The sequence below is a fragment of the Danaus plexippus genome (assembly GCF_018135715.1).
Source record: "Danaus plexippus chromosome 3 unlocalized genomic scaffold, MEX_DaPlex mxdp_25, whole genome shotgun sequence".
In the NCBI taxonomy this organism is placed as follows: domain Eukaryota; kingdom Metazoa; phylum Arthropoda; class Insecta; order Lepidoptera; family Nymphalidae; genus Danaus; species Danaus plexippus.
The window spans coordinates 1,343,272-1,470,799 of record NW_026869844.1 but is presented as its reverse complement, the minus strand read 5'-3'; the positions used below and the strand labels follow the sequence as shown (position 1 = coordinate 1,470,799).

General features: G+C 31.6%; 14 protein-coding genes and 1 long non-coding RNA gene across 22 annotated transcripts; 8 read left to right on the top strand and 7 right to left on the bottom strand.

Annotated features, from left to right (window-relative positions):
- Positions 1–24,821: 24,821 nt before the first annotated feature.
- On the top strand, positions 24,822–27,385 carry LOC116769874 (protein hunchback). The gene is made up of 2 exons (XM_032661084.2): positions 24,822–24,894; positions 25,242–27,385. The coding sequence occupies exons 1-2, from the start codon at positions 24,844–24,846 to the stop codon at positions 26,991–26,993; spliced, it is 1,803 nt and encodes a 600-aa protein (XP_032516975.2). The 5' UTR covers positions 24,822–24,843; the 3' UTR covers positions 26,994–27,385.
- A 6,867-nt stretch (positions 27,386–34,252) lies between these two features.
- Positions 34,253–37,310, bottom strand: LOC116767898 (uncharacterized). 2 transcript variants are annotated; one of them, XR_009753508.1, is made up of 4 exons: positions 36,804–37,310; positions 36,343–36,422; positions 35,003–35,097; positions 34,253–34,648 (listed from the first exon to the last, which is right to left on the bottom strand). It is a non-coding gene; the product is annotated as an uncharacterized LOC116767898 (long non-coding RNA). The 2 variants fall into 2 exon arrangements; XR_004353345.2 differs by having other exon boundaries at positions 34,253–35,097.
- A 2,205-nt stretch (positions 37,311–39,515) lies between these two features.
- LOC116768460 (proteasome subunit beta type-6) lies at positions 39,516–40,933 on the top strand. Its single transcript, XM_032659196.2, has 4 exons — positions 39,516–39,619; positions 39,791–40,056; positions 40,251–40,385; positions 40,628–40,933. Exons 2-4 carry the CDS (start codon positions 39,795–39,797, stop codon positions 40,903–40,905), a joined length of 675 nt encoding a protein of 224 aa, XP_032515087.1. The 5' UTR covers positions 39,516–39,619; positions 39,791–39,794; the 3' UTR covers positions 40,906–40,933.
- Positions 40,934–40,952: 19 nt separating this feature from the next.
- Positions 40,953–50,045, bottom strand: LOC116770086 (uncharacterized). 4 transcript variants are annotated; one of them, XM_061526800.1, is made up of 18 exons: positions 49,798–50,030; positions 49,447–49,679; positions 48,507–48,968; positions 47,897–48,032; positions 47,015–47,238; positions 46,454–46,915; positions 46,095–46,378; positions 45,837–45,992; positions 45,498–45,746; positions 45,189–45,283; positions 44,578–44,821; positions 44,406–44,493; positions 43,560–44,339; positions 42,953–43,104; positions 42,567–42,778; positions 42,163–42,491; positions 41,398–41,541; positions 40,953–41,198 (listed from the first exon to the last, which is right to left on the bottom strand). In XM_061526800.1, exons 2-18 carry the CDS (start codon positions 49,676–49,678, stop codon positions 41,071–41,073), a joined length of 4,377 nt encoding a protein of 1,458 aa, XP_061382784.1. In that variant the 5' UTR covers position 49,679; positions 49,798–50,030; the 3' UTR covers positions 40,953–41,070. The 4 variants fall into 4 exon arrangements, with proteins under 4 accessions (XP_061382784.1, XP_061382783.1, XP_061382786.1 ...); XM_061526799.1 differs by having other exon boundaries at positions 45,498–45,992; positions 49,798–50,034; XM_061526802.1 differs by lacking the exon at positions 49,447–49,679 and having other exon boundaries at positions 45,498–45,992; positions 49,923–50,045.
- A 212-nt stretch (positions 50,046–50,257) lies between these two features.
- On the top strand, positions 50,258–53,049 carry LOC116766429 (small G protein signaling modulator 3 homolog). Its single transcript, XM_032656271.2, has one exon. The coding sequence runs from the start codon at positions 50,364–50,366 to the stop codon at positions 52,746–52,748; it is 2,385 nt and encodes a 794-aa protein (XP_032512162.1). The 5' UTR covers positions 50,258–50,363; the 3' UTR covers positions 52,749–53,049.
- Positions 53,050–53,567: 518 nt separating this feature from the next.
- Positions 53,568–54,556, top strand: LOC116779136 (large ribosomal subunit protein P1). Its single transcript, XM_032673319.2, has 3 exons — positions 53,568–53,729; positions 53,906–54,158; positions 54,447–54,556. Exons 1-3 carry the CDS (start codon positions 53,658–53,660, stop codon positions 54,458–54,460), a joined length of 339 nt encoding a protein of 112 aa, XP_032529210.1. The 5' UTR covers positions 53,568–53,657; the 3' UTR covers positions 54,461–54,556.
- A 554-nt stretch (positions 54,557–55,110) lies between these two features.
- On the bottom strand, positions 55,111–56,057 carry LOC116779157 (small ribosomal subunit protein uS14m). Its single transcript, XM_032673341.2, has 3 exons — positions 55,864–56,057; positions 55,476–55,699; positions 55,111–55,299 (listed from the first exon to the last, which is right to left on the bottom strand). The coding sequence occupies exons 1-3, from the start codon at positions 55,927–55,929 to the stop codon at positions 55,197–55,199; spliced, it is 393 nt and encodes a 130-aa protein (XP_032529232.2). The 5' UTR covers positions 55,930–56,057; the 3' UTR covers positions 55,111–55,196.
- A 471-nt stretch (positions 56,058–56,528) lies between these two features.
- On the top strand, positions 56,529–60,735 carry LOC116779146 (Fanconi anemia group D2 protein). Its single transcript, XM_032673330.2, has one exon. It carries the CDS (start codon positions 56,622–56,624, stop codon positions 60,678–60,680), a length of 4,059 nt encoding a protein of 1,352 aa, XP_032529221.2. The 5' UTR covers positions 56,529–56,621; the 3' UTR covers positions 60,681–60,735.
- A 2,113-nt stretch (positions 60,736–62,848) lies between these two features.
- Positions 62,849–64,551, bottom strand: LOC116767557 (large ribosomal subunit protein uL1). The gene is made up of 5 exons (XM_032657936.2): positions 64,415–64,551; positions 64,081–64,236; positions 63,486–63,641; positions 63,180–63,345; positions 62,849–63,043 (listed from the first exon to the last, which is right to left on the bottom strand). Coding segments are annotated over exons 1-5 (651 nt in total). The 5' UTR covers positions 64,417–64,551; the 3' UTR covers positions 62,849–62,872.
- Positions 64,552–64,613: 62 nt separating this feature from the next.
- On the bottom strand, positions 64,614–65,310 carry LOC116767566 (uncharacterized). The gene is made up of 3 exons (XM_032657949.2): positions 65,104–65,310; positions 64,842–65,012; positions 64,614–64,773 (listed from the first exon to the last, which is right to left on the bottom strand). The coding sequence occupies exons 1-3, from the start codon at positions 65,245–65,247 to the stop codon at positions 64,633–64,635; spliced, it is 456 nt and encodes a 151-aa protein (XP_032513840.2). The 5' UTR covers positions 65,248–65,310; the 3' UTR covers positions 64,614–64,632.
- A 410-nt stretch (positions 65,311–65,720) lies between these two features.
- LOC116768300 (polyisoprenoid diphosphate/phosphate phosphohydrolase PLPP6) lies at positions 65,721–67,714 on the top strand. 3 transcript variants are annotated; one of them, XM_032658988.2, is made up of 5 exons: positions 65,721–65,878; positions 65,977–66,058; positions 66,175–66,321; positions 66,958–67,057; positions 67,130–67,714. In XM_032658988.2, exons 2-5 carry the CDS (start codon positions 66,050–66,052, stop codon positions 67,522–67,524), a joined length of 651 nt encoding a protein of 216 aa, XP_032514879.2. In that variant the 5' UTR covers positions 65,721–65,878; positions 65,977–66,049; the 3' UTR covers positions 67,525–67,714. The 3 variants fall into 3 exon arrangements, with proteins under 3 accessions (XP_032514879.2, XP_032514893.1, XP_032514886.2); XM_032658995.2 differs by having other exon boundaries at positions 65,745–65,896; XM_032659002.2 differs by lacking the exon at positions 65,977–66,058 and having other exon boundaries at positions 65,722–65,878.
- A 370-nt stretch (positions 67,715–68,084) lies between these two features.
- LOC116766163 (single-pass membrane and coiled-coil domain-containing protein 4 homolog) lies at positions 68,085–68,832 on the top strand. The gene is made up of 2 exons (XM_032655892.2): positions 68,085–68,246; positions 68,322–68,832. The coding sequence occupies exon 2, from the start codon at positions 68,329–68,331 to the stop codon at positions 68,509–68,511; it is 183 nt and encodes a 60-aa protein (XP_032511783.1). The 5' UTR covers positions 68,085–68,246; positions 68,322–68,328; the 3' UTR covers positions 68,512–68,832.
- Positions 68,833–71,047: 2,215 nt separating this feature from the next.
- Positions 71,048–76,309, bottom strand: LOC116766714 (thiamine transporter 2-like). The gene is made up of 7 exons (XM_032656773.2): positions 75,633–76,309; positions 74,657–74,787; positions 74,366–74,510; positions 73,713–73,861; positions 73,247–73,432; positions 72,007–72,224; positions 71,048–71,408 (listed from the first exon to the last, which is right to left on the bottom strand). Exons 1-7 carry the CDS (start codon positions 75,865–75,867, stop codon positions 71,162–71,164), a joined length of 1,311 nt encoding a protein of 436 aa, XP_032512664.2. The 5' UTR covers positions 75,868–76,309; the 3' UTR covers positions 71,048–71,161.
- A 2,477-nt stretch (positions 76,310–78,786) lies between these two features.
- LOC116768208 (zinc finger protein 658B-like) lies at positions 78,787–83,587 on the top strand. 2 transcript variants are annotated; one of them, XM_032658889.2, is made up of 6 exons: positions 78,787–79,091; positions 79,193–79,314; positions 81,439–81,648; positions 82,385–82,519; positions 82,594–82,662; positions 82,733–83,587. In XM_032658889.2, exons 1-6 carry the CDS (start codon positions 78,973–78,975, stop codon positions 83,389–83,391), a joined length of 1,314 nt encoding a protein of 437 aa, XP_032514780.2. In that variant the 5' UTR covers positions 78,787–78,972; the 3' UTR covers positions 83,392–83,587. The 2 variants fall into 2 exon arrangements, with proteins under 2 accessions (XP_032514780.2, XP_032514775.2); XM_032658884.2 differs by having other exon boundaries at positions 78,790–79,091; positions 82,591–82,662.
- On the bottom strand, positions 83,577–119,266 carry LOC116779739 (uncharacterized). Its single transcript, XM_032674152.2, has 7 exons — positions 119,117–119,266; positions 112,689–112,840; positions 94,963–95,328; positions 89,258–89,382; positions 88,419–88,670; positions 88,105–88,294; positions 83,577–88,033 (listed from the first exon to the last, which is right to left on the bottom strand). The coding sequence occupies exons 3-7, from the start codon at positions 95,304–95,306 to the stop codon at positions 84,220–84,222; spliced, it is 4,725 nt and encodes a 1,574-aa protein (XP_032530043.2). The 5' UTR covers positions 95,307–95,328; positions 112,689–112,840; positions 119,117–119,266; the 3' UTR covers positions 83,577–84,219.
- Positions 119,267–127,528: the final 8,262 nt, after the last annotated feature.

The following is a 127,528-nucleotide window of genomic DNA, read 5'->3' as shown; positions in this document are numbered from 1 at the left end:
AAACAAAAACAGCGTAATATTTTATTTTAATAAATTAAATTCACAAATCATTGTTTTTTATAATAAAATGCCAAGAAACTAAATGTATAAAATCGCATACATTATCTGAACAAATTACCATTTTTCAGTAGGTACTATTTCTCTTCATAAGTAGGCTGTATTGTTTAAAAAAATAAATAAAAAAACATAACAGATGACAAATAACAAGACCAACTGACAGGCATTCTCATTTCGTCTGCCCGTGATCACGGTTGTTTCAAATTTACAGTAACGTCGGGAGTATATAGTTTAAAATAATAAAAAAACGGATAGTAAAACCGAAAATATTAGTTTTATTTAAATTAATACTCGCGAAAGTCTTAGATATCAGTAGGCTTTGCTGTATTTAAATGTTTAAATTAAGCGTCCTTAATTAAACAATCGTTGGTAGGATAAATATGTTGTGTTATAAAATTATTACCCAAATTTAAATTTTGATACCAAAACCGATAAGACTGTTGTAAACTTTATTTAAAAATTGTATTAAGTAAATATCAAGTACAAAAAATACTAAGTAATAAATACTAAGTACAAAAACTACTAAGTAAAGAAATCATAAAATTAAAAAACATGTTGTATTTCAGACGTTTCTTATCAATAAACTAAATATATATATATGAATTCCAAGCACATAACACCCCATAAATCTTAATTCAAAACATCATTGTGAACTAACCTTTAATTTTTTTTTAAATTAGACCATGGCTTCATTCGCACAGCCTTTCATTTCTACTGATAGTTCAATCTATATTTATTCGACACACACATGTGACAGATGCATTTACAAATGAACACATATTTGATAATACGGAGTACCTACACTTCAACCCATTAAACACCTTTTTGTAAGGTAATAGTGCTTATGACGGACTATTGTAATATTAAAATAAATGAACATTTATATAAGAAATTATTAATCAGAGAGTAGATTATATTTTTGCTTTATTATATTGCATTTGAGCTATATTATATATTTATGTATTTTTTATGTTGTCTTTTAATATAATAATTAATTCCTATCATTAATTAGTTTTTGAATGACAATCAAACCAACCAAATGGTACGAAATATAACTTATACCTCATTACAATACACAATTTACTCGTAAAAATATTTAATATTAAGGCGTAAAAGGTAGTTTATAGGCACACTTACCCTAAAACGAAGATATTGTACACCTTTCAATATATTCCGGGAGAAAGATTCTCGTCAATCGACTGCGCAAGTGTAACAACAATGATATAGAAAAAATAATGTAAAGGATTGTGGAATCTACGAAAATTGCGACCGACATCCTGCAAGGTGCTTAAATACGACAAAGAAAGCATAGAATTATTATATAAAATATGTTAGGAGCAAAACATGTGCCGTCTCTAATCATACGACGATAAATTCTCATCGGAGACACGAGAACAGGACTGTTTTATAAGAATAAGTAGGAATTTTTCTAGATTTTGAATTTACAGCGTTTATGCTACAATTCATACTTAGCGTTAACAAACGAACCTATTCCTAATATTTTATATATATATAAAGAAATCAAACGTATTAAATTTCAAGTTCCCCAATAGTTATGTTCCAAGAATTTAAGCTCTATTCAACTGATATAGGAAATTAAACTTTAAATTGTGTAACCAAGGTGCATATTTGTCTGAACAATAGTAAAGTGGTTAAATCTCAAGTGTGAACCGCATCTGAGATGTAACTCTTGAAAGTGCGAAATCCCGTATGTCACAAAAAACTTTGAACTCAGCAAGTTGTAGCTTCCTACCAAATATGCCGTGTTTAGAAACGCCTACATTTCTTTACATTTTAAGTAGAATTGTTTATTTCTCTTAAACTAGAATATTCCCAATTAATGCAATCGAAAATATTCAAAAATATTTCATTCAAAAGTATAATAATATATTCATCTTCTAAATGAAAATCATTTTAAATATATATTATATTTTCAATGTTAGCTTGCAAAGATCTCACGATAACTTAAATGATTTGTAAAATTGAACGCTAGTAACTTTAACATGCTATTATAATTAAAACTGGACTATTAATAAAATGTCTAATCCCTGTAGCGACCCGTAACCCCCACGTGCGACAGCACAGGTGACGCTAATGATGTTGATCTCACGGGACCCGAACCTTGAACCGCGAGGTATTTCCGCCAGATAGCCACTAATCACCAGTAGTATCCGAATATCATTTACTTAACGGATAGGTATGTTTTCAGACTAATTGGCTCATGTAATTCAAGAGAATTACATGGGCACTGTCACTGAACGTAAGAACCGTCTCTGGGAAAGATCCTATAGACGGTTCATATAAGGACTTCGTTTTTTCATTCGTATACCTTAGATACTATCGTTTGAGGATTTATAAATTTAAAAATAGAAACACGTGGTAAGCGTAACGGATTTGTATACATTTTCATAATAATATCATTCGTAGCGTAATGTTATTATAAATTTATGTTCTTTAAATTGAAGCACACATTTACGTTACATAAAATATGGTCATTGACATTACAATCTCAAAAATACTTTTCTAAATATATTTGTTGATTTAAATGTAATATAAGTATTTTTCAATGGAGAAATGTGTCTGCATTCCTGTAAGCTTAACACTGGTTTGGTCGTCGTACTTCATACGAATAGTTTCCCGTTTTTCATTTAATAACGTTAATAATATAATGTACAATAATTTATGATGGAAAAACCGTTACCGCTGCGTATGTGTGTCGATGCGATCTTGGGGTAAGCATACTCCAAGGAATTTACTGTTTTATGTATAGCGAAAATCTTTTCCAAACTGGAATTCAGAAGTATCTGATGCATATAATCAAATATACATACTCGTATATTACTATATAATTAGTTTTAATTGATTTACAAATTAAATTACACTACGCTAATTGTCAAATAAAAATAGTTATCATTTTAAAGTAAGCTTATATATATATAAGATAGCGTTCGTTATAGACGATATATAAATAGTATTATTCCAATTGCCTATAAAAAAACATCTATGAGTTCGATGTATTAAATATAAAAATTCCTCAATTACGACAACGAACCGACGCATCGATTTATTTATTATATAATAAAGAATAAAAAAACTGCAAACAGTACAAAAAAAATAACGCGCACATTCACGACATCTCTTCGCATAATACAGATAAATAATATTATACCCGGATAAAAAAATGTCCGTTTAAAAATCACACGTAAATCAAACACGAGCGTCATCCATTACCTCCTGGTTCCGGTTCCTATCCCCGGGGTCGAATAAGTCAGAGATCGGAAACCACTTGGTCTATTCCCAAAACCATAATAACATTTGAGATACAGACCTCTGGTTATCAGAGCGTTTTATGATAGTGAAGGGACAATTTATTATACTTTACAAAGAAAACACGCAACTTAACATAAAGAAATAATATATTTATATAAGGTATTATTGTTTAAGACGTTAATGATAATGAAAAAGGATTGAGATATTTTTTTTTAAATGTATATTTGACATATCAAAATGGCGTGTTTTTTTTTTAAATTTTTATGCTATGGCTTCATTCGCACTGGAATTGTGTTATATTATGCCAATGTCAATGTCTTTGTTTATTGGACGAATTATAATCTTGAGTACTGTGCGGAGGAAATACCGTGGAATAACTTGTAATGCTATCTTATATACTTGCGATAAATTGTCACTGCGCGTCCAAACCTTCAATGTTTATTAATTAATTAATTAATTAACCAATTTACACATTTCCATTTATAGATAATTAAAAATTTAATTTAATTATTTAATGGAAAATAGTTAAAAATTAATATGTTAAAAGTGTTAGTGTATTAATATATTACACTAATATAAGTATATGTTTAGGTATATATCTTCTTCCTGGCAATTATCCCAGCATTAGCCAGGGTCTGCCTATGTTTAGGTATATATATATATATATATATACCTATATATATATATATATATGGAATGAAATTTATGGCTTCTGAATGTCTTCCTTTTTCCAATAAACCATTTTGATTCGAATCCGCAGCCTCTGGTGTACCACATTACAGTTGTATTACAAATTAGTCTGTCGAGTCCTAACACGTCCGTGAAATTGTCATTCTATATATTTTTTTCGTTGGAAAATCCTAATCTAATTTTCTAGTACAGCTCAATTGGCCTGTATGGTAACGATATTTATATTTTACAAAACCACTTCCGAAGAGCAATTTTGAAAGAGAATAATTTTAATATTTCTTTATTCCTCATTTCTTTTCTATGATTTTTTTACAATAAATGTATCAGTTACTAATCAATTGAACCTCTTATACGCCGTACTTAACCACAAAACAATGATCTTAAAAAAACACAATTATCTCTAAAAATATATAATTGGAAACAGCAAGCTGAATTAGCAGTGCTCATGGTACCTTTGAAACTTGATATCACAGCGATGTTTAAGCAAAAAGCTATCGACGCCTCCCATTCAACCAGAAACGCCAAAAAGAACATTCTCGATGATTTATGAAGCAAATTAACTAGAATATATCCTCATTCCTTAGCATCATTTCCTGCTAGAGCGAACTTGCAACAGTCTGAAAAAAGACAAAAATGCGAAAAGCAAAAAATATTTTACATTCGCCCAAACTGACGTTTAACAATCTTTACAAAACTATTGCTAGTTTGCTTTATTATAATTAACGTTTTAATGATATGGCAAAGCATATATTATTATTTTATCTACGATATAACAAAACTATTTTTAAAAACCTCTTTACAGTAATAAAAAAACCGAAAAAGATAAAAAATGGAGCAGTCAATGTAACCTTATTTTTAGGCTTACGGATTAAAATAAATAAATGAAAGCCATACATCTAATTTATATATTGAGCGGTAAAGGACCGTATCCGCATGCCGATCGGCTCGTGTTACAATTTTTTTAACACGAAATTTAGTAAAAAGTTGGCTACCATGCGGCAAAACAAGTGTAGAGGCTGAACTACCGCCTTTAACAAAACACAGATTATATATTGTAGTAGGTACATGCTTATGTTATGTACCTACAACCACTGGTTGTTTGAAATTTAACGTTAAAATAATATTCCTATACCCTGCATTACAAAATCATGCTCTTTTTTACATTAGAATTATTTGAGTACTCGCAACAAATGCTAAATAGGGTAATTTTTATTTTCACTGTAATCTTAATCGCTATTTAAATTGTTCAGTAACTATATTAAGAAACATAATTCAACAGTTGGTTTTAGAAAAGTTGCTTATTTTGCTCTTTACATCCTTTTATTTATTAATATACGTAATATAGTTTTTGAGTGGTATCTTACAACTAAATTTTCAAGCAGACTTCTTTAGTGGATTAAGTTGACATTGTATACAAATTAAGTTTGGATGGCAATGTATGGTAAGGTTAGGTTATGTTAGTCGAAATCCAAAATGGCTGAAGCCCTGAACTGATGATTAAAAAAAAATAATAATATTTTTTGAGTGTACTTCAATGATATGAAATCAGATAAACTTATTTATTATTAATCAAATAAAGTCTTGCTGTTAAAAATCCGAATAAAATCATATTTTTAATTTGATTTTATTCTCTTAAAAATATGTTATATTAATAATAAATATTTTATAATCTATGTCCAAACTCGCGTCGTTCATTAGACGGGTCGTTCGTCTTCATTGCATGTGACGGCTTGTAGTTTTGTTTAAATTATTGTCTTTAAAATGATAGGGATCCTTATATCCTTCTTATAACATACTTTTTTAACACAGAAATATTCTAAGATTTGAAATTATAAATCTTTTTACAATACATTGACCTAGATTCATGAATGAAAACACATTTATCGAGGATGCCATCTTCTTTGGATGTAGACTTAATACCTTATCTATTAATATTTAACTGGACTCAGTCTCAAAATTAACTCAAAGATAATAAGTACAATCGTATAACGACTTTAGATATTTTTTCCTTAATAATCCTAAAATGTTGCTATATACTATATTATTTAAGTTATGTACATATATTCCAAAGACGACTAAGTTAATTTTATATCTAAATATTGTGTTGAAATAAAACAATCTTCAAATAAATCTATATAATACAAAGCTTCTACACTTTACAAATCTTCCCAAATTTCTGCGCCACATATTAAACGATTGTGTATTTATTAATAAAGTAATATAATTTTGTTGAATTTCTCGTTAACAGATGGCGTCATCGGAGCACCCTTGTCAGTCACAGTTGAAACATTTCGCGGCTTCAACGCTTGTCTTTGGAATGATTCGAAATTTAAATAGTTTCAACTAAAAAACTTAAAAATATGTTAATAATAATATATGCACATAAAACACGATCGCTACAAAGTAATTAAAAATAACGGGCAGTAATCGGAAAATATTAGTTTATTTTTTATAAATACTCGCGAAAGTCTTAGATCTCATTAAATAGTATTATCTAGTAAACATAAGCACATCGCTTTAAAGACAAACATTTATCGATATATTACAATGCGAAACTGCATAAGGAGAAAAAAAAAAAACATCTAATAGTAACTGATTTCTAGGAACGTAAAACACTGACAGATGTCACTGGACAGAAACCAACAATGACTACTGCGCATAAATCTTGAAGGAATCGATTATTTTAAGCATTTAGTACGATTATCGATCGTCCACCCGCGCTATTGATATTTTTTTCGTCCGGTCATTTTAAACCATTGTTAAAAAGATTCCTCAAATGGGGACATTTTTGCTTAATGGCGCAGCTGCTTTGTGCCTTTTTAAGTGTGTTATACGATCTGCGTGGTCAGTTGAGTATGCGGGTGTTTAGGGAAACTAAAAATACACTTAAGATAGGTTCGAGCAGAAAAAAATACAATGCTATGTAAGTTGAAATGATTCAGACAGACAAATCTTAATATATCCATACTATATTAGATGCCATTAAAAATGTATAAAAACGAACTTTTCTTATTAGGTACAAGATGAAAAAATCATGTCTAAGTACAAGCAAAGAACAGTATCGTCCTTAATCTATTTACTTTTTTGAAGACAACTTTTTGAACAACAATAAAATTTGTATTACAAAAAAAACTGTTAGGAATTAACGGAAATCTTCTTCAGTAGATTTTTGGTTAAAGCGTTCTAAAATTAACATTTTTAAACCCCTTTCGTTATGTTAAGTGACGCTATATTTATACGTCTTCCTTACCCAAAAACTAAAACAACTAACCTTACCTAACACGGGTGGTCAAAATGTGAACCAATTCCGAGATCTGATAAGATCAAAGCCACCTCAAAGATCACACAAATTATACGCAACTGTGACAAATTGAGATAAATTGTGTGAATGGCTATCGAAAACAAAGACTCTGGGAATGTTTAATTGTTTCATCTTGTTGTTTATACAAGGGATTCGATTTTATTGGTATTAAATGGTTTCCTTATAGTTAAAATTAAAAATATTTAAATATATAAACTTTTTAAGTAATGTTATCACTTTCATATTTACGGATTGACGAACAAAGTCCAAAAATGTCCATAGTTATCGAAGTATTATTCTTTTCTATACCCCATCCTAGTTTCTTACATTTTCAATATAAAATCACTTGAGAAATTCAAATGGTATAACAGTAATATACTTTGATACATGCATTTGCTTCATTACAATATAATTTACGTATACATATACACTATATCCTTTAAGTAATCACTTATTACTTCTCTTCATCTTATACATTACTCGTATTAAGTAACTGTAATCGTGTTATAATAAGTATGTCCTTCAGAGTACACGAAGTGTGTAATTTTATCTAAGATCTAAGCGAGGGTTCCATAATACGTTATCAAAATTTATCTTTTGTTGAAAATTAAACATATTTGGCATATAATTGAATCTGTTCGCCCGCATGTCGTAGTGATTATAGATTAATGAAAGGCTTCGAATTATAACAAGTTAAGTAATATCATGGACAAACATTAATTCATTAATATAAATACTAGCCTCTTTTTATCATTTTGCAGCTCAGTTTCAGTCAGTGAAAAACAGCAGCAAACTACGACAATATCATACCCTATATGATTATAAGAGATAAAATTCAATAGCATAATATAGGTTTCAGAAACGCAGACGAAATATATAACAACAAACACGATACTAAACGAAAGATCCGAAACAATAAAGTCCCTCAAAATCTTCTATTAATTGTAAACAAAACGTTTAAGAAAAAAGATCTCATTAAACGTATATTTCTTGTGATAACTAACCCTCCATTTTTATATATAAATATTTTAAATAGCTCATGTAAAATGGTAACCAATCATAAAACACGCCTAAACCATGAACAGGTGTAAATTTTTCCAACCATATGCCGTGCTCTATGGTTAAAGAAGCGTTCAGAAATCGTAATACAACGCCAGCTGAATGTTCAAATAAATAAGAGGACGCGACACGCGCCATCCCCTTTTATAATTATTTCATTTTATTTTTAAATTGTTTTTTCTGATCCACATGGATTCCCCTCTTTATGTTATGCTTTCGAAAACATTGTTCCCTAACACCTAATGACGGCGTGTGTTGTTTCAAATTGGATACGGGCATAATAATAAATTGAAGGTTTAGACTCGGCTTAGATGTGAGTAATGGTAATTAAATTGACTTTCATATTCTTCGAATATCATCTGTACTTTGTAATATACATGTTATGTTCAGTATGCGATATACATGCATATATATTTCTCTTCCATAAAGTAGCTAAAAAACAAACGAATATAACGGTTGAATGCCCTCAAAATATAGTAACAGAAGATTGATATAGCATTTAATTTATATAATCTGTGAAGTGGAGGGAGTAACCTGACCAGGTAAACAAAATAACCTAGGTAATTCTATACGACACGCGACCATACCAAAATAGCTCCCGCAGACTACCATATTGACAAATCTTACGGCCTCAGTGAACCAACACACGCTGTGTATTATGAAAATCCAGAGTAACGCCGTCAATATATCAAACGAGTCCCCCAAGGAAGGGGAGACGATCTATATTTAAAACGTCCCCATCGATTCATTTTATATTTTTTCCACATCTCTAAATGAACTTTATTTTTACACATTAGTTCTTATTTAAAAGGGGAGATTATTTTAAAACCGTGAGTTATCCACGAGTTTGCTTTCATACGTGCATTCACATAAGTCTTTATCTTTTTTACGAGGGGAGATCGACCAATGGGAGGTGTTTTATTTCGTTTTTTTTGAATAAGGGGAGTTTTTTAACACCACACTGCCGAGGTGGATTTTTTGTTGAAAAGAAGGCGTGTGTTAACGTATATAACTGATAAAAAGCATATAGAATTTGCAATACGAGGAGTACAAGGTAATAATTCCCCCGAAAATATAAGATTAGTTACAACATCTTTGCTGTCGAAGATTACAAACGTTAAGAACAACTCTACCATAAACAATAGTCCGCAGTATATCATATTATTAATCCAGTAATTTTCTAGAGCAAATACGTCTATGGATAATTGATTTCCAAATATTATTAAGTTACGAGCTTATTTGCTGGTGAACTTGGATATACTATCCAATAATTTGTTTGCAGAGCCAGCTATTTGCTAAGTCATGAGTACTCTACTTTATATAAGTTTCTAATAATGTACGTTTTCATGTCGAATTCAATCTAACGTAACGTACAGAGGAACGATATCATAAAAAAATATATATATGTGTATCTAGATATATTTTAGGTTGTAATAAAAACGGTTGGCGTAGAGTGTGGGGGCGCGTTGCCTAGCAACCGGCGACCCTCTGAGGGTAAAAACGAGTAAAAATGCCGGGAGCGAATGGACGGTGATTTTTTATGGCATCGTACATTTTTTCCTCAGCGCCGCGACGCTTGGCGTCTCTGTGTGAGTGCTGGGGTGTTCTTATTATGGTTTGCTAATACTTCTTATTGAATTAACTCATTGGATTTGAATTCTTTAGCCAAAGTTACTATTTACTTGCTCTGGATTTGTTTGCCTTTATATTCAAACGTATTAAACCTGTTGTTGGTATTATTACAAAATATTTATTTAATGATATCGAGGATTTTGAAATTACTTTTCACTGAATCAAATTTGTCTGCTGTCTATTTAACTTGTCTAACTTTTTAAATGATATCATTCCGGGTTATATTTTGTTAACAATAAATATGAAAGCTTTAATATAACAATCTAGAACAGCCTGTATAAAGTACGCAATCCTCTGAAGAGACCTAAAACGTGTCTGTGTGTGTGAAGTGCGGAGGCTGCAAATATTATAAGTATGGATTTTATTGGCGTCTCCCTCTAACCTCTCCCCTCCCATTCGAGCCTTCGGAAAAAATATTCTTGAAGGGAATCTAAAATTATGAGCAAGGGAAAGTTTCCCTCTAAGAAATTCTGAAGTCATTTTGATCAATAAATCTTTTGATATCTCTCCACAATATTTATGAAGCGCGATCAACACTGTGTAATAACACGTTTATCTCATAGCACTTAAAAAATTGATTGAGTGACGATTAAAAAAGTTTTCATTTCTTATTATCAGCCAGTATTTAATTTCATATGAAATAAAATCGATAACGTATTTTTTATGCCATAGATGAAACTCTACACCTCGGTAAAAGTTATAACTAATTTAATTAATGAAATCTAAGATTTTCGCGAGTATTCATTTAAATGAAACTAGTATTATTCGGATTTTATTATTTTTAGTTTAATTAAAACAAAATTGATATAAAGGTTATTAAATCGGCAATATATTTGTAGATAAATTTTAATCAGGTTTCTAAAGCTAACAATACATAAAATGGAAGAAGAATATTAGTCAAATGACATCTTAGATTCTCGCGTGTACTCATTAAACGTAACATACCCCATACAAAAGGAACCGAAACTAAGGTTTTATGTAGTTAAAAAATAATAAAAAACGCTGAGTATCCAAAAAGCTTAGTTTCATTAGGACTATTATTTTAATTTAAAATAACGTTAATAGACGGTATAGAGAACTAAGAAAATTTGAACACATATTTTGTTCTAAAGTTTCATTTTGTTAGTTGTTGAAAATACATATATAATTTTATTGATGAATTGACACGAAGTTACAAATCGGATTATATATATACGTATCTTTATATATGAAGTACCATAAAATTGTCACCAGAGCTTTAGAGCACACCCTCGAAAGGGGTAAAAATAAATCAATACCCTTCCCCCTGTTCCCAACCCCAAGCGATTGTCACAAAAAACTACAGAAGCATTTATTAAATTGGCAGAGAAAGGGTTGATCCCCTGACAAGCCGCCATCTTTTATTCATGCTTCATCGACGGAATCGGGATTCAGGACTTAGCGGATTCACAATCTTTCTTATTTACTTGTTTGGAATGTTTGTACGTCATGAATCTTTCTTATTTATATAAGTATTATTGATTAATATGTAATATATAGGAATTGTAAAAAATAATAGTCATTACTTATCGAATATTTGGACCTTGTAGGTTTTATATATCGTGTCCTTCTAGTTTTATTATTAATTATTATTTTCTTACTAATACTTTCTTTTTGTAAAAATACTGTTCTTACTGATATTAATGATACGCCAACTGAGGCAAATAATTGCTTGCAAGTACTCAGACAGTTTTATTCTTAGTAACATCTTCTAATTATTATATTTATCTTTGTTCTGTATTTAAAGTATGTCGAAATATCAGAATCATTTTGTACGTTTTTACCTATATTACGGGCGAACGCAGGTGCGAAAAAACGATCTATCAAATGTGGCATTTACAGCCGAAATCCTAAATGGACATTCCTAATCGCCTTGTCCCTTTAAAAAGCACAAAAGACTGCCCATAAAGAACTCTAATCTTTCTTACAAAAGAATTAATGATTCTTAAGTATAACCATATTAGGTGTACATTTAAAGAGCAGAAATATATAAAAAAAAAAAACCTTAGAAGAATCAAAAAACGGTTTTGCAATTGTAAAAAAGAACATCGATCTTAGCGTTTGTGGCACGTAGAGACAGAAGTGAATTCAATAAACGGTATACTGCTACCTGTTTTTTATATAAAATGTAACATTTGTTGATATTTTTTAAGAAATGATAAAGAAATTTTTTTTTTTAATTTTCCTTGTCTGTCATTGAAATAAAATTAATACGAGCAAAATTATTTTTCGTAACTTAATTTGACAAAAATCCTTTACGTTTTGAACCCCATATTGAGTAACTCTTTAATTTACCTTACGATGAAAAAAATGATTTGATTACCTTGTCTGATGAGTAAATATAAATTAATTATAATAATATCTCACTCTCTTGAAATTGTAGTTTTATGTGCTTTTGATGTCCTAATTTTCTATATTGATTACAGAACGACCAAATATATTATTATTGTAGCTTAATTTTCGACGACGTATGAATGAAAAATGGCGGAAAAACAAAGAAATCTTGAATTATACATACTGATGGATTCGAAATACATTCTCAATTATATTATTTCCAGCCCTTGCATGATGTCATCGAAATATTTTTGGTATTCTGAAAATTTATTGGTTAGCAGACCAAACTTAATGACGATTAACTTACATAAACGAGTATGTACTGCTGATAGCGTCTAGTCTAATAAAAATAGTTCTCATAAATTACCAGAGTATTTTTGGAATAATATAGCCAAAATTTATTATTATCACACCAATGCGCTTGCAAAATAATGTAGAATAATTATTTATTCAATTTAATATCCACTTATTTAATTTCAACAGAGCTGTTGAATTGTCAAAAAATCTTCCCGCAGTCCGTAACCAACATGTTACCACGTGATCAATCGTATCTCCTGACAAACACACAATTGGAATAGAATTTTATTTCCTAGCTTTTTGTTTCTCTTCTCTCGTGGCTAACCGTTCCTGAAAAGAAAAATATGAAATGTGTGTTATCGTTTCTGTAAGGAACTAGGCGAGTAACGAAGAAAGTCTGTATTTATCGGAATTTCTATTTAGTGGCTTATCTTCTACATTAGTCAGGTCATTTTATGGCCTTGAAGTATCCTCACAAAAAGTGCATGTCGCCCAAAAAATGTGAAGAAGATTCATGACGATAGAATAGTGGCCTGCCTTGCATCTGATCTTGTAATGTTAAAAACGGGATACAAGACTTATAGGTGCAACACCGTCGTAACCTCTCTGAAGTGTGTCCTTTAAAATGCCAAGAGGTTCGCCACTTTACACCTGTGTTCAAGGCTATCTAGATAGATTTTAACTATTTTGCTGTCACCAATAGCCCTCTTTTCACGTCTCTCTACGGAGCCCAAAGCAGGTGATGATATTTGCCAATATGACAACAGTATTCCTCTCGCGAGCGAACAAGTTTGTTCAGAGAAAGAAGCCATCGCGGGGAGAGGTAAGGCCTTATTTTAGTGAAAGTACCGAGGTTCCTTACAGTTGAATTAGTTTTAGACTTGAAAAGTTGAAAGTTTAGGTAACAACATACAACCATGCCGAAAAAATGAACAAGATCAGTGTTGGTGTTTAAGAAGAATAAATACAGCAAAGACACGCGACAGTCAACCGTCTGCTCAGTATTGAGGTAACTTATATAAACCACTCTATATATTATGGGGTAATTAAAAGCAGTGTCCCTGTTTAGTTGGATTTCCGTTTTGTCTATCAACAAAAACTAATCAGTGAATAATTCTAAGTAATTAACTATTAGTAAGTATCCTTATCTGTTATTAACGGACAAGTAAACTATAAAATAACATATATACATCATTAACTAAAATGTATCGTGTATTAATTCAGCAAAATTGCTCTATCACGCTATCAAATAGCTTAAACTGCTTCAGTAAAGACATTAGTAAAATGATTTTTGACATGCCGTTATCCTACTATTTTCGACAGTATCACCGCCTCTAAATTAACATTTTCCTATCCTAACAATTCATAGGATTTTATAAGTTATACTTAAGCTGGTAAGAGTTATTTTTGTGTGAAAATTTGTGAATTTTAATAACACTCGAATTCACACGACAGGGGTATTTTTGAGGCATTTTTAATTTATCTGCCCCCAGCCATTATTTTTGCGAGGGGTCAAGCATTGTCCGGCTAATGGTTACTCGGAGTGCATTTTACGATCCGATTTTTGAATCGGCCTATGATCACGACATGGGAACACAATAGATCTTAACTCAAGTACCTAGTACATTTCATATAGCGATACATAAATGTGCCCAAAATAGTGTTTTTCATGACGTTGCAAGAATCTTTTCATTTAATGTAAAAATAGAAATTATACAAAAAAAAAACAGGATTTCCTTAAAAAAAAATAATGACTTAAATTTATTTAATAAGATAATTATGTAATAAAAATATTAATTCATTTACAATATTTTACGTTACATCTACGTAATAACTTTTTTTTATCTATATAAATTATTTGGTAATGATCTGGTACTATTTCATTTTTTTTAATTAAATAACTCTTCCATAGACTTTATTATCGTCTAAATCTCATGAAGATCAACAGATTTTTTAATGAAAAAGATACTCTCCTTCACATAAATTATATAAACTACATAACGCAGATATGGTAGGCTCTAAATTTTTATTAGGTACCTTTATATAATTTGCTTTTTAAAAATAAAACAGACATATTCTGTCTTGAATATATGTATATTTATAAATGTGTTTTATATTACAATAAAAAATTTACTTTGAAAACACACATGGCGTCGGCGCTATAAGCCACAGTTACGTTAGCGTTCTATTTAGTTAATTGTGGAAAATGCAAAAACTTAAAATCCTCGGTCTTAACAGACGGCCACGGTGTCCAGGCTATTGCAAATTGCAGCGGGGGTCAAACACAATGGCCCCGGTCACACATATTGACACCCGGACAAAGCTGGGGGTCACTTTTATTTGTTGCTGAAACTTAATTTATAATCTTTTCACACAGGCCATTAAGAAGATTACCGGCTACCCTTTAGTCGATCGATAACAATTGTACATTGTTAAGTAAAATAAAATATATATATAAATGTAACTGTAGCCGCCATTGTTATTAGACCGTTGGCTTAGATTTTGACACATTTTTGGATGTTGTAATTGTTTGAGGTATTTGATTTATTTTGGACACTGAGGATGGGAAGATGTTTAGGTGTCGGGTCAGTGGATGTTCGGATTTTAATTGACTAACGGTCAGACGCACACTTCTTGAGGAGCAAAGGTTAACGGACATCAAGTTGGTTTCACCCCAGTTATATTAAAAAAAACGACGACTTATGTTTACCTGAGATTTAATTAAAAAAAGATCAAATGTTGTTTTCTACTAAACGCCATTTAGTAGAAAACAGTAGCAAAAATATAAAGAATATGTAAAATAAATATCTTCTCAAAACATCTATACACATAACCGTTGGTTCAATTTTATACGAAAAAAAAAGTTACTCTAAATATCAAGGTGATAAAATCGTGTTAAACAAAATAAGCTGCAACATTGGACTGATTTTAATTTGACAAAAGCTTTACAAAATCCGACGACAATGTCACGGGTTTAATTTTTCTGAAAATGTAATAAATCGTTGACCCTCGACCATTTTGACCCTACGGGGCACAACACAATGAAGCAGAACGTCTTAGGGCGGCTGACCCGTAATAATGGCTCCAATTACAATGCTTATTGAGATAACATAAATTATAAATTACAGTTTGGCATTAAAGCCAAAGTATCAATGCTTTTCAGAAATAAAAAAAAAAATGAGCTGCTCAATAGATAGCAAAACATTTCATGGAAACAGATATCGGAAATTAGACCTGATTTGATTATTTCATCAGTGCTGAAATTTAAAAAAAAGTGTTTTTTTTTTATTCCTTGTATGTTTTCAATAGAAGTTAGCAACAAAAAATTTTAACACGTGTAAACACACCTTAATCGATAGATATGATCGTGATACATCGAAAAAAACACAAATAAAAACGTGAGAGAGATCTTGACTTGATAAAAAACCCACCCCTCGATTATAAAAAGACCCTCGCGCTTCACGCAGCAAATCGCTTTATCTAAAAAACCTGCTGCTTTTTATGTACCTGACACGCAAAACACCTTATTCACATTTTTTTATACAATACGTGTGAATTTCAAAGCAATTTCACTTTTTTATGCAAGAAAAAGTTGAAATTTTTGTATTAATTTTATTTTGAAATTAAATTAAAATGACTCAGGTTAAGGACAAGGTCATTTTCTTTTACAAAAAAAAAAATTATAAGTAGCTAAATAGTAGTTATGTGTACGAATAAAGCGTTTTTAAAAAAATACTCTCAGTTTCGTTAAATTAAAGCGAGAGCAAAAAAAAATATTGCCCTATTCACTTTTATCTACGCAAGACCTTCTCGGAAGACGCGCAAAATTGTATTTTCAAACAATCAGCTACTGGTTTTGCAACCGGAAAGCTAAAAGAAACAAAAGGCTTGCAGATTAAAGAATTGTTACGATGATAAAAAAATAAAAATACTAGCTTATGGTTTTGCACAAAACAATAACAGCGATTTATAACGTTTTTTATAAAGTAATGAAATATTTTTTGACATACATATATTTAATAGTTAATAGTGAACTTTTTTTGACATATAGATTTTTTTATTTTTCTTGACGATAACGTACAAACCAACTGCCTTATATCGCTGGCTGCAAAACGCTAGGAGTTTTTGGTGACAGCTTCTGATACTCAATATTTTGGCTGTTTTTTTTTTATGTTCTCGGAAGAGGAAGCACGGCAGCTGCGTCTCGTGCCAAGTTGTGCTTCAATACTTTTTGCATGCTCTAGCAGCCATTTTTTTGTTTTCGAACGTTACAATTTTTTTCATGTTCGTTATACGTCCACCATCCTGCTATATTTTGTTGTTTTAATTTAGTTTATATTTTTTTACTTGCCAACCTCTGCTACAAACGGATGGCCAAAAAATAAAAACTAGTAACGGTTGAAACGATTTACAATTGATCTTAAATGTAACAATGCTAGAAATAAACAATGGGAACAATTAAATCGGCAATGTAAAGATAATAGAGTGAATGTGAGCTGGGCTACTGAATAGTCCCTGATTTATGACTGCAACCAGCTGATTGGCATTGAAGTCAAAAAATATAACAACGAAATACCCTCACTTTTATAGGTCACATAATGTTTGAGATTTAAACTAAAAGAAAAAATAGTCTGAATTTTAAAATCTTGTAACAATTAGGTTTTATTAATTTCTTATGTCCCTACTAACTTCGGCTTTACTTATATTGTATTTTTGTACTAGTGCCTAGTATTTATTGACTGTCAGCATTTAAAATCTTCATTTGTGTTTAATAAATTAGTTAAAGTAATTTGACGTTTATAATATTGTATCATATAATTGATTTTTAACAAGCGTTGATGTCTAATTTAGTTTTAAAATTTAATATTATCTAGCAAGTACCAACTTATGTAAAAGTCAATCAGTAAAAGAAATAATCATATCAGGACAAAATCATAGTAACAAGCCTAAACTTGTTAAGGGTAAAGCTAAAAAGACTTAAAATTTAAACAAGACCTTCAAGTGTCCTTCAAGTTGAAACTTGTAGGTATGTGTCACATAATACAAGGATTGTATAATTATAGTTCTATTTATATAGTAACTAGGATCCCACAAAACTGGACAGTTTTTTATAGGGTGTATATTTGCCTATATACTCGTATGTATGCCCAATAAACAGATCTCATTTTGGCCTTGTTTATATACATACTAGGTACCAGCCCCTGCTTCGCACGGGCTCTCTACAAAAAATATAAAATAACCTATTTAGTATTGAGAATTATTAAACTTATATTATGATAACTTTAAAATGGTACGCCGGATTTAAATCATTTAAAAAGTAATCTACAGATACTGATGTGGCTTGAAAACGAAGTAATTTATTTTGATAAGACTTAATACCGTATTTATGTTAATAGCTTTCCAATAAACGCTTTAGCAATGCCAATTTTTAAAAGTTGTCAATGGATACAGTATGTTATCCTTAAGAGATAGACATATGTCCTCGCGGACTTTTCTGTAGATCTATATAAAATACTCAATTCCACCATCCATTGTTTTGTTATATCTCAAAGGGTTTTGGCACCGTTTTCGTTAAAACTGATAGACGGCTCATTTTTTCCCGACATCTTCAACAAATATGGTTAATGCACACAAATCAATACAAACCCTTAACAAATTATATATTAAAACCTTTCTCGAGAATCACGCTATCGAGTGGTGAAAACCGCTTGACAATCGGTGCAGTAGTTTTTCTGTTTATTGCGAACAGACAGACAGACAGACGTGACGGGGTACTTTATTTTATAATATATATATATATATATATTATTGAAATTATTTATTATGTGAAATTTAATTATTAATTATTGAATTATTATGTGAAATATTCACATCAGTTAAATTTTCACATTAATATCAAAACTAATTTCAAAATACGCAAACAAAGTTTTGTGTACCACTTTTGATATGACCAAAATTTTCCTATCCCTGTATAAAGAACCGCAAAGTTATAACAATAAAGCATACAATACTAATAATGAAAATATTTGTTCAAGTGTTTTTAAAAAGAATTGTTTCGTAATGTACGTTTTTATATTTTTCGTAAAATTTTTTCCGTGACGTAACCGCGTACATAACGTAGGTATTATCGAGATGTTTTTTTATTTGAACAGTTGCTACGTTGGATGTCCGTTAGAAATGATATCTTTATTTTTAGAATATAATTATATACGTATAAATATATTTACTTAAAAAAAAATATATCAACAAACATATTTAAATAGATATTGAATGTTAAAAAAATGAAGCTAAAATTGTTTTTTTTTAAGTCACTCGTTATGTGATCCATTTTCTGGCTCCATCCATGTAATGAATATACAAAAATAATATCAATGCTTTATGTTATGGTAAGTTAAAGGTCATTATATTGAATAAAACATGTCGTTTTATTGAAAAATATTTATTTGCATGTTAATCAGAACTAATCTGGGTACGAAGTGCGTAACAATCTGAATAACTATATATTGTAACATAAAAAGTATTTTACAATAGGAACAATGTAAGCGTATATGTTATATGTAAGATTTCACAATGGAATATATAATAAACGCTACCAAGGTTAAATAGTACTTGAAACACGCGTACTAAAAAGCTATTATAAGTCCGTCATCAAGAAATACAATGCAGATTTATATATAGAATATTAATTATACTATAACATTATCAAAAAGTTTATGAGAAATAAAATAGTTATTGTCAAACAAAACAAATATAAAAGTAATTCAAAATGCTTAGCACTGGGAGAATTCAGCCATTTTAACGTTGATGTAGGAGGGGAGATCAGGGCCGCCCTCGAATAGATTCGAAGGTACAATCATTTTTTATGTGAGGGGAAATAATACCGCCCTCAGAGGACGCACTGAGAAATCCGGCGTAAACAACGGCTGTTTTATAAAAGGCTATATTCATTTACACGAAATATTTGGTATAGGGAAACAGACAACAAAATCACTGAACTCCTCTAATTATTTAATTATTCATACACTTTAATTATAAATAAAATCCAACGACAAAAATTTAAAAACATACTGATATAAATGCAATTTTTTTTTGTGTATAACCTACACAGATTTCCTAACGTAAACGTTTTTCGCTCGGTGTAACTCGGGAACGCTGTAATAGAGAGTGTCTCAACTGCCATAAAGGAAAAGCACATTACTTTTTACATGATAAGGGCACTCTCGGCCCTGGGAATATTTCTATGTGGTGCGTTGACCGGGAAATGGACTCCCGGTTACTCCTGGGCACCAGAATCGACCGTATACGAGACATCCCAGCGACATATCGAATAACTTTCGTATTACGACCATAAACGTTTATACGAACTGCATATAGTTGTTATAGTTTAATTAAAATAAACATGAATAGAATTCAGTTATGATTAAATCGTTTATAAAAAAACCGCCAGACAAAGGATTTAAAATGAAGTAAAGTGAAGTAAGTAAGACGTGTTTTTTTGTAGTACCTTTAACAAATAAAAAAGTTACGTAAAACGTACAAAAAATAAACTAATTAAAAACTTAATACAATTTAATAAATGCGGATATTATATTAACATTAATAAGAAACGAAACATCGTAATACGATTTCCGATGTGAAATATAAATATTTTGATTAAAAATTTAAATTTCAAATTGAGTTATTAACATCGGCAATAGAGTTTAATTGTACAACACAATCGTACCGTTTGTTTGGGCCTGAAACGTAAATTATTAGAGGATCATCTAAAATTAATGAATACAGAGATACCAACATTAAAATATATATTCTTGTAAAAAAAAAAAATCTGCTAAAAGAGTCTTCCTCGACATCTCAAATATGATAGTAATTTATTTACGACTACCCCATAAGACAACGAAATTCACGACTATCGTTATACAACGGATCGATGAATAAAAATATACGTATAAAATAAAAATCTTTCAAATAATTTTCCCACACATAGAATTCAACAAATACGTTATCTAATTTAAATGTAACTAAATCCTTGTTCTGGTTAGACCATATTACATACAAGAATTTAACAAATTACATATTTTTTAACATGAAAAATGTAAAAACCTATCTATCTAACTTATAAATATATTTTTACAGACCGCGTGACGATAACGACACGACGCCGACAAAAGGAAAGATAAAAAAAAAACAATAATTATTTATTAATCACCGTCTATATGTGATGTGCTATTTACTTTGTTATTAATCGTTTTAAAATTAAAACATAGGTAGGTATAGATAAAAATATATCAAGTTTACATTTATGAAATAAATAAATCTGTCAATTTAATTGATTTTAAACAATAAAATAGATAACGTTTTATAGATTAAAAAGTAACTTACAGATGACACAAGTTGAAAAAGGTTACATATTTTTTTTTATATTATAATTTATATGTTATAGGTAAATAATTCTAGACCTTAGAGTAATTGGTACTAATTTAAAACTATTCAAACGTAAAATAAAGATTTTTCAAATTACTTGCATATATAATAAAGGGATTTTAAATAAATATTTTGCCTCCTTTTCATATTAAAACATCTGCATGCACTAATCTATCGAATTATTAAAGAGATCATGCTGCTCTTGCATGCATGTATAGGAATATTCATCGATGCTATAAAATTATTAAAGAATTACTTAAAACAATTCTGTTAAGAGAAATTATTTTTTATAAAAGAAATTCAAGAGGTATGTAGTATTATACAGTCAAAACTAGGTACTCGATAGATTAACTATTATTTAAATCATTACAAATTATATTACGTGAACTTCATTTAATATTTATTAAGTTTAAAACAACTATTTTCATAAGCACGTACAAAACTATTTCTCTTGGACACACAAAAAAATCATTAATATGAGGTGGATGAATATTCTTGTGCCATATATAAAAAAAATATATATTTTACTATCTGACAGAACGATACTGGTAGGAAAAAATCCAAAATAATATTACTATTCCATTCTATATAATCTAATATTAACTCTATTGCGCCAGAAAAAGGTTATGAAGTAATTATATTCTTTAAATCCACCTCTTGGTTAAATCCCTATATATTATGATCTAATAACTTTAAAACGCATCTATTATCTTTAATTTACGCGACTGAAAGGTATTTTAATAACTTGCCGAGTTCAATACAGGAATGATATGAATCCAAGTCTTATATTTCAATTATAATTAAGTATTATAACATGCATGCATGCAATAATGTGCATGTATTTTTAAAATCGCTTGATTCTACTGAAATAAAGAAATATCCTTAATTTTATTACTGCGTGTAACTATCGATAAATTTTACACTTTAGATAGCTGTTGAACGAATTTTTAAACTAATTTTATAATGTTATCCAAATAAAGTATAAAAACATTATTTAATTGTGATAAAAATTAAACAATAGCAGAGAGGAAACAGTTTAGAATTCTCGGAAACAATTTAATGATTCTCACGGACAATAAGATACAAAGTGTAGGTTTAAGCAAATATAGCTCGTACATAGATAACGAGTGATAGCTCGCTATTGTTACCATACTAATATAAAAATGTTCATATAGAAATAATCGATAATTACTCTCAAATAGTCATTCACAACAAACAAGAGTCAACGGATTTGTAAGTTTCTTTTTTTTTTCATAAAAAAATTATAAAAGATGAAAGTAATTTAAAAAATCAAACTGTCACGACCAATTTATTTGTCAAAAGCTTTCGTTTATCTTGAAACGGGTTTGCAAATAGTGAAATATTGAAAGATTATGTTTCGTCACAAATTTCATTGAGAAAATTATTATATATTAGGTATAGGATAGTCTTTTATTATAGTCATCCCTATAGTTATTGCTTCTCCTGCCAAATATCTCTCTTAGCTGATTGAGTACCAATGCATTGAAGTTATCAATTCACTTCAAGTTTGTTCTAAATTTAAATCTTAATCTGTTCGGGTACACACAGGAAATTATTAAATAAGTCATAATTTTTCTACTCTAAATATTTTGTCACGTATAAATATGTGTATGTCAAAAGTATAATAAAGTTGAGAAATCCTTGCAAAACACATTAATAACGCATTCAACATTAGTTATCACACATAATCATTACAATAAATTATATATTATTAAATTAATTAATTATTTTGTAAGAAACATTCGAGACAGCGCGGCACCATCCAGCACACTAATGACAACAGGTACCAATTAAACGTACACACATTAACAATAATACTGTAATATTTATTGAAAATTTAAAGGATATTCAAAAAATTTGCGCTCATAACAAATTTTATAAGAATTCATTCAGACGGTTTTTTTTTGTCATTTATTTTTAATTAAAACCTTCTTTATAGGTCATAAGACAGATTCAAAAAAACTTGTCTGATATTAAAACTTATATTAAATATTATTTGATATATTTATCAAAGTTACTAAAAATAGTATATATTTATCTCTTAATGCTATAAATTTAATGTAGTTCCTATTTATTGTGAGTTAGACAAAAAAAAAATAGATACTGAATACAGAACAGTCGCTTTCATTGGTTGATTCATTCTCGGCTGTTTAAAAAGTTATATATGGATTCCTTTTTTAAATCTATGTCTGCTATTGGTTGAAACGTCGACGTAAAAAGCTCGACGCCCCTCAACGCGTCTGCCCTTTGAGTTTTTTATGGTCTGTTTTTTACAGCCGCGAACAAGAACGAGGGGAATGTTTACATAATACTCTTATATTTTATGTAAAAAGTCAAAAAATATATTTTATTATTTATAACTAAACGTAATACTGTATAGTGATATATACTAATGCAGTCATTAGATGTATCGAGCATAAAGTTTATTGTATTTCTTACGTAATATCCATGTCATATCAAACCCTATAAAGCTCATAGTAACAAATAAACATAAAAATCTCATTATCGTATTCGGGGTAACAATAGCTAAACAATCTCATTTGCCTTCGTACTCCCGTTTTATTGATGCACAATAACCGAAACAACAAAATATATTTTATTACAAGCGGCGCGCCAGGAGCTGCTTATTTTTTTTATTATTAATATAGCATAAACAATAACTTAATAACTTGATCCCCACCCACAGTAGCTCGCGTATCATTGGTTCGAATAAAAATAGGCTGTGGGGGTGAAAAGGGACGCACGTATCGCTGGATTCATCCGTTCCACTCGCACAAGAAAACTAGAGCCGTTCAAATGTAGAGTACATTTATCGATGTTTGGGGCATAAAAATTGACAGATTTTTTTCAGTACATTGTGGGACGCAGCCCGAGTCACATCGACTTTGGTAGCGGACGAAAATTCTCCCCTTAAAAAACATCTCAGACTATATACGTGCTCGATTTGATTATTGTGATAATTTTAGTGAAGTTTTAAGAATAATTTAATGCCATAGTGTGTGTTTACCAACTGTTGCTCGAATTACAACGGAAAGGTATATGTCTATTAATTTAAGTGTCGTTTCTTCGTAACGTTATAGTTAAAATGAGCTTTTATTTACTTTTATTCTATAAACATTTAATATTTTAATTTATGATATCAAATCAATACTAGCATTGGCAAGTTTATATTCTGTATTTGTGGTATTATGTTAAAAAAATGACTGTGTATTTCGTTAGATAAAATACATATGAATCAAACTCATAGAGTATATTTTGTTTAATACCTTAAAATCATTACGACTTACCAAATAAAGTCCAAATTATTATGTACAGCTCATTCTACGTATAATCTCAATACAAATACTTAATAGCTATAAACCATTCCAAATAAAACGTCGTAATATACGTTCTATGTATATTTTTTTATGAACAATCATTCGCCATGTACGTGACTAAATCGTTTGCTTTTTTAACATTTTGCTAGTGATGCAAATTTTTTCTTAGCATTCGATATTTACGCAGTAAGCATGTTACAATGGAAATATATATATATGGATATGTTATTAACATCATTATATAAATAATACTTTAGCCCTTTTTATAAAAAAAACTCATCTGATAATTAAAGTATAACTATGAAATCCCTTTATGTTTGTTTACTTGTTCAGGGTTGTCACAATATTTATTAGATATGTGATCTTTTTACTTTGTTATTAACTTTTTATCTTGTTCTAGGCATGCTGAGCTGTGCATCACCCAGTATGGCCGCGCCGCACGCGCAGCCCTGGGGCTCACTCTTACAACAACCCATTGTAAGTCACCCTAATTCTCTTCTTGTATAAACTAACAATATTATGAACGATATCCACACCCATCTTTTGATGCACATCTTAGTTTTTTTTAATACTTCATGTTTACAATCGAAAACCAATCGCCTTTCAAAGGTTATTTGTTATATAATTTATCTCAATTAGAGTTAATCACTTTAAAAAGACGCCGATAGCTTTCACATCACACGACGCCGTCTTAATTAGGTGGCCGTTATTTTCCTAATTCCTATCATTAGTGTATAATCAATTAACCCACTTTATGATATTCTTAAAACAATAGATTACAAAAAATATATATAACATGTAAATAACTCCCACCCTTTTTATAGAAATCGGAACCGATGGAAGACGGAAGTTTCTCAAAGGAACAAGCGAGCGGTTTTTACTCAGAAGGCTTTCATAGCGCATCGCCTTCGTCATCCAGCAAGGACTCCAATGGGCACTCGCCGCGCAGCGTCGGTAGTTCCGGAGAACCGTCCCCTTTCTACGATAATATGCCTTTAAAAGCAAAGGCTAACCTCGGGATGCATTTGGAATCATACCGTAACGGCTTGCCCTACAGTCTGCTCACGCCGCCTGGGTTTGAAAACCGACATAACGAAGAACACGATCAGTCACCATACAGCTCGTATTCCCCCCGGTCTATAGCACCACCGGCTCACGTTTCCACACCTTTAGCCCGCGCTGATGCCACACCGCCGAAGTCTCCGCCGCAAACTCCATCATCCCCTCTTAGAGAACATGAAAGAAGAGCATTCGAAAGATTCCACGACTCTGGTTTCGACGGCATCGGACAAAATAAATCTGACGCTGACGACGGTCGGGATGGATCTGGACTCGAAGAAGATTTTGATGAAGAGCCCGGCCTACGCGTGCCGGCGGTCAACTCGCACGGAAAAGTCAAAACATTCAAATGCAAACAATGCGAATTTGTTGCTGTTACAAAATTGAGTTTCTGGGAGCACAGCAAAGAGCACATCAAGCCCGAAAAAATGCTTACGTGTAGAAAGTGCCCATTCGTCACTGAATACAAACACCATCTCGAATATCACATGAGAAACCATTTAGGCTCCAAGCCCTTCCAATGTTCTCAGTGCTCTTACTCTTGCGTCAACAAATCTATGTTAAATTCACACCTGAAATCTCATTCAAACATCTACCAATACAGATGCGCTGATTGTAACTATGCTACCAAATACTGTCATTCTCTCAAACTTCACCTACGGAAGTATAAACACAACCCAGCGATGGTGCTGAACATGGATGGTACACCGAACCCTTTGCCAATAATCGATGTGTACGGAACACGACGTGGTCCTAAACAAAAGCCATTAATGAAGATGTACGATCAGCAGCAGATGAATAACAAGCCACAACCTCTCCCACCCCAGCATCCAATTTTCGGAAATCACTTCCCGGTGAATCTGCCATACTTACCGCCACTTCTGCCGCACTCGTTCTTGTTTCCGCCAAATAATAATTACGAACAGAGGACGTCGCCTAAAGTGACTGAAACATCGGTTGAAAATCAGCCATCTACTTCACCTCAATCGATATTACAACAGCGCTTGTCTTATGGCGAATATCCTTCGGAAGCAGGTGCCACGCCACCACCAACTAAATCACCCACAATCTTACCACAAACCCCCACAAAACGTACGCTGACACCACCCCAAACCACTGACGCTCTTGACTTGACAAATACAAAGACGAGCGAGGCAGGATCGCCTCCGCCCATAGAACCACCAGCGCCTGTCACGCCCACAACGGCCTTGAAGAACAGAAGAAAAGGAAGAGCATTCAAACTCCAACCAGCGGCTTTGAGATTACAGCATGAAGATACTAAAATGGAGGCGGACAACTCGGATTCGGAATCCGACGCTTCAGCTGAACCAACACCGAGCGCGCCAACATCGTACACCTGCCAATACTGCGACATAACGTTCGGGGATCTCACCATGCACACCATACACATGGGTTTCCATGGATACAACGATCCCTTCATGTGCAACAAATGCGGCGAAAGAAGCTCCGACCGCATAGCTTTCTTCATACACTTAGGACGCGCCCAGCATGCCTAACTTTAGTTTGAGCCTAACAAACGTACCCTAGTCAACGCAAGATGCGTTCAATTAACGCGTAAGTCATAAACTATAGTTAATTTATTAAATATATGAGTTTCAGAATTGTATTAATGTATTTAGCCAAAGATTTATCTTGTACAGGACTAATATATGCTTGTCGTTATTCTTATAAAACCGTATGTACTATGGGAGTTGTCATATGTATAGTGTAATGCTTCTAGTGTTAGTTTTTAAACTAGTGACCAATAATGTATAAGACTGTTTAGTACAAAGGTTCAACAGCGCTGACGTAAGTTGTACATTGATATGAGGACGGTATTGTTACCTATAGCACGTTAAAACTATATTAAAGTTTTTCAACGGTTTAAGTATATTTATATTGGGTATGAGAGATTATAACTATTTTTATTTATTTCATTACGTTCGCATGTTCTATTAATTAGGTAATACAAATAAAATGTTTGTCCTAATTTTTTTTCTATAATTTTTACGAGAATTCATTGTATGATATTTAGTTTGTGTGCTGGATAATAAATAAACCAGTTTCATCTATATTATTATTTTATTGATACACCTTTTATATACACTTGGAGACATTTTAATTGCGTAACATTATAGGTAGTAAGTATTACTGCAATTGCATATAGAGACATACTAAATGCTAAAAAGAAATATGACAAATATCTTTATAAAAAAGCATAAAAATAATATACGTACAGCTCATAAACAGTTAGTTTAATTATTCAATTGGAAAGTGAGGAAGTGGGTACTAAGAAAACAATACAAAATATTGAACGGTGTCAATAGTTCTGAAATAAATCGTATGCTTTGTTTTAAAACTTAATTGTTATGGAGAGTCTATTTTTTTAAGAACAATACTATATGTCACCGTTACGCGTAAAAACTATGTGTGAATATTCATGAGTTCAAGACAAATTCGTGTTTTTAACAAGCTTGGATCTCGAACACAATGTTTTTAAAATAATAATAAGATATTGGATAGACGACGAATGTTTAATATAGAAAAGAAAAAACAAATTGTTTAAAAATTAAGCCGCAAACAAGTAGTGAAAAAAATTTAACTGTACTTATAAAACACTTGTGAAATACATATTTGTCTGTTTTATAGTTATTTTTTATCAGCGATGCTGAAAACGTGCAAAATAATTTTAAAATAATTATAAAAATCGGACTCAACGATAGGTACCTATTTAAATTTCAAAATAAAAATTGATATTACTGTATGATTACAACAAAAAAACCAGTACTTGCACATTGATACTCAGCACATTAATCAAATCAACCCTTATACTTCTACTGTACCTACTAGCTGTGTTATATTACCAGTTAAAAGAAAATATCTTGTTCAAGCCTTATACTATTATTCAACTGTACAAAAAAACCGATTTGCGTCACGGAATAAAAAAGCAAAACAACGAGGCTGTAACCTTAACTTATTATTATTTGACAAAACTTAAAATATTAATAAAAGTATTTAAAAAAAAAATTAAATATACACATATATACACTTAATAACAGCCAAAGTAAGCTTTACGATAACCCGAGGGCTCATGTGATATAAAATATAGGGTATTAAAATTAAAAATAAAAATGTCATAGATAATATCAATAAAAAATCATATTACTGACATTCAGAACAGAATAGTTCGCTTTAATTTAATGTACGATCTATTTATACAGTCGACATTAAATCACTGTTCGGCTACAAAACTTTCAAGTGTCATTTTGAACCGCGTTCTTGGTTTGGTTTTCTAGAATTTGTCAATAAACGTCATACATTATCTGGTAACAATACGGTTGACCCAAATCCTACGGATATGCTGCTTCATGCACGGAAAAAAACCTTAAAAAGAATTCGCTCCAACAATGACAGAGAATGTATGGAGTACACACGATCGCAATGACAGTTTTACTCATATACAAAATACATATTTAATAACTTAACAATTATTTCTCACTTTGACTAAAAATTAAAGAAAATGTTAAACAATTACAATACTATATCGCTGTTGACTTTTTGCATGCTCACTTTTTCAACACATTTAAATATTTTATAGTAAAAAATTTAGAGCACCTCTATAGCTTTATGCTCTAATATACGAATCGATATTTCATTGAATGATTTTTTTTCTGAATCCATTGCAGGTGGCTTACTCGGAATACCTGTAAGCACTGGCGTACAAAGAACAGCCAAAAATGGCAATATGTTTCATAGTTTTCGACTTTCATATCCTAAAACTTTATTAGTAGAGACAAAATTCTGTTATTATAGAGTTCTTAATATGTGTAACCGAATAAGAGACTTGATTCTTTTATATCTGGTTCTAGATTAATATAAAACATTTAATTTAAATTATTAGACGAGATATTTGAAATATTAATGTCAGGTAAAAAGACGGCCAAAACATTAAAAACTGTCCATAAATCAATGAACAAAAGGCGGCGCCAACTTCACGATATTAAAGAGCTACCATAAATGACCGCTAATTTGTAATTTTTCACACACACCCCATCAGATAAAACGCTTTATGAAAATTATCAACAATCAATCATATTTTTTTTTAATTTAAAAACGTTGACTTATTAAAAAATATAACGTGTTTCCTAACCGATATTTTTAGATTAGTTGTTTTGAACTCCAGATATCAGTACAAAGTAATAGGAACATAGAATAAGTTTGTTAATTACATATATTCATGCATCATATAATCTGCATGAATACCATATGGTGTAGACAGGCAAAAATTAAAAATCTAAATGCAAGTAAAAACGCAAGAGGCGGTACAAGGGCGGCACGCTTCCAAAACCATGATTTTTTCTTAGACAGATGTTGTCTGACCACTCATTCTATTTTTTCATAAAGTGGCCAAGTTAACCGATACTTTTATTAAACTAGTGCGTATATGAAGATTTTGCAAAAAACAAATACATGTATTCTATCGGACATTTATAATCATAAAAAAAAAAAACATTTTTTCAACTTTAATGCCATCAGACGTTCCTAAAACAGATCGCTTGGTTTAGATAATTGGACACAATTTTCCACTCCATAGAGACCGGGGATTATGAGAATGAAATTATAAAAAGTAAACAAAAAATCTTCTTAATCCCGTCAAAATGCGTGGAAGGATAGTATCGGAATAAAATCGTACAGCTTCCAGGAACAAAACGCGACACTTGTTTAATCTACGATCGCAGATGTCACTCTATTATTTCGCGACACGTGTTCCAAGGTTTTTAAGAAAAAATCTAAATCTTTCGTATCCATCGTAAAAAGAAAACGGTATAAGCAGACGCTTCGATGATTTTTTCAAAGAAATTATAGACTTTATATTTTCAAATTTCAATACATTAAGATATATTAAAAAAGTTTTACAGGTTATAAAAATCAAACAAACATAACATTAAATTATTATGAGTGAATAATAAATCTCTAATTTCCACTTTGTGTAAAATAATATTAGTTATATAATATCATTAACTATATAAATAATTCAAATACAAAACAGATGTTCTAGTATTTAAAGTTTTTATTATTTTTTTTAATTTTCATAACTTTATTAAATACCAGTATTCCATATCATTTCAAATTGAACAAATCAAAGAAATAATTATGAAAATCGAATAGATGTATTCTCAAATTCTTTTAACTTTCACTTCATGCAAAAAGCTACCGTCATGAAAACGTAATGCTACACTTATTTACTGTCACACATCATATTATATACACATCAAGCCTCAATATATTCCTGATCCATCAAGAATAGCGTTTTCTATTTGGTTTCACTCGTGACCTCGTATATTCTGCGAATAAATGCACGGATTGGAAATTCAAATGAGGCCGGCCAAATTTATGAGCGCTCTCCCTCTCATCCATTCCACCCTCTGATGCATATATCAATGCTGTATATAAAACAGCAGGAGGGAAACAGTCTTATACTATGTATTGAATGGAAATACTACGTAACTTTATACGTTAATTCATTTTAAACTATATCGCATTTTTTTTAAGGAGGTTACATTACTTTGTAACATTTAAAAAAATATATTCTCAAGTTAAATATACCCTTAAAGTACTTTTAAGATAGAATTTCTTAATATGGAATAAGGTCCACAAATATCACAATTCAAATATGATACAAAAAATAAAAAGCTGGCCATACAGCAATTATTATTTTAAGATGAATCCCTGTCAAGCGATGTCGGGATTATTTATTTAAAAGAAAGTTTTTATTGTAAAAAGCAAGGAAAGGAAATGCAAAAACGCGAGTAACAACCTACCTGCTTATTCTGTCCCTTTACAGCCACATGCAAACCATTTTAAATGTTGCTCCAGCGATCCAAAAAACTACCCAGAGATCCATCTTTACCGCGCGAAAAAATCCATTGTCATTACATTCCAATATCTTTGTCCGGTTAAGAGAGAAATTTAAAAAAAAAACATTCAAATATAATCCTTTTATACGCATTTCCAAATTTGAAACGTTTATAACATCTAAGTCTGCACATGTTGACAAAAAAAAGCATTATCAATGAACAAACTCAACAAAAGTGTATCCAGTAATTATATAATATATTTGGGTAACATACATTAACAAATCAAATACATAAGTGTAAATATTGTATTTAAATAATAAAACAGTTCTTATCGCAACCCTTAAGACGTGACTCCCAGCATGGAGGTTACACAAAAAAGTATTTGACCTCAACCTATGCATATGCGGAAATATTCTTAAAAAAAAAAATACAATTTACAAAGTGACAAATTGACAGATATGTAGTATTAAATCAAGTCGAGATTTTAATTTGTCAAGATTTTTTCATCCACATTGCTTGGTAATTCTAGAATTGTACATTGTATTATTTATACGTCACTAACCCATAAATATCGAAAAATTCTTTTAAATATTTAGAGATAATTTTCTATGACAAAGTAATATTAAATAAATTAGTAATATTAAATATATATTAAATATTAAAGCCAAAGTAATATTAAAAAACGTTCTAAATTAAATGATTTTCACTTCGATGCTAGAACCTAACAATATTGCCATGTTCAAAACTATATGCCAACAATAAAAAAAAAATCTCTCGTTGTCATAAAACAAATAGTCCGGCTCGTTTCTTACATCAAAAACACGGACAAAGCAATTACATTGATTTCCATTTTATAACTCAAATTCTTTGTAGTTCGGGAAATAATAAAAAAATAAGCCGTTCATACAACAAACGAAATGCAAATCCGGTCACAATATGCAAATACATCGCTCCTTGGACGCGTCGTAAAAAGCTTAAGGAGACAATAAAAATTGTACCAAATATAACCGAAGCAACGGTATTCCGTGCTAAGATAAAAAAGGGTTGGTCGGAGCCGACAGTTTTTGTCAAGCAAATCCTTTTAACTTGATTAAAGGACAATGGCATTAATATTTTAAGTTTGTTTTGTAAATTTTCTACGGACATATAAAGTAACGGTGCCAGAGCGTATTCATCTAGCCGGCTATGTGCTTTGTTAAGGGGCTATGAATTTACATATTTAATGGCTTAGAAAGCTGTTAAGGATTTCGACATAACATTATTAATTATAAAATAAAGACTACAATAATTAAATAGATAAAGAATTAATTAAGTTTCCAATGGTTGTAAGATGTTGCTGGAACTTTTTCACTGCCACGTGCCTCTTATAAGGATATAAATGACTTAACAAAAGAAGGTTAAATATAGAAAAAGGTACAACACTCGAGGGTTCCAACCCGGAAGTGAGTCTGACATTACACACCCCGCGTAAACGCGCACGCGAACCTTGAAAAACTTATGAATTGTTTACCGCGTTTTTAAACCCCTCATTTATTTTTTCCGCACGCTAACTCGGTTTTTTTCCTGCTTTGACTTTTTAATACACTTTCGAACCCCTCACGAGCTTTTTGTGTGTGTGTTTTTTTTTATCATGTTTATGTTATCAGGTGAATTATTATGTTACAAGTGATTTGTTTTGTAATATATCTATATACAACATGTTATTACACTTAGTTGTTGTAATTTTCTGTTCTTAAAATAATTGTTTTATTAGATTTTACCTGTGAATATAAGCTTTGAATGAAAGGTAGAATAAGACTTCTAAATAGTTAGAAAAATAAATCAAAAGGTGAAGAAGAAAACTCTTAACCGGGTCGTTTTGTGACAAAAAACTATTATTCAATAAAACAAAAAGTCTGAACCATTAATCATTATTTTTCCTAATAAAAACCACACCCATTAAATCTAACCTTCAAACGCGTCAACTAGCCAAAGTGATAAAAAGTCCCCTCGTAAAAAGAGGTTCAATTACCACTGCAGCTAAAAATTGTGGGGTATTTTTTATTATGCTTTTTTATTTGAACAGGCGTGTAAAAACTAATTACAAGACAATTGGATATCACAAAAAGCTAACCAGCGACAAATTATACGGTCGCCTTTTAATCGATTTTTTATTATGGTAAACATTTTATTATAATGTCCATTAAATTAAAAACAAATAGAAAGGATCGGAATTAAGTAATATTATAAAGTATTTTATTTTATATATTTAATATTATACTTAGCAAGGTTATTTTATATATATATTTATGGTCTATAAGAAGAGGTCTATGTTAATGCAGAAGATGGGCACATGCCTATGCATGTCAGTCTATTCTGACACTTGACAGCATCGTCATATTGACATGAAATCAATGCAAACGACTTTCTCGCTACAATACACATTTATTAATAAATATCTATTGTAGAAAACAAATATCTAATTATTATTTAAAAATAATATCTCCTAAAGTAAAATACAGTTTACGATACAAATCTTAAATGGACTACATTTGAACGCTGGCGTATTAGTCTTTTCTTATGTTATGACAGAAAGTAGAACACATAAAATGTAAGTTCCTCGTTAACGAATAAATTATTTGTAAAACATATTTTATCCTTTGATTATATTTCAATTCTTGTAATAGATCTAACTGTACTTGTTATTCAATTTAAAAAATATAAAATTTACTTTATATCGTTTTATATTCAATTCTGTTTTTATTACTATATACGTTAATACTATCCAATAGTTATTTGGGGAAACTTAAGTTTTTTTAATATATGTATACATATATATTAGCGTTTTCATCGATCGTTCAATATGAAATTAAAAAATACATTGCAAAAAAAATTCTATTAATTCCATAGACTATATTTGTAATTATACCATCAACCATTTATTTCTACAAACTATATACATCCGATCTACGGTGGAATTATATATAAATACTTATGCTTGAAATAAAACATTATATTATTTATATAAATTGATACATATCTTTTAGGACACGTGGCTGAACACAATCAAACTCAATTGAGTTTTAAAAATCCAAAGCCAATTTCTCGTTGAGAATATCTTCATCGTGATCAATATCTAAATTCTCTGTTCGTAAGTTACATCAAGATGTAATGTATATGTTAAAGCGTACCGTTATATTGTACAAAGGTACTCGGTCAGTCAACAGGGCTTAGGATCTTTGTAAGGGTTTTTAGAATCGCCAGCACAATACCGAATAATCTCCAAAAAGTGACCCCAAAATGCTCGAATCCAAGCCGTCAATGGCGTCCATCGACTGCAGGGTAAAAAATCTTTTAAACCACGTATTTAATGTGGATATTTTTATGTATGACCGTGAAAAGGGTGTTCAAAATATGTTTGTATTTTTGTATGATGCAACATATTTATTACCATTCCTATAACTATTCCTACAGTGACGATCCGATGTTTTACGAAAAACGAATAATCCATAAACCGTACATACATATATTTTTTTCTTACTATTACTTATTATTTAATTATTCAACAAACGAAATATATATCACAAGAAAATGATTTTCGCTATCCATGAATTATTTTATATTTATGAAAATAAATAATTAATATTAAGTAATCATGTATTTAGTATAGTGTAGTATATTGAACACACTGTATCATCACAATGTGCGTGATGGGTGCCCACTCCATAGTCGCAGCTTGTCCCTTGAACATTATAACATAAAGGATGGACGCGCGTCCACACACCTGCGTACGAAAAAATTATATAAAAAAATCAGCCAGAACAAATATCATTTACGAGACATCAAATCCACGAAAACTTACTTAATAATAAGTAAATGTAACAGATATAAAGAATGAATATTTATAATATACATATAAAGAAAATGTTATAAGTCATTCGGATGTTATCTGTATTCCTTCGACAGATTATAGTGACGGGACGGTCAATTGAAATAATATCATAACAGACAATAAACTGAGTGATTGTCAACTTCCGTTTGAATGGTTTTATTTTAATTTGTATTAAATAATGTTTAATTCACAGCGTTCATTTATAATCTTTAATGTCATCGTAAAATATTATAAATAGTAATAATATATAACTATGTCAAAATATTAATGTATAGGTATAAGCATTTATTTAGCAATACGTTAGTTTTAAACAAAATACCAAATATTTAATAGCATTATATCTACAAAATCCCGGTGAAATGACAAAACCCGAGATATAACATGAGTGAGCTGCCAAAGCAGGCTGGATCAATATCGCGCGCCGTTTCATCACGTCGATGGGAAAAAAGAGGAGAAAAAATACATAACTTTTTAGGGGCCGGCCTCCCTGCGGTACCCCCGGCCCGCCCCGGCCCCGTCTGAGAGGGGGCCTAAAAAAAAGAACAAATATAGAAGCGCGAGCTACAGCGCGTGCTTATAATACCTCTATAAAATATCGTATCAAATTTATATAATGGGAAGTACCTTTGTTGGCACGAGGAAGACGCAAAAAATTTATTTGATTCCTGTGAATGGAACATATACGGGGGGTTCGGATTGTGGGGGAATTTATTGCTAGTGGGTGTTTAGAAATATGAAACACCTAGGAAACTTTATTTTGTATTAAGGGATTTCTTTTAGAAACATTTCTTTAATAGAAATATCCCCTTTGAGGTTAAGAAAATATTGATATGTATATTCTTTATATTCTTGTTAGGTATAGGTAAATTACATTTGTAATATTTATCTTTCCAGATACAAAATATTTTAACAAACTTTAAACTAAATTATGGAATATAAAAATAATTTTAATTACTTATAAAATGACTAAAAGTACATTTTTGATTTGTTACCGCAACACAATACGACAAAAAATTCTTAAATACCTTAATGATTTTTTACAACGTTTTATATTAAACGGTCAAATTAACGTGAATTCGTGAATAAAAAACAATTTTTGACCTTCACAATAAAATGTCTAGCAATAAATCTAAGTACCTATAAGTGCTGTTCTATATAGGGCCGCTGTAAATTTCACCGCCCGTGTTACGAGTATTCATGAAACAAATGTATGTTATCTGTAATGGAACATTTTGCAATCAAACCATAAAATAAGCGGGAAAGAATAGAATATAAATTTACTACGTGGTCGTGTTTCTAGAGAATACGTGCAACAGACAATCTAAAGACTATGAAAATCTTTTCAAACGTCAAATCATTCGGGTTGTACAAGTATGACTTTCAAACACAGGCATTAATTATCTGACTATACTTAAGGTTTATATATGTATATACTATCAAAATTTAAGTATAAAATTCTATGTAGTTTTCATTATAGTTAAACTGATGGTTTAAGTTAAAAACAAATCTTCTATTCAACCAACACAGTAGTTGTGAAGGTTATGAAACGAGTCTCATTCACCTGTTAAATAATAACAAAATATTTTTATTGTACATACCTATATATACCTGCACATTATCATGTTCGATTATATATTAATTTATATACATAAATGTCAGAGATTTTCAATTCCATGTAGTGTTACTCGGTTTGATTTTTTTTAATTTAATGACTCGGCATTATGATTACGATCAAGTTACGAATATTTATTTTGCCGACGAATATGTTTAATAAAACGATATCTAAATTGTTTATATCGAATCCATTACCTTTAGTTTTTACTTTCAAATCTGACGTTATGTACTGTTACATAAATACAATAACATACTAAACCATACGAATATTATTTGACAATTAGAATAACGTCTCTCATCCGTTAACTAGAACCAAAACGATCATGACAACGGAAACTGCCACATCTCCATCACAATGAGCATCAGAACTTAAAATACATTGTAATATATGAAAAAAATATCAACATCTGGTCATTGTCTACCGTTTAGATAGCGGGGGAGTCGATATAAAATGAAATAAATAAATAACAAAATGTCTCCACCGCACGCGTCATTATTCAACGATTGACAGCTACTTCCATAGTACCATAGACTAGGTGGCATAATAATACGCCTACTTATTGCTCCCGTGTGTGACACAAGCGATCTTGATACGTTGCCTTTTTAAGAAATATTTTAAAAGAAATTATTTAAAAAATTAATAGCTCATTGTCATTTACCGTTGAGAGAATAAATTGAAAAAAAAAATTCAATCTATTTTATACATCTTTATTGACATCGCATACAATATAGCGACAGGATAAAACAAAAATTATAACAAAATAAAGATTTGTTGACCTAATAAGATAGACTTATTTGTTTAAACTATCGCCGCTTTGTAAAATATAAACCACTCGCATTAAACATAGACTTTATTTGTTTATTTAAATGCTTCTACATTTAAATAAACAAATAATGTCGATGCTTAATAGACGTTATTTGTTTATAAAATTATCCAACATTTACCAGTTGGCGCCTCTTTAGATAATTCTAGGATATTGAAGTTACACATTCTTAAAATAAATAAAATCTAATATAACTTTCACAGGATAATTAATATTAAACACACAGTTTATGTTAGTTATTTTATACCATAAATAAACCATTGCTTTTTACAATAGTATGCCTTTAACACAGCTAAGTATCAAAACTGACAAACCAGCTATAACAAAAATCCTAAACGTCTTCTAAGACGCGAGTGTCCTTTCTCATTGAACGACGGTGGCGAATCGCAAACTTGAAGAATAAATATAAAATATATGAACCTTTTGAATAAAAATGTTGAATGAAAAAACGATTTATCAAAAACCTATGCTCATTCCACGCGGACTCTTTTATAAAGATTAAATAAACATCGATTTCGGGGTGACGTATGAAATGGAGCGTGCCGAATGATATTTAAAAAAAAAAACCTTTTTAGTGGGACAAGAGTACTAATGAGTGGAGGACACCCACGCGCGATGAGTCTGCGAATCTTTTGAAACTTTACAACAATGTGCAAACACGTACCTATAGCAAAAATACAAAATATTTTTGAATAATCTTCCTCCAATATGTTTAGGTCTATTGTAAATAAATATAAAACAAGCTTAAATATTCTACTTCTAATAAAATGCACATCTCATACAGAGAAAAGTACATAATTTATTTGTTAATTCGTTAGTCATGAGTAAATACTATGATAACTTTTCGTAGATAATGTAAAAATTAATTTATTTTCTTTGTTTTTTTTTTCTTATTACCTGCTATAGGCAAAAATGCGAGTAGTCGTAGAGCCTCATCTATGTTTTATATTATCACAATGTGATATTTTTTGTTTTGTTCTTATCAATAATACTTGTAAGGCGCGGTAAACGCTGTCATATATATAATTTGTAGTTATGTGTTGTCGTAGTATAGAGCATAGCATAGGTATATATATCATAGTATAGTACCGATACTAGTATAGGTACTTTTAATAAAAATGTATCCAATAGTCATACAAAAGTCACTAATATATATTTCCTTGCTGTCGTACTTTTAACACACATATATATATGTTTTAAACTTTAAAGACAGTATAACTGCATAATTGTGGTCTAAAATTCACAGTTATTTTTATTTTTTTCTGCTTCACCTTATTAGCAACAAGCAACAACTACCTTATAACTTGTAATTTTTTTATTTTTTTTTAATTGCGCTAAGTCCACAGTTTTTTATGTAATTTTATAATTACATTTTATGAAATCCGATAAATTTTAAAAGTATGTAGGACTGTTTTTTCTTTCGAACCATTTTACTTCTATATATGTAGACAATTGTAGTTACGAATACCTCATAGAAACTTATATAAAATTTAAATAAATATTCTGTATTAACGAAATATGGATGATTTTTGTTGTTGCTGATGTGTTATTTAATAAGGTTTAAATAGAAAACTCAATATTAAACAAATAACAAATCTCTTCAGTTAATAACAAATAACGGTCCTTTTTAAATACTTAACTCTTTTGAAATTACCCGCGCTTTAGAGGCGGAATTTCGTTTTGTTGCCTTCTAAAATGTTCATCAAAACCAAATTAAATTATATATAAAAATATAAAAAGAAATAGACAGGACTGTAAGGAAATATAGTATAAATAATTCGAAATTCCAATTGAAAATATTGTTTAGTAAATTCATGCACAATTTCTTTGTTCTTGGACTTTCGTTATCTGTCCATTATATTGAATCTACATATTTTGTCGGAATCATGACGTTTGTTTTATGTTGACAGCAGTTTACCGCATCTATATCGTGACTTTCAAAATTTGTTACTACAAATTGTTTTAAAGAAATTAATGTAAGTTAACTCTGGTTCGATAGAAAAATCGATAAAGAGCTTTATAAATTTTGGTGATTGTATAATTTGTATATTTAATTTATAAGTCGACAAATGAGGATATTCTTTTATGCCAATGTTATATTTTGAACTACTGAGTTTTTAATTATTACAATAAGGTATACATTTCAGAACTATGGCTGCCTCAGTGGTTGATACGTACACAGACCCGTCAATGAGCTGGATGAATGCTCCTCACAGCACCGGCACGTCCATAATGGCCTGTGAGTTCGACGGTGGAGTTATAATTGGAGCGGACTCTCGAACTACCACCGGTGCATACATCGCTAATAGAGTCACGGACAAACTCACGAGAATTACTGATCACATCTATTGCTGCCGCTCCGGCTCTGCTGCGGACACCCAAGCTATTGCCGATATTGTTACTTATCATCTCAGTAAGTAATGCACAATTTGATGACACTATTCTGAAGTTTAACACAAGAAACCAAGACATATAATCTATTGTTTTATTCCGACATTAGTTAACATAATTGGTCATACTTTAAAATATACAATATTTGTAGTAAAATTTGATAACTGTTTGGTAATATTATTATTAACTATTTTATGTATGTATTGAATGTTTTAGATTTTCATAAGATGGAGCTCAGTGAACCCCCACTGGTACAAACTGCAGCAGCAATCTTCCGAGAACTTTGTTACAATTACCGTGACTCACTAGTGGCTGGTATCCTGGTTGCTGGTTGGGATAAAAAGAAAGGAGGTCAGATAAATCAATAGCCTATCATCGTGATTTCTTTCAAATATGTAATAGATATAGGCAATATCAATAATTTTGGTTATATCTATGGTCAAAATATTTTATATTCCATTTTCAATCGAAGTTTAAAGTCTTGTTAGCCATTTGACCAATTGAAATTGTAACAAGAGAGTATATGATTGAACCTTTTAAAATAACTTATAACTCCAATTCATGAAATCATTCGGTTATGACTTTAATTCCAGGCCAAATCTACTCTGTACCCATTGGCGGGATGGTACAACGCCAAGCTGTGTCCATCGGAGGATCAGGATCTACATATGTTTATGGTTACGTCGATGCCAACTTCAAGCCTAACATGTCTAAGGAAGAGGCTAAAAAGTTTGTAACAAATACTCTGACTCTGGCCATGTTGAGAGACGGTTCATCGGGAGGTGTTGTAAGACTTGGCGTTATTACCGAGGCTGGTGTTGAGAGATCAGTGATCCTCGGTGATGAATTGCCCAAATTCTATGAGGGTTGATTTTTAATATAAGGTTGCTAATTTTGAATTGTATTTTATTTACGTCCTTCTGAATACTTAATAATATTTATTATTTCAAATGTTTTATTTACAAACAGTATTTTTTTTTTACAAGAAGCATTTTTGTGCAACTTATAAATATGAAGTTTTCAATTGAGTACATGTTCAAGATATAATTCCCAGTTCTTCCATCGTATCGAGGTCCCTCATCAGCATTTGGATAGTTTGTTTTGTTCTTGGGAAGAAATCCGCCGTTTCGTCATCCTCAAATGATGGATCTTGAGATTCGAGTTCTATAAAAAAATATATATATTTTGTTACTTCACCACAGGCTATTGTGGGCAATTTTGTATTTGTAGCACAAATTTTGCATTTTCAAACTACAATGACCGGGTTTTATTTATGAATGTCAAAGCCAAAACTCCATACATAGTTAGACAATACAAACTCGTGAGAAAAACATGCTGATAGTTAGTAGTTTTCGTATCATACCGGCTACTTGAGCTTCTATAGAATCGAGTCTGGCGTCTATGAAGCCCTGACAGCGCTGCACATGTCGCAGCAAGCGTTCCCTGCATGCACTGTTCTCAATGGCTGCCTCGGGCTGAGGGATGACCACTCTTTGTACTTCTTGTTCTGTAATAAAATATATTTAAAGCGCTGAATATATGATCTAATATTGTTGGTGCAATTTATGAAGACGTTGTCAGCATCTTTCTACAGATGTGTGTATTTGTCTTACTCTCAAACAAAAACTACCGCGTAGATATTACTGTAACTAAAATTTTGTTAAAAGCTAATGTAGATTTTAAAAATTATTACAGTTCTAGACAAATTATAACAATGAATTTTAGTTTAACAGAAAAATCTTCCCGTTCCAGAAAGGTTTCGTTGCAGTAATATCACTTGAATGACTGAGGAGACCCGCAGCCAAAATGAATTTGGGTCATATTCGGTTTTAAAGCTTTTCTATACCTACATATTCATGACAGACATAAATAATAGTACTTTTAAGAAATTATATTGGTAATTATATGCAAAGATGTTTATTTCAAACTGTTTACTGTGTTAATGATATCTAAGATTTTCGAGGGTAGTCATGAAACTTAAGGTTTTCGGATACTGGGCGTTTTTTTATCATTTTTTTACTACAGAACCCCGACGTTTCCGTTCCTTTACAGCAACCGTGATCACGGGCAGACGAGATGAAAGCGTCTGTGACAGACGTAGTATCCAAAAACCTTAGTTTTTTTTTACCTTGAACGGATTTCGCCAGCCGTTCCAACTCCGAAGTGGTTATTGGCAGATCTAATGAGGTCCCAGTTGGACTTGACAAAACCGACGATAGATTCATTAATGAACTGTCTCTCTGAGTGAATCTATCTTCAGGCTCTTCAGTTATGGGCATTCTTATATCCAAATGTGGATTAACTTCATCGGGTTTCAGCGGCAAATTCTCCTTGCCGATGTTATTTATGATAATATTGAGATCTGAGTAATCTGAATTAAGTCTTTCTTGGGTGAAATTTACCTCTGGACTCTCCCAGTCTTTGGCCCACAGATATAATTTTGGATGGTCTTTCTTACTGTGAACAATAAAAATATGTTACAATTTAAGTATTTTAATGTCATAAATCGATAAAATATTGTCAAAAACTTACGTAGCTACATAGTGTTTGACTCGCATTGCATGCAGAGCATCCTGAATTTTCAATAGGTTAGCTGATAATTCGTGAGAGCGTCGCAAAGTCTCGCAGGGCTTCGCCCCCGGCAGCAACCCCTCGTACAGTCTGTCCTGATCGTGCAAGAAACGCTTGGAGCGTCTCCCACGCCGAGGATTGAGACATATACTGCAAGTGTATTTCTCTGGAACCTAAAGATATATTAATATATTATTAAGTGACATTTTTATTTTTAATAATAAGAATTTGAAATAGCTTATACAGGGAAATACATATTATATAGGAATAAAAAAATAGAAAGTTACTCTTGAGAGGTGCAATATGGACATTGATAGTTATTTTTCGTAATCATCTTCAGTAATTACCTCCGATTCCTTCTGTATGTTGTGACACAGCGCGTGTTGCCAGCACAGGCAGAGTTCACACTGCACCATCAGCCCGTCTTCCTCGCGGAAACCGCAATGACAGTTTATGATCTCCTCGCGTTTCATGTGCTCGATCTTTATACGTTCGCCAGCTGTTGATAAGAATATGACATAAAACTGCAGATAAATTTCTCATTTACTAAGCTGTTTCAGCATTTTAGTACTGAAGCCGTAGAAAATCTAATTACGTATTTATTTTCAAAATCCTATAATGTAATACATAAAAATATATTTAAATTACTTAAAATTAAACACTACTACTTAGAATATGCGGTTCATTTTTCAAATGCAAGATAATATAATGTGTCATCCTTAATTTTGGATGAGAAATCTATTTATCAGGAGTAACTTCATCCAGAAATCCATCCGAAGTCTGCTCATAATAATTTTTTTTTTTTCATTTGTGTTAACAAGGGAATAATTTGGTTCAATCAGAGCCAAAGATGACCATGGACCTGGCTGATCATGGCTTGACATGGCTGATCATGGCTGGACACGACTGACCTTTATTAAACCGAAACAAAATTATACTACACGACTAACTTACTCTCTGTATACATATACATATTGCCGTCCTTCTGTTCTTCATTGGACTCGGAGGAAACCGGAAGTGGTACTGCCTTGTCCATGTTTTTGGAGTCCGGTGTGCCAGACCCTGGGAAACTGGACCGAGTGTCAAGGTCAGAGTTCACTCCGAACCACTCGTCCTCCTCGCTGATAGGCTTCCTTGACACAGTTGAAAAACATTTGCGCTTTTTATCACACTTCCTTCGAAACTCCTCAAACGGTTTCTCTGCAGTATTGGAGCTGTCGTCGAAATCTATCTTTTCTACATCAGCTTCCTCGGGGATTTCTTCTTTCTCCTCTGGCTCTGGTTTCCTAACTGGGAGTAGAACTTTCGGTCTTTTAGCCGGTTTGGTGATTAGTGCTTGTCTTAGTTTAGGAGAATCCTGTGATCTAGGTATGGGCACATCCAGTTTAGGTGGTGTTTGTGGTCGAGGCTCTACTTTTTGCACAATGGGCTCTTTGACTTCTGGGTTCGTTTGACTTTTGGGTTCCTCGGATCTCTTCGGCAGTTTTGGTAGCTTGACTTTAATAATTTTGGATTCAAATTCCGTCTTTTTGACTTCGATATCAGTGGGTTTCGTTCTTTCGCGCGCTAAGTCCAAAACTTTTGGGGTGGCTCCCAACATTTCCCTCATTTCTCTGTGGTAATGTTTTATGTGCATCTGCAGTAGTGTGGTGTTTCGGAAGTTCTTCAGGCAGCCCTCAGCTGGACACCGTAGGAGATTATCGATCACTTCCACCTTCATAGAACCGACGTACACTAGAAAATAAAATTACATGTAAATCTCTGCTTCCAATCATATATTTTATTAACTATAAAACCTACCAGAACCATCGTCTTCCACGGGATTTTCCAGGAAGACCGGTGGGCTTTCCGGGTAAAATGTACGTTTATAAAAACTTTCCAAGGATATCTGCAAATTTAAACATTATTATAAGATATATAAGAAATAACCACTAACACATTAAATAGTTAAATAGTAATTCTATAAACGTACATCACGCTTGGCTGACTTCTCTTTCTTTCTTTTCTTTCCCTCCTTCCTGTTTATACCTAATTTCTTTCTTTTCACCAGTGCCGGTGCAACGCCGCCATCCGTCGTATACCATCCCATCCTACGGGACAGCTTCAGATGTACACCGAAATCTAACAGCGCGTGTTCGTACTGCTTGAGGGAGTCGTCGTGCTGCTCGAGATAGTTCCGTATATCCGTCTTAGTATGAAACCTACGATTTTCCGGTCTGGAATGGAAATATTAAATTCATCAAAATCAAAACAAAGCTCTTTTGAGACGTTGTTTCATATTACACATCAGTGCATTAGTGACAAGGCTACCAGCAGCCCACATGCATTTATCTTAATAGAAACGAAACAGATGCTTTTGTAAAATCATGTTTATATTTTTTGATTGTACTCAAATTGATCTAGTCATTAATTTTTTTAAATCCATTGTTAATGAATCATTAATTTGACATCATCTTTGTTCCATATCAAACTTTGCGCCCACACGAATTTACATTATTATTGATTATCTATATTGATTTTGTCTATGGAGGATGAGTTACAGAGCACTGAATGCCTCTTCTCCGCGTGTAGGCTTATACACACCCAACTAAAACGACGTCCCATTTCCCAGCGGACTGTCCAAAACTTCGACGCACCATAAGTTTCGTCCACCCTGGAGGCAGTCTTTTATCCTCGACCTACAATTTTTTTTGAACATTATATAATAGTTTCCAGTTGCCAATTTAATGTCTCGTCCCAATTAAAATATTATTTGTTTGTTTCTATCACAATGTCCTTACGTTACACAGTCATGAACAAAAAGCTCAAACTATTATTAAAATAAATGATAAATCGAAGCTATGAATCAGTGAAAGATTCTCAAATAATATCTACTAAGATATCCTGAGCTACCTGAACGCTCATCTTCTTAAGTCCTTTGCCGTCGACTTTATCTTCAAACTCGCACACATTGCCCAGGGGTTGCCCGTTGAGCCATTTGCAGCACCACTCTCCCGGTAGCAGGAAGCTCTCGGGCATCTCGTGCGGGCGAGCCATCTCCTCCGTCTTCATCAACATCTGTTTCCTCATCTCCTCCATCTGCTTCCTCATCTCCACCAGCTCGTTCTTCACTTTCTCCACCTGCTTCTTAACTTTCTTCTCCTGTAACATTCTCAATCTTTTATTCCTCTTTATTTTCGACAGCTTCCTTTTCGATCTGTCGTCTTTTACTGTTGTATCAACTTCGCTTACTGGCTTCGTGTCTACTTCACGTTTCGTTGTATCTATCTTATGTATATCTAAACCGCCCTCTAATTTGCATATAACCTCTTTCATTTTCTCTATAACCTCTTGTTTACTTTCATCCGGTTTTTCGAATTGTTCTAATTTCGCTTCTTCTTCCATGACCTACGTAAAATTATTTGGTTTCAAATCGGTTATTAATTTTCAACTGTACACAGTACTCAATATTATCATTCAGGCCATGAAATAATTTGATGTTATACTCACAGGATCCGATGTAGGCTCTGATTGGAAGCCTAAGTCGCTAGGGACTAACAGATCTGAGCTACTAACTAAACTATCTCCGATGTCATTTTTTTCAACGACCTCCTCTGAATCGAAAGCCGTTCCTGTATTTTTTACGTCAAATACATTTGCGTCTTCAATGTTTGTCTCAGCACTAGATTCTTCCACGTCCTTAGCAGCGTCCATCGGTACATTAATTTCTGTATCAATTTTAGTTTTATCGCTTTCATCTTTACTGACAGTACCAATTATCGAAGCGACTGCATCTAGATTATATAGGTTTACGTTAATAAAAAAAAACATTATTAAATTTTATTTATTTTATTTCATATGTTCCTTACCGGGAATCTCTTTTTTTATCTCCATTGTTATTTGCGACACTTCAAGCTTGACTTCGGTCTCAGCTTCCGGTTTAATGTCAACCTTCTTCTTAATAACCCTTGCCTTCTTCACCTTACCAATTTTCGGTTTCCCTTGATCGCTATCTTTTCGCTTTTGTTTCTTCTGACCTATATTAAATATCTCTTTTATGTTCAATTTGCGTTTCATTTCTCGCCTCTCGCTCTTAGAGCCCAAATAATCGCGGGTGGGATCGAATAGATGTGTGTGGAACGTGTATTGGCTGTTTGGGATATTTCCCGTCGGACCCGTCCCAGGAATTGGTATCGGTGAAAGACTGGAAGATGATGCTGACGCTGACGTATCGATGGCCAGCGGTTCCGTCTTAGACTCCTTGAGCTTACACATCCTTGACGTAGTGCATTTCCATTTGAAGCCATCGTCGAACATAATCTCGTAATTGCCTGTGAAGAAATTAATATCAATATTAGGATAAATTAAAAACCAGTAGGCTCCTGCTGTCAAATTTTTATGAATTGTGAGATTATTTTGAATAGTCCTACCATTGCCGAGATCTGTTAGTATTGTGGCTATGAAACGTCTGTTGTCCCTCCAGCGAGCCAGACATCTTTCACCAACAACAAACTGTTGTTTTGGTTTCTCCTCCACCTTAACTTCTTCCTTTTCAGGTTTTATTTCAGTCCTCACGTTTCTCGCTGGGGTGCTTTGTGTAGGATTGTTCGTAAGCCTCAATCTGGGACTGCTCACACTTATCCATTCATCGGGTCTATAAAAAACAACACGGTAGTCCAGTTTAATATATTTTTTTATACTACCAATACTTTAAAATACTAATATGATGATGAAATTATACACTCTATAAAATATAAGCAAAAATGAACCACAAAAACATATGTTCCAGCAGACCTTCTCATTGACTGCATAAAAATCCTATATTTTATTTCTTACTTATCGCCAAGACGTGACTTCAGAGGAAGAAAATTAAAATAAGAAAATATTTATTTACTGAAATCAAATTTCTTTGACAATGACGTTCGGTTGTTTCATCTTCATTTCAGCAGTTGTCAGTTTTGAAAAGACAATACGTCACATGACTGTCAGTCACATAAAACAGAATACGTCATGAAATAATTTTAAAATCTACTAACAAAGTTCCTAATTGTGACTTCAGTCGAGGCTGTAAAATTTTATTTCGTACAAAAGTTAATCCCGGATCGTGTCTCCTCCATTCTACACGACACTGGCAGAATATAATGTGCACGTCTCTGCACGGATGAAGGCCATATTTTAAACAAACAACAACAACATGAAATAAGCTTCATTGTTACGGTGGCACAAAATTAGTACCAAAAAAAGACTATTATAATTAGCTGAGTCGGATTTCTTTTTACTACAAAATGAACGGCCACATCATGTATACTGACTTGTTGTGTGTGTTCTCATAATGCACCAGAACTTCCATTTCGTCATAGTCCACTTCCACAATCTGAGCCGAATGCCAAAATTCTCCATAATCTTTGGCCTCAACCTTAGATCCGACCGACAGTGAAACACTGTTGCCTGTAAAGCCAATAAAATAGGCTAAAAACAATCCAAATACATTTATATATAAAATAATTCCGGCAAAATTGTGACAGCTATGGAAATTATTCAAATAGGAAGCTCAGCCCCTATCATCTTTTATGGATTATACATATCAATATGGGACGCGACTGCAATAGCGCGTAGGAGCAATTTGCAATACCGCGTACCAGTATTTTGTCAATTTTACAGGAGGGAAGAATAATTGATTATCTTTCTCAACAGAATAGATCTGTTTGACTAAACTTTAGCTATAACGGCAAAATGGACGTTCCTTATTGGCTAATTTAAATGGCGTGAGTTCCATTAGGAGCCAATAGACACTCAGAGGTCATTTAGGTGCCAATAGACACTCAGATCGGTATTGCAAGTTGCTCTTACGCGCTATTGCCGTCGCGTCGACGACATCATGTCATGCATTCTGTTAGTTTCCTGTTATTAAAACTATCATACCTTTATCATTTTTACTCAGTTTCTGTGGTATTGGTTTAATATTTTTCCTTGTGTCTATTTTAGCTTCTGATTCACTGAGAATCATGTCCATAACACTCGTCGCTATCACCATAGGCTCCGCTATGTCACTGAACACTTGATTATTGTCATTATTGTCAATATTGTCATTATGGGTTAGCGGCACATTTTGATCGCTTGCAATCTTTTCAGATTGGCTCTCATTCTGTTGCTTTTTTATTTCCTGTTCTTGTTCTTCAATGAATTTCATAATAGCTTCAACATTTTCACCTTCGGATTCTTTACTGCTGGATGAGGTGTTCAGGTTTGCAGCACCTCCATCTGAGCTTTCATTTACAGGGGATGCTGCCCCAGAAATATTAGGTTCATCCATATTAGATTCTAATTGCTGTATCTTTGTATCTGTATCTCTTTGGATCCATGAAAATATAGAGGGAATGGAATCTGCAACAGAAAATTCAAATTACAATATAGATATATAAATAATTTACCAACAACAACATTTACCAAGAACCTTATTGAATCAACATTAACTTACTCATTTTCAATCTCCCCACAATAATGTGAAATTAATTACAAGGATTTTTATTTAACATGATGATAACATTTAATGTCTTATAGATTCAATTCATTCCCTTATAATAACATAAAATACAGGCTAAGCAATAGAATTAAAATGTATTGCCATAAATAAATGTAAAGAATAGTTTTCATAATGTAACCACCACAAGCACTAAACAGAACATTTACTTATTTATAAACATGCTTATGATTATAGATATTTTGAAACTAACTTCAATACTTGTGAAGCATAAAAGATGGTGCAATGTAGCAAGCAAACTAAATGCAAAGAAACCAATATTCAGCTTGAACATTTATGTTTATTATGAATCGTTAGCACTACAAACTTCAATAGATATACCTGATCTAAGAATGTATTTTGAGTCCTCGTAAATTTGAAAATCGATTTTGCAAAAGTGACGCGAGCACACGTATGTCGTAGAGTCTATGTTAGTTTGTTTGTAGTGCGTTACCAACGACCATAAATCACGTAATGTCTTATCTTTAGGGAACTTGTGGTATGTAACACCAATGTCTTCTGGTCTTGTTGAAGATGAATTACAGTTTTCTACACAACATTTTTTTACAGCCATCCTATTTTATACAAAATTATTAGCCAGAACATTATTAAAACAGACACGATATTTATGTGATTTTTTTGTGTGTATAATATCTATATCGTGTTTTATAACATTAACCACTCTTAACTCACCTTTCAATTGTCTGATAAACTATCTAAATGCGACCATTTCATACATAAACAAAAAATATTCAAGCACGATTATTCGTATATGCGGTATGGATTCGGTAACATAGGTGGAGTAGTAAATTACTCACAATCATATTTATTTTAAACTTATTTAAGCATTTATAACAAACACAAACTTTTACTTTATTTTAGTACATAAATGCGTATTTTCGGTGTCCAAAACATAGGTATATGTCCAATTGTAATTAAAGTGACATATATAGAACCATAGATAAACATGTAACACAGATCAATAAAATAGATATATTCTTATATTTAAATTCATATGTTAGAGTATTAAAGTTAATATCATAATTAGTTTCTTTTAATATTTTTAAGAATGACCCTGATATAGAATATACGTAGTGAAAGTAAAGTTACCACTATAATATTATTATAATGTTTATTATTTAGGTACTTGTACTCTATGATAGCTGACGTTTGTGAAAGTGTTTTGTATCAATGAAGAATGGGGATATTTTTTAGTGTATTAATTTGACCGTAAATGATTAATTAAACATCAATGAGAGATGGATCTGGCTAAATCTTTATTCAGTTCCCGCGATCACGACGGTTACGTCGGGCGTGAGGAACACGAACGTAAAATTAGTGCAGCTTTAGCAGATGACGACCCAGAAGATGTAATTGATTCTATCCGTGGCATGAATGTAGCTGACGAGCTTCTGCCAGCACCTGGGGGTCCTTTTTCAGCGCTTACACCTAGCATGGTACCTCAGGATATAATGGCAAAATTGGCACAACCAGAATCAGAAGGCCACGGAGGCGGGTTACCAGATTATCGATTCGATGAATTCGGTTTTTGTGTAGATGAAGAAGACGGCCCTGAACAGAGTTCTAATAAACTGCTAGCTAATATTTTCATTGAGGATGATCAACATCGTCTTCAGTGGGAATTTTACAGCAAAGAAATAAACTTTTCTGAAAACAAGTTGGAAAAAACAGAAAAACTTCAAAGTATGGTAAAAGATGGTGTGCCGCATTCCTTAAGGCCGCAAGTATGGATGCACTTATGTGGAGCCAGTAAGAAGAGAGCAACAACTGAAATTACTTATCATGAAATTGTCAGAGCCTCAAGTGATGATGGGTTGGTTACTAGCAAGCAGATTGAAAAAGATTTAGTTCAAATATTACCAAATAATGTTTGTTTTTCACATCCAACTAGCACAGGAGTGCCAAGACTCCGTCGTATTCTCAGAGCATTAGCATGGCTATATCCTGATATTGGATACTGCCAAGGTACAGGAATGATAGCTGCTTCACTTCTCCTGCTTATGGAAGAAGAAGAGGCATTTTGGATCATGTGTACCACAGTTGAGGATTTGCTGCCCGCATCATACTACTCTTCAACATTAATCGGTATACAGGCGGATCAAAAAGTCTTAAGAAGTCTCATATCAACTTACTTGCCTGGTATAGAACAAGTTTTAAATGCACATGACATTGAGCTCTCTCTCATAACAATGCACTGGTTTCTCACGTTGTATGCTAATGTTGTGCACATGAAAATTTTACTTAGAATTTGGGACCTATTCTTTTTAGATGGTTCCATTGTACTGTTCAAAGTCACTTTAGCAATGTTGAAGATAAAAGAGAACAGATTCACAGAAATATCGAATTCAGCTCAGATATTTAATGCATTGTCGGACATTCCTGGTGAAATTGATGATGTTGATGTGCTAATTAAAACTATTGATGATGTTTGTGGGGATACTTTAAGTCCGGCTCTCATTGAGACCCACAGACGGCGACACTTGGCCTATTTGATGGCGGATCAAGGAGCGCTAGTAGGAAATCCCAATGCTGTGCCTAACTTGCCCAAACAGCAACTCCAAAGACGGCAGATTAAACGTAGCAAATCTGTTATTCAAACAATTTTATTTGGAGATGACACTAACAATGAAGATGCAGTTTCTAAAAATGTCAAACAAACCGAAATTTTGGTGGATCTCAGAGAAGCTATCTTACAAGTTGCTCGACATTTTCTTGCCCTGGAACCCCAGTTGCAATCGGAAATTCTTCTAACTGCTGACTACACTATGCAAAGTCATGCGGCTGATAGAGAAAGATATGTTAATGTCTCTAGAAGTAAAAGGCGACGTGCCAAGGCTCTTTTGGATTTTGAGAGACGAGACGGAGATGAGCTTGGGTTTAGAAAAAATGATGTAATAGAAGTTATAAGTTCAAGAGATGAACACTGTTGGATCGGAGAATTAAATGGACTCAGAGGCTGGTTTCCTGCTAGATTTGTTAAACTATTAGATGAAAAGGGTGTAAAATACAGTAGAGCTGGTGATGATTCAGTTACTGAGAAGGCAGCACATCTTGTCCGAGGAGTTCTAGCACCTGCATTTAAAAGGGTATTGTTACATGGCATCAAGAAACCAAGCTTTCTGGATGGGCCCTGCCATCCATGGTTGTTTATTGAAGAAGCCTCATCTAGAGAGGTTGAGAAAGATTTCAATTCTGTGTATAGTAGATTAGTGTTATGCAAAACATATCGTTTAGATGAAGATGGTAAGGTACTTACTCCAGAAGAGTTGCTTTATAGATGTGTACAAGCTATCAATTTGTCACACGACAACGCCCACGCTCAGATGGACGTTAAATTGCGTACATTAATATGCATGGGTTTAAATGAAGAAGCTTTGCATCTGTGGCTAGAGGTTCTGTGTTCCTGTGTTGATGTTGTGCAAAAATGGTACCACCCATGGTCATTTATTAATTCCCCGGGATGGGTTCAAATAAAATGTGAGCTGAGGATACTTTCTCAGTTCGGTTTTAATTTAAATCCTGATTGGGAACTTCCTTTGAAAAAGGATACTCAGAATCAGCCATTAAAGGAAGGAGTCAGGGACATGCTTGTCAAACATCACTTATTTTCTTGGGATCTCTAAATCATTCCAAAGACTTATATTAAGTGCACTTTGTTTTTTATAAAAATATTGTTTCTGCTAAATTTATGTTGGCACGTAAATTATTCTTTCGGTAGTTGAATTTTAGATCGTCTGTAAATATAATTTGAATAATGTGAGCTTATGCAACTTTGTAAAATATTCATCGACAATTTCTATGTATTAATTATCTTTATTGTTTTAATATTTGAGCAAAATCAAATTAATGTATACATCACTAATAAATTATTCCAACAGATATTTTTATATCAAAATAATACCAATTAATAATATTTTAATTAATTTGAAAGCAGTTTTAATCAAAACCTAAATAAAATAAAATTTGTTTGTTTTTTTAAATTAATAACCTTATTTTATAAAATTAATGTCGTCTCATTTGCCTCATTTTATTACAGACTAATAATCTTGTTGGATAAGTAAGTCAAATAATTTATGTTGTAAAAATGTTGTTCAACATATTATTTACTGTTGTCTTAATGAAATCTAAATGTATCTAATAAAACTGAGTTCTGTTATTTTTTTTATTTATTTATTATATATACATATCCCGTTTTCAAAAATTTTTTCATCACTCTTACCCCTGAAAAATAGGCTTCTATATTTCTATTTAAAGACAGTGTATAACAACTAAAACTTAAAACAATTATAATATATCATTATTTGGCTTATCATAATTTTTTATGAAGTTTTACCTGACACAAAAAACACGCGCGAAAACCTATGGATCTAAGGAGAAAAAATTTGTATTTGACATTGACACCAAAGTCACAACTGACACCGTCAAGTTTGTATGTCAGTTGTTGGCATCATTCTCTTTAATTTTAGAAGTCAAACGTGCTTGTTCTCTCGGAGCTAAGGCCACTTGGCGACTTGCACTAAATATCAACAAAAATGGCATCAAAGGCTGAATTAGCTTGTGTATACTCTGCTCTCATCCTCGTTGACGACGATGTCGCAGTTACCGTGAGTTTACCTTATTTTAACAATGTTTTTAATTACAATGTATTGAGGTTATCATAATGTTATCCGCTCACATCCTTGTGATGTTTTAACTATACTTGAAACTAAAACAGAAATAGCTTTTCTAATTAAACTCCGAGCTTATATATCGCTCTATTTATATAATCAATTTTAAACAGGGTGAGAAAATCTCAACCATCTTGAAGGCGGCTAACGTTGACATCGAGCCATACTGGCCAGGTTTGTTCGCCAAGGCTTTGGAGGGTGTGAACGTTCGTGACCTGATCACTAACATCGGTTCCGGTGTCGGTGCTGCCCCGGCCGGTGGAGCGCCAGCCGCAGCCTCAGCTGCTGCTGCGCCTGCCGCTGAAGCCGCCAAGGAGGAAAAGAAGGAAGAGGAACCCGAAGAGTCTGACGATGACATGGGCTTCGGTAAGTTAATTAAATGACTATTTACATTACAGTGTGTAAATGTCCTAAAGATGTCCAAAATATGAATTATCACAAATTATACATGTTAAAATGTACTTTTATACTATTTAATTTATATCTAAATATAATATTACTGGAACATCTTAGGAAGTATTAAAATGATGCTTGATCTAATGTATTAGCTTCAGAAATCCCATGATTGAAGACTTTATTACTGATTCGATCTCACTATTCAGCCGACGAACCTGATAATGATACACAATTCTAATATAATTTCTCTTGTTCCAGGTCTCTTTGACTAAAAAGCTTTTAACAAGCTTTGGTATTCCATAGTAAGCTTTATAAAGCTCCTTTAGTTGTAAGGGAAACTTAATAAAAAACATATAAAAACAGAAAAATGTATTTTATTATACAGCTAATGTGTTCTTATTGTCCATAATTATTGACCATGTTGGTGAATGTTGGAAAATATTTATTTTTTATATATATTATATGACAAAAAACACTAACTCACTGTAAATGACTGTTAATTCACATAATTTTTTTTACTCTGAAGTCTTGAAATGTTGCACCCCTATATATTTTATTTTAATATAAACAATGAAGATAATAGCCTAGTTATTATGGCGAGAATTATTCTTATAGAAAACAGTATTTGAATAGATAAAATAACTACCTTAATTATATGTTAAATTATTGAAATCACAATTATTTCTAAAATATGTTGAACAGACAACGAACTCGAATTAGTAACTTAACCTCTTTTTAAATCAATTTAAAAATTAATATTTCTTTCACATAATTAAAGGTAAAAAAATGTGGTTATATTTATGTATTATCTGTTGATAACAATTTATTTCTATAAGAACTTTGTTCAACCAACCTTTTCTTAGTAGTTCTAAATGTAACTTGGTAATGTTATTCTTAATATTGTAAATAAAACCAACATATGTATATTTACAAATCATTTATCTAATATATATATAATACATAGCTAATAATTAAAAATTATATTCAAACGTTCTACGTAATGTTAATTTAACCCCACATAGCTCTTTGAACCCCTGACAGTTTATTGTAGTCAGCGAGATGTCTCCATACAATACGACTCATTCTCCATTCCTTCACTATACCACGGGGTCTGTAAGAATATAAAAATAATTTAGCTCTCATATACCATTTCACTAAGCTAATATAAAGATTTCTATTTATAATGAAACAAATGTCTCTTATTAGCAATTACATTCATTCTAACATATTTTTTTATAGATTTTAACTGTTCTGAAATGTAAAACTCTTCTAAAATTCCAAATATACCTTGATGTAATAACACATCTGTTATTTATTCTCATGGGAGTGGCGTTGAGCTCAAATTTATTAATCTCCTTATCAGCCAGTTCCCGTATTTCAATTGGTAGAACATCATTCTTCCTTAGAGCATTAATTCTGGATCTCTCTAGAAAATTTTCAGCGCTCATACGACGACGTTTTACATCTCTGATCATCAACCAATTCGCCCATTTGTTTCTAACTTGCTGGAACTAGAGGTAAAATATTTTATAAGATTTTTCTACACTTTCATTTTCATGAAATAAAGACGTAACTATTAACGACTCAATTACTTTAATTTAATCATAGCAATCAAAATTTCATGAAATAAGATTTTTTTGATGTAATTAATATCGCTATTTAGTCAATACTTAACCCCAAATCCGGGAATAGTTTGTGTTTTCCAAATATATTTTGCTGCATTCGATATATTCAAATTCATTTTAACAGGACGAAAAGTGAAACACAATTGCTTAAGTTACAAGTATTGTGGTATTAAAAACGAGTTACTGAAATCTTCACCACTTCCAATACATTTTTTTTCTACAATATATGTATATATTGCCCGATAACTTATGACTTATGTCATTCGATAATTGCTATTATAAAATATAAAACAATTCTGACAGACCAGACAGTAGATTTCTTTCAGTTTAAATATCATACGTTTAAGACAAGGTACAAAATCAGTGAAAGTTTTGGTACCCGATATAAATAAAATAAAATTATACTATGTGAAAGAGACAGATTAAATCCAAGTGCTTAGAAAGTTTTCTCTGCCATGATAGTACTTTGGACAAAACCCTATGCAATATTAAAAAAAACGGAAATAGCACGGATATATAGCCGTTTCAAGGTTGGCATTATTTTGATAAAGTAACAAAACATTTCTTTTACTATTCAATCTTTGATTATCATTGCTCAATTTAAAAATTGAGTTTTTAACGTATTTCTGTCTACTTTTGATGTTGAATCTAACGACTAGAATACGTAACACTTGGCAACACTGCTCACTGAGATGTGAGACTTCAGATACCGATTACCCATAACCGACCTTTCAAACGTCTACTTTAGAGTTGGGAGTTCGATTAATAAGTAATTATAATACAGATAAGTAAACAATAAACTTACAAAATGAATAAAAGATTATTGTCGACAAGAAAGAAAATTTTAGAAATGTCTCCAAAACGGAGAAAAACTATTCACGAAGATTATTTTGAAACTACTTTAAAAGAAAGTGGAATTGATCTAGCCAAACCCCCTGAAAGATGTGTAGCAAAATATGACATAATAGTTATTACGCGAAATTTAAAGAAAATTTTACAAAAGCACTCAGATTATCCCCAAAATTTATCTGAATTCTTCGATAATTTTGTTGAAAGATGTCAAGACTTAGAAATGTTCAAGCATTATTTATTTCCTAATATTGTCAGAAAAACGACAGAAGATCAGTCTATTCAGTGCAAAAACGACAGTATTGTTAGAATTCTTCTCACTATACCATTGTTACAGAATAAATTAATCAACTATATATTCGAAAAAGCTATTGACCTGGCCGCGGATTCAAAATGTGGGCCGTGGATCAAAATGATTTTAAGATCTTTATGCACTTTAGATAATATGATAGATAGTGACAATATAGCTACTAATATAATAAGCTTATTAGATGTTACTTATGAAGAGTTAGTGCAACTTGAAATAATAACTACTATTCCAGACATAATAGGTGACCAAGCACATGACAAAATTGTTATAGAATTAAGTAAAATATTGAAGCAAAAGGATCACAAGCTTATACCCGCTACACTTGACTGCCTTTCTTATTTGTGTCTGTCTAATGATCAATATGAAGAATTGAGGAATGAAACTTTGAACATTCTGAAGACAACAGCAAAATGCAGCTACTTTCCAAATTTTGTCAAATTTCTCCTAATTCCTGGAAAGTCATCTGAGAGCACATACATGGTGGCCGTAAAAGGGTTAAGAAATGCCTTGAGCTGGCCATCATCCATTGCATTACCTGAGGATATTGCATCCAGCCAAATATTAACCGCTCAGGCCATACGTAATACTATGGTATCCTCTGAATCCATAGCAAATGCTTGGATTAAATTAATTTCAAACTGTAATGTTCATTCAGATCACGAAGCATTCAATTTTATTATTATATTAATTCTATTCTCATTATCTGAAGAAAAACAAAAACAGGTGGAAAAGACAATGCGTAAACAAATAAAACTTAATATATTTAAGGAGGATTTATTGGATAAGGCCTTTGAAAAATATAAGCCAATAATCAAAGAATATCTAAAACACATGATATTACTAACAAACTCACTTTTAAAAACACCAGATTCTATGGTTCAATCTTTTGCATCACATATGTATACTCTGATGTTTGACCATCTAGAAGATTCTTGTCAGACAATAGTTGTAGAATTGTTGCAATTTGGATTGAATTGCAAGGATAGTCTCATCAATATATTGGCAATTTTAAACAATGTTGCAGCTAAGAATATGTCTGTATTAAAACAACAAAGTTCACAAATGTTAACACTTTTAGATAGGAAGGATGACATGACCTTGAATGAAATAAGGGCGGTCATGAATTTAGTATGCGGTCTAGCCTACAGCTATGATAACTCAGTAATACGAAGTGATGTTCATATAATAATAAGAAAGTACTTAGGAAGGTCCAACCACACTATTAAATATCATGGAATACTTGCCGGTATTCATGCTGTAAAATATTTAATAGCATTTACTTCTGATGAAGACAGTGATATAAGTTTACCGGAAGATATAAATTATGGCTCCGTGGATTGTCTCCCTGAAGGCAATCTTAGAGAGGCAGCGCAGATCATAGAACTTATAAACTGCAGTACCAGGGAGTTTCCTAAAATGATAGCTTTTTTCTATGATGAATTCTGTGAAATAATCAAATCTTCATCCCACATCAACAAACATTTTCTTAAATGGATAACATTGGTTGTGACTAATGATTTGGCACAAAATTATATTGTAAATAATCTTCCCCATGAGTCAGTGGGAGAGTTAACTCTGTGCCTACAGTACTGTCTCAATGCGGAAAGTGAAAAAGATGATGAAATAGCCATTAATATTGCGGGCTTAACATTGGAAGAACAGGAAGATGTAAATATACTAATACTGTCACCTTTGTTCCAATTGGTTCAGACGTTGGATAACTTGGAAGAGAAGGATAATAATTCAACAAACATTTATGCACTAATCGGTTGTCCTGTTGTTATGCCAAAAGTGGACGTAGAAGTCGTGAGGGATGAACTTACTGATAGTTCTATATCAGCTATTCTGGATTGTCTTATTCACTGCGTCAATTGGTTTCGCGAAGTTTTAAACGCATTTTCTGCTGTCCCTGAGCAAAACTTACGAAGTAAGGTTATCAATAGGGTTTTCCATATACAGCAGTTGGAAAGCCTAATTACAGAGATTCTGACAAAGAGTAACCTGACATATCAGCCGCCATCTTGGGCGGGTCATCTAAACACGAGTAATGAGAAAGAGAAACTGGAAAGAACCTTAAAGAAACAGTCAGTTGCTAAACGCAAGAAAAAGAAAGAAGGGGTAACCGACGAATCGATTTTACCAGAAAGTTGTAAGTCGCAAGCTACGCAAAAAAAGACAGCCGGTAATTCCAAAATGGCTTTAACTCACAACATACAATTTAGAGCCCTTGACATAAAGATCATTGAATTATTAAACGAAGAGTTAACAGAGACTGATTTCGAACAAGCTTTGACAGTCAAAATTGCCACATTTCTTTTAAGTCATATCAATAAAGCCCTTGAAAAGACGTTACACCCGAAGTTGAAAAAAAATATTTTCTCTAACAAACAAGATACCACTGATATTTATGACCCGGTTAAAGCAGAGCAATTTGCTGAATATGTCAACAAAATTATGCCAAAAATTGTTGAACATCTCACATTTGTTACGTCCTGTTTGGAAGCCAGGATGTGCTTCAATGATACTGATCAGGAGAGGGATGAAGACGATGAGCTTATGTATAACGACGAATTATTTGAATACATAAGTCTATTAGAAAACATATTTAATTTTCTAAAAATTTATTTCAAATGGATTGGTTTCAAAAATCGAAACAATCCGCTCTTGCAATCCTCTCTGAAAACATTAGCAAAGTTAGATGATGAAACATTCGTGACGTTGCAGGACCTATTGACCAATATTGCGAAAAGTTTACAGAATTACAAAAAGTACTGTGTCTTACTAAGTACAGCTACATCATTAATTGAACTGTTGAAAACATTACAGGAACATTCTTGCAATCGTTCTATATTGGTTATTTTAAGAGATACAGCAAAATCATTCTTATCAAAACCATGGAAGACTGCAGAGGGCGCAGACGAAAAAGGAGTTCAATTAAATCAAAGTATAGACATATTTGGTAAAGTTTTCTTCGAGAACATTGAAATTGATGATATTAAAGATTGCACTTTGTCAATAATGAATGACGTAGAGGCTCTTAAAAAAGGGCGTTCTCATCTCAATTCTTATAAAAGCATTAATAAAAACAATTTCTCGATATTATTCCGGATCATAGGAAGTTCTTTGCATGATAGAACTAAGCAGAAAGTAAACGAAAATCTAACAAACTCAGAACATTTGGAAGTGTGGGAAAGTGTGCTAGTTACATTGAAGTCTATGGTAGAAATAACAAAAATATTGGAATTCAGAAATATCATGGTGGTATTTTTCAAAAAATCTATCCCTGTTATAAAACTATTTGTGACATACGGAATCCCAATACTGCAAATAGAGTTCAAAAACAATCCGCAAAGAATATTAGGTATATGGAGCGTGTTACAGAAATCAACGAGGTTTCTACAATCCGTATGTTGTCATCTCAAATTGAAGAATGACAAAGTGTTGATGGCTAAAATTCCAACAGTCAAAGAACTGCTGGAGACGCTGATATATAAAGTTAAATCAGTTTTAGCGTCGAATGAGTGTACGGAAGCTTTCGAGATGGGAAACCTTAAAAATAGGAACATCCAAGGGGAAATCATTGCGTCCCAAGAAACTGTGGATGATGTAGAGGTGCAAGACGATTGTGACGACCACTTGCCAGATGACAGCGACTCCGAAGATAATGATCTAGAGTTTGGCTTGAAGAGTGCAAGCGAAATGATATAATCAGTTTTGATACCATTTATATTGTTACCATTAAATAAAGCCATTTATATATAAAGATATCTTTATTAAAAGTGAATACTATGACAATGATATATCAATTTTATATATAGGTTTTCTTCAAGAAAAAAAATAGATCATCATCCTACAGTAACAAAATATAGAGAATAAAAGGTCAAAGACGTTGGAATTTTGTAGGGTTTTGGTAATAACTGTATTAAGCCTTTTAGCTTGAATATATTTTTAAAATGTGTTATGAAAATTCGTCTCTTTCGAGAGGTTTTTATATTTCAAAAGATTCTCTATTTATATATAGCTTTCTTTTTGACCTGTTCTTATATTTTGTTTATTCTTAGTGTTCAGTTTTATTTAACCTAATATATTTTTTAACGATGTGGATAGCGAAAACTAAAATATTCTGTCAACCCAATTTTAAAAAAAGGATTTTATTTAAGTCCGGTAGACAGCGTGTGTATAGACATTTAGGACTTGTTTACGGATACCCTACAGCGACATCATATACAAAGCTCTAATAGCTATCCAATGATGTTAAAAACCTATAGAAGGAATTCATATTCCTAACTTGTGATTTTCATCGTAGTCAAAGCGGTGGTGATCATCTGGTATGTCAGTCATCGATGGGCAAGAAGCTTGGACATCACAAAGTCAATCGAATCCCGAATTCCAAATACAGTCACTTGACTTTTGACTTCTTAAATCGTCAGGAAATTCGCAATGTCAATAACCCCATTTTCGTACGATCTTGAACCTTTAAACCTCCGTAGAAACGAAAGTTTATTATGCCTGTTCTTTCGTCTGTATATTTTAAATGTTTAAAGAGACTATTAGATGATGCCATCGTCAAGAATTTATTGAGTAACCATTTTCACGTTTTAACCTTACAGGCATAATAAACAACTTATCCAGAATAGTAATACCCGCCAGGTCATGATCCGACCTCAAACTGATGAAAACTTTTTCAAAATAATCTGGGTATTACTCAACTAGATCAAGGCCGCATTTTTATTTCATTTGAAACACTACATAACAATTTTTATTTAATATTTAATTTATATCTTTAATATATAAACGGTATGTAGATGACACCTTCACAATATTAAATAAAAATAAAACATCTGCTTTTCTAAACCACCTTAATTCTGTCAATAGCAAGATTCAGCTTACTATAGAATTAGAGGCAAATAATTCCTAAGCTTTCCTTGATATACTTGTCATTAGGAACCCTGACAATACTTTGGGACATACTGTTTTGTAACAAAAAATAAGAGGAGCTGTATTGGCTAAGGGGTGAGTTGGCGGCGGGCGAGGTGTGGAGTGGTGTGATGTATTGAGGAGGGGAGAGGTGTGGTGAGGAGAGGAGAGGAGAGGGGAGGAGAGATTATTTAAAGAGCCTTTTTGGATGTAATTGTGCATTACTTTGTGAAATTGGAAATAAACAAGTGATTTAGCAAGAAGTCGTACTGTTTTAATTATTTTCTTTGAGAAGTCAGTTGTGTTTTGTAATTAAAATAATAGTTTATAGGAAACCCACACATACGGATAGGTATCTCAATGGTAACTCGCACCACCATCCTATCCAGTTAGCTACTACTAAATTTTCAGTTGACAAATCCATTTTCTTTAACTGCTTTAAATTACGAAATTACACTTTCTTTTCAATTGGCTTTAACAAAATTAAAATAATTCCAGAGGCTAGAATTCAGTGTGAATGATTCTGATAGTTATCTTTTATAGCCTAACTTAACGTATTATTTTCGTACACCCAGTCGTAACATAACAGAACTAATCACCCAAGAAAATTTCTTAAATCAAAATGCAATATGTAATAGTTTAGTTTTAAGCGAGTGTGAAGCATGTCTCATTTTGTAAAAAATTTTTTTTCTTGGACTAAAAAAAGTATTTTCTTAATCCCCCCACCTGTGACGCGAGTCTGTATACGCGGATATCTCGGTATAAAAACGATTTATTCATTATTCTTGTTATAAAAATGTAGAACAATAACAAGCACTGGACTTGATTTGTTTACTCTCAAGGATATTTTTCTTATTATCGTAACAGTAATAAAATATATATATATATATATATATTACATCCTTGCTCTTTTAAGTCTTTAGAAAACGAGTATAAAATAAATAAAATCATTAATCAGATATGGTTGTAAATGTATATTTAGTTTAGTACAATCTCTGGGGTGGTCCCATAGTGGACTTCATGTGAAGTGACCTCACATTCTGCCAGTGCTTCTTCAGAAGTGACACCAAGAAATTGATCGACAGATGCACATTCTGTGCAAGTTCATCCTGTGTCATATCAACATGACCGACGGCCACAGAGAGACAGAGTACCTGAGATCACATTAAAAATATTATTAAGGTAGTAAGTACTCAACATATATACAGGAATCCTACATTTTAAAGTCGCTTAACAAACATAAAATTTTGCTAAACTATACAAATCAAATTAAGTTTAAACAAATATTACCTTTTTCATTTGGAATTTGATGGTAGCTTTGACCTCATCAATCTTTTGTGTCATTGACTCCTGGTGGGAGAGAAGACCAGGGAACTTTCCGGCCTTGTTCAGACCCGGACCAAGGAGACGGGGAATCTGCTTGATGAGGGATTCAGATGCCAAGAAAGCGTCGTATCTGGAAGTTATTGCAATTGAATGAAAAATTGTTTTAAAACAATTCTCATACTAAAAACTATTTAAGTGTATCAAGTTGAAAAGAATGATAGTTTAATACTGAAATTGATAAATGTAAGTACTGCATGTTATAACACTTACTTCTTAGCTAGTTTCTTAACCAGTTTCTTGTTCTTGTTAAGTTTCTTAAGAGCTTCAGCATCCATGCATGGTACGGTCAGTGACTTAGCTTCATCACAATGTTGCTGGTCTCCAAGAACACAAACTTGCATCTTGGGTCTAGGGATGTACTTTAGCCTGAAATAAATTAATAATTATCATAACTATTTAACTATAAGATATATAAATACTATATGTTTCTAGTCAGTGATATGTTGATCATCAAGAATCAGATAATACATGCAATTTTATTTTATTCATCATAGTAATTGGTGGGTGATTATTTAACATCGAGTTATCCTAAGACTACGCTGTGTCAGGTCTTACCATGTCAGCGTTGATAATTTATTGAATCGGTAAGTCGGAACAAACCTACCCAATATTTAAAGACTCTGGGTCAAGTCCCGTCAGTTTACACTGACTCCCTGTACGGATTCATTGTTGTGGACTAACTATGTAAATAACATTTGATACAATCGAACGAAACACGTTTTGATACTAAATTAGTCGAATTATGTTGGCGTCATATCTAACAGTTCAACAAGCCCACAATAATGCTCTTTCCAGGTAAACATACTTGACGGTGCCGGAGAAACGCTTGTCCTTTTGGGGGTCATAGTTCTTGAGACCAATTTGGAGTTCCACTGTCTCCAAGAAGTTACGTTTCTTGTCTTTCGACGATTGGAGTACGGCATTGACGCACTCATATAGAGTATCACGAGATACTTTCGACCTGCAAACATAGATGTTAAACTAAGCACATTTACGGATAGGTTATTTCGTCAATCAATCAATATAACAAGTGTAAAAAATACTACTAATCACACTAAACACTGTTTGCAGACAAAAATAATTAATGTAATTTATTTAATAACAACGAATGATTTTCAAGATTTTAAAAGATTACTCACATTTTAAGTCACACACCCGCCTCTACTGTTCAACGTCAGAACCAAAAAGAAACCTCGTCAAATGTCACAATTCAAAGAGGTGTTGCCATTATAATTTATAATAGTTATGTTTACTTTATTATGACACTTTAAAATGTTACAACTTCTGATATTTTATTAAATAATATGGATTTCATTAAAAATAAAAAAAGTAAAATAAAGACTTTTAACCTAAGGTTTTAAAACAGAGTAGCGTATTTATTATTTTTCCTAACAATATCCAAAATAAGCGTATTCGGTGATGTTGGTTGGGGTCGTCTTGGAAATGTTTTATGCCAAGAGCTAGAAGTAATTTCCAGATCATGTTGCCACCAACCATACTGAAAAACAAGATAATATGTCTACCATTTCATATATTTAAATAAGCGAATGTCACACAAAAAATTACATCGTTAGAGCTGGAAGGTGGAATTCTATACATATCGGCTGGTCCTACTGGTTTTATAACTCCCTTGCGTTTCATTTTGATGAATCTTTGAAATGACCCATAAGCAAAGCCATTTACTCTACCAATGTAACAATCAATCAACCTGATAGAGTCGACGTCCGGCCTTTGGACCTATCAAAATGTTATTATTTGATAATTATAAAATTAAAATTGTTTTTTAGTATGTTATCATATATAGAAAATAGTTAAGTAACAAAAATACTCTTTCTGGCATAGTCGAATTTTGAATTATTCTTTGCATCAATGGCTTAACTTCTTCTTTGGACATTGGCTCTTCGTAATCACTTCTTAGAGTATCCTTTATAAAATTCTGAGGACCATACAAAGTAATTCCAAAAAATTCCATTTATATAAAATATTAATATATTCAAAATAGAAAATTGACATATGTAAAACTATTAGAGAGACTTATTTTTAGGTATAGATTAAAAAAATACACTTGACGAATATCTATGTACAATTTTCAAATTATAATATTAGTCATTTATAGGTGATAGTCATACATATGTTGTTTTATTAACATATAATCAGATAAAAAATTTAAACTTTATAAAATATTAATATAGTGAATTTTTAGTTAAGACAGTTCAAAAAATTATTTTTGTGATTTTAGAAAATATAAAATGATTAGACAAATCGAGTTCAAATAGTTAAGGTACTATTTATGCTAATGTAGCAAGAGAACATGTAGATGAACTATTTACATGTTATAATTAACATATATTTTTTATATAATTAGTTTATTTTGAAAACTTTTCGAATTATATATTTTAACAAGTTTAGTTGAAAAATAGGTAAAATTTTAATATCATTCCTGGCTTACCTTCATATTTTGTGATGGTAAGAAAGTCGTTTTGACAACCGCGAAGGTATTGTTATGTAGAGAACTGAGAAGTATCTGATAGCATATTTTGCTGTCTGAAACATCGAATACAGTAAAAACCGGAGCCTAATATTCAAGTTGCAGCATAATTTCGGTGACTAATTTTCGTGGAGTTCGCATTCATACTTTTTTTTAAATTATTATGGACAATAATCTATTTCTTAATAAATTTTATTGCATGTTTCATTGTAGATATCCATAAAGAGCAGCTATCGGCTTTTAGTTAGTTCAAGTGATTCTATTGTTAAGCTTTTATTTACACAAAATGGATTTGGTAAGATGTTAAGGACACTAAAATCGCTAGTATTATTCATTGCATGAATAACAAATGAATGAGATCATAGCGCTAATTTTAAAAGAGTTCGATAATTTCATTTTTTGTCGTTTTAGCTAGGACATACAGAAGAGAAGAGAAAAGTACCAGATATGTTGCAGAAGATATTGCAATATGATGTACAGGTTACAAAAAAGATTGTTGAATTATCTCAAAATGTCACAGCATTAAGGTCACTTCGCATTCATTCAAAGTTTTTAGAGGTAATACATAGATAACAATACACCTTTAAGATAATGACAAGTGAGAAGTTAATCATTATAACACAGTATGACTCATTCCAGTAATAATTGTACTGCTATTAATATAAACAAAATCTTGATTTAACTGTAGAGTATCACCTATACTTATTCATATTTACTTCAATTTTGTTTATCAAGTTATTCCGGTACAACATGATCATGTAAAGTGTCTATCTTTATGTCCAGTGCAATTTCTATGCTACTATTTAGTAAACAGTCTGCAAGCTTCCATATTATCATAGATTGTTTTCTTCTTTTGTCTAGTTTTAGAAGGTGATAAAATTAAAATTCTTGTAACTCTGTCCACTAAGTATGACACCCTTCATTGTTTTGCACCTGAGTACCTCACCTTAAAATTAATGCTATCTCATAAACAATTATATCTCTGCTCTATACAATAGTATGGATTATTTTAATTTTATATTGGTGAAAGAATTTTTGTTTCTAAAGTCTAGCATATCAATGTCAGACCAACTTAATTGGCATGTATTATTGTTTATTTTACGCAAAAATAAAAAATTTAAAGTAAAAATGTGGCCTCGCTAAGATTTTTTGACCAGCATATTAAAAACTAAATGTCATTAACTGACTCTTCAGGTATCATGTCATGGAATTGTTTGGTTGGCTGGATGGCTTACTTTTATTTGGTTGTTCAACAACAAAGATCTATATCAGCTACAGGTTAACACGTTGTTCGGTATGTATAGCCATAGACAGAAGTTTTTTTTTTATTTATGCAAAAGAAATTAACATGAAGGTTTTATTTTAGCTTTAATATTGGATATAGTAATAGTAGCAGTAACCAAAGCTTTTGTGAGAAGACGTCGTCCTATACCGATGAGTAAGCTAATACCAGGCAACCCTGACAAGTATTCATTTCCGTCTGGTCATGCGAGTAGAGCCGCTTTGGTTGCTTTTATCCTAATTTACTGTGATCCGATCTCTATGATATTCTTCCCTCCCCTACTGGCATGGGTTGGAGCTGTGGCTATCTCGAGGGTGCTTGCCGAGAGGCACTATATTCTGGATGTGTTAGCCGGGCTTGGTATTGGTGTTCTAGAAGGTTTGATCATATCGGTTGTATGGTTTTCTCAAAGTACAGCAGCTGGTATTTTAACTTCTTTATCAGATGAAAAAGTGGATGGAGGAGAGTATCATGTTTGAACAAATTTATTTGAAAGAAGTACTATGTATAAAATGCATAAGTAACTATTGTGTAATTTAGTTTTGTGTTCTTATAATTGTATTGTTTTTGTAGTTTACTTTAAAATATATTGATTACTAATAATATATTTATATATTTACTTATGTTATAAACAATAAAGTGAGAAATAAATAATATAAATTAATATAATTTTTTATTTCCCTGTGTAATAGTAAATTAATTTTTTATAGGTGCTACTTAATAACAGGAGTACGATATGATTTTTATGCATTGTCTATGTTCTACATTATTAATAAAATAAATATTACTGAACGTAATTAATGGTGTTGCTGGAAATAAGAACCCGTTGCGTTGAATATTTTTCTAAAATATATTAGTTTTTTTAATAAAATTAATTCTAGTTATTACTAGAACATAAATTAATGTAAAAAAAAAACATTTTAAAACAAATTTTCGTAAATTATTCCAATTCATTTGCTTTTAGTTGTGTAAATTTGACACATTTATTTCCCTTATGGGGAGAAAACTTTTTGAACTACTGAACTTGTGTTTATGTCATTTGTCAAAGTGCCAACAGAACGTCATACGTATCGAAAATCTAATATTTTATATTTATATGCGTTTTGGTGACGTGTAGATAACTTTTTCAATAGCTTGAAACTGAACATTGTTTAAATCTTAAGTACTGCAATTTTCTACATACAACAAACATACATTAAAGGTATTAGTTTAAAATTTCTGGTTTGTGCGTTGTGGGATTATTTCTTGAGGCTAACGAAAGAATTTGTTTTTATAGTTTCACGATGAGGAAGCTGAAGGGAACTGTGAAAGAAACCGCAAAACAGAAACGTGAGAGAAAGCAGGAATTCGCTAAAATGCGTAATCAGATTAACACAGTAGTACTTCCTACTTTTGGTGTAATATTTATGTTGATATGTGTTTATGTTTATTTTAAAACCCGGCCAGCGACTATGCAGTATGCGTAATAATGTCTCTCTCATCGAAGAAAACTCTTCCTGGCCAATACAATGGTTGTGAACTTTTAAGACTTCCTGAAACTATGTCATTTCCAAATATTTTATTTTCTATATTTTCCTCTCACTTACATTCCAAAACATATCAGTTAATGTCCATTTTATAAATTAACATATTAATTTTATGAATGTCAAAGTTGAGAACACCACCATTAGATTTATATGAATGGATTATAATATATTTTTACATACATTAATTTATAATCTATAAGTACTTAAATGTTGTATTAAAAAAAAAAACCTATTTGTTGTGCAATAAATTATTAAAATTAATATTTCACTTTTAATTAACCTTCACATTGTATATCTCGTGTTCCCATTATATACAAATTAATATCATTATAAAATGCTTCATAAATTTATTGAAGGAAGTAATAAAGAAATTGATTAGATAAATTACTATATTATGTAAGTACAAAAAAAATTCTATGATTATTTTTAAATAATTTTCACTAAAACATTTTTTAAATTCTTAGCCAAAATTTTTATATTATATTGTTGCTTGTTATGTTAACAACTAATTGATGAGTACACGATTGAATATTTATTTATTTTACTCTTTTCCCGAGTACCACAACAGAGCATACCCGGTGAGTGGAACCGAGACTGTGTTATATATAGTTAGTATTATTATTATTTATCGTCAAACGAACACAAAAATTATGATTTTCTTCAAAGTACTTCAAAGACACAGTATTCACAAATAGGTTGATTATAAAGTACTCCAGATGGAGATAATCATGAGGACTTTCGATGGGATCTGATTTTAGCTAAATAAACAGAAAATTCTTATATTTTTTTTGTAATTCTAAATTTTATTCTTAGTGGAACATTCTTGCCACAGTTTTGAATTCTACAGTGACTTTTAAGCCTCATTGTATGCTAAGTCCATTTTTAAGATTAATTTATTTTCGTATTACTCTGCACATGAAACAGCTAGGTAACAAAGTTATATTCTTACTTATAAATTGCTTAATGTACTTGTTAAGAGATAAACTTTAATAGACATTTGGTAAAAGCGCTATCAGTTAAAAGTTAATAGAAACATTTTTCGCCCGCATTTTATGCAGCCAATCTGACGGTACGCATTAGTACTCGCTGCTTTATACCCTTCATACAAATACGTCACGTCAAACCTCGTATTGGATAGAAATTCGTTTTGTAATGGGACTATTTATTTTGGCCTATATACCATTTAGCGCAACTGAATAATTTGTAATTATCTAATAAGTGATTTTATTACAGTTATTGAAATTATTGCTGTAGACATTGAACTCTCTTCTAGTCAGTGGCGTAGCTAGCATAGGTGGCACCCGGGGCGGATTTTGTAGATGTCACCCCAAAACTCAATCAAAACTTGTAAAATAAAAATAAGTCATAATCATTTATGTTTTATTAAAATACGAGTATTACAAATATAAGTACATTATGTGAAAAAAAAATATTATGCTAAATATTAAAATTTCTTCCTTCTAGCTTTGACACTTGCGAAGTCCGAAATCACGTCTTCAAAATTTAAAATTTATACTTTGTGTTGCTTCATGTTCTATCGCTAAAATACCAAGATTGTTTAATCTGGTTTCAGTTTCAGTAAAAGAATATTGAAATGAATGCGGACGGAAACAAAAGAAATTGCCCAATCCACAATACAAGTGACGAGCTCTATATCGAGGGAATCCCCTGACCAGCGTTTTTTATGCGCGAACGGGGGGAATTCCTGACCGATTGACAGTGTGCACATTGTTATGTTTTTAAATATCAATCTATTAGGCTTGTGGTACGATATTATAATTATCGCTCTGCCACAGATTTACGATTTATTATAGGTAGAAAGAACTACATCTGATGGTCATAGTCGGGCTCGGGTGTCACCCCTAAACGGGTGACACCCGGGGCGGCCCGCCCCTGCCGCTCCCCCCTAGCTACGCCACTGCTTCTAGTTCACACTTTTTGCTTGCCCTAAGGCCTAACCCCAATCTTTGTATATTAAAGACGTTTTAAGGATAGGAATGTCGATTTTTTTTTATATGCTATGGCTACATTCGCACTGGACTCTTGAAATACTTTGCCAATGTCAACGTCTGTCAAATATTTGTAAATTTTTCAACCACGACATTGATGTGGTGTTAATTACCTTTTGTTATAAATGATTTAGGCATTAGTAATTTTAATCTGTCAGTATACTCAAACTTAAGTTTTGATCAATATTAGACCGGGTTCATTTAATGTGAGAACTGTATTTCTGTTGAAGGTAGGTTTATGACCATTTTAAAATTTCACTTATAAATATAAAGTATAATAGCAAATAAATTCATTATAATTCAGTGCATGTAATTTAATGCGATATTAAGTGTTTATTTCAGACTTAAAAAAATATATGTTTGTAAATTTATAATTTAAAATAGTCATAGATCTTATAGTGAGGTAGAGTTTAGGTAAAGCATGACATTTCGTTGATTTGAAACATCGGAATAAAAAAAGTCTGATCAACATAATACATATATTTAATTAACGCAATTTTGCTACACCACAACCAACAAAATATATATCTCTACAACAACTTATATAAACAATATTCTCATACAATTATTTCAAATATCTATTAATACTGGGCGGCGGCATTAATTCTTTTCTGTTTACAACCGTGCAACATCAATCCCAATATCCACACGGCTGCTAAGATAACGAAGAGACCGCTGATAGAGAAGTATTGTGAGGTTATGTTTAATGATAGACTCTGTATTAAGACGACGGTCAGTATTGACTGGAGTCCAGTACCGACCAGGGTGTTGATACCGAATATCAGACCGAAACAACTCTCGTCGGTCAACTGGCAGGCGATTTTGGCACTGGAATTAATATTATGAGTTAGAACGATCCACGTATGCGTTTAACGATATTCATAAAATTTGGTTTGCGCTTATATATTGTGATGAATAGTTTTAACTATAGTAGTTCATTCGAGAATTCGTATCGATTTTTAAAGGCAAAACTGTTTTACCGATGCAGCAGCACAAAAGTAACTCAACGATAGATGGCGTTGTTGAATCTAAATTCAATTAATTAGTATAGAATGAAAGGTTTATCGAAACGATAAGGATTCAAACCACCAATCTGTGGAATGTCGTCTTTCAATTATTTTATTTTTTTAGTATGCTATATATTTAACCGTTATATTAGAGCAGAGGTGCCATCTATTATGACTCTTGATGACACAAAGCACAAACCAGATAAGCAAATTATTTCTCAAAACTATTTAGCAATACAAAGAAAATTGAAAAAAAAAATATATTAAATTTATATTATATATTTCACCAGCATTTAAATACATAATGCGGTAGAAAAAGCCCATTTTGCTAGTATTTCAAGGTTCCAAATGTTAAAGATATATAAAAAACCTGGTATTGCCAGTTTTTCTAACAGTATCATAAAATTAATCCAACATACCTCGCTAGTGTTATAATATAGTGGTACAAAAGACCCATAACTATATAACCGGCGTAAGACACGAACACGTTATCTATGAAGGCGCCTAGAAATACAGCTGTGCCCTGAGCAACACCTGCAAGGCCTGGATATAAGGCGCGAGTCAGATGGGAGGATGCGAAGGAACCCACCGCACCTAGCAGGGTCTGAGTGGCTTCCACTGCACCATTGTACACCACCTGCCATATATATATATGAGTGTTAAGAAAAGTTAGAATATTTCTAGCACTAGGTAATAATTGTTTAGAATATTGAGATTAGTTATAATCATAAATTGTGGGATTTACAGCAGTAGGTACGGATTATACATATATCAACACATATTATAAAACAAAGTCCCTCACCGCGTCTGTCTGTCTGTTCGCGATAAACGGAAAAACTACTGCACCGATTATCAAACGGTTTTCACCACTCAAAAGCGTCCTTCTCAAGGAAGGTTTCAGTATATAATTTGTTTAGTTTTTGTATTTATTTGTGTGTACATTAACGATATTTGTTGAAAAAGTCGGGAAAACATGAGCCCTCTGAGAGCTTTTAACGAAAACGCTGCCTAAACCCTTTGAGATATAACAAAAAAATTTGTGGTGGAACTGTGTATCTTATATAGGTCTACAGAAAAGTCCGCGGTGGCATATGTCTATACCTTAAGGATAACATACTATATATATTTTACAACTTTAAAAAAATTTCAGTCCTAAAGCCTTTATTGCAAAGCTATTTACATAAATACGGTACTAAGTCATATCAAAAATAAATTACTTCGTTTTCAAGCCTTCAACAGTATCTGTAAATCACTTTTAAAATCATTTAAATCGGTCGTACCATTGAAGGTTTTCATAAGTTTATAATTCTCAAAATCGAATAGGCTATTTTATATTTTTTGTTAAGAGCCCGTGCGAAGCCGGGGCTGATAACTATACTAGCTGTTATATATATGGTGTTCAGTTTACAAATATTTGTTTCAATACTAGAATTAATTAATTCTTTTCCATTACAGAATAAATTCAGAGAATTTTCGAATGTTCAAAAAAATCGTATATGATGCCCCCATCATATTCACATAGTATTTCTTATTTATATATAGATTACTAAATACATTAAGCATAAGTGTATCTGATATATATAATTAGAAAATATATGGTGTGTTAAAATATATTAGAAGTGTGATAATATTTACATCACTTATCTCTATCATACTCACAGGACTGTCAGTTCCTTTTTGTATTTGCTTCCACAATAATTGTATATATGTTTGAGTCTGTACAAACAACGCTAGGGTGGCTGCATACAAGGCGGACCAGACGAGGACTTTGGGTCGCGTATACGCTAAACGGGCGTGTTTATATATAAGAAACGCGGCGTTTTTTACGTTCCTTATGAAGGTATCCTAAAAGAATGTTATGGATAAATATACTTGTTTATAGAATTTACACAAAGTAAAATTAGAAGACAACTTATAAAATTAGATAAATTTCTATTGACGTAATTATTACGTTAGCGCAACGTACCTACGTAGCAGTCGCTATGAAATTTTAATATATTTTTAGAAGACTTATAAATAAAGGATTACGTCCGAAATATCATATTAATTGAGATTATATTAAACAAAAAACTATTATAAGAAAAATACTGATTAATCTCAATGAAGAAAAAAAAAAATTTATTACCTTTACAGTGTCTGTTGGGCAGGAATGTGATTTATCGTCGGTTTTTGTATAGTCCACCTGAAACGTATTGTCTATAGATTGTCTATGGAAATAAATACCATATGGCACGGGGGGCAACCAGAAAGCCCAAAATGTTGCCAAGATTTGTGCTGTAACGAACAAGATATATCTACAAAATTACTACAGATAGGAATATGGAATAATTATACGATATAATATTAACTCATTGAAATGTTACTATAATTATTATGTATAAGTGATTAGTGAGGTAGAGGTTATATTGATAATTATAAAAGAAATTATTTAATCGATAGTTTTTTATACAAACAAGAAAATTATTCTTACAATTATACGCTAAGATATATGTATATATGTAAATAACGAGTGCCGAGTGCAATCTAATCATTTAATCAATCTTACATCTGCAATAACATCTTATAGTAATCGGTATGAGCACAGTTGTCAGTTGTGTCAACATTCTGACATTAGAAAAGATAACAATAGATTTAATTGTTATCGTACGAATATAAACACATTATCTGCATCAGAAAATCAAATATTTATTAATATATATATTATATGGGACATATATAGACTAATATTCATAGTTTAAAACTATGGGTGTGAGTAACCGTGAGATTTCAAGGTCATACCGATTAGTGTGATGTAGTTGAGCTGTCTGTAGTCCATAAGTTCGAAATGTGTCAATAGTTGTGAGCTTACACCTGATAGGAAACGTCCGGATAAGGCCGCTATTCTAGTATACGAGGATGCCACTGGGTATTTTGCTGAATCTACCTATAAATAAAAATATTTTCAACTTTAACACTATTAGTACATTATACATAAACTGCTATTATAAATTAAGTATTAATTTAATCATAATTAACAAAGGTGAAGGACATTCCATAATATTTATCGTTTTTGAAAACCGATACACCGACCTTAGCATATATGTATGTCAAATATGCAACTTCTGTGGCCATATACAAGCCATAAAGGAACTGTGACACTTGGAGCCATTGTATACTGGACGTCCATAACAACACAGCATATACCAATATACCACTGACACCTGAAGAAACAAATACATTAACTTATACATTTTATATTGTACTGAGCGATTATAAGCCAGTTTACATTAATTTGATAAGAAATAACATTTCGAGGATGTTTTTATATGTAAACTCTTAATAACCAATATATTATATAATAATTTATTCGGTGTTATTGTCGATAAAATTAAATTATTCAACATAGTTTTTATGAAGGTGTCTCAATTACGAAAAAATTCTTATAACATCGGTATCCTTATGGCCCCTGTAACTGTCAGAATAATTTCAATTGGTTCATTATATAAATATATATGTGTAAGAAAAATTTATAACAGTGACAATTTAATATGTGTTTATAAATAACACAATGGTAGGTACTTTGTTAATCTTATAAATTTAATTTATTTCGAACAAGTGAAATTAATGCATATTAATCTATGTGTCATATATGCAGAATTTCCCTTAATTATATAGAAGCTTCATGTTTTTTTTTTTTTTATCAATTTAAAAAAGCAAACGACCTATTTATGCATTTGAGATGAACAGTGCTTTGGATAAAATCAATTTTAATAATGTTGATTATGCAGATTTTAATTGCTTTAACACCATTTATATCTCATTATGCTGTTTTTGCCAAAATAATGCATTTTTTTTTCTTAATAAAGTACAAGATAGCTTATCAATTATTGATTAAACAATGTCTTAATAAATATTTATCATTAAACTTTTATCTTAAACTGAATACAATGTTTTATATGTCTGCAATGAGTGATTTTTGTAAACTCAATATGGAGATCTACATGCAGATGCATTTCAAAGTTAATTGTATGTATATTTTTTAAATATTAATATAAATATCGCTCACCTGAAAGTATTATAACTGGTTTAAAATGGAGAAAGTCGGTGATTAAAAAGACAACAACAAGTAAAGCCAGATAGGAATAGGTTCCTATGGGATAAACTTCACGATTGAGTTGGTCTTCTGTAATGTTCCGCCATTCACCAAGAAGGAATTCAGTCACGAACGGCTCAGAAGGCCGAATCTCTCTCAACATTCCAAAGGAACATAGTATAAGGGTTATCTTTATCCAATCTTGCATAATGCTTTACCTTAATCGCCAATATAAAAAGCGATGTCGCCTGAGCGACGTACTTCTACGAGTCTCACAACGTAAATGTTTTCGTATCTGATTAATATTAAACTGATGAAGCGGCATTTCATGCATTTTACACTTGTGCAACTATCTATGATTCTTAATGGTCTCAAATAGAATAGTTTAATATAATACTAGTTTTTTTAATCCAACAAACCGTTGCAACTATGTAAGAGTTGATGGCTAATTTAACATTAATTTTTGAGATAGTTATAATAAACATTTGTCTTATTATTCTTCACAACAAGTGAATACCACATATCTTCATTTTACGTTGTAATGATTTTTAATTTTCCGAAAGAAAATGTCATGGTTTTATAAAAGAGCCATAGGTGCTTTAAGTTACGTATGTAACATGTATTTTTATTTCGCACCTACTGTTTACTGACTGCTGTCACGTTCGCCCATAGATCATCTTTGTCTCTTCTCATGGTCTATGATTAAACGCTGAAACTTGAACGGCAAAAGCCGTTTGTCAATACTGTACTAGGTAACCATCATCAAGTAGAGCCCTTATTTAATGGCTAATGCTTAATGTTGATCAACATGATTCAAACCGAAAAGCCAAAATTTCTGTCTTCAATCGTCTACTGTTCAAATTTCTATGTTCAATGACCGACATGATTCAAGCCGAAAAGCCAAAATTGCCTAGTTACAGTGATGTTATTTTTATTTAAAATTTCTGGCAGTCTCAAGGCCAAATATAAGCGTTCGTGGTTAACAATGAATAATGACATACTATGTTCCGTCTATGATTTGACTATGTTAAATTAAACATTTCGAGTAACCATTTGATTTTGATCACTATGCTCCGACATATATCACTTTGGGAAAGGTTTTCAGCAAAAAAAATTGTTAATATTCGCTTTTTAATCCACTCTTTTAATAGTGAAGCATAGACAGAGACGAAACCTCTCAGCATTCCATGGATTTACCGTGCCGGTGCCGGGTCCATCGCGTTGCAGGGAGAGGAGCTTTAACAGTGCCTGGGACTTGCGACCCAGGTGTAGGTTTAAGGGGCCCCTATCTAACGCGCGTTAAACGCTTACCTCCACTGTCCAAGCTCCTCTCTCTACCTAACCAAATATGAAACGAACCTGCTAGGGCTATCTTCGACGCACGTTCCAAGAATGAACTGATGTTACTTCTTGGCAGGCCTAAGTCTTTTAGCAGGTTGTAGAGAGATTTGGCTGTTATACCTCTCGCTCCTACTTCTACCGCGTACAAATTTACAACGAACATATTCTTAATGAGTTCGTTAGTGAGCTCGTAATACTTGTTGACCTTGATGGCATGGTCTTTGGGGATGTTGGTTTCCCAAGGAAACGTGAGCTTTATTAGTATAACGCGCTTTAAAATTCGCGAATATAAAAATGTATCCGGTCTGGAGGCCGACGCACAAATATCCTCTTGTTGAACTAGCAGCTACGAAAGTTTTCGTATACCGCAAATCTAACTGGTCCACAACCACGGCAAGGAGTTGATATATCAAAACTTGTCTATAGTAGGCATCATATTATATGCTATCCCCACGTAAGTATTAGACATTAGTGAATATAACCTTTTGTAAGTGACTTTTCAGACCAAGGAATCAAAAGAATTGACGGCGTCCACAATCTATATCACTATTTTGGGCGGAACCTAGTGGTTTATTATACTATATTCTTTATGATTCGATGTGATTCTCTTGCGTAAAGGCTTCGCGACATCGTGACTCGTGAAGATTCTTTAGGCTGCAGCCTCATCATGATGTCAGGTCGAAAGAAACCGAAGTCCTATGGGAAAAAACCACGAGTCATGTATCCATTATCACGAAACCTTTTAAATTCGTTTACTTTTATTCTTACAAATCAACAAAAAAATATAGATTGAAGTGAAATGGGGTAACAAATGTTAAAAAGTATGTAATGAGTTGAACAAATTAGTTTGTTTGCAGAAACAGAATGCCTAAGTCAAATAATACAAGCTAATATTCACGATAAGCATAAAAAATGGTCATTATGATTAATGTTATATCATTCAATAAATTTAAAACACTAACATATTAATAGTCCAAAATATATTTCAGAATTGAAACTTAGAAATATAATATAGGAAAGTGAAGAATAGAAGATAAGATAAAAGTCAGCAATGGCAAGTTATATCGAGATGAAAATTCAGCTTGAATTTCAAATATGAAAACTACATCAAGCTGGAAGTAGATAGGTTACAAAAATCATTGATATTTCTCTAGAACGCTTTTCATTTTCATATAAATATTCATTCATAGACTTTTTTTAGTTACGTAAAAAAAGGTAAATAAAATATATAAAGACGTACAAAAGTTTGATTCTTGTGAACATGTCATTTACTCAATTTCATCTCAATTAATAAAAAAGATATTTTTTGCATATTAGAAAAAGCATACAAACATTTAAACAAATAACTATAACCGCGATTAAATATCCTGTGATTAATAAAATAATAGTTTTATAAAATTAACTAATTGTTTTTGAATTATATTCTGTTCTTTGAGTTATTGGCGTTTTCTTACTTCGCCAACATTATGCGGCTATTATACTCAGCTAGGTAAAAAAGGATCCATGAATGAAGAGAATCACTAACTGTTTTTTTATTATTAAAAATTTGTATTGATGTGTACCTTGTTTATTGGCCTAATAATAAAATTTCATTTTAGCGTTTTTTATTTGCTATGGCTTCATTAATTTTAGTCCGAATCTTGACGGCTGGGTAACTTAAAATTGCGTCACCGGTTGCAGATTGATTGACAAGTGACAAAATTATCAATTAATGGAGCTTATTTGTTATTGCTTCTAACTGAAGTTTGGAGGGCTTAGTGTATAATTGTTTGTTTTATTTAAATGTTTCAATTGTATAATTTATTTATATTGGAAGATTAAAGATCCTTTTTTTTTCGTATTGCTCGTATTAAATTTTTAATCTCAGAAATAGTTTCAATATAAAGTGTCGCCTGTATTTTTGAAGAAAAGTTTTAATAAAGTGATAATATATAAAAACTTTTCTGGTCAGTTTTTCCGTAACTACATCAGGATGCTGCAGTGCTGCTATTGTTCAAAGAAATTCAAATATGAAAGTGAAAAGAAACGACACGAAAAGAGTCATGATCCACAGTTTGAATGTGACAAGTGTTCGAAAAAGTTTAGTTTTCTGTAAGAATCTTTAGGGTTTATACATGAAAGAAATGTTTTAGTGTATCAATAAAATATTTATATTTTATTGGTTGTTACACATTGACATCCTTCTTTTATAGATCTGCTTTGAAGAGGCACCAAAAGCAGCACGAAAGGACTGGCAGTGTTAAATGTACAGAGTGCGGAAAATATTTTCTTGATAAAACTCTTCTAAACAGACATATGAAATATGCTCACCAAGGTAAGTTTAATGTAATCCTCCTTGGAACATTGTAATGGTCGTATCACACTTTGCTAAATATGATTTTATTAAAAAAAAAATCTTATATGAATTTTATTTCATATGTGTTTCAAACTTGCTTTAAATTTCTTATTCAATTGAATTACTTCTTAATATGATAAAAAAAAAACTTCTATTTGGTAATTTATAATAATTTGGTATGATTGCATATATTTTATGCAATGTGTTGTAATTAGTGAATTATACTCTCCAAACATCAAAGAGTCTACTAAAGATATTACTTGCAATAAGCTCCTGGCTTGTTTTTAGTTTAAATAGGCACTTCCTTACCTTACCATACAATAGACACATTTTTTTTTCGACTTGACTGTAGCTGTTAGCCCTATTGACTTTTACAGCGTCACCGGGAGGGGACAATAGACACAGTTTTATCTCGGAATAATTTTTACCTTAATAATATCTAAGATTTTTGGCATGTATTCATTTAAATTGAACCAAGATTTTCAGATATCCTACACATTTTTTATTATTAAAAAAAAACTACATACTCAGGCTGTTTTGGTTACAAGTCGACTGAACAATTGCTGTGCAATAGACCTATGCTATTATAGTTGAATTACTGTTCATGCTACAGTGACAGGTCGGGGATAAGTCTATGTAATTGTTAATGTCATAGTTGGCCCAAATTGTGTAGTGTAATTTTCTTAGTGTACCAATTTCTGAGAAGTAAGGAAGTGCTCCAACATTTGGACAGTTTCCAAAAGTCCTTTGATACACTGAAGTTTTTTAGAGAAACAAAATATATGATATCATACCTATTTGTCTATAAATTCAAACTTACGAGTTTGTCTTTCATTTAGGGGAAAACAAATATTTGTAAATTAGAAAAGATTTTCTAATATCTATTCAGAACTCGTTTTTTCAAGTTATTATTTAAATTGCAATCTATATTAATGCAATTTTGATTACGTTTCTCGACTACTGTACGGATATAACTACAATTCATTGTCTAATGATACAGATTTCAATTCTTTACTACTATAAGGATTATGTTGTTTGGATAGGCATAATGGAAAATGCTGCAAAAAGTAACATGAGCTGTGGGATTCTATCAGAATATTACTAGCTAATAGAATGTTATGTATTTGAGGCTTTTTTAAGCCTCGATAGCTTAGGAGTAGTGAAATATTGGTTTTGGAAAAAAAGGTCACAGATTGTCGCTTAGGTCGCCAGAAATATTCAGCTCCTTTCACCGATAAGTGCATTTTGTAGTTGAATTTGATAATCAATATTTTTACATTCACAAGGTGCCAAGAAAATAAAACCCTGTAGGCGAGTATATATCTCGTTCGGATCTGTCAAAATGAAGATAAGGAAACCAACGTATGATATAGCATTATTGACGTCCATATTTTTGTAAGCTCGCTTTACTCATTGTTTTGCCAAAAATCTTTTTCTCTTGTTCTTGGACAGTTAATATTTAACTTAACACCTAAGTCCTCATACCCTTTTAGTAGCTCTTAGTAAGGATATTGAAATAAAACATTCATAAAACTGAACCCTTTAAAACAAATTATCAACTAATCCTTTTAAGACGATGATCTACTTCTAGTCTGACTTCTAATTTTTCTCATTTACGAGTGGATTTCAACTTATTCGATCAATGAGAATAAATTCTTCTTTCTAAGTCTTTTTCAAACGTGTCTATTGTAGTTATAGTAGTTTCTGTTGAGTAAGTATTACGTAATAATTAAGTGTGCTTTATAAAACTTGTCCGTCAAATCACGATATAAATTATTCTTTATACTATTTATAGAGACATTGTCCTTTCATCACATTAATAATTACTCATCAATGCGGTCAAGTACATGTAATTGTCGGAGTTATTCTGTTTTGTTCTTGGGACATATTTTGTCAACAAAACGTTGCAAAGCCGACTGTTCATATCTTTATTATACATCTTTAACTTATCCACGTTTGCATAGTTTTTGGCGTAGTTGATTACAGTAGTATTTAACTTGTTTTGTTCAGATTCTTCAGAGTCGAGACCAAACACTTATTTATAGTAGCAATAATTGTTTTGTTTTCTTCTGATATCTCACCAAAATGTTAAATTGTTACCAGGTACATACGTGTGTTCTAAATGTGAAGCGACGTTCAGTAGCGACCTGGCCTTGGCATCACATCAGAAGAGCCACAAGCCGCGGTCAGAGCGCCGCTTCAAATGTAATTATGATGGATGTACAAAAACCTTCAACTACATACATCACTTGAAACACCACCAGCTCAGCCATACTAATAAAAAACAACACTATTGTAACGTATGTGGAAAAGGTTAGTCGATTTTTATTAGGCAGAAAAACAAGAAGAAAAAGTCCTTCATTTCTAAAGTTTTATCTATATATAGAACGTCCTAGGCATATAGGTCATAAATGTCACCTAAAAAAAATAAATTCTAGTATATTTGGTAATAGTATTAATATCCATCCCTCGATAAATTCTACTCACGCTCTAAGAGAAGTTGACTTTTAACATTAACTAGTCCATGACCCATACAAAGTAAGGAAAACGAAAAAGATATAAAAAATATCATGTAAAGGTTTTTCGTCATAATTTAAATTTGGCCAAAACACAAAATCATTCAATGGAAGACGGCTACCCAGTTTCTTTGTCTCGCCATTAATTACTATTCCTTGGGCTATGAGCTCTTTTAGCACCTACGACATTGCTATTGTGCAAATTGTCAAATAGCATTTATTCTTGTATATTTTAAAATTTTCTAATGTCATTTATAAAAACTATTATTGACTGGGGACAATCAAAGTTAAATTATTTATCTGAAGTCAATAATGACGCATCTTGCAAGTGGTTTGTGATTCATATGACTGTGAATGTTTTAATATTTCCATATTGGGAGAAGCTCGCTGATTGTGATTCATGCAAATTAAAATTAGGACATATGGATATGTTGACTCAGAATTATATAAGGAACACATTTTTTTTAGGAGCTAGGCTGTCTTTTTCGTAATTATTCAGGTGTTTAGGTCTAATGCCATTGAATGTATTACAGGTTTTATTCAGTACCATCATTTCAAAGCGCACAGGAAGGTACATTCGCCTGAAACCTGGTTGCCGTGCACCATACCGGGTTGCAGCAAACAGTTCCCAGATGAATACGCTAGGAAACAACATCTTATGAAACACAGTGAGTACAAATATTCTCCAAACAAATTAATTTGAATGAAGTTGAAGTATTTCATTGCTATTTATTTCCAGAAGGCGCTGATGGTCCATCATCGGATTGTACGAGCAATTTTTCTCATACATCCGACATCAAAGAGTCACCAGGTATATAGCTTTTGAGAGCGTTGGTTTAAGTTTTATATATAAAACAATTGATATTCATGTTTTATTTCAGATGAAATGCTATGTTCGAGTTGCGGAGATATGATTGAAATTTCTTCACAAGCAACTCATCTAGAAAAATGTAAAACTAACACACGCTCTAAACATTCATTAACAAACCTAGAGGATTTGAATATAAGTAATAATAATAATAACAACGAAGATATTAAAAATATCAATGACGGCATTTTGGACGTGTTTATAGACAGCAAAAAATATATAAATAATCCAAAAAATACAGATAACTCCGACTATTACTCTATGGTTGGAAGTCTTAACTTTAATGACGATATTAAAGGAATTCCATCAGATAGCAGTAACGTGGCATGTGAAGGCTGTGATTGTTATACCAAAGACATTATATGCGGTCCCCGAAATGATAAGGACTTACCGCAGATAGAGTATAGAAGCGACGGCGTCATTAAACTCAAGGACACGCTCGAAACAGATGTCCCTAAAGCATTCAAAACTAATAAGTTAGAAAACGAGGAGTTCTATATAAACGAGGTCCCATATAACAGTTGTAAAACAATTCTCGGAGGCTGTATAGTGAGTGGTGATGGCACCATCAGCGAAGGATGCCTCTGTGCGAAGATGGCTCTGAATGAACAAGAAGCCGTCGAACAGGAAATAGATGAAATAACACCACGACCGGTTACATCGACAGCATGAATATTAAAACCACACATGTAAAAAGGTTCTATATTTATAAGCTTTTGGTTAAAGAATTAAAAAAAAAATGAATGCCATAATTAAAAAAAAAAATATGCCATAGTAATTTTTAAATTAAGAACCAACGTATAGTATAGTCAAACGGTCTGTGATGTAATGTGATTGAATAAAATAATATATGCATATAATATTAAAATTATTTTTATTTACAACATACCTCTACATTTTCAACCATATTATACAAAATATATCTTAGTTAACAAATATTTTACAATCATACCTCACTTTTGTTTATATATCACTTACAGTATGTTTATTAACAAAAACGGAATGCCATTTCATAATTCTGAAGTATCACATTACGGCACGGATATTATAGTGTTGTTCTTATAATACTATATAATAACATACATCTAAATAATATATTACAATAATTATGTCCCGTTCAAAGTCCAATCAGTAAGTCAGTTAATAATCGATGATACGAAAATGGTCAATAAAATATATTTAACTATGGTAACAATTTAAAAAAAAAAAAAATAAGTGTAACAGAATTCAATGATCGTCTTAATTATGAAGCAATAAATAATCTAGAATCTTCTTGTTTATGAATTTATGTTTCTAATTTGACTAGTCTAAAAAGTAATTATTATGAATAAAGGTAAAATATCTTTAGTATTATTAATAATCTTAGAACCATTTGGATATTTAGTTTATAGACACTTAACATGTAGGTAAGAATTTACATTGGTAATACATATTGTTAGCTGGTTAAGAGAATCTTTATGATAATCACAGGATAGGAAGTGACAATACACATCGTGTTATTTAAAAGTATCTAGCTTCCAAATTGTTCACGTCTATCGTCCTGTCGCTCTTCTTTGGTGAGTCACTGATGTCGTTTAGTTCTTGGATACTCTCAGAATTTAAGTTTTTGTTCAGTGCTTCGTTACTTTTTTCAGCTTCTATGGGTACGACGTTTAGAAATTGGTTAACATCTTCATTGGACTTCGAACTCGTGACATCAATGCTAGCCCTACTTTTTAATTCGTTTTCCGATGAAGCTGGTGGTGTTTTTGTTACGTCCAAATCGTCCGTGTCCAGCAGGAATGTTGAAATAGGCAAAACATCTCTATCGTCTTCTAAAGTTGGTACGTCATCAACTGGTTTATTTATTTCTGTTGTTGTGAACGTTTCGTCGCGAGATATACTGTTTGTGTACAAATGATTAAATATAAGATCGTCTTCTGAACTTGCAGCTGTTGTTGTTTCTGGTTTGACGCCAGCGACACCAATAACATTAAGGTTATTCATTTGTGCAGTTTCTTCTACAGATTGCTTCGGTTCCATAGCAGCGATATTTGACGTGTTCGTGTTATGATCATCAACGCTTTCGTTCTGTGTTTCGTTTACATTTGTTGGTTCTATGTCGTGACCTTCTTGGAGTTTTTTAACGAGAATTTTATTGTTTTCCGCCTCAGGTAAGAATGGATTCATATCTGTTTCGTGGTCAATGTGAGATATGATTTCGGGTTGTAATGGATTGGAAGGATTAGTGGATACAAACGACTGATTGTCAGTAGTGTTAGATATTTCGTATATCGTTACGTTTAAGTTATTAACCAGAGATGTATTTTCAGCAATCGAATCCTTCATTTCATTTGGGTTTGATTCGCTTCCAGAATTATTCTGATCGTTACTTGAAGGTGTTGTTGCAAATGGTACGGATGTTGTTGTTGATGTGACATTTGCGTTAATATTTTGTTGGTTACTTTCGATTGTTTCTTGAGACGATGATGGTGAACTTGTTGTATGGTTTTCTACTTCTGTTTCTTCCCAAACGGGAGCTGGAGAAGATACAACTGACTGGATATCTTCTTCTTTGGAACTGCTTCCACCTGCTTTGTAAATGTATTGACTTACTGTTGTCGTTTCGAATACAGTATTTTGAGAGGAATTTAATGTCATAGTTTCTTCTATGGAAGTAGTTTTATTCTCTTTGCCAGCCATGTTTACTCTTTTGACTCTGGAGTCTTCAGAATCGTAGTCAGTTATCATTCCATATAAAGGCTCCTCGTGGTCAGTCATTTTATTTGATTTAGAGCCGATATTTAAATAATCCGGTTCAAAGTCGTCCTTGTTGACGCCGTGGCTCATGTTTTCATCTACTTTAATAAGTGGCATTTCTGTTGTAACGGGTGCGTTCATTTTATTAACAAGCTCTTCGTAGTTCATTTCTGTTACTGATTCAGATAGCCAATCAGAATCCGTAGAACTTTCTCCGGAGGAGCTTAGAATGTCATTTGAAATAGTCACTTCAGTGGCAGTGTTTTCTTTATCGTCCATGGATTTCGAAGAACGGTTGTAAAGCAGACTAATAGTGTCAAAAGTTACATCGGTGCTTTCATCTGATGTATTTCTTTTTGTAGTTGTTTCTTCAGCTTCATCAGTTGAAACTGTTGTTATTTCTAAAGCTTTTATTAATTCTTTATCTTCTTTGGTGTTTTTATTTTGTTCGTTTAATGAAAAAATTGGACTTATTTCCATTTTAGCTGTTGTTGTTTCGATGGGTTCCGTGTTTGTGTTGAATAATTCTTTCTCCTGTGTCGGCGAATCTACAGTAATTTTATTTTCAGGACTTGTTTTTATATTCGATTCAGTAGTTAGACCAAATCCCATTTCCTTAAGGATTACAGGCTCGACTTCTGTTGTTGGTTTGTACGTTTCACTTTTAGCAGTACTCTGAGATGTTGTTGTTTCTACACTGCTTTTGCTTGTCATGTCTTCGGCGTTTATACCAATGATATCAAGCGTATTTTCTGTAGGTTCTTGATTTTCCGTATCCGTGAAAGGAGTTGTTTCCATTACGGGCATTTCAACATTTTTCTTTATGAGATCAAATGTTATATCATCATTGTACATTTCGCTCAATTTCTCGGTTGTGGTTTCATACAGGAAATCCCCAAAAGTTTTAGATGATCTCGTTTCGGTTTTAGTGATTTGTTCGTTATTTATTTCAGTTTGCATTTGTGATTCCATTTCTTTGTTAATGTCAGAATTCATATCAATTGAGGATGTTGACTTATTATTGTCGTCATATTCTAGCCATTCATTGTCGCTGACTGTATAATTATTAATATTAAATTCAGTAGTACTTAACGGTTCCGCTTCGTTTGACCCTAAAGCTATATTCATTTTTGATCCATTTGGATCTTCATCAATCATTTTTGCGTCTGAAATTGTTTTCATGGTTGTGGTCATTGGAATGCTCTCAACCATATTGTTTTTATTACTGTTTATTGTTACTGGAGTAAATTCAGAATTAGTTTCAGTTGCAGCATCGTCGTTCGATGTCTGACTTGACTCATTAGAATTAAGTCCAATGATGCTGTCTAAATCAAACGTTGCATGGTCTGAAATTGGTTGATTATTTTCGGTCATAGAAGCAGATTCTTCATTCTGTTTAAGAATTGAAGAGATTTCATCACTTGTAAGAGGTGGTAGTGTTCTACCTGCCTCGGGCATCGCCATAGTAGTAACTTCATGAGGGTTATAGATTTCATCTATACTTCTCATAGTTTGCATGCTGTCTGTTGTAACTTCTGGTTCTACACCATAATTTGGAGCTGATCTTGGTTCGGAATTATACATCATTGTAGGCTTAGGTTCTGATTGGGCGTTAATTTCTGTGATTGGATTAGGTTCTGGTACTACTGTCGGTTCAAGGTCTTTTTGAGATGGAAGTTCAGGTTGTGGTTCTGATGTCGGTTCTGGTTCTGGTTCAGGCTTTGGTTCGGGTTGAGGTTCAGGTTCTGGTTTCGGTTCTGATTTGGGTTCAGGCTCTGGTTCGGGTTGAGGTTCAGGTTCTGGTTTCGGTTCTGACGCGGGTACAGGTTCTGGTTCAGGTTTTGGTTCTGATGTAGGTTGAGGTTCAGGTTCCGGCTCAGATGTGGGTTCAGGTTCAGGTAGCGGTTCAGATTGCGGTTTGCTTTCTGGTATTGATTCAGGAGAAGGCTTTGATTGCACGGGCTCAGGTTCAGGCTCTGGTTTCACTTCTTCTGACGACGGTTCAGGTTCTGGTTTTGGTGTTTCTGAATTAGTTTGACCGAATAGATGAGAAAAGTTCAAATCAGTTTCCGCTTCAGGAGTCGTTTGCGGCATTGTTTGGCGATCATCTTTCCAATCATATGTATTTTCCATATCGTGTTCGGATTCCGATTTTTCGTCTTCAGCCGAAGATTCCATTATATTAACATTCGGTTCAAGAGAGGTCATTTTCGCTGTTGTTGTTTCCGCTTTATTTCGTCTTTCAGGGTCATATAGTAGCATCACGCACTTTTTGGGTGAATTGACATCTATTATTTGACCAGGCGGACAAATACAATTGAACTCTAAGGTGGCTTCGTCGAATTCACATTTGTATTCGCAGTCATAGTTGTTTATTTTACACAAGTCGAGGACCTGTCTCGTAGATAGGTTTCCTTCAGCGACATGGTACACGCTTATCATTCTGTGGTTATCATTTAGATAATTGTCCAGTTTTGTTTGCAAAATGTTCGGTGTCAAGAGTTCTTCAGTCTTCTGTTCGGAATTGTGTTTTGGAATCCAATGGATTCTGTATGTAACTATAATCGAGCCGTTTCTGAAATAAATTATTACAATGAGTGTTTGTTTGGAAAGTTAAAGTAATTATAATATGACTGTTTAACTAACCTTATCTGAACAACTTCAACCATTATCTCGTTGTCACCGTTCTCTAGACTGTTCCTGTTGAACAGTGCGTGTTTGAGCGCGTCACCAAAGTTGGCTTTAAAGTCCCTGTACTCGTCGCTCTCGGGATCCTCTAAAGCAGGCGTGAACACTTCGTTATCGATTCTCAGTTCTCCTTCTACCGTTTTTGGCACTGTAAAGTTATTTAATCTTATTAATTTAGGTTTATAAAATAGGATTTCATGGGGTATGTGTGATGTCTAGATTTGGATAACAATCTATACAGTTAATATTTTTTTATTTCGTTATGTATTTACCATATATGGACATATCTCCGCTCTCTCCAGATATAGAAGGTTCCTGAGCTTCGTCACTCTGCGTTCCAAAGGGTGGAGTGGTCGGTTGTTCGTTGCGACCGTGGTCGTCGTGGTCGTGGTCGTGGTTGTGGTCATGACTGTGGTCATGATCGTGACTGTGGACGTGTGTGATGCCGCTGAAAGCGCGCGCTGAACTCACAGATGAGTTGTAAGGTTCGAGAGCGGTCGGAGAATTTGAAAATAGTATTCCAGCTGAAAAAATAACATGCAACTTATTAAATACTAAAATATTTCCTCTACTTCATCGTAATTATAGAACAGCTGCGTAAGTAATAAACGAAGTTAAGTTTTTAGGATATTTTATTACGTTCATTTATACTATTTTATTTCTTCATTTTCCCGAGATCAATGTTGCTGAAAAGTAATCGAGACGTCGATAAAATTTAAAAATAGAACAAGAAAACACATGTAGCTATCCGAAACTTAGTTTCCTTTAAATATGCATTCGCGAAAATCTTATATCACCTAACTACTGGTGTAAAAGAATGTTGTACTTGAAAAACTGTTATAAATATGATATAGTGAAATGTCCCGGTATTGTATTGCAGGTCTTAGTATATAGAGCGCGTCTCATCTACGATAGAATCGAATACAACCTCTGGTTGGTTGGATGAAAATACTAACTGCTATTAATATTATAAATTCGAAGGATGTCCACATGTTTTTTAATTATGAACGTAGGCACTATAAAATAGAACCGAATTGTAATCTAGTAGATCTGGACAAGCATGCAAAGTCGTAGGATCTAACATGTACTAGTAATGAATAAAAGAACTGACTTGCTGCTAAAACAATGAGAGCCACGATAGCGGCAACAACCAGCCCAAGGAGCGTCCAGCAGAGCGGTCGTTTGCAGCCTCCTTTCTCTCCGCGCTTGTCTGCAGTCACGTATAACTTTTCACCTCTGAAAACATTACAATATAGTTAATTTTACACGCGATTCACTATGATTGATACACGTTTAAATTAGGTTATATTTTATGTATGTTGTGTGCACATTTAAATGTGATTGTTTGATCTATTTCAGAGTTGTGTATGACGGTTTTGAGTTACATAAATAATGAATATCTACACTCATTCAGATATATTACTTTAAACTGACTGAACAAGGATTAAACTACAGATAGATAATTAAAATATTATAATCCAAAATGCTCGGTAACTTTTACGATTCGTTCAAAAAACTTTATTAATACATCTCAACTGTTCCACTATCTATATTTAATTCTAAAAACATCTACGAATTATTTATCGTAATAGACAATAACTTTAGCTGTACACACTTCTCCACATCCTTTGACATTAAACCTTCGGTTTTATGAAGCAGCTTTTCTATCTCCCTCGGCGGTTGATCCATTATTACACTCAGAACTGGCTGTCCTAATCTTCTAAACCGTTTAGAGATTACAATTATTTTATATATTAACTAATAACTGGTCACAAGCAACTAATAACCGGACTAATAACATAGAAATTATAAATTCAACGAAATTTCCGTCTACATACGGTTTCGTATTGCAGATGTGACAATAAGCATCGTTACTGTCATACAAAAAATAACCTTAACAACACACCATAGAGTTCAGTGTTAAATCCAGTCTCAAAGTCTGTCTGTAGAGTTATTTAACACCTTTTGTGGAAATCAATGTGCTGAGTGTACGCTTTAAACCACCTATACAAATAAAATTACTCTGTATATGTTATAAAGACACAATTATTTTACTTGTTGTGTAAGTGTTATAATATTAATTAAAAAATTATATATTTATATTTAAAAAAAAGAATATTGGAAATAATAATAAGAGTAAGACAAATGAAATTTAAGAAACAAAGTCTAAATGATTTTCAATTGTTTCATTTTAAAATCAGTTACCAAAGAAATGTTAAAACATTATTCTGATCGATGATTATTAACATTAAAATAATAAACAGATATTTCATAATTATTTGTGCCATCAAATGAAGTACGTAAGGAGCTGGTACGTTATACTTCCTTAATGAAATGCGAAATCCACCTTTCTCTTTCTATCTTTTAGAATATAATGGACGTGAAAGGATACGGAAAGAGACAACTACATGTTATAATAAATGTACCCAGCCTCGGGGTTATTGACCCGTATTGTTCCCGTACGGTACCACAAAGGTTCTGGCTTCAAAGGTGTGGACATGACCCTTTATTTAGTGTCTTCGTTGGTGGCTTCAGATAGTATACTATATTTTACCTGACTGTATACACAATTAAGTCCAAAAAATATCTGCCTAGAGTGGAATAAATACTTCAAAATACTTTAAAATGTCATTCCAGTCTTTGATATTGCGTAAAATTTACGTGAGATTTCCCCTGAAATTTAGTAACAAAAAACCTCGTTCGCTGGCGCACAACGGCATATCCTTCCTTTAATACATTCGATTGATCAAATTAATTAACTATGCATTAACAGATTTGTTTTATGAAAACCGACATCAGAAGGTCGTTCAATGAAAATACGATTACACTTAAATAGATTTCTAAACGTGTTTTTATTAATTGCAAGCGGGAAAATATTACCGGCATTATCCTGTCATTGGTTATTGAGAAAATCGAAAAGCCTGTCCGGCGTGTTAACAACGGATTGGACGTTTAAAAACAGGTAGCTGACTGACAGTAAAGAGCTAGACAGATAGATCAGGCTAGAGCTATAAGAAGTTTAAATATTCATCGTGAAAGTGATCGATCTGTGTCGTAACTCAGATCCGTTAGTCCATTGAGTTTTCATTGAGCAATTTGACATTCATGAATGAGAGTGAACGTTGCGCCACAGATACAACACTAGTGTGTTATGAGATTACACATAAGTCACGGTGCTTTGTATATATACCTACATATATAAATATATTATTGTATTAGAGCATTAGGATTGTATAGTTTGAATACTTTTAAAGTCATCTGTCTTAAACTAATTATCGATAGTTTCAATATAATAATAAATATAATATTCAAATGAAAGCTGTGGTGTTTCATTTTGGGTGTTTAACGTATTTATGTATATATTATTTGTTAAAGTTGTACTATTGAATAGTGATGGAATAATAAGAATCTGAAGAATCAAAGCTGATGATGAATGCGGTGAATGTTCTGTTAGTGTTTGGGCCGGTATTGTGTCCTAGCCTTATTGTTTTGAATTTCTTTCAGCCGACGTTCCTTTGTGCTTTGTTCTGACGATGAATATTCATCAGCTTTCTCGTAGTTTTAAATAGCTTAGGAGCTAACCGATCTCGCACACTTGATTTATAATAGCGATAATTTTAAATCCCTATATCATACGATTTTCCGAATATAAAATTACGTCCAAATTTTAAATTTAGTATATTTGACGTTTGTGATTGTTTTTTTTTAAATTTATTATATTTTCGTTATTATTTCTATTATTCGAAAGCGTAGGTCAAGTAGTGTTTGATGCTTATATTAAAAAAAAGAAATTTTGAAAAATACTAAACAGTGTGAGCTATTTTGTTCATCTTAAAATACCGTTTTCGTTACTATTGTGCTAACAATATACTTTAAGTTTAAAACAATCTCCTAGTTCACTTTATATATTGCTTTTTTTGAACCTCTCTGCTGGCTTGCCACAAAACAATTGCTCACGGTTTAACCTGAATCAGCGTTGAAGTACGTGATTTGAAATACAATATTAAGTGAAAAATAATTTGCATACACGAAGTCATTATATTATTATTTTTATTTTCAAAAATAAAGCGCTTGTTCTCGTTAGTTATTATGATTTTTTCAATACTAAATATCAAAATAAGATGTCTGCAAATATTGAAATAAAAAAAAATATCGATAGTTCAGTAGTTTAAATTCACTGTCGTAACTAAATTATCAGGATAACTTACAACACGACCTCATTAGACTTACTCGTACTGTAATTAAGAAAATGAGTCTGTATATTTTAATTTTAAACATAAACAATTAACTTGCAATTATGATACAGATTAAAAAAAGAACACGGATAAGTTTGTTTTCTTTATACGGATAGTATAACTATAAAATACTGGTTACTTCTGTTATTGGCTGAATAGGAACTCTATAGAGAAACATAATTTGTCAAGCAGTAGCAGCAATCACATTATACTATCAGTGACCTTATAAAACATGACTAAACATTAAATATCTCCTGATACTGGCAACATTTCTTAAATAAAGTTGAATAAAAATGCAATGAATCCAAAAAAACTGCCCTATCGAATATAAAAACTATGATTTACGAAGTGATGTACCAAATTACTACTTCTCGTTCACAAATAGGTATTAGTAGTAAGTGACGTAAAAGTTAAAAAGAATGTTGCTCAAAATATTCCGTAGCCAGAACACTTTTTGGGTAATTGTTAGCAATTAGTAGTTAGTGAGGTGATATGGATAACTACTTAACTAATATAATTATGAGTCAAAGAAATATTTACTGAGATGATGTATTTGTAAAACGGGAAGAAAATAACTCATAAAGAACTACAGATATTCAGGTTAAGAAAATAAGACGTATAGCCTTACTTGTTATGAAAGTTAATTTACTGTTTATAGCTATAAAATTTTTATTATTGGAATAAATTGTCTCTTTATAGGGAATATCCTGATGACATATACAAATGTTATGTAGAATTGGAAGTACATGACAGACAGATGACATTTTAATAGTATACGAAATTCATAAAAAAAATTTAATATATAATTAAAGCACAACACAGCCTTTAAATAGCACAGATGTATTTTGCCTTTGGCGTTTTGAGTTATTTTAAAGATGACTTTCTGGTAACGAAGAAAGCATTTTAAATTTTTATGATTGTTAATTTTTTTCAATAAACGTATACTATACAAAAAAACACAAGGTTATCCGAATGCGATAGTATCTGCCTCAAACTATTCACAATTTATGGTGTATTTTATTACATTTTATGTATAAATTATATTATTTATAAGGAATTGAAAAAAAAAAAATATTTTGAAAAACATAACACGAGGTGAACAAATGGGTCCTGTTATGGTAATAAGTTAACATCAATTCCAGTTCCATAGAGCTTTGGCGAGTAAGCAATTAAAATTCACGAGCGGTTAAATGTATATTTTAAGGCAAACCGCGGTTGACAACTGGAGAAGGTCATCTTGTGTGATATAACTATTTGAATCTTAATATATTGGAACGAGGCCAGTGGGGGAAGTGACGGAGATCGGATTACTGTGTCGATTTTATAATACATCACATAATAATCAACATTTCCACAAAAATAATAATTAAATATTGATGAAAAGATTTGCTATTAATGTCTCATTTATTGCACGAATGTAATGAGTACGTTTATAGAGAATTTTTATATTATTCGGATGAAAAAACACAATAAGTCCATCGAAGAATTGTGTAATGCTAACCGCATTCTGTTGGTGACAATCTAGTACTAGACCAAACTTTCCAACAGCAGCCTTAGCTTGGATTAGAAATGATAGAATCAGAGACAATTAGCTGCCAGGTTGCAAATATTTGCATAAAATTATTTACGTAAGCGAAGGCGTTTAGCTAGTTCAATTAAATATTTCTGACTAGTTTTTTTCCTGTGACTACGTTCGCGTGGAGTTCGTAATTGGGTTTAGGAAGGAGTTGATAGTGTATATACATAGGTAGAAAATAGATTAAAGTATATATGTTAACTAATATATAGATAAAGTTAGGTTACATCTAGTTAGTAGCAATAGTCAGCGTTCATTCATTCATTTCATTCATTGAGTTCATATTTTATCAAAATGTTTTGTTGAGTCCCTGTCATCCCCAACTAGAGGAAATATTGGCTTTAAGTATAGCCTATACGCTATTCTGTTCTCAGCTATATCATCGCAAAGTTTTATGAAAACTCATTCAGCTGTTTTATCGTGAAAATATAAACAACCGTACATCCATACATGCAAGCTTCCGTGTTTATGATATTAGTAGAGAAATTAATTACGTAAGAAATAGCGTTCAGCTATCCCATTAAAATTTATCTCATGTTTAGCTAATAGTGAAACTGTATCTATAAATTAAGATCGACGATGACGTAGACAATTATATTGTTGGCGTTGGTTATAAAACGGTAATAGTAACAGATAAACATCAGTATGCTTAGTACAAGTTAGCATCGGCACACCACACACGCAGCGTTAGCAGTTTTGATTCAAACACCTCGACACACTATAGTATTAACGTAGGTTATTGAATTAGTAACGGGAAACGCGTCGAATGAAGTTTGACAATGCAAACTTGGACTAAGCTTACTGATTGTTAACCGGCACACCAATTTAGGGTTAGATTGCATAGCGGTTCTTTCGAGAGCCCGAGACTCATAGAGATATTGATTTGATGAACTCAATATAAACTCCTTAGCGTGTTTATTACCTCTATATATTGATTTGGTTCTCATTTTGGACCGTAAATCTTAAACAATAGTTAGTAAAGTGTGAACAATGAAAACCACAAACCTCATATATTTCCTGTGCTCATTGACCGGCACGAAATATTCGTCGTAGGGGTTGGTGGAGTTCATGTCGACTTCCACATCCTTTTTCTTGGCACCGTTCTTGGGTGTCAGGTTTATCAGTTCGAGGTTGACGGCTTCCAACGTTTTTGTATCTCCATTCGGTTCCTTGCTGTGACCGTTTTGATGTGGTCCGTTGGAGGTGAACGAGTCGTTGTGGTTGGGATCTGACTCGTCGTGTTGGTAGGCTCGGTTGTCGAAGGCACCAGGGGAAGCTGGCGGCGAGGGTGGACGATGCTGTGGCCTTGCGGAGTCCCGAGGAGACGCCGATCTACTGTGACTATCCATTACTTTTGGAGCGGACTGACATCTGGAAAAAAAATTATATTGATATAAGTATTTTATATACAATAAATGTTAAACCTAAATATGTCCTTTAATTTATAAGAGTTTCTTTTAATTTAAAAAAAAGCCTTCGGGTTTCTTAGCCTCAGTGTGTACTTATTGGGAAACTTGTTCTTTAAGTCGTTTATGAGCAGAATAATCTAGACTGGCTTTCATTACGCCTTGGCGCATTGCTGGCAATACTTCGATCGGTGTTATATGAAAGTGATTAACAACATTTAAATCTTTTTGAGCCAAATAAAATTTAAATTTTTCAAATCGTAAAATTAAGTTATTGAATTAATTCATGGATTAAATAATACAGAGGCACGTAAAAGGGCTCGGTAGGCTATTTAGCAATGCGACTGGCAACTGATATCCCGGAAGTTGCAGGCGCAAATTCTACGTGCATTGTTTCGTTTGTTTTTTTGTTAATTTAATTTGAATGCAAGTATTAAGTTAATATTGATGAAGTAAGAAACGATAATATTTGAAGAAAATGTATTCAAAATACACGATTTAGCTTAACAAACTAATCTGAAAACTATATTCATTGGGAAGGTCGAATGCAGCTGTGGTCACCCTTTCCACAAACGACAACAACACAATATATACAATAAAAATTTAACACAATAAATTAAACCACGTAACTTCAATTGACACAAGAATATGTCGGAATAAACAAGATTTGAATACCCGAAATAACGATTCTAATAGAGTTACGTATAATTACTTTCAATAGAAATATAAAATAAATGAAGTTATCTATATGAAAAAATAATATACATATATTAGATTCGGTTTACATAAATAAGGATCGTGGTGCAGTAAATAAGGACATTATTGTGTTGTATTTAGGATACATAAACGCTTGCACCAGTCCGCCGACGTCCTTACACTCAATACGCCGAGGCTAGCCACCTTTTACTCCACGGCTTAGCATTACTGTTTTTCCGAATGATTCGAATTCTTTTAACGGAATTCTAAGCAAATATTATATATAGTATTATGTTACTAGTTATAGTCATATTCTTTATGCAAACCATAAACGGTTTTCAAGATTATATTTAAAACGACAAATCTAAAAAGGAGGTTTTATTGTGTTAGATCATTAAACGAAATTAATATTTAAAAGTAATAGAGTTTACCAAAATATTAGAATCATATATAGTGATTATTTTTGATAGTTATATAGATATATGTATACAGTAGCATTAAAGTAGTTTTAAGTCAATTCAAGTAAGAATATATAATATCTAGTAAGGTTATGACAGAAAACGTATTCTCCTATTCATTATTGTTTACTACGTATAATTTAAATGTAATTTATAACTATAAACAGTGATTATATAGCGGCCGCCCTTGACTGAGGGTGTTTGTTGAATGTACAATTAACTGACTGCAATCAGTACATTGATTACACACCTCTCAGGAAATTGACATTTCCTCTGAGGTTATAAGACATAAGATTCGGCTACTAATTGAATCATTCAGTAACCTGTTGGCTTGAAATCCGTAATGGTCTTAAACTGATGATTGTTTACCGTTTCAACTCCACATTTTTGCACCCAAAGAAGAATAGAAATAAATCCTATTGAGATCTCAAATAAACTGATAATAATAAACTAGAATTGTATGATTTAACGTGGAAAAATTATTCAATAAATGTATTTTAATTCTGTATGTGCAAATATGTTTTTAGATATCATTAAAATATACGATTTTCTAATGCAACGTTTATTTATGCGGACAGATTAATGAGAAAATAACATACTGAGATCGGACTAACACAATCATATTTAAAAATTATCATCAATTGAACGATGGGTTATAACAAGCGCTTTGAGAATCAACACTCAAGAAATATTCAAACTTAAGAACTAACGTTCTTCTAGTAGTGAAGGTGTGCTCATTATAAGAGAAGGAATAGTAAAATCTAAACTAGGTCATTGTTTTTTGGATTCTCTTTAATTTAACAGTTAGTTATATTTAATAGTGATGTTTTAAGCAGTTCCTAACGAATTTATCAGTTCATTTGTTTCGGATCGTGTTTATCTGAAGCTCACCTCGTCCTCGGGGTTTTATAACGTTTTTTTACCGGCGATCCTAAAACCAAGGAGCGCGTGTAGTACGTCGCGTGCGCCGACCTTGGAGTCCGCGGCGTCTTCCTGTACCGCTCGCTCCTAACTAGATTCCCGCCACCCGGCATCTTTTATCTCACTCACATGCCGTACAAATAATAGCACCTTGTCATTTCATTGACATGTATCTATATAATTTTTTTATTGTAAATCATTTCCGTGATGTTTTGTATTGTATAGATAATGGCGCGGACTCGCGGACGGTGTGACGACCGGCCGTCTTCAGTTTCGGATGACGAGGACAACAATCATGTAAACAATAAATGTTGGTATTGTCGTCTACAGGGGAACGTCGGAGAGTTATCATTATTTTAACTATATTTAATTTTAATTTAAAATTTAAGTTTTTTTTTTGCTCAACGTTATTTATGTTTTAATTGGTTGTTTTATTTTAAACAGTGACGTCACTGCCCATTTCATTATTACTCATATATCGTTACTTTTCTTCTCGGAAAAACAAAAAAAAAAGTTACCTCAGTATTTCATTGCAACAAAATATTTCGCTGTTAGTGAATTTCATATTAAATCTATAAAAATATCAACAGGCTGTACATAAATATTTTCAACAAGAATGACTTCATGCTAAAAGTATAATATACAAGCGCGTCAATACATTCACAGAATGATTATTAACTTGATAATTATGTGTATTGAGTTTTTCATCAGTTACATCAAAATAATTTATCGGGAAACAATATTTTTGATATCCGTTCAGGAATATTTATTGTTGATATTGTTTAAAAAAAATCGCTTTCATTTCATTAGTTAAAGTCCTGATTCTTAATTTTATTTAAAAGTCACACACACACACACGCACACACACACACACACACACACACATATATATATGCATAGTTATTAACATTTCATCTTTGCTGAATATATGGAAATATAAAAAAAAAACAAAATGCAAGCGTTACCATCAAAAATTCGTATTAAAATTTTAAGAATAAAAAAAGACATTGCACTTTCTATTGATTTTTTTAATCTATAACAATTAATAATAACTTTGAAAATACATATTATTTAATATTTTTCTAATATAAAAAAATATCACGTATTTTGCTGTCGTCAACATGTTCTAAGACAATGGCCCTTCATATTTCTTACATACGCACGTGCTTATGTGTTATACGAAATGTCATGGAAAGGTTTCTTTAATTAAGTATTACTTAATATATCAACCAGCACAGTAGTTCATTCAAGCATTTACACGATATTGTCTCCATTCATAACATGTTTTGCTGCAATAAGTTTGAGTCAGTAGTAATTTAATCAACACAAATAATTCCGATGTGAAGACGAGATGTGGTCTGCCCGTGATCACGGTTGCTGAAAAGTAACCGAAACGTCGGGGGTATGTAGTTTTTTACAAAAATAAAGCACGCGTATTTCATATTTGGCCGGTATATTCATGAAATGATATTTTAAACAACAAAACAAATAAGCGTTTACAGATAGATCTATACATAGATGATATGGTCGTTATATAAAAACCCTTTTGATAGTACTTGGAAGATTATTAAGTCTGTGAATTGCCACAGGCTAAATGAATGAACTGGAAAAGAAGAACATCTTTTTACACTAGCCTTTTTAAGATAACTTTTTGCATAGTATATGTGCCTTACAGTTACGTCTTACTAGTCGGTTTTTGTTCGCCATCTTGTTTTACACGGTTTAGACCTATGAGAGATGTTGTTCTTGATTTTTTAATTACTTCTTTTATTTATTATCAAAATATATGTATACATATGTATAAAACGATTATTAAAGACATTATTCGTCTGTTGGAGGGAAAAGTTGAAGTGATAGAGGACGGAATAACTGTTAAACAATAAAATTTTTGGTCTAACAATATTTTTTTTAGTTTTTTAAACTAATAAAATTAATTTAATCTTTTAACGAATATAAGTCTATATAAGTTTAAATATGTGTGGCCAGTTGTATTACAGATGTGCCGTGTTGATAAACGTCATGCGCGAGACACTTTAATATGAATACCTACATCGTGAAAGTACACAGCCTCCAAACAGCGTGAATCACGCTCTATAAATATGAAGCCTTGGTAACAATTTTGTCTATTTAAGAAAAAATATTACGAAAATCAAGAACCAAACGATTAATAATTAGGTAATTGTTTCAATGCGGACATTACACGGTGTTGCTATCCATAAAAATAGAACGAGACATTGCGCTATACACTTTTTTTTGCAATTAATGAGGGGAAGTATTGTTTCATTTATGGCAAATATATTTAAATATAGAATATATGTTTTTCGGATTTACTTCGGGTATTTTATTAACATTTTAGGTCTCAAATATCATAACGGTTGTTTAATTATTAGAATATAGATCCATCACATTTGATAGCTATACATCGGGTTTTTTGATTTTCGGTTATATTTATTACCAAAATAATAAAATTACTTAATTAATTATTACAAATATAGAGTAATAAGACTTTTAAATTTATAATGGAATAATAAATGTTTATTTTTCTACATCGATTGATAATGTTTTTTTATCTGTTTCAGCCCTTAACGTCCCTTGTCCTAACGACACCTGATGGTCTTTTGATGACGTGCCGGAAATACCGATGGCTCATTTGTAAATCAGGAAAACGCCATGATGTGGCCACCGTGGAATAGATTAAAGATAAATAAAAGTCTATACATGTCTCTACCTCCGAGAATATCAATTATTGACTTTAAGGTAAACGTGTAAATAAAAAAAAAACATGCCATTGTTATATCTCAACGTTATCCTGTCTCAATGATTTAGACACTAAGTAAACAGAATTTCTCTATCTTTATTTCGTATGCGAGGCAAATTGCGACTTAAAGCACTGCATAGCCCTTGTTCTGGTTAATTTGAATTCAATGGGAGTTCTCTCAAGGCCATAAGGTGGAGATTTGCATGAACCTTGGTCTGCGAGCCGTCAAAATACAAATGGCTAAATAAAGATTCAGACCAGACCGTTGCAGTCGATATTAGGTAATTCCAATAATGTCGGCCGCGAGTTTACGAAACGCTCTCCTATCTGAATACAATTGCAACTATTCGTTGCTTTATTATTATTTTTTAAAATTATTTTACTTGCTGTCATATAATTTTTTGCAACTATAAGATATTAAATAACAGTGAAAGTATGTTATGTTTGTGGTACATTGCTGTCGTCATTCCGATTTATTCGTCTATATGTTTGATGTTGTATACAAAAAATATTAAGTTGTCAGAATATTAGTCACAGCAAATACAGAATAAGTGTGCGTTGATCCGCGTGGGAGAGGTTTTCGATTGTTTTTGTTAAATCGCGATGGTACCCACTCGGTTTGGCAATCAAAATTCCTATTTAATTATATTATCTTTTCAATTGTATTCAATTACTGTTGTGTAATATATAAATATCCTTGAAATCATCTTACTAGTGAATAACACGCTTTTGAAAACTTGTGGCAATAGAGAATTTAATCGACTACCAACATGGCGGATTAAACGTAATTTTTTTTTTATCGCATTAAAATAAAAGTCACGATCAAGTTAGTGTTGTAGTAGTCATTATTTCATTACAATCCTTAATACCACGCATGCACTGAGGTAGCACAGTAATGTTGTGTATTCAAAAACTTGAGTCAGTCGGCATGCGCCTCTCGCTGAACCTTGACTAGCTTTCAGCTGGCTTCAAGCTAGTTGTATGACACGTAAACATTGGCATTCCCGGACGTTATTGACGCACTACCTTTGTGTTTAAAAAAAATGAATGAAATATGTCAATTTTAAAATGATCGAAGGTTTAATATAGTATCAAAGAGACCTTGTATATTATTAGTATTATAAATTACGTAATTTAATATTATTTGAACATTTTAAATCGAATGAGATCTCCTGTCCGTACAGATTAAAATCTACTTATCAATAAATGGAAGAAACAGTATAGATATACTCTTATATTTTTACTCAATTAGTTCTATAATAAAATTAAATGTAAGATTATGAGTGAAGGTAGATTAATTTTCGCCTCCGTGAATGTCGTGACAGTATATGACCTCGCAGCGACTTTGAACTGGTTAAAATTCTACATAATTTAAGCCGAATTGCAGTGTCTAACAAACTCACAGTCAGTCAGTTAAGTTTTTAATACGGTAAGTTAATACTTAATCCGCAAAGTGGCGGTTATAAATACGATTGGAAAACGATTATGAGGCTAAAGTTGCTGTAAAGTATGTGTACAGTTTCTAATACCTTGACGTTATATCAAGTAAGGATAAATAGGATTTCAAATTTTACATACCTAATACAATTTCGCAAATGAAAACAAACGTATAAAATGATTGGTTATTTTGAACGAAGTCTTTTTGTGACTACAAAACTAGTTTGGGAGCAATATGCTGAGGTTGCGAATGCTTCATACAATTCATAATTTAATGAGATCTAAAACTATCGAAAATATTCATTTAAATGAAATTAAAATTTTCGGGTTACTACGCGTATTTTATTATTTTTAAAAACTACATACTCCTGACGTTTCGGTTACTTTGCAGCAATCGTCATCACAGGCAGACGAGATGTGAATGTCTGAAGTATGTGAGTAGGTATGTAGTTTTTAAAAATAAAAAAATACGCGTAGTAATCCGAAAATATTAGTTTCATTTTTAATCCATATTTTTTTCTTATATGGCTTGGTCTGATCTCATTTTGAAATCGTGAAGCATAATTAAGATCAAAAAGCCTGTCTTTAAATATTGATATTGATATAAAAGAGACAGATTTTTTTAATAAAAAACTATAATGAAACGAAAGTAACACTAGGTTAATATAGAAGACATACTATGAGCGCCCTTAAGAAGATAATTTTGGCAGTAACTGTAAACGAAATGGCCAATGACCACCGCTACTCAGTACTGGAGGTAAACGACCAAGGCGTGGGAGCAAACTGCAAATTTATAAGGAATTACAGTCTGGAGTACTTTACTTGCTGATATTCAATTAAAAGTAATTCAATTTATTCACCTTTTAGACAGTTTTATATGTAAAAAATAATTATTATTTATATTGCTCATAAATTAAAAGTAGCCATGGTTACGTTTTAATGTATTTTGATATTTTTTTTAACCATTTATTCTCGCGTATTAGTCGGCATCCTCCTTAATTAATGCCATCGGACTCGGTTCTATACAAACCAGCAATTAAACTGGTTCTCATTGTCTCACAATGTTACCCATGACGAGTTTCTAGCTCTATTTAGTGACAATACATTACTTAGAAGATATTCACACCCATTATAGATGATATTATGTGATATTGCGAGGAAATGTTAGTGAATTATAAAAAAAGATGTCAATAAAACGGATGTTAGCTCTGAGTAACCTTAACATGAAAAATAACGTATTAAATTATGATATAAGCGGAGAGTTTTGATGTGTAAGATATAGTTATTTAGAATATATATAAAACAAGAGTCGTGTATACAATTCGTAGCGTGTCTTTTATATTTGTCAAGGCAGTGTACAATTGTATTGATAAATAATCATGACTAACTACTAATCACACTGTCACCCGGTCTGTGACCTTATTGTCATATTCACGTTTAAGGCATTTATATTTTTTACATCCGCGTTGAAGTTTATCTTGTTTGTACGAACACAATGCGATTCTGGATATAAGAATTGCACATTGAAGCCATCTTAATACGGTGCGTCACAAATGATTGGTTGTTTTTATAACTTTATTAAATAATATTTTGTCTGACGCTCGTTTCAGTCTCCGGAGGCTATATTTATATGGATGGAACCAGTCTGGCGAATGATTTGGTATGAGACAAGTTGTTAGGTATTCGGGCGCGGTGCGTTCTCACTAACAATTGAATTACTATTGACAGATGATGCTATTTATCTCAGATCTGGCGCTGTGGGAACGTTTTGGTGACATTTTATGTGATTTACGCTGTTCATATTCCAGGACGTGCCAGGTTTTATGACACGTCTAGTTTTTAATGGGACCATTAGATATATCGTAAGACACTCGTAATTTTGTAAGTTTAAAATTACTTTATATATATATTGGTGATAAAAAAATTATTATGCTTTAATGTTTTTAGGTAAATGAATTGATATTTTCTTAGGATTTTTTTGTATGTTACGTAAAATATAGATTGAAGTCGCAATGAGATAATGAGTAGCTAAAATTCGTTAGAAGCAATCACAAAATGAAAGTCCTTTGAGCGATAGTAATCTATTAATAAGATTGATGTAAGTTACTTTCATTCGTCAATTACTGTCACGGCCAACCTGTTCAACTTTTACTCGACAATGAACAGATAACCCCGGTCTCAACTTGGTTAGAATTACATAAAATTATGATATGGTTTCCACAACAGAATATTGGCGGAAAATTAACCTTTCATACGAGGTTACGTAGAAAATTTGCTACAGTCTCATAAGCAAAAAGTGTATTATATATTTATTAACTATAAAAGTGATACAAATATATCAATAATGTGAAATAAAACCCGCTTGATAATGTTATTATTTTATTTATATATAAATATAATATGTATTCCACTGTCGTCTAGTGTCATAGACCTATAGATCGATCTCGATATAGGCATCACCGTTACTTCCTGCGGATGTGACACCGAATCGTGAACGTACGAAACTATCATATTGTGCAATCGATTGACGTAACGCTAATACATAAATTAGCGTTTTGATTTGCTCCAATGAGCTATTGCTGTAATGTTTCAAGTGTAATGTGGAATATGAAATCTTTAACACAGGATATTTAATATTTTTTTTTTGCACGTAAGAATTCTTTGGTAATCTTTATAAATAGTTGAAGTTTTCTTTTTGACGGACCCACACGTAATAAGTAATTACGCAAATCGTGAAATGAAGAGAAAGGTGCAGTGTTTAACATCTGAAAGACGTTATGTATCATTGTTGGAGTTTTATATCTATCGTGTAAGGTGAAGTTGGAAATGTTTGTTGTGTAACGAATAGAGCAATTAGAAATTAGTGGCTATAGAAATATTGGACTTAAATTTTCACACGACTTAACGTGCTCTTGGAGGAATAGAGAATTATATACTCTTTATTATTATTATTATTTGAAGTGGTTCAATGAAGACCTTATTATATAATGTTATAGAATAAAGAAAAGTGTCTTTGCATGTTATTTTGCTACTTTGATCTTACTCCTGAATTAGTTAAAGCACGGGTGGACTGTAGCTATTACGCTCTGAATATTAGTAAGCCTTTGTTATTGTAAGAATTTTTCAACACGCTTAGGAATCCCAAATTACGTTTGTCCGGCAATACAAGTCGTCCACAAATACAAAGATAATGTAACAAAATATAAAGGAAATGATCGTTAAGTCTCAGACTTAATCAAGTAAGTAAGTAAATACACTTAAGGACATATAGCTGTTTTGACATATAAAACGTGTAGAGATTTTTATCGTCATATAAATGTTATATTATAGTATGTTTGTAATAGATTCACTCTTACTTTTCCGTTTGTTATAACAGTGTAATGAAAACCGAGAGTGGGTGGGTGTCGACTGTCGGCCCTGAGTTGAAGCCTGTGGGCTTTATTGTGACAACGGAATGTAATGCGCCAGGTTCGGGTGTATTTGGACCTTGACTAATTAGGCTTATATTATAACAACATTCAACATTGGCTTCGTTGGATGAAATAAGATAAGAATTTTTTTCTTAACTCCGGTTTTGGGAGTCAGCTATATAGAATAAGAAGGTTAAAAAAAATAATTAAATATCTTTTGTAATGCCCTTGTGTTGCTTCATTTTCATATAATTTGGTTTGTTAGTGTAAAGATGATTTTTTTTTAATTTCATAGTCTTATAGACGCAAATAGACCAAAATCGACGATAATTTATTGATTGTTCGATGAAGTAAATAAAGAAAAACTAATATTATCATAGATTATTAATCGATAGGATAAAGATGAGAAATACATTTTCATTTATTACTTAAATGAAGATCAGTTACCTTAAAATATTTGCTTATATGATCACATTAATTTAATTTGAAAAACAATGGTAACGTAAGTCAATCTAATAATTCCGATTTAATCGAAGAAAAACAATGTTATAATCGTATTCAGTTTTAAGAAAGGCTGAGCTGTTTCTGGTGCAATTGATTTAATTGGTTGAACCTCGTTTGAGCCTTGACCAAATGGCCGAATACGTGAACACGTTTGTTAAGTGATTGCGAAGTAGGGTGGCAATTTACTTACATTACACAAGAAACGGAGGCTTTGTATGTTTTGTGTTAGTACTAATGTTTGTAGCTAACTCTATAGTATTTAAGTTTTAATTGTCTTCGTTGCTATAGCTACCGAGTTGCTTAGAATAATAATCGTATTAAACGATTTGAAGGCCTTGAATTAAATTGATGCGGGTTTCCGGTTTTTGTTTAGTACTGTCAATCGTCAAATAAAACTGATTGTTAAAGTAAAAAAAAATGTATGATATAATAAAAAAATAAGTTGCTTCTCATACACTATGTTCTGAAATATCTTATAAGGTTAAAAAAAATCATTCAGCAAATAAATGCCTTTTTAATTATTTTTAACATATAATATTGTAGGTTATAGTGTAAAGTTTTTGCAATCGCAATATAATTAATATGTATATTATTGTTGATATAAATAAATTAATAATACTAAAAAAAAATTGTTACGGTGTCACAAAAATATAACGTAATTTATGAAGCATTACTTTTCTTGTTTTATTCTTTTTATATATTTTGAGACGCATGAAACACAAGTTCTAAGTAAACAAAAGCAAGATAATTCTTCCTTTGTGCATTCACTTTCGCATTATTTGAGTTTGTCAAACATACGAACCCAGTGACTTGTACCGTCTGTAATCAAGCGCAGCTTTCATGAGCCATTCTAATCTATACAACACAATCTATAGTGAGTTCATTGACCTGAAGATTTCATCTCAACATTCCGTCTTAGTTATTTAATATTGTTAATAGTTTTTCTCGGATTTCACTGAAATTTTTGTTAGTTTCAGGTTTTAATAAAGGCATTCAGTCAATTTTTTGTCTATAGAACATTCGTTAGAAACCGTCATATTAAATTAACTTGCTTAAAATCAATTTCTGTACACAAATAAAAAAAAGGTTACTGCTTTTACTCGTGTGGTTTCTTAGAGATTTTCCCGTTAAGTTTTATATTGGAAGCTAATAACTTTAGCATCTAACACAAGTGTTATTTTCGCTGACGTTTCGTATAAATGATTATAAACTTTATTACTTAATTGAAAGGGTTTAAAATAAAAGTATGTGTATGGTAAAAGTATTTTCGAACATCTTCTATTTTGTAATACAGCGAACAATGCGGCCGTGTCAACGAAATAGTTGGTTTTATATTGACGTACGACACAGGAATGAGAATTGAAGCATTTTTCGACGGATCATAATAAGTAATAATAATATGTAATGCATATATATATATATATATAATTCTACATTAACATCACTTTAATTATATAAATATTAACTGTTAAATAAAATTAACAAAATATAATGTAACAATAAATACTAATTAATAAAACGTTGTGTACAAAGAACTATTAAAAACCGTGTAATCAAGGACGTTTATTTGTTACGACTCAACCGTTAAATAGCTCAATTAATTTCTACCTGTCGATCTTCTTGAGTGATTTACTTAATTATCGCTATTATTAAGCTCTTATTACTGTGATTGTAGAAACAAATATTTTTTTTTGATATTATATTACACATTTTTTAGAAAATAATAAAAAGGAGGTTGTGTTATACTTTTTTTTTTTATTGTCGATAGTTCTGTCATTAGCGCTGTATCGAATTATATGACGTGATTCCGGATGACTTCTTTGTATTTGATATGTAGATTTCGTTTAAACAAAACATGAATTTATACAAAAGGATATTAATATTAAATTAACATTTATGTACATATTAAAACATTTATGTAAAATATTAAAGTATTTATATCCACGAACGAAATTTGGCACTGCATAAAGTTGTGCTGCTTTTAATTTTGTCTCCAATAATATTAGTATTTTTATTTATATTTAAGATAATCCAAGTTAACACTGTTTGCACGCTTATTAAGTTACAGCTCGTATGTGAGATGAGAGTGAAACTCGCCTCCGACATCTGGACCGGATCAAATCCATTTACGATCACAGCATTAACGAAGTCATGCATTCTACAAGGGTATGCAACCTGGATGCATAACTTGCTTTATCTTTTTAAAACTCCAATACTAACTCGAATAGCGCACGACTATTTCATAGCGCGTTTAAGTTAATCATAAAACGCATTCACTTATAACTTTGTTAATATCATAACGGAGTTGTAATAATGAAATTCTGTTCTTAAAATGCTATTGGTTTCTGATTGTATAGAATAAGTTGTGAGTGAATAAATGCAAGGAATATTAAGTTGAAACAAGCTCGATAAATAAGGTATGTGTATGTACATTGTTACATGAATATGTTTGTTATGTGCTGTTAGCTTTACAACATCCAAAGTGTATAAGTAATTGTGGATTACAAGAGTGAATGTCGACACAACACGTGTTCATCACGACACCGAGTGTGTGTTGCCAGGTTATAAACCACATTTCAATTATAATAATTTTTGCATACGTATATGGTAAACATAAAAACTTTTATACGTATATATATATACAAATTTAATAGACTTTTTTTTGGTATACCTTATATCGAATGCATGAAAGTCATTACATAAATGTCAAGAAATATTTTTTTATCTGTGAATAACCTGATATTTTATTAATCTACGTTAAAATTTAATATATTTTTGTCCTCTATATTGACGTTCTAGTCACAATGTATGTGTTATGTATGATTTGTTAATGGATAAAATAAATCTATTTCGCACGATGCTAAATACGGACGCACGAAATATATGCTTTATATAACCATGCAGCCACTCGTCACCTTTCCTAGGGTCCTTCCGTATTTACAGGCTTAAAACGCTCGGACACGAAGATTGTAAGAAAATTAAACCAGTGACCTTAGTACGATTAACTCTTGGAACGAAATACAGACAGTTTATAAGTCATTCCATATAATTATACTGACGGAGATTTATGAATGAATAAGTAGAACTGACCTTTTTGAATGTCTTTAGTTTGACGAAGGAACGCGTACTAAGTAATCGGATTTAATTATATAATTTTAATCAGATCTCACGACTGAACGATTTTTAATTACATTTTAAGTTCTATAGCGTTTGGTTTTAGTTATTATTTCTATAATTTTATACATTTTTCATACGTAATAAAGTATAAAGCAGGTAATGTTTAAATATAATATTTTATATAGCGTCGATGGCGCAGATACACCATTAAATGTTAATAACTATGATTCTTGATATCCGAGAAGACTTTGAAGGTTAAATAATTACATAATGGCCATTACCTTATCGATTATAATATTATATAAAAGGGTTATTCATAAATTTTATACCTAATATAATAATATTGAAAATCTTATATATACATATAACAAAAAAATATCAATATGCTATTTTTTATGTATCAGGGAAGGCTGTTGCATTGTATTTAAGTAATCTTTTCGCTTTCTGATAGCCTGGTACTTAGAAAATTTATTCCGAAATTAATACTACATTTGATTGAATAAGGAAGAGCTTTGTACATTAAAACTACGGAGGCAACTTTATTAGCCGTAATGTTGTAACGTGGACGTTTTATGTACCTGGTTATTCTGTTGTTGAAATCATTACTTTGAACATTTCTATTATATGAAATTATTATAAATTTCTCAATTATAAATGTTGTAAATTAATAACGAATGTATTTTTCATACATCAACTGTGGTTTTATAATATATCTACAATAAATTTAGTTACTACAGTCTAGACGATGTCAAGAAATCTCTCTTAAAATTTTTATAAAAATTATCTTTATTATAAATTATAGCCGCTTTCAGATGGATGCCAGCTGTTATTAATTTTATATAAATTTCATGCGTTCTTTGATTTCTCCTCCTTTTTTATATTTAGGTATCGTAAGGTAACAGATATTTTGATATTAAAACTGTAATGATGGGTTTCGTTTAGTTAAAATAAAATTATTAGTTCATAATAAAAAAAAATATAATTCCGCAACTGTTGAAATGTTTGGTAACGATCGCGAATATTATTTGTCTCGAGGTTAACGTCTGTCTGAACGAATCGCATTAAGCCGTTAAGTTGGGGTAACGTCTATAGATAATTTGACATCTCCGAAATGATGTTGTGCTAACACTTTTGTATCTCAAAAACCTTTCGGACGTCTGAATGTCAAAATTTGAAATGATTTCAATTTAGCACGCATTTACCGTGTCGGGGCTTATTTTTCATATTTTTGTTTTAGAAATTAAACATGTATAGAATATTGATAATATCATCCGTCATAACGCAACGTATGCAAGCATAATAAAAGTTAAATACAATTTAATAGACAGCACGAGATATCCATCGGATTATTTGCTGGTACCATTAACTTATGTAATGCATATTAAATGGAAAATTAATTTATTACTTGTGGCAACACTGCACGTTTTCTTAACCAAACATAAAGGTAAATTACGGTAATCGTATTTGCACATGGTTGTCCATATCCGGGGAGAATTTCATTCAATGGTCATTATTAACAATCACAGTGTTAAGTAAATTTCAAAGTTAAACGAGCTTTATATAGACTGGTTTGGTGCTAGTGGGTCGCCAGCTTTCATCGTGCATACCGGACTCATCTGTATTATGTAATCTTACTAATTACCTATCTATAATAGATATACGTATATAATATATATCTCCATTTATATGTGTGTTGAAATGATTAGAGTCAGGTCTCTTATGCGTTTTTTTTTGTCGCAATAAATTCAATTGCATAATACACGCGTTTATCGGAATCCAGTCGAGGGCGCTCCCAACACTTTCCCTTTGAGACGTCTCGGTACTGTACTCGCCAGGCCTTTTACTGGCTCGGAACTGGCGATAAATAAGGAAGTTATATACATGTGAAACGATACAGGAAACATACGACTAAATTATCGATACTCAGATAAATATAAATAAGCTTTACTTAATTTAAGTGGCTCTATAACAATTGGAATAAATTATAGGCATTGCACTTTCGAAGGAGAACTTTAGGAAGCTGTTTGTGGATGTGTATTATATATATTATATAATATTTACACATCAACATATGAAGTAGATTATATAAAATGTATTGGAAAAAAGAAAGCAAGTGCTTTTTTAAGAATAAATCGAGAGGCGTGACCGCATGCAGCTTTTTACGTATAACACAGGTTATATAATATCGAGCTGAATAACCTTAGGAGATTAGTGTACAGATAAGAAAATATTCTTGTAAATTTAATTATCATATACATGTATATCAAGTGCTTGAAGAGTTTTTAATATTTTTTAGGTCTTTCTATTATTTAAGCTCTATATTTCAGGCTGCTTCAAGGGTCGATTTAATTTTAATCCTCAATTTTAAATACATTAATATTCAAATGCCGCCATTATTGTAACAATACAGAGAGTGATTTTCTCATTCATATGCGTGACAGTGATTTTTATTTTACGTGATTATGAAGGTCGTCCTATAATTATTATAATAGAGAATAAAAAATATATAATAATATAAATTCATTCAGAGTCAATGTTATTCGATTACTTGAATTATTCTGTTTATGGAAGCCGAAAGGTTCTTTTTTTTGTCTGCTAACAAATAAATTATCGTCTACTTTTAGTGATGTTTTTGTAAATAATTGTGTGGTCATCCATTAAAATTATATTTCAAATGTAACCGTTACGCCTAAGCTCAAGGTGAGAGTTGACAAGACAGTGCGACCTTGGCCTTCGTCCAGACCAGCACCGGAACAGACCTCGTCGCATAGTTTCCTTCATGAATTTTTATTTTACTAATAAAACATTAATTCCGCGATAATTTTTTGGTAATTATTACAAAAAAACCTAAGCCTATTTTTAATAGACAGACAAGAATTAAAATCGATATTTATAAAACAAAACACGTTCCTCAATTCTGAACGATCGGCTTATAAAGATGGCATAAATTTTTGTGGATGAAATAAAAATTATATAATGTGTATTAACCTATTGATGTAAAGGTTGTTTCACACCATACGGCCTTGACAATTACCCACAAGGACAAACTAACGGAACACCCTCATTACGACACCACCATCTAGCCTGTCAACTTAGTGTGGGAATTTACGAGTGGCTGTCTGGTTATGAGCATTTGATAACACACGAGGTTATGTGATTTTAAATGATTACATTAATAGCAAGCAGTGTTTGGAACAAATTGGTCTAATGATAGTTTATTAGGCAGTTAAGTTCTTTAACCTTTTTATTCAGTTTTTTGAAAATCAACACATATCCGACTACTATCTTGCTGGTATTTTAAATACGAGAGTTTTGTTTGTGTGGACAAATAAATATTATTATTGCTCATATGAAAAATATTTTATATTTTTGTTTAATTTGTAAACGTTTATTTTAGTAAAACTATTTGCTAATGTATCTGTTCTTGTAGAAGCTGCTTGGCAGTTAATTTATCATGACATAGGACGAGAATGTATGAAAAATTAAAAAAATATTTACATTAGTTTTGTTAACATTATGTTTCGCACGTAATGAGTAATTTGCTTGTTCACTGATGCGAAGTAGCAAGTGCTATTTACTCAGTATGATGTAGAAATTGTGTCGTCGACAAGTGAAGGTCGTGTGTAGATTTTTTTAATATAAATAATTTAACTATTACATAAATATAAATTATATTCTTATAAGTAAGGCTTTGATGTAATTAAAGAGGTCTAATAATATTGTCGTCTGTGCCATCTTTACGTAAGACGAGAGTGATTTTCACTTGTATCCCGCGTCAACTGACTGTTTATTTTACACTCGTGTGTAAAGTGGTTTGTCCAACCGAAATGTTTTCTAAAAATTTTTCACGTTTTGTATACATATAAAATTATTATACAACTACCTACTTACTTGCCAACATAAAATCGATGTCATTCGATATCAATATAAAAATAATTCTTCTCTTAATGTTTCGTACAAATAAGTTGAATGTCGTCAATAAATATAGTAATATAACTATTTTTATATTTTAAAACAGACTCACCAAGAAAATACAGCAAGTTGATGAGATTTGTCCTATGGAAGAACTTACACACTTCTCACAAGACACTGAACGTTGATTGCACTGTCTATCACTCAAAGCCAACGCATAATCAGTTAAATTTTCGTACAACGATGTTTCGGCACGATTTGGATCTGGAATAGAAAAAAAATAAGGAATTCATTTCATGTTATTATACAAAAATAATAGTAATATTATATGGAATATGAGGAGTTTTGTAAATTATATTTATCATATATATATGAGACAGTACATATATTTTAAATATACAATGTCTAAATGAAACTAAGTCTTTCAGTTACAACGCTTTCGTTATTGTTTTATATCTACATGATCCCGACGTTTCGGTTCCTTAACAGCGACCGTGATCACGGGCAGACGAGATGCAAGCAATGCATATATATATAGTAGATTTCATTATACAATATCTGTTTACTTTAGGGTAATGAAGGCAAAATATACACGTCATTCTAGTCCCTGTTATGCAAAAGCGCAAACTTTATACATAATATATACTCCAGATATAAAGCTGTTTTATTTAAGTCCTCTGTGACAAAAGTCAACAGGAAATCCTTTTACAATATCCTATTGAAATAAGCATATAATAATTTAGTTGTGTATAAAGATGAATAAAAACTACATTTAAGTGAATTACTGTCAGTTATTCTAAGTTTTATTTGATTTGAAAACGTCATTGAGCCGTGATTATTCGATCAGAATGTGACAATGTACAGTACAAACACGTTTAAGACGGAAAAATCACACCATGCCATTTACATATAAACCGAGTTAAAGCCGTCGTGATGATGAAATTATTTATAATATATAAGAGATGATAATAAATAAACGTAGAACGTCCATTATATATATATATATTTGTATGTGTTTATTCATATTTATTAAGTTATTTAACAGGTAATGCAAGCGACCGTTATATAAAGCTCTCCCACAAATATCCAAGTATATATCCTTTGATACAATTGTATTTATACAAAACTAGACTTTTCTCCTTAAATATCACTATATTATCAGACTAAGTTATATCCAAATCGGTTCAGTTAGTTTAATGGTCAGAAAGGTTTACGCGTTTACATACATTATTAGCAATGTCTTATATGAGTTCATACCATAAAGGCCTTTGTTTATTTCATTTGAATTTACTGCAAACTAAATGATCAATATTAATGCGCTCATCTGGAAATGTTTACGTAAATTAAGTCAAAGGTATAATTGTGTCTTTTTCCTTTTATATAACTTGTTTGTATATTTTGTATAATTTTATGATTGTAGAATTCAAATTATACACGCGAGTTAGATGTTACGGATGGCTTGTGAAATATTTGCATTTTATTTTTAAAATACATTCGTTTTATTAAAAATACCCCACATATTTATGTACATTTGTATGTAATGGTATGTCTTAATTTTTTTCTTAAATTAACTTTTATTGGCTATCGAAAGAAAAATATAAAAAAATATATTTTTATATGATAAACTCTTTTATATGTGAAATAAAAAAAAATCTGGTAACATTAGTTGATGTTAAAATACACATTATATATATTATTACAAAAATCGGCCTGATTAAGAATGACACTTGACCTGAGAATGTAAAATATTATCCTTTTCATAATATAAAATTTGAAATGTCAGGCCACAGCTTAAATAATGACCTAGAGGTGCTGTTGACCCACTGCGGTATGCCACCTGATTACCGAACTTATTTTGCGTAACGCATTACGTATGGAAAGTCGTATTTTTGTATTGACTTTAATCGTTTACAAATTCTGGCGGTGATGTAACTCAAGTATACTTCACTTGCCTGTATAAAGGCTATAATCATTTATATGACAGTTTTATAGGGTTGTCAAATCTTAAAAATATTAAATTTGTTATTGTTAATAGATATTTGGTTGTTAGGATTCTTTTGTTTGTCAGCCCTTACAGGCGATCCGTATAATTACTATAAGAGTGTGTTTTTATCGGTTAACAATATCATTATAGCTGTAACTGTTGCAAACAGTATTATTCGATTTTAAATTAGTTTCATGATGAAATATTATATTGCAGATTAATTTTGTGTTCACAATCCATCAGAGTGGAGTGGTTTATGCAATATTGAAGTGAAAATCTATGTTGTACAGTGAGAGTGCAATCGTATGCAAATTTTTGCATATGCGCAGTAGTAGCCTGTCATAATGGCTACTTCATGTTTTATGGCTTCCATCGCAAATGAGATGACACGTGTAATGATAATCAATTGAATATCATATAATAATAATGTCATGTTAAATAATAGTTTTGTGATATCTGTTTATTGGGACACCTAACAGTAGGGAAAATACGGATATTTGATTCATGCTGCAAAATAATTCTACAATTACACAATACAATAAATATACAATTTAAAAAAAAAAATACATTTTCTAAGAATCCTTGTAGTTAGAAAATCTTCTGTATTTGAATATAGAAAATTATATATGAATCCGATCTGTCATATTAAAAAATAATTTTTCTAATTTGAGAAGATTCGCATCGATTAATTCATTAAAAAAAAAACCTAAAAATAGATTTTACCTAAAAACCTTATTATAGCTGACACAGCCGGATAGATCTCGTTATTTATGATAAATATTTCAAAATGAACGAAAAAATACCAATTAAATTTAAATCAATCCACAAAATGAAATGACGCAACCTAAGGCCGTATTAAAACGATTTACAAAATAGCGTTTAGGAATCAGTTGACCAATCAATTAGTTTTATAAACTTAATAGTGCAGGGTAAAGTGAACGCTGGCCGAAATAGCGACGCGAAAGTAAGCGGGGCTCGACCGGTCGCTGAAGGACAACAGGGCCTTAAGATACAGCGTTCTAGAGGAATTTGTATATAAATACACTAATCACTATGTGTAGAGTATTGATATTCTGCTTGTTAATATTAGGGCAAAGAAATTTTATATTAGAAACAATTTTGATTAAAATTTAGATTTTTTTTATATTCATTAGTTTTTTTCTCTATATTTAAATTCATAATTATTATTAATATTATCATTATATTGGCAGTATATGTTTTTTAAATTGCTTTTCAATGTCTTATGCTGTGAACCAAAAGCATTGATGCAAAATGCTTGCAGAAACGCATACTGCACCATTCCTACTCACTAAAACATTCGTGTATTCCGTCTCGCTCTAATGGTGTAAAGAACTATATCTATCTCTTTCCCACAGCCAATGTTGCCATTATGCAACCGTTTTTTTTTTAATGTAAAAAAATAAAAAGGCGAATTCAATTCGATGACCTCAGCCGCAGAATGAATGTAATAATATATATGCAGTTGTTTTTTTATACCAGAGATTATTTATTATAGATAAATTTAAGAATACTATTACGTATTTTTGTACTTTCACAAAGGTCAAAGAAAAGTACATAATTTAAAAAGAATAGTATTAAAATTTATATATATTTTTATTGTATACCAGGAACACGTTTCTAGAATTTTCTTTACGAATTGTTTAATCAATAATAGACTGTTAATATATATTTAGACTTACACTTTTTGTTAGATCTATATTTGAAGGGATTGAGTCAGCGGTGAACGTACAAGACGTTACCTTCGCCTTCGTCAAATACTTATAATAGAACACCAGTTTCTTTGAAAATTATTTAGTATGATTTTCGTTCAATAAATAAAAACGTCGACATTGGCACAGTATTCCACAATTCCAGTGTGAATGTGGCTTTTTTAAGCTGTCACTTCACTCGCACTGGAATCGTATAATTTTTTATGAAGATTAAAAAATATACCTATATGATTTGACAAACGTCAAAAGTTTCTTTACTGACACGTCTTTTTAATAGCCTTCAACTTGTATTTAACTTGGTAGTACAGTAAAGGTTTATCTCATAATAAGCAATAATACACAAATATGGCTATTGGATTGTCTAAAAACTTAAAAATTTAAAAATATAGTATTTGCATAGAAAAATGTATCCAGTCAATTTTTTTTTTAAATATTTTTGTTACTTATAGCCACTGTGACCGTTACGTTTTATGAAAAATAGCTTTTAATTTCTATTATTAATAATATTATATTCGGATTGACTTTGTGTCAATGTCGTAATTATTTTCAATCGGTCCCAAAGTCACAAGGTCAGGAGTGGTTTGATCCCAAACCTGTTTGGACCCGAGTTTGACAAATACCAGTAGAAAAATATTAATAACAAATATATAATACTTAATAAAAAGCAGCTTCACTTTTAATTAATAGATTTGTGTTATAATAATCGATAATTTACCTGCTGTAAACATTTGTCTAGTAGTTTTTGTTTATCAAATGAACATGCCTAAAGTTTTTTTTTTTTTATGGTTTGGATGTCAATTCGCCTTTGAGTAATTTTTCCATCCATGGATCGTGATAACAATTTAGACTGCAGAATAAAAATTATAAATATAATCAAACTTCAACAGTTTTGTCTTCACAGAATTTTAAGTAATAAGTATTTTTGTATGTTTGTCTGTATATCAACTTTACATTCTTATTTTCTCTTAAATAAATGTTCTCGTCGAAATAAAATCATACTCAGTTTACTGTATATAAAATTTATCTTCAAGTTTTTCATTATTTAATCCTTACTTTTTGAAATCATTTCAAACTTTAATATAAATGTGAGTAACACTGCTTTTACGATACTGGCGGTAAAATAATTTTATTTACATGAAAATATAAGTATTTAAAGGCTTCTATTGTTTATTTCATATAATATTAAAAAAAAAATAAGAAAAATATATAAAATTAATACGGATAAATAATCACGTAAAAAGATATCATGCAAGCGTTCGAATAGAAATGATATATCACGTACGGTAAAATAAAGGTTACGTAAAATCATCGTAATATTCCCGTTATCGATAACCCGAGTGTTACAACACTAATTACTATCTGATAGCGGTGGATTTTATGCCACCGTAATTATCAAGTCCTGAGAATATCAAAAGTTATTAAATTAATTGATCTATGCTAATATATTTTAATTGATGTAAATACTATTGCGAAATTTATACTTTGCGTGAAATTTGTGTGCTTAGTACAAGTTTGCATTGTACTGCATACGTAGCGTTACTCGTTTCTTATTCAACCTACGTTAACACAGTAATGGCGATTATTTGCTAATGAAAAACTTAAAACTATATGTAGTGATGATGCATACTTGTGGCGCGTATATGTACAATATGCTGAAATTAATCTGATGGAACTTTGCTAGAACAAGTTTTGGACAAAAAATATGTTTTTGATAGTTATTTACATCAAGGATGCGGAGTATGGTGAAACAGCTAGTTTTTAATATTAGAGTTATATCGATGAAACAGTTAAATTATAAACCGATAAGTTATTTATAATGTTAATGATCGAGGGGTCCTAGTAAAACATTTGAAATTTTATTACATTGTTATAATTTCAATAATTGAAAAATCAGTCCTGTTTCTGGCTACACTTATAAATAAAAACTAAAATTAAGTTATAATCTTTATTAATATTTTAATAAATATAATATAAAAAAAATAATAAGTCAGAATGATTTTTTATTTAAAATCTGAATATGTATGGATTAATAGTTATATTGAAAGAAATATATTTTATGATAAAATTACAAATCCAGGTATCATTTGTTTTAAATGTCAAATAAATTTTTAAAGAATGAATCATTGGGTGAATGAAAAAAGAACGAATGGAGATTTCGAATGAGAAAAGAACAATATTTTTGAATTCCTTTATACTTTTTTTTTCTGTCCTCTCATTTCGTCAACGGACAGTCACTTATGGAATATGGAATTTCCTTGAGTTATAAAAGGTTATATATATTTATTTATATTTAATGAAGGTCGCGACATATTATGCACAGGTGCTAAACAACTGTATCATTTGTCGATAGTGATATGTAAATTAGGTTAAAATAAGACAGTCTTAATCATTAATGAAAATAAATTACATTTTTAAATAGAATAATAATTTTAGAATATATTTAAAATATTTATTTATTTTTAAACAATTTTTTTTTGGGATATATTTTTATAGTGAAGCGATCTCGTTGATGTCTTTTCTTAAGTCATCGGACTTTGAATTTGTGAACTGACTGATTAAGTTTGAAGTAACCGAAAAAATAACGTCGATTGAATCACTTAACATTTAATGCTATAAACAAACATTCCCTAAATAAAATTATTCTATATTAATCATTATTGAATTTGATAAAATATTTATTACAAGAAAAACAACGAATCAAACAAAAGGTTGTTCCAAGGAGCACTTTATAAGCTTATTATATAAGTCGTGCAACTTAAGAGAACGTTTCAGGATCATTGTTTGGATTTGAACAGCTACATAACAAAACACTAAATTAAATCTAACCTGTTTGGTGTAAAACGAAACACTGGCACAAAATCCTTAAAGTTCCAAAGCACTGGCACAGAAAAAAAAGTTTAAAATGGCGTTGACGTTTGTAACGTTCGAAATTTGAAGCGGCTTGGTCCGCGGTACGCGCGCGAGTGGCGCCCGGTCGCGTGCGCCGCCCACCGCTGCTAGCCTGCAGAGTTGAGATGGTGCGTCATCAAGCAATGTCTGAAGTCTCTAATACAAAAAATATATAGGATTTTACAGAGTTCGTCATCTATATAATATGAGTATATAACAAAACGACAAAATATGTAATTCCCATATATTTTTTACGTACTACTTGTTCTAAGACCGAAAGTAATTCAACTCGACATTAAATTCCTTCCCAAGGCTGAAGTAGAAAAGTATTTAAATTCAATTTGTTTTTGTTATGTTGGTAATAGGTTTGTTTTTAAAATAATTTTATTACAACGACATAGATGAAGAAATAAATATTCATAAACATAGTACTGTATTTGAATTTATAATTTTTTCAATTATTTCTTCTCCACTTGTATGTTAATTTATAATATAAATATTTAATACATATATAACATATGTGCAATAACAGAAAATAATTTAATAATATGTCATTAATATTGTTTTATGTTATTGGAATGTTTTGCGAAAGCTCCCTCTTTCAAACTTTGCCGGTTCATAGTAGCGCAGGTAAGCTCGCTTATCGCGAAATACTGAGAACTGCCTCCGATTACGATCCCCAGGGATCATTCAGTGAGCAATTTGTTATCCGTAGCCGACACACGTTAAACTCTCGTCAGATTGAAATTTCCATTTAGTTTAGTTCAGAATTCAAAGAAATAGGTTTGTCTATGTCCCACTACAACTTTTTCGCAGTTTGATCTGTTAATAAATAAATATTTGCACCATTTGCTGCCTAACTTCTCGATAACTCACAATGCTATTTCCTGACTAACAAATTCACCATTATAACTATGGACTAACTAAGCTAATGAATAGACAATACTTTTCTCACTGACTAACCAATTATCCCTAATATATGAGTAACTTTAAATTATAGGAAATTCAACAAAATCGATCATAAATTTAATATCATACAGGTAAAAAACATTATCTCCAAAACGTTTACCTCTGTTACCTTTCCTGACGCTTTCTTAAGACGAATTTTTTATTCACTTTCACGGATATTATTTTAAGACAAAGTTCACGAATGTCCCCTTCGATAATCTTAGTTAATACTATGATGTGACGAGATTTATGAATGAGAATCTGTAAATTCTCTGTTTGTAGTTTGGGATGCGAACTCGGGATAATTTTACTATATAGATGATATTTAAGTTAAGGTATGACATGTCGAATAAATTAAATAAGCATTGTTAACAAGGAACGCTATGTTGGAAATTGTAAGGACATTTTATTTACTTTATTTCTTCTGACATCATTTTACAAATGTATAAGAAATTCTATTTCGTGTTTCCTCTACACAGTAGGTACACAAGATTATAATTCGTCCAAAAAATATTTCCAAAATATTCCACGATTCCAGCGCGAGTGAAGCCTTAGCTTGAAAGAAAAAGAAATCATTGATAAATAACAGGACATAATCATTATGCTTTTTTTGACTATTATTATTGTAATTAGCTCTAACAAACATATTATTGTCTGATAACATATATATTTTCTCCAGATATGCTTTTAAATTAATATAAGAAAAGATACTTGATCGTTGAACGAAAACTAATATATATATATATATATATCTCAGACAGAGAAACCCTAAGGCAGTCAGGCGGTGACAGGACACGCTCTAATAAAGATTTGATGACGACCGATATTAGCCTTGATTTGCTGTAATTAATACATCTCAGATCCGCTTTTTCTATAGAAATGACATTATTTTAAACATATTAATACAGTTGTATCTATACAGCAATAGTAATTTAAGTATATTTTTTTAAGGGACCTTAAGCTAGAGGTTTACTTACTTAGTTTTAATTTATAATATTTTTTTTTTCTAACCAAATACTATGAATATTTAGGTATGCGTCAGAATATTTTTAAATGTCCTACAATAATGTTGGACAATTAAGACAAATTTACATACATTTTTGTGAAAACTAATTCCTCATAAAGATTCATGATTTCCCTGAACAAACATACACAAATAATAATTTTGTTAAATAATAAAAATAATATATGTGACTGTTAGTAAAAGCCACTTTTTTGTTAAAATAAGTCCCTTTTCTTGGGTTAAATAAATTGTTATGCTGCTTGAGACGAATAACACTTTTATTGGTATTCTCTCATTGAATTATTTATGTGTTCGCAGAAAAATGTCCCTTAAATAGTACTCGAATCAACATGTTATGGACAAAAAAGAATTCTATTACTTTTTAACAAATTCTTGACATTTAATTCGTGATTTTCTTTAAATGTACATAGTAAAAAAACTACACATATTGAGATAATAAGGATATCTAGGAATTAAACACAAGGAGGACAGTCTTTGGCATTTACATCATGGCTTTAGATAAATGTGTACAAACAGAGTAACAAAAGTACTTATCTGTACATGTACAATATAGTCGTTATGTACAAAATAGTTTATATCTACTTATTTTAGTTTTTTTTTTTTTTTTTAAATATAATATTTCAATTTATTTACATTTGATTTTTCGTTGCCTATCGATTTGTTCAGAACATAACGGGCCTATATTTCAATTTTACACCTTATATGGACACAATTTGAATGTGTATGCAAGTATTATATGCATATATATGTATGTTACTTGAAGCCATGCATACTCAAGCACACTTGTAAAGATTAGTAAAAATTAAATTAGAAAAAATGTTCATAAAAATCTATTCAATCTTATCTTCGTCATGAAAGACTTGTTCTATATTACATGTGTTAATGTCAACTTCTCTTGACCGACCTGCGCTCTACATAGTTAATGCTATTGAAGTGTCAACGGAGGCATCTCGAACAGATCTCATGTCACAGGAAGTGGTCGAGCACTCCACTTGATACAACACATCCGTTTACTTGGTCTTTGATTCGGCTGCTTCGTTACTTTTGAGTCACGTCGTTTCGGGTAACTGTTCCGTCTTAATCGGTTAAGATTACATTGTCTTTAGCTCTTCGTCAGAACCCCGTTCAATTGTTGCCCCTTAATGGCATTGGTAATTCTTAGTATGAATAAGTCACTGGTTACATTATTTCATATCTGGAATTAGTTTTAGTTAGAACTCTCAGTGTAATCTTATAAATGAAACTTATGATTTTATATTTAGTCAACCCTTACCTTTTCTTATCTTTTTAAAACTTCTTTAATCTTTCCATCCTTACATATATCTTTTTTATGCATTCGTACGTTTGCTTGGCATTGAGCATGCATTAAACGCACCTGTTCATAACATATGCAAGGTAATTAATTTCACATTTGTTCTTTTCGTATAGTTTTGTCAATGTCTTATGCTTATAAACTATATTCTCTCAAAACTTTATACAGTCTGATGAGATATGGATATGCTATGCTATCTGCGTTGAGTAAAAATTTGTTCAGAATTGTTAACCCTGTTGTTAGGATAGGTGAAAACGCTGGTTGTAACCCCTTTGTTATCGTGAATTTTACTCACTTGTGTGTGTCGTTCTGTAATAATCTAATTTTTGTCTTCAACTCCCATAAAGTATACACTTCAGAGTTTGGAATATACGCCCTCTTAATACGCAAGTTTAAAAATTACATATCTAATAAAATTAACACGCCTATTGATAAAATATATACAATTTAAAAAATGTTTAAAGCTACTAACTATGACGCTAGTCGATATAAATTTTTGTATATCTGTACATATGTCCTCTAGTGTGAGGAGTATATACTCGTGTCTTGTTTAATCCCAGCACGTAGTATTGCTATCCGAAGTTACCTGAGTTATGAATGAGAGGATGTGAGCGGCGTTTCGGTCCAATAAAAGGATTTCTATGGAATTCCAGGTTATTTAATTTTATTCAGAGCATTTTTATTCTGATAAGTACGGCGTTGTTTTGTATATAACTCTATTATGTCAGAAAGAATTTTTTTTTATATTGAAACAGTTCCACTTAAAAGAACCGTTGCTTTGCAAAGCTTTGTGGTCCTCATCGTTTGTTTAATTTCTATTTAATAATAATATGATTTTTCTATGTATATTTTAATGGGATTTTTTACGTTTCGAAGTTACTGTCACAGTTGTCATAGTTAAACTATAAAGATTATCATTCATCCCGTGGTTATATTGATAATGTTCTTTTGCACCATTAAACCTTTGTAAGTCATGAATACAGAGGAAAAAATAATAGATATTTTAACTGATTACAGCCTTTAAAATACCATATGACTACATATGGACATAGTTTTATGTCCGTCGAAGATTCATCTGACAGGTGGAGATTATCGCTATTAATTTAATATATAAATATTTCACTGAGTTATTCCGTATTTGTGAATATTTCTATATTTAATTTACGTACCTTCAGCCTTTCAAGTTGTATATAAGCCAATTATGTTTGAGTATTATTATTTATTATAATTACGGGTCACACTATATGGAAATTCCTTGGCCACTGACGTACTCAACATTAAAATGTACATTTTTTATCTGTTGTTTATTATAGTGTGTGTATTCTTATGTGTGTGTGTGTTGAAGTGATTCCCAACGGTCCGCAATATACGTTATTAATAAGAGTGAGTCATTCAAGGAATAGGTCTCTTCTTTCCTTGTCTTCAAACACATAGTTTTTTACCTTTTCAAACTCACGAAAAATCGCCAACGTATGAGCGAGATGACAAATTATAAACGAATTATGGTTTTTAAATATATAAGTGTTGGTGAAAAATTTAAAAGAAATCTAAAATATAAACTCAAATGGTATTTTTAAAATGAGTAGTGGATAACTTTTAAAAATTAAACGAAATTCCTATTTTTCTTAAAAACGGAATTAATTTTTAAAAATACCATCATTTTTTAAATAGTCACTAATTTTTCAATGTTTTTGAATCATAGATACCAGCTTTCTTAAACGTATTTCGATTCTGTAATGTTTGGTTGTCGGAACCCTCTTTTTATTCCTTTAATAACCGATTACGTCAGTCACCATAAAAGGTAGGAAAGAAAGCGTTGCAGGTAACACAGGGACCGCAAACATTTTGTAAAAATATGCTTTACGATTTATTTGAATTCTATATTCGAAAACTTGACAGTTTATTTATCAATACGAATACTTCACTAACAAAAAAGATATTAAAATTAATTTATGTATAAATGTTTTTTTTTTTTGGACACATTAATTTTTTTTTATCATTTAACCAAGGTTGACTTTTAACTATCTTCGTAATCGATGGGAAAAAATATTTTTTTGAGTCATCAATGTGGATTTTAATTTATGTGTCAGTATTGTTATACAATTATAATGAATTCACATATATAATTCTCAACATATATATATACATATATATAAATTCAAATAATTTTGTTTTTAAAAATATTTTTCCGATATATTTATTAAAAATCTAAGTGATTTAAAATTAAATATATTATCGAATATATTTTTTTGTTGCCAATGGTTGCGATCATTGTCCAGAGGAAGTGCCAGTAGGTGGGGTTCCGTCAGGTGGGGTTCCGTCAAGTGTGGAGACGGAACATTTACGTGCACCTTAAGGTGCATCGTAATCAGATTCCGTATCAATGAAAAAAATACTTTTTTCAACTTGTCTCTTCCTGGTATTCCTATTTTGACAGCATCACTGGGAACTTATAAAATAAAAGTAAAATTATTTACGTTTAAATTTATATCTTACGAAATTTTGCACAAAATCCGAGTCATCTCTCAAAGCTAGAGTAGTATGCAAAATTATAGTTCTCTTAAATGTCACGCTCGTTCTTTTATTAAATGTCAAACACACTAATGTGTTGTGTTACGAGAGTGGAATAAGCTCACATATAATGTATGGATTGGATGGGGGTAACGGATCTTCAATAACGTTTGTCTCCAGTTTCCAAAACATCCCTTAGATCTCTTCATTCCTTACATAGTTAATATCTTTTATTTTACTGATATATAAAAAATAATAATGTTATAGTTTGTATAAATTTTTATATTAGAAAAGAGATTTATAATCTACAAATTGAACATTCATCCAAATTATTATTTGTAATCTGTGATTTATAATATTATATATGTGTATTTAATTTTACACTGAACGTACAAGTTCATTCTTTGTACCTGTACCGCTTTATTTAGTCTTCAGTCTCAGTTACTCGAAATTTGAACCCGCAGTCGTGACTAGAGGCTGTCTAACAGGTTTCATACATTTATACCGTAAAAACGACCAAGCTGTTATCCACATCTCTTTCTCCCTGTATAACGTTAGAGGGGGATACAACATGTTTATTTCTACTTGTTGGATTGCGATGTTATTGATATATTTCATGGTACAGGAATGATAAAAGTCACAACATGATGAAATCGTACACTCCAGAAAGAGTAGTGCGAATTTCCAAGTATTTGAATATAAAAATTTCCATAGTCGAGTTGGAGATTAACTGTAATTTTTTAAACTGCTGCTCTTCACTGTTTAAGATTTTAACTACGTCATTAATAAGTAGATCATTTATGCACAAATTAAATTCACTTCTCAGGATCCCTAGTTGTGATCGTGGTCTCATTTAACAAGAATTGTAACTACATTTTGTAGTGAGCCTTGTCTTTTAAAAACTATTATAAATTATCTTAAATTCCAAATATTCTCTGAATATTTGTGTTATCTGTGTGATACAAGGATAATCTCTGATGTGATTCAGTGTGGTCGCCGCTGAGCGTCTATTGTTACTTTTTTCTCAGTGACTAAGTGTTTTAGAGCCAGTTTAAGTTTGGTCATCTTTATATTTAGGCTTAGATGTTATAACAAAACTGACATAAAATTCTACATTTTACATCGATTAGCATTGACTCTTTTATGGATATTGTAATAATGGAAGGATGTCTATATATCTTGAGAGATTAAAAATATAAAAAAAAAATAGATTAATTTAAGAAATTCTTATATATTATGAATGGCACAAGTTAGGTTTTATTTTCTTCAACAGTGGTCTGGATAATTGCTTCTTAGAATAGATATTTGGAAGTATTCTAATCTTCAATATCCTATTGTTATAATCTAGGGACTACGAATATATTAAGCAAGAATTCTTATTACTAAAGAATTTCATATAAGTACCGCCTATAATCTGACAATTTTCCACTGTTTATTATGAAAAGGTTAAGATTGTATATATGTGTAGATTAACAAGCATTTCAAGTTAATTGTGTCGTTTATATAGCCTTGTTTAGGTTCGATTTGAGAGTTCTTTTAAGGTTTTATCTATAAACTAAGGATGTGTATGCATGGTCATATTCTCTACTTATATATAAAGAAATTGTTAAGAAAATAATGCTTTACCTAAACCTAGGCATTTTTTTTAAATATATCTTGTGGTAAAATTTTCTTTGTCCACATTTAGATTTCACGAATTTCCTCCAATAGATATTTGACTTCCAGAAAAACAGACTAATTTAGTATCAGCAAAAAAGAAGGTATTGAGCGGTTTTGCTATTGATGATAAAACATATTTTTTTATTAATTACAATTCCCTTTACCTTCGGCACGACCTTATTATTATGTCGTTTAATAACTAAATGATGTTACGAACTAAACATACGTTTTGTAATATAACAGTCAAAGGAGATGCTTTGACCTTTCCGTGATTACAGGAATGTGGCCTTTGGCTGTTCGTTCAGATGACTCCCATAGCAATAACACAGATACATACAGAACAACAGTGTTTTGCTAATGTTGAATAAAAAGTTTAATAAGTACTAACAACGTTATTATTGATAATGAAACAAGTAGGTTTTTTTTGCATTGAAGTTTTGTGCTCTAAATATTAGATCAGTACCTCGTATTTTGGCAAAACTAATAAAATTTTTACTATACATCAGAAAACGGCAGCTCATGTTTTTTGCTAAGTTCTAGTAATAACAGTGCCGCTAAGTCCCCTCACCCTTATCTTTATTTAGTTTATTCTACAGGGTTTAGGGTGGAAATCGACAGAAACCAGGTAGAGATCCATGGTTGACGCTGATTATGTATTCACCAGGATTGCCAGCCCTGTCATTTTTTGATTTTTTTTTGGTTAATATTATAACATCCGAATAGTGAACCTAACAATCTTATCAAATCACATCTTATTCATACATCAATTTGTATTGAACATTCCTTGCGAGCTCAATGTAGATTTAGTTTCTGACTGAAAACTGTTTATTTAAACAGATTTAGATGACTTTTTAGTATAACGGTTATTGTTTACATTAAAAGTGTTATAATGAAT

Coding starts and splice junctions, on each gene's coding strand:
- LOC116769874 (XM_032661084.2), top strand. CDS start 24,844: ATGGCCGCGCCGCACGCGCAGCCCTGGGGCTCACTCTTACAACAACCC. Junction 24,895..25,241: donor CACTCTTACAACAACCCATT/GTAAGTCACCCT, acceptor CCCTTTTTATAG/AAATCGGAACCGATGGAAGA.
- LOC116768460 (XM_032659196.2), top strand. CDS start 39,795: ATGGCTGCCTCAGTGGTTGATACGTACACAGACCCGTCAATGAGCTGG. Junction 40,057..40,250: donor TATTGTTACTTATCATCTCA/GTAAGTAATGCA, acceptor TGAATGTTTTAG/ATTTTCATAAGATGGAGCTC. Junction 40,386..40,627: donor TTGGGATAAAAAGAAAGGAG/GTCAGATAAATC, acceptor CTTTAATTCCAG/GCCAAATCTACTCTGTACCC.
- LOC116770086 (XM_061526799.1), bottom strand. CDS start 49,678: ATGGCTGTAAAAAAATGTTGTGTAGAAAACTGTAATTCATCTTCAACA. Junction 45,993..46,094: donor CAGAGCCTACATCGGATCCT/GTGAGTATAACA, acceptor AATTTTACGTAG/GTCATGGAAGAAGAAGCGAA. Junction 44,494..44,577: donor AGAAGTCAGCCAAGCGTGAT/GTACGTTTATAG, acceptor TTAAATTTGCAG/ATATCCTTGGAAAGTTTTTA.
- LOC116766429 (XM_032656271.2), top strand. CDS start 50,364: ATGGATCTGGCTAAATCTTTATTCAGTTCCCGCGATCACGACGGTTAC.
- LOC116779136 (XM_032673319.2), top strand. CDS start 53,658: ATGGCATCAAAGGCTGAATTAGCTTGTGTATACTCTGCTCTCATCCTC. Junction 53,730..53,905: donor ACGACGATGTCGCAGTTACC/GTGAGTTTACCT, acceptor AATTTTAAACAG/GGTGAGAAAATCTCAACCAT.
- LOC116779157 (XM_032673341.2), bottom strand. CDS start 55,929: ATGAATTTGAATATATCGAATGCAGCAAAATATATTTGGAAAACACAA. Junction 55,700..55,863: donor AAACTATTCCCGGATTTGGG/GTTAAGTATTGA, acceptor TTTTACCTCTAG/TTCCAGCAAGTTAGAAACAA. Junction 55,300..55,475: donor AGATGTGTTATTACATCAAG/GTATATTTGGAA, acceptor ATATTCTTACAG/ACCCCGTGGTATAGTGAAGG.
- LOC116779146 (XM_032673330.2), top strand. CDS start 56,622: ATGAATAAAAGATTATTGTCGACAAGAAAGAAAATTTTAGAAATGTCT.
- LOC116767557 (XM_032657936.2), bottom strand. Junction 63,642..64,080: donor CGTTTCTCCGGCACCGTCAA/GTATGTTTACCT, acceptor AATTTATTTCAG/GCTAAAGTACATCCCTAGAC. Junction 63,346..63,485: donor GTTAAGAAACTAGCTAAGAA/GTAAGTGTTATA, acceptor AATAACTTCCAG/ATACGACGCTTTCTTGGCAT.
- LOC116767566 (XM_032657949.2), bottom strand. CDS start 65,247: ATGGAATTTTTTGGAATTACTTTGTATGGTCCTCAGAATTTTATAAAG. Junction 65,013..65,103: donor ATTCGACTATGCCAGAAAGA/GTATTTTTGTTA, acceptor ACATTTTGATAG/GTCCAAAGGCCGGACGTCGA. Junction 64,774..64,841: donor CACCTTCCAGCTCTAACGAT/GTAATTTTTTGT, acceptor CTTGTTTTTCAG/TATGGTTGGTGGCAACATGA.
- LOC116768300 (XM_032658988.2), top strand. Junction 66,322..66,957: donor TTCATTCAAAGTTTTTAGAG/GTAATACATAGA, acceptor CTGACTCTTCAG/GTATCATGTCATGGAATTGT. Junction 67,058..67,129: donor ACAGGTTAACACGTTGTTCG/GTATGTATAGCC, acceptor GTTTTATTTTAG/CTTTAATATTGGATATAGTA.
- LOC116766163 (XM_032655892.2), top strand. CDS start 68,329: ATGAGGAAGCTGAAGGGAACTGTGAAAGAAACCGCAAAACAGAAACGT.
- LOC116766714 (XM_032656773.2), bottom strand. CDS start 75,867: ATGCAAGATTGGATAAAGATAACCCTTATACTATGTTCCTTTGGAATG. Junction 73,862..74,365: donor CAACTACATCACACTAATCG/GTATGACCTTGA, acceptor TGTTCGTTACAG/CACAAATCTTGGCAACATTT. Junction 73,433..73,712: donor GCCCAACAGACACTGTAAAG/GTAATAAATTTT, acceptor ACATTCTTTTAG/GATACCTTCATAAGGAACGT.
- LOC116768208 (XM_032658884.2), top strand. CDS start 78,973: ATGCTGCAGTGCTGCTATTGTTCAAAGAAATTCAAATATGAAAGTGAA. Junction 79,092..79,192: donor TCGAAAAAGTTTAGTTTTCT/GTAAGAATCTTT, acceptor CTTCTTTTATAG/ATCTGCTTTGAAGAGGCACC. Junction 79,315..81,438: donor TATGAAATATGCTCACCAAG/GTAAGTTTAATG, acceptor AATTGTTACCAG/GTACATACGTGTGTTCTAAA.
- LOC116779739 (XM_032674152.2), bottom strand. CDS start 95,306: ATGGATAGTCACAGTAGATCGGCGTCTCCTCGGGACTCCGCAAGGCCA. Junction 89,383..94,962: donor GAGCACAGGAAATATATGAG/GTTTGTGGTTTT, acceptor TAATGTTTTCAG/AGGTGAAAAGTTATACGTGA. Junction 88,295..88,418: donor CGGAGATATGTCCATATATG/GTAAATACATAA, acceptor ATAACTTTACAG/TGCCAAAAACGGTAGAAGGA.